The 113,829-nt window shown below is 36.5% G+C and overlaps 5 protein-coding genes and 1 pseudogene across 12 annotated transcripts; all 6 read right to left on the bottom strand.

The window, feature by feature from the left end:
* Nucleotides 1-11,005: 11,005 nt before the first annotated feature.
* Nucleotides 11,006-11,686, bottom strand: LOC113043940 (uncharacterized). The gene has a single exon (XM_026203493.1). It carries the CDS (start codon nt 11,684-11,686, stop codon nt 11,006-11,008), a length of 681 nt encoding a protein of 226 aa, XP_026059278.1.
* A 1,310-nt stretch (nt 11,687-12,996) lies between these two features.
* Nucleotides 12,997-14,071, bottom strand: LOC113044075 (uncharacterized). The gene has a single exon (XM_026203675.1). The coding sequence runs from the start codon at nt 13,950-13,952 to the stop codon at nt 13,257-13,259; it is 696 nt and encodes a 231-aa protein (XP_026059460.1). The 5' UTR covers nt 13,953-14,071; the 3' UTR covers nt 12,997-13,256.
* An 8,843-nt stretch (nt 14,072-22,914) lies between these two features.
* Nucleotides 22,915-43,385, bottom strand: LOC113044073 (oxysterol-binding protein 1-like). 8 transcript variants are annotated; one of them, XM_026203669.1, is made up of 19 exons: nt 43,217-43,385; nt 42,136-42,306; nt 37,645-37,853; nt 37,393-37,549; nt 35,955-36,066; nt 35,615-35,813; nt 34,509-34,623; nt 34,274-34,334; nt 30,752-30,919; nt 30,428-30,673; nt 30,231-30,351; nt 29,246-29,349; nt 28,788-28,883; nt 28,437-28,624; nt 27,447-27,697; nt 27,310-27,348; nt 26,406-26,453; nt 25,680-25,718; nt 22,915-24,262 (listed from the first exon to the last, which is right to left on the bottom strand). In XM_026203669.1, the coding sequence occupies exons 2-19, from the start codon at nt 42,267-42,269 to the stop codon at nt 24,120-24,122; spliced, it is 2,430 nt and encodes an 809-aa protein (XP_026059454.1). In that variant the 5' UTR covers nt 42,270-42,306; nt 43,217-43,385; the 3' UTR covers nt 22,915-24,119. The 8 variants fall into 8 exon arrangements, with proteins under 8 accessions (XP_026059454.1, XP_026059452.1, XP_026059453.1 ...); XM_026203667.1 differs by having other exon boundaries at nt 34,274-34,337; XM_026203668.1 differs by lacking the exon at nt 43,217-43,385 and adding an exon at nt 42,940-43,120 and having other exon boundaries at nt 34,274-34,337.
* Nucleotides 43,386-45,843: 2,458 nt separating this feature from the next.
* On the bottom strand, nt 45,844-54,042 carry LOC113044076 (choline transporter-like protein 1). The gene is made up of 16 exons (XM_026203678.1): nt 53,796-54,042; nt 51,900-51,986; nt 51,215-51,357; nt 50,998-51,134; nt 50,815-50,908; nt 50,204-50,373; nt 49,995-50,084; nt 49,764-49,903; nt 49,491-49,677; nt 48,291-48,459; nt 48,054-48,210; nt 47,848-47,931; nt 47,637-47,774; nt 46,649-46,885; nt 46,477-46,554; nt 45,844-46,060 (listed from the first exon to the last, which is right to left on the bottom strand). Exons 1-16 carry the CDS (start codon nt 53,817-53,819, stop codon nt 46,040-46,042), a joined length of 1,956 nt encoding a protein of 651 aa, XP_026059463.1. The 5' UTR covers nt 53,820-54,042; the 3' UTR covers nt 45,844-46,039.
* A 1,593-nt stretch (nt 54,043-55,635) lies between these two features.
* On the bottom strand, nt 55,636-90,422 carry LOC113044077 (ATP-binding cassette sub-family A member 1-like). The gene is made up of 50 exons (XM_026203679.1): nt 90,256-90,422; nt 88,579-88,678; nt 87,896-87,989; nt 87,016-87,157; nt 86,807-86,925; nt 83,848-83,969; nt 82,141-82,332; nt 79,999-80,088; nt 76,364-76,607; nt 76,130-76,269; nt 75,863-75,979; nt 74,681-74,875; nt 74,075-74,280; nt 73,811-73,987; nt 72,422-72,644; nt 72,120-72,341; nt 70,503-70,707; nt 70,300-70,413; nt 69,967-70,138; nt 69,750-69,881; nt 69,497-69,636; nt 68,959-69,096; nt 68,646-68,878; nt 68,479-68,551; nt 67,595-67,797; nt 67,445-67,493; nt 67,239-67,352; nt 66,316-66,464; nt 66,106-66,230; nt 65,923-66,021; nt 65,016-65,205; nt 64,826-64,920; nt 64,703-64,735; nt 64,511-64,616; nt 64,307-64,381; nt 63,382-63,551; nt 63,116-63,293; nt 62,915-63,030; nt 62,230-62,374; nt 62,007-62,130; nt 60,783-60,912; nt 60,579-60,699; nt 60,320-60,382; nt 60,112-60,218; nt 59,770-59,911; nt 59,543-59,677; nt 58,531-58,634; nt 58,360-58,452; nt 58,025-58,268; nt 55,636-56,983 (listed from the first exon to the last, which is right to left on the bottom strand). The coding sequence occupies exons 2-50, from the start codon at nt 88,642-88,644 to the stop codon at nt 56,843-56,845; spliced, it is 6,807 nt and encodes a 2,268-aa protein (XP_026059464.1). The 5' UTR covers nt 88,645-88,678; nt 90,256-90,422; the 3' UTR covers nt 55,636-56,842.
* Nucleotides 90,423-103,971: 13,549 nt separating this feature from the next.
* LOC113044078 (neuromedin-K receptor-like) lies at nt 103,972-113,196 on the bottom strand (annotated as a pseudogene).
* Nucleotides 113,197-113,829: the final 633 nt, after the last annotated feature.

The following is a 113,829-nucleotide window of genomic DNA, read 5'->3' on the forward strand; positions in this document are numbered from 1 at the left end:
TGTGCGTGTGACGTAGTTGTGCTTGTGCAGAGCACTGACAATTTACTTTTGGTTTCGTTTTCTCTGCCCCTATTTCAAAGAGTTGTAAATGTGTGTGCATGAACGTAAGTTAATTTATCTTTCTTTATCTGTCATATTGCAATTATGTTGCCACAGCATATCTGATTATTGTCATCAGTGCATATTGTAGTTAAGTTTATACATAATATGGAGAAGTTATGCATGCGTTATTTACATGCAAATGTTTAGCGCCATTTATCGTGTGGTATTTAATATTAATGTATAGAGAAGCTGTATACTGAGGTAAACGTTGTTACTGTGTTACTGTGTACAGACAAATTTTGTTATTTCATTTGTTCATTTCAGACTAAACCACATTTGCCACCTCTGTTCATTTAAGAACTGTATAATGCTGGATGATATAAAGTGACACATCTTGAAGATATAAACCATTGAACAGCAAGTCATCTGTGACACTTCTTTTAAACATTTAAATAATGTTTGTCCAAGAAAGTCGCTAGTCGCTTTTTTGGAAAGAAATAAAGTCGCTAAGGGGGTCTGAAAAGTTGCTAAATCTAGCGACAAAGTCTCTAAGAGACTAGATGAATCCTCCATTTAATTGCAGCGCTCTGAAAGCTGCCAGTTCATACCAATGCAACGAGACGGTGCGGTGCATCATCTTGATAGCACTTCCACTCTTTGTAGTTCCGTCCATCTTCCGACTTTTCGCCTATTTTTTGTAGCTGGATATATATCATTTGTTGTGTCTAAATATGAATGAGGATACGTTTATTTATAAATTGAATTGTCATTGACTGTTGTTCTTATTATCATTTAGGGGGGCTTAGGAACATTTTGGCCTAACATAGGCTTAACGATGTCCCTGGGTATAGGAATTAAAAAAATTAAATAAATATTGATGTGCAGATAATTCATCGAAAAAGAAACAGCTCTAGCAAATAGAAAATAAGATGAGAAAATGTTGGTTTCATGCTGACTTTAATATAAAATCCTAGTGTACATTTGGTCACTCAATATGCTGAATATTTATTCTCATAATAGCAGTGACTATTCAAAGAAAACGTGATCCTCAACATTGTAAACATGTTCTTACACAAAATGTTGGTTATTTGATTGGCAAATATTGTGCAATCAAAGAAACAGTCATCAAGGATTAAAAAAAAACATCTACAGTCTGTCTATAGATGAAGTGAATAAAAATAAAAGAATTAAAAACAATCTTTATATCATCACTACACTGTATAATGTCTCACTCATATTCACATTTCATATATATTTATAGCATTAAATATTAATTACATTAAAATATATTATAATTTATTCAGGTTTATAGTCTATAATATTTAATATTAAACGTATGGCAAAGTTAACAGACAAGTTTAATTAAAGTAAAATAATATCATACAAGTCAATGGTTTTTGGACTTTTATTTCAAGGTAATACTGTCTCTGTTTGTAAATGTCAAACAATAAGCACAACTAATATGAATAAAGAAACTATATTAGTATAAATCCGGTCATAACCACTTTAGACACTGATTGGGAAGTCTTGCCTATTATTTAAAAAATACTATTAATATTTTTCCATAGTTTTACTTTAAACATTAAAAAGTATGCTGCAGTAATAAACAGACACTCTTGTTTCATATAATTAACATGTAATAACATGTAATTCATTGTATTCAAATGAATAAACAGCTCATCCAAAAGAGACAGGCACCTAATGACAGCTGGGTAATCAGCTAGAATAACAAACAACAGTGGATGAAAACTATATTTTCATTATTTAAAATACGAGAAAATAGCTGCAATAAAGATCAAAGTAAACAATAAACAAGATAGCATAGGGCAGCATTCGTCACAAGTGGACTGACTCTGAGATGGATGAATCTGCACGGATTGGGGTATATCTATAGATATATGTTCAGAACGATTTGTGCGTCCTCTGAGGAAATCTTCACGTCTCAACTCTTGAATGTCCTCAAGGAGATCAGTGCTAATACAGTAAGTGTGATTCTGGTCAAAGCGTCCGATCTGAGTGCTGTGTCACATAAATCTTCTCAAATCTGTTCCAACTTGAGTTAAAGGAAACAATGATGCGATCTTTGTTGCTGTCGTCTGAATTTCCAGTGTAATTCTTAGTGACATACCAAGGCAGTGATCCAGGGGTGTTGAGGTTGCCCACCTCATAGTATGGAAGATTACTGTTAGGAAGAAGTCTTTCCCGATTATGGAATAGTTCAAAACCAAAAGCTCTACTTCCAGGGTCACACAGTGCAGTCATACGACCGTTCGAGTCAATCTGAACACAATTATGAGCAAACCACCACAACAAGCTCAGACCGTGTCTGGGACTCGGCTGACCAAACCCAGTCTGTCTCAGCTCGGACACATTATTCAGGGTTCTCACCATGTTCCCAACACTCCTGTTGAAAGAAAAGCAAAATTATAATATTATGATTTTTATATATATATATATATATATATATATATATATATATATATATGAAATGTACAATTACAAAACGAAAGAAAAAACCCCTGTAAAACCAAGAAGGAACATAAATCAGTTCTTCTTTAGGACTTCATTTAAATCAGTTAATTTCATCATAAGTTCTGCAGAAACAGAACAGCTGAGATTCATAAAGATCTGTTCCTGCCACATACATGTTCATTTTCTAGACATTCGGGCTAATCTGATGGTACTTTCAGCTAGCATCAGCTGTTCACACTACTCTCAGCTCAGTTTCTGATCTCTTGATTTGACTCTTGAATCTGTTCTGCAGGTTTTCTCTCGAAGGCAGCACATTAAAGTTTTTGTCCTTGACTGAACAAAACCAAACAGCAAGCTCAAAAGGAACTAGATAAAATAATTTTTTAGATACTTATCACTTAAACAAAACTGATATGTGTGTGTGTGTGTGTACATACTGTACATATAGAAAAAAAGATACGTCTTACCTTGTAGATGCCAATCTAGATCTTTGGCAGCGACTTCTTCAATCTTAAAAAAACGTCAGTACGTTTGTTGATGTCAGGAACTACACTGTAGTTAAACACACTATTTGTCCAATGGCTGTACTAGTGTGTGTCAGTTTCTGTTTTGATGAATAGAAACTCATACAATGGAAACTGAAACTTAGAAACACATTAGAGCAGATGGGACAGATAATAATGTCTCACTCGTATTAAATATTTATTTTATTATACAGTATACATAATTGGTATCATCTACATGGGATGCGATTTATATTTTATGATATATTAAATTTATACAGTATACAGTATATCTTATCTCTGCTTTTTAACTGAGTCTCAAGCTTTATCTTCTGTCTGCCTCGGTCAGAAATATTTATCTACATCATTGTAACGAATCAAGTGATAAACATGCCAAGCTCAACATTATATCTTAAATTCGAAGAATAATCGACATTATAATTACTGTAAGACAAGCTTTAATACACAGATTTAAAATCAAACATTTAAAAACAAAGAGAAAAACAGCAAAAATGAACAAGACCGTAACAGTGCAGAACTTTCACCAAAACAATTTTGGTAATTAGGTTCTTAAACAAAAATGTTGCTTTCAGTGTACCACATAAAACAAAAAAACAAAAAATGGCTCAAATTAATCATATAACATATAAATCATAAAAAAAATAATAATTATTTACTGTTTATTGCTTTCATTAAAAACTAGCCCACACGCCAAATCAAGAAAAGGCTTTTATGAGAATTAAACTTTAATTTGCACATGGTTAGATTACAGTTTGTTCTGCAAGGAAAAGGCTACTTAAAGTATTAAAACGGAGCTTGTACCTGCTTTCAAGGGCGTCTAATTTCCTACGGCATGAAAGAGAAGAATCATTAACAGTAACAAACAATCGCTTAAAGTGTGTGTTACCAAATCAGACAAAGAAAACATAAATAAAATAGAAGAGAAAGGAAATCAGCTAATAACTAGAATGATTATAATAGGAAAGGAACTTGAATAATTGGGGAAGTTGTGGCCTAGTGGTTAGAGAGTTTGACTCCTAACCCTAAGGTTGTGGGTTTGAGTCTCGGGCCATACTTCGGAGGGGTTAAATACAAAGCACAAATTCTGAGTCACCATACTTGGCTGTATGTCATGTCATGTCACTTAATAGTGAAGGGAGAATTCTCCATATTAACTTATATTAACCATTGTCAACCTGCTGTCAAACAGTATCCTCGTTGACTGAAATCACCAGGACTGGTCAGTTTGCATACATCCACTTCGTGATTAATAATAATAAAAACAAAAACATTCCTGATGGTTTTGAATCTTAATGAATTTTCGAACTCCCCCATTAGTTATAACAGACTCGATAACAGAAGGTTAGTATAATGCAGGAGTTTATTGAAGCAGTGAACATTTTCTGCGTTGGCTTGGTTTTGAAAGCCTTGGTTTATAAATAATGACAGAATTTAAATTTTTGGGCAAACAATTCCTTTAATGCAGTGAAACTTAACATTTAAAAAAATTAACATTTAAGTAAAGAACACAATGCACTGTATTAATTATACATAAAGTATCATACAGCTTCTCATCAAGATACAAATGAGCCATTTATGGCCCAAATTAATTCACAATTAATCTTTTATGATTTATCTGAACACATACATTTTTTATTTGTTATGAAAAGTCTAGGAAGACACTTTCTGTTAAATGCATTTCTTTTGGATGCACAGGAATGTTAGGATTGGATCCAGACTGAATAGATGAGCGTGCACACATAACACAAGCTCAACGACGAGCACGCCGCCTACGCCGCTGCTGGATCTTCACCTCCCCGATGAACTCTGACCAGTCCATCCTCTGAATTTGGTCAATGAGGCCTTGGCTGATGCGGAAGGTGGAGTTCTCATCGAAGCGCCCCTGACCTAAATGATGTGTCACATAAATCCTGTCAAACCATGTGTCATCCTCATCTGAGTCGACTGAAACAACAATGCGATCTGCATTGCTCTCACGCACATCTCTGTCGTAGTTCTTAGTAACATAAGGAGGCATTGCGCCCGGATGGTGCAGGTTCCCCATCTCATAATACTCTAGGTCAGTATCAGGAAGAATTCCTTCTGAATTATGGAACGGATGGAAACCAAAATCTCTGTCCTCTGGGTCACATACTGCAATCATAATACCATCGTCATCAATCTCAATACATTTGTGAGCAAACCAGCACAGCAGACTGAGACCATGTCTGGGATACGGCTGACCAAACCTGGTCTCTCTCAGATGGGACAGTTCATTCAGCGTCCTCATTTGGGCCAGTCTGCGTCTTGAAAACAAACAGGGGGAAAATAAATAAGTAAAAGAATAAATGTGACAGCATTGTGCAAAATTGCAGGACTTAATTAAATAGAATGAAGTGTGATGGTATAATACCATGTATTAAATAATATAACCTATAATATTATATAATTTATATATGTGATGTATATATAATTTAATGTTTTTTTTTTTTTGTTAATTTTCAGAAGGATCATAATAGAGCACTAAAATACTCAGCTTTCATTCATGTCCTCAATAATTCTCCCTCATGTTGACCTTGAAGAAGACATTTTTCTTACATACTTGCCTTCATACATGTTCTGTGTATCTATCTTTTTTATATTGATTATAAATAATACAGTTTAATTACAGGCCTATGGCAGATATTATTTGCATAAACAAGTGTGCAGGGTACAGATCAAAATGAAAAAGAAAAATGCTAAATGTAAAGCAAAAATGTAAAAATGTATTTTTTATGTAAAGTTTATATGGAGTTTACTTTTTTTTTTTTTTTTTTTGCTTGAGTCTGCCCGGCTATTTCGTTTCAATCCATGTTCACTAGTCTTAATCCACCCTAGTTTTATTTGACCAACAAGTGTACCAGGTTTCGTTTCTGTGTAAACGCACACACAGTTCAGCCCATCTGTTGCAGACTGCAGATGATGTCAACACAAATAATTTACTGAACAACTGTTTGTCGTTGTTTAAAAACGCACATTTAAACACCAATATCCCGCGTTAAGTTTAAAACGATCCTGTAATGTAATTAAAGTCTTAGTAACAAAAAAGAAATTCAAATCAGATAAATAGACAGAATACTGTACCTTATTCAAGCGTATGAAGGATCTGCGTCTGTGCAGCGCGCGCGCTCCTGTTATTATTCATATCTCTGTCAGTGGGCGGAGACAAACTTGAACCTCAACACTTCAACAAGAATACACCAGATTAATTACAACCTAGCTCAAAGTTTAAACTAGTCTAATTTCTTGACCTACTAAAATAGCCCCCCCCCCCCCTTCTCTTTCTGTCTCATATATATATATATATATATATATATATATATATATATATATATATATATATATATATATATATAGGATGGGCCTATATAAAATTGTTACAAAAAATGATGGTTCTTATTTTTTTTTTCGACTTTTAATAGTGCATATTTTTCCTTTCCTTTTCTTTTCTTTTTCTTTTTCTTTTTCTTTTTCTTTTTCTTTTTCTTTTTCTTTCCTTTCTCGTTAAACTATTAAAATAAAGATAGAAAGTGTTTATCTTCCATAGCTGCAGAAGAAGGGGAGTAACCAGGAAAGTGAAAGTAAAGCAGACGAGGAAAACACACGTAAAAAAAAAAAAAAAAAAAAAAAAACACTCCCAAAGTATTAATAGATTTTGACCGCCTCATCTTTTGTGACATCGATAATGCATATTTGCTGACGTCACAGAGCTCGTGACAGTAACTAGTAACACACTAGTTGTACTGCAGGTGTGTGTGTCTGTGGTGATGAACAGAAACTCATCAGTGTAGAAACAGAAACACATTATTGCAGGATCATAAGTTAATTGTGTAATGTCTTATATTCCAATTAAATATATTTCATATATCACAATGTAATAATATTATATATTATTAGTATTGAAATGTATTATAATTTAGTGCGATTTATAGTAAATTACATTAAATATATTGTTGACACTTATGCCAAAGTAAATAGACAAGTTTACATTGTTCAATAAAAATAATCAAACACAATTCAATAGTTTTTGGATTTTTAGTTTTAAGGTAATACAAAGAATACATTTAAAAGAATAAGCACAAAAAGTACAGAAATTACTATAAATCAAGACAATGATTAGTTTGTGAATTGTCACCAAAAGTCTTAAAATCTTTTAAAAAATGTATATATAGGTTAAGCAAGTAACATCTACAGTTTATCTCTGATTAAGTGATCAGTCATCAAAACGAGAATGAAAAAAAAACAAGAAATGCTAACAAAATAGCTCAAATTAATCATATAACATATAAATCATAAAAAAAAACTTATTTTATGTATATTGCTTTCATTAACTAGACCAAATGCCAAATCAAGAAAATACATTTTATGAGAATTAAACTTTCATTTGCACATAGTTGGGTTACAGTTACAGAGAATCCATAAATAAAATATAAGAGAAAGAAAACCAGCTAATAACTAAAATTATTATAATAGGAGAGGAACATGAATAATAGTAACGGGAGAAGTGCAGCTTTTTTGAAACTTCTATTCATTGCACCAATTGCTTCACAAAATGCAGCAGATGTTACCCACACGCTGGTAACATCTGCTGGTTAAAGCCACGTAAATGCATTCTACTCAGCTTTTATTAATTATAAAAATGACCGTAGATCAACTTATACGACCCATTGTCAGCCTGCTTTCAAAACAATAGCCTTGGTGACTGAAATCACGTGAACTGGTCAGTTTGCATACGTCCACTGCGGAAAAAAACGAACAAAAACAAAACAAAAACAAATAACCTTCATGAAGGTTTCGAATCTTCTTAGATTCTTTTCGAAGTCCCAGTAACAGGTCCTTTATATAAAACATAGTATTAATTTATTCGGCTATTAATCATCATCATAACATCCATGAACGAAACGCGATAATATTAATGAGTTATAGCAGATGTTTGTATTTAAAGAATGGTACATGAGCAGGTATTGTCTAGATGCGCAGTCACTTCACGTATCTGCGGTGTATTTCTGACACCCTCCTCTTCAGGGTTGGAGATCGGGGGTTGAATGGCATGCACTTCTTGAGTTTTGGATATCTGATTGAGAAACTGCTCTCGAGTCATGTTCTTGATGATCTGGAGGAGGCCCTGGCTCACTCTGTAGGTTCTGCTGCTGTCGAAGCGTCTCAGGTCACTGTGTTCAGTCACATACACTCTGTTGAAGTTGCCATTGGCGTCCTGACGCACAATAATGCGATCCTTGTTACTGTCATGAGTGTTCTGGTTGTAATCTGCCCTGACATAATTTGGGAGTTCGTCTGCTCCTGCAACGTTCAGGTTGCCCACCTCATAATATGGGAGATTCTCAATAGGCACAATGTGATCATGATCATCATTTTTGAACTTGTGAAAGCCAAAGCGTTTATCGTGAGGTCTGAAGTCGATGTAGTCATGAGCAAACCAATACAACAGGTTCAAGCCATGTCTAGGCCACGGCTGACCGAAGCCTGATTGTTTGAGCTGAGACAGTTCATTCAGAGTACCGTTCACCATGATGACGACTGTGTCAAAGACAAAGACATAGGAATAGACTCAAACTACATTTAAACAAATAAAACTTTAAATGAGACGGTAAATACAAATCAATCCGTTGAATATAGCAGAAAGTTGAAAATCTCAACTGTACATTGAGAATGTAAATGTACATTGTATAAACACGAATCCTTCAAGTTTTTATACATAACTGAATTTTCTCTAAGGGAACATATGAAAACCACTTGGAAGAGAAATAGAGGAGTTTTAAGGATTATGGCTGTTTAAAATTTTAACAAAATTATTCACGTTTTTGGTTGGCAAAAACAGAAATTCACAGAAACAGCTAAATGTGGTTTATAAAATCAAGCAGCCAATTTAGTAGAGTAGAAATAAAAAATCCAAACCTACCTGACCTTGTACTGTTTTCTATGACAGCTGCTGCTCTTATTACAGAGACGTCACGTGTGTTAGTGTCTTTAGAAGATGAGGAGAATGACAAGCTCCAGAAAACAGACTGAACCAGATTGACAATCCTGTGGGTGTGTCCACACACACACACACACACACACACACACGCACACACACACACACACACACACACACACACACACACATTTGTTTTTGTGAAAAGTGTGTTCATCCCATAGGTGTAATGTTTTTTATATTGTACAAACTGTATATTCTATCGCCCTTCACCAACCCTACACCTAACCCTAACCCTCACAGGAAACTTTGCATTTTTACTTTCTCAAAAAAACTAATTCTGTATGATTTAAAAGCGTTCTGAAAAATGGGGACATGGGTTATGTCTCATAAGTCACCCTCTCCTTGTAATACCTGTGTCATACCCATGACATTATACAGAGTTGTGTCCTGATATGTCACAAAAACAAGAGCACACACACACACACACACACAAAACCTTCCATGTTCAACGTTGTTTCATTGTATTTTCTTCAAAAACTTACTCCTGGTTGAATTTATCTTACAGTATATGGCCTGCATATTTCAATATTTCAAAATCTATCAGAAAGTATTTTACATTGCAGGTTTAAAAATGTAAACAGTCACCATCAGTGGTTGGTTTCAGTTGAAAACAGTCAGTACAGGTTATGAAAGAAAAATACTACTAGCCATGAAATAATAATAATAATAATAATAATAATAATTGTGTGTGTGGGGCGGGTGTTATAATGGGTTATTTTGTTTAACGGATTGACATTTTTAATTAATCTCCCTTGTTCCGTCTACAAAAACCCACTGGATTATTGCAGGAAATAAGATCTGTGATCAACAAAAGTTTAAGATTCCTACATGTTTTGCTCATAATGATAATCTTCACACGAACGCAACATTTGAGTTAGAATACCACGAAAGTTCACAAGAGGGTATTTCTGATGTATTTTATGTTGTAGATAAAAGATAAAAACTGGTCTGTGTTCACCACAGATCTTACTTGTTTCTAGGTTTTGGCCTATTTTTAATAATCATCCTGCTGTACTTTAATAGCATGAGATGATCGTCACACATGTGCAGGTTAACAAACTGTTTATAAACCCACAAGCCAGTGTCATAACATGTAATCCTATTATATAATATAAAATATTATTTATGTTATATTAATGACTGTAAATTGCAGTGAACATTTTCTGCGTTGGCTTGGTTTTGAAAGCCTTGGTTTATAAATAATGACAGAATTTTTGGCCAAACAATCCCTTTAATGCAGTGAAACTTAACATTTAAAAAAAATTAACATTTAAGTAAAAGGAGAGAACACGATGCACTGTATTAATTATATATAAAGTATCATACAGCTTCTCACCAAGATACAAATGAGCCATTTATGACCCAATTCAATTTTCAATACTTTTTTATTTTTTGTTAAAATTAACATATTCATTTTTTATTTCTTATGAAAAGTCCAGGAAGACACTTTAAACAGATCCTTTAAATGCATTACTTTTGGATGCAAAAGAAGGGCAATAACCAGGAAAGTGAAAGTAAAGACAAGGAAAACAGAAAAAAAAAAACTCCCAAAGTATAAATAGATCTTGACCACCACATTTTTTGTGACATCGATAATGCATATTTGCTGACGTCACAGAGCTCACACAAAAAGATTCACACAAACACAAGTCAATGGTTTTGGGAGTTTTAGTTTTAAGGTAAGACAAACAATATGTTTCAAAGAATAAGCACAAAAAGTACAGAAATTATTATAAATGAAGACAGTTATTAGTATGTGATGTGTCACCCAAAGTCTTGCAATGAAACATTAAAAAGAATGCTGTGATTAACATGCAACCCTCCACATCACACATGATAATAAACGTGTTAATAAATGTATTATTATTAAGTATATGTATTATGTATTAAGTTTATTTAAATAAGAAACTGACTCAAATTATCTAGAACAACAAACTGCAACAGATTCAATCTATTTTGGCTTTAAATACAAATAGAGAGCAATAGCTCCACCAACAATAGCAGTGAACAGCAGAGAACAGCAAATCAGAGCACAGCGGCATTTGCAGCTCAGACAGGTGTTTGTCTGCCTGCGCTGCACTGACGGAGGCATGCTTATAGAGAACTGTTCAGAACGATTTGTGCGTCCTCTGAGGAAGTCTTCACGACTTAACTCTTTAATGTCCTTCAGGAGATCAGTACTAATACAGTAGGTGCGATTTTGTTCAAAGTTTTTCTGATCTGAATGCTGTGTCACATAAATCTTTTCAAATTTGTTCAGCCTTGAGTCAAAGGAAACAATGATGCGATCTGTGTTGCTGTCGTCTGAATATCCAGTGTACTTCTCAATGACATAAGGAGGCAGTGAGCGGGCTTTGTGCAGGTTTCCCACCTCATAGTATAGTAGATCAGTGTAAGGAAGAAGGCTTTCCCTATTATGGAATAGTTCAAAACCAAAAGCTCCATTTTTAGGGTTGCATTCTGCAATCATACGACCGTTCGAGTCAATCTTAACACAATCATGAGCAAACCACCACAACAAGCTCAGACCGTGTCTGGGACTCGGCTGACCAAACCCAGTCTGTCTCAGCTCGGACACATTATTTAGGGTTCTCACCATTTTCCCGACAATCCTGTTGAAGAAAGTGCACATTATTGCAATAAATGTTTCAATATTGTGCTTTATAATAGAAAATGTACAATTACGGAAAACTGCAAAATGTAAAACTAAGAAGGAACATGAATGAGTTCTTCATCAGGACTTCATTTAAATCATTAGTTGATCATTCATCATCATTAGTTAAGTCTGCAGAAATGGAACAAGTGTTTTTCATAATGTTCAGTCAAAACCCTCTCGTGCACAATAATTTATTAAATATTTGGGCTAATTCGATGGTGTTTCCAGCTACCAATAAACAGTACCAAACTCTTAGCTGTCTTTGAATCTGTTCAGCAGTTTTTCTCTCAAAGCAGCACATTAAAGTCTGTTTTGTCCTAGACTGATCAAAACCAAACAGCAAGTACAAAAGGAATGAAGGACACTGATCACTTCAACAAAACTGAGAAAATCTGACCTTCTAGGAGTACTGCAGTGAGACAAAGGGTTAATCTGTAATTTTATAAAAACACGGTTCAGAATCAATCAAATGTATATATATATATATATATATATATATATATATATATATATATATATATATATATATATATATATATATATATATACATTATATATATATATATATATATATATATATATATATATATATATATATATATATATATATATATATATATACACACACACACACATATATATATATATATATATATATATATATATATACACATATATAATGTATGTGTGTGTGTTTGTGTGTGTATAGAAGCGTTGAAAATGATACGTCTTACCTTGTAGAAGCCAGTCTAGGTCTCTGGCTCTGGCTGCTTCATTTACATGACATGACAGCTTTGCATGTTTGCTGATGTCACTGAATTCATGACACGAACTACAATGTAGTAAAACACACTAGTTGTCCAACAGGTTGTACTATGTGTGTGTGTGTGTGTGTCTGTCTGTTTCTGTTCTGATGAATAGAAACTCATGCTATGGAAAGTGAAACTAGCAGAAACACATTAGAGCAGATGGGGCAATAATGGGGATAATACAGAGATTTATATGAAACTCATATCAAACTATAATGTCTCACTCATATTTAGGTTTCATATTAATATTTTTTTTAATATGACGTACATACTGGTAAAAAATAAAAATAAAAATAAGTGTACTATAGCCTGAAGAATGCACTGTAAGTTTCTTTGGATAAAAGTGTCTGCTAAATGCATAAATATAATAAATGGCATGTATTTATTTTAGAAAGTATTCTTAGCTGTTATCAATGACATGAGATACAATTCGTAGTTTATGATATATTACCTGTCTTTTTCTGTTTTGTTTTTTTGATTTTATGATAAGTTCATCTTTTGTCTCCCTCAATCTTGAATATTTATCTGCATCATAGTAATAAATCATTAAAAGAATCCAGTGATAAAAAACAAAGCTTAACATCATATCTCGCATTTACTGAATTATGAACATCACATTATAATTATATGAACATACATCAGATTATACAGTTATTCATTTAGGAGACCCCTTCATCCAAATAAGTCACAGCTTTAATAATACACAGCTTCAAAATGAACAACAAACAGCATGAAAACTATATTTTCATTTTTGAAAACGAAATGAACAACATGAACAAAAATATGATGATGATGATGATGATGATGATACAAAAAAGTACTTCGCAGGATTCTGCACAAACACCCTTGACAGATTTAGACCCTTGCCTCTGGTTGGATTCAGTCTTTACAGACGGAGCTGGAGATGGACACGGTGTGCAATGCATTTGGTAAGAAATCTGATAAGAATTATTGATAGTCTTTCTGAGGAATTTTTTCAGGTTTAACTCTTGAATGTCCTCCAGAAGTTTAGGGCTAATGCGGTAAGTGTGATTCTGGTCAAAGTGCACCTCATCCGAGTGCTGTGTCACATAAATCTTCTCAAATCTGTTCCATCTTGAGTTAAAGGAAACAATGATGCGATCTTTGTTGCTGTCGTCTGAATATCCAGTGTACTTCTTAGTGACATAATGAGGCAGTGATCCAGGGTTATTTAGGTTGCCCACCTCATAGTATGGACGATTACTGTAAGGAAGAAGTCTTTCCCGATTATAGAATAGATCAAAACCAAAAGCTCCATATTCAGGGTTGTACAGTGCAGTCATACGACTGTTCGAGTCAATCTGAACACAATTATGAGCAAACCACCACAACAAGCTCAGACCGTGTCTGGGACTCGGCTGACCAAACCTGGTCTCTCTCAGATCAGACAAATTATACAGGGTTCTCACCATGTTCCCGACAATCCTGTTGGGCAAAAAAATTAAATAACAGATTTGGTTTTACTCAGACAAATGTGCATGAAATTAAAATAATGTAATGTTTATATTTCAAATTAAAAGTTTTAATAAAGTTACAAAGAAAACCCTGTAAAAACTAAGAAGGAACAACACATTGGAACACACATGAATTCTGTAAAATCGTAAAGCGTGTTATGCAAAATATTTTCTTCAGATCTGCTGCCCTTTGAATATTCATTTATTACAAATACTGTATAGGCTCAATACTGGATGGGGTTTTCAGCTATCAATAACAGTGTAGTAATATCAGCTCACTTTTGACATGCTAAATCCATCCAGATGATTTTTTCTCTCAGTATCAACAGAATAAAGTATGTGGGCTCCTAGACTGACTATCTGCATGCACTGATCACTTACACAGAAATACAATCAGAAAGATCTCGGTAGCAGTAGAAAGACGGATCCTCTTAGACTCTTGCAGTAAGATGAAGGCAGTGTTGCCAAGTCCTCTACTTTAACACTGTTGCCACGGGGTTGTTTTTCATGTCCGCTTGTTTAAGTGACTCGAAAAACATGATATTTATCCCCTAAAATGCGAATTTTGGCAGAGGGAACCACGCCAAAAATCAGATTGGGCGGTTATCTTGTGAAAACCTGGCAACGCTGGATGAAGGGTTAATCTGCAGTTGGAGTACAATTCAAAAAGTAAAAACAAAGGAAGTCAAAATCGGCTGTCGTAGTCCAGCTAATTTGATACTAATCATATATAATTTTATTGTGAGCTGGAACAATTCAAGTGCTCTTACCGTGTATCTGGAAATGAACTGTTGTGTCACGCATTTCCTGTATGCAGCAACTTCCCCAGTGTCTTGTGTGTGGTCAAAGTTACTGCTATATTAATGCTCCTAGCCTGAACTAATAAAGCAATAAAAATCAGCTATGAACACGAGTCCACACATAAAATAAATCCACCTTATTCTGCAGAAGTGTTCACACATTGATAATGGCTTTTGTGGGTGGAGAACGTTCTTCAAAGAGAAACTGATGGGGCTTCATGCCAGATATTTTTAGCTGAGAAACTCACAGGCAATTATGTCTTAAAATTGCTAAAAAGATCATTATTTTGTGTATTTGGTGTAATGCAATGTTTATATTTCCACATAATTTTGTTGCTCCTCTATGCCTTGCCTTTCTGGGCGTCAAATTTACAAAGCTCATTGTTCTTAAACAAATGAATGTGTGCTCTGATTGGCTAGCTATCCAGTGCGTTGTGATTGGCCGAATGCTTCAAGCCTGTGATGGCCTTGTGTATGGAGCCAAAAGAGTCTCAATAAAGATAAATGCACTCACTACATTCACATATGCACACACAGGATTCATACATGCACACACATATGTGTGTGTGCATCAGAAATACATTTCTGAATCTTGTCCTGTGCATTTGTGAATCTTCAGTGCATTTGTAAATGTTGTTTGCATTTCTGAATTGTGTGTGTATTTCTGAATTTTGTGTGCATTTCTGAATTTTGTATGCATTTGTGAATCTTTTGTGCTTTTTAAATTTTTTGTGTGCATTCGTGAATTTTGTGCGCATTTGTGTATCCTGTGTGTGTATTTATGAATTATGTGTGTGCATGAATGAATCCTATGTGTGCATATGTGAATGTAGTGTGTGCATTTATCTTTATTGAGACTCTTTTGGCTCCATACTTGTGTCCCAGTGCTACAAGACAGAAACTATGAAACTAGGAACACTTTACAGTATGGTGCCACTATTATGCATTAATTCAAATACACATTGTTGAGGATCATGACCAGCTAACTAATTCAAAATCTATAACCAGATCTTGTTGAGCTTATAACACTCCAAAGAGAAAGAGCATTTTTAAATCACATCATATGACCCCTTTAAGTGGAGTAATTGTGTTTCCCTTTTAACACTAAAACAGATGATATGAACACTTCATCTCTTCCTCTTTAATAAACATGAATGAACATCAGAAGGTATCTTGTTTCAGCTGCGGAAAGACGTCAATACACACCAGTTTTCAAGTTCACAGATGTTGATCTGCTCTCAAGTCTGGTTTGTTTCTCATTCAAAAATGAATTATTTCACATTATGATTGGTCGGGTTGCCTGTCAAACTACCTGCGAAGGGTCAATTCAATGAATTCAATTCAATGAGCCTTTTGTGACAGCATACAGTAGCACAAAAGTAATCAGGAGTTTTGGGTAATAATCTACAAATTTGTTTGAGTCAGAGGTGAGTGTATAATAAGCACTTTAATGCATCCAAAATTAAACAGGAAGAGAGAGCAGCTGACGATGAAGGAAACAGACAGTGTATTACAATTTTTTAGGATTTATAGTTAATGAAATTAAAATATCATTGGCAGTCAAGGCAAAGTAATAGACAAGTTCACATTTTTAAATAAAATAAAATAAAAATTGCACAAACACACAAGTTAATGGTTTTGGAGTTTTAGTTCTAATACAGTCTCTGTATATTTCAAAGAATAAGCAAAAACAAATATGAATAAAGAAATGAAGAAATGAAGAAATGTATTATATATATTAGATTTGTTCCTTCTAAATCTAAAAAGAATGCTGTCATAAATTTACAATGCTCAACATTGTATTATTCAACATAATAATAAACGTGTTAAATTTCATCACAATAAACAACTGACGCAAAGGGAACAAACTGCAACATGCCATTTCAAATCATCTAGAATAACAATAAATAGACAGCAGTAGCAATAATGAGCAGCAGTACCAGCAGACTGCAGCACAGCAGCACACAGCAGCATTTCTTTCTCTGACAGCAGTGTGTCTGGTTGTGTTGCTCTGACTGAGGCATGTCTATGGAATGATCCAAATCTTGATTGTCCTCTATGAGTTCATTGCTATTATTCTGACAGGTTTCTCCCTGCACTGACTGAGGTATGTCTATGGATATATGTTCAGAATGATTCGAGGTTTCTCTGAGGATGTCTTCACGGCTCAAGTCTTGAATGTCCTTGATGAGTTCAGTGCTAATGCGGTAGGTGTGATTCTGGTCAAAGTGCACCTGATCTGAGTGCTGTGTCACATAAATATTCTCAAATCTTCTCCGCCTTGGGTCAAAGGAAACAATGATGCGATCTTTATTGCTGCTGTCTGAATATCCAGTGTAATTCTCAGTGACATAATCAGGCAGTGAGTCAGTGTAGTTGAGGTTGCCCACCTCATAGTACAGTAGGTCACTGTAAGGAAGCAGTCCATCCCTATTATGGAATCGGTGGAAACCAAATGCTCCATTTTTAGGGTTGCACTCTGCAGTCATACGACCGTTGAAATCAATCTGAACACAATCATGAGCAAACCACCACAACAAGCTCAGACCGTGTCTGGGACTCGGCTTACCAAACCCGGTCTCTCTCAGATCAGACAAGTATTTTAGGGTTCTCACAGTGTCCATTACAATTATGCTGAAAAAGTGAAGAACTGTGTTGATTTTACTCGAACAAAAGTGCATATGTAATGTAAATGTAAATATTTTTTAGCATCAAACAAACAGTTAAAAAAAAAATTCAAAATGCAAAACTACGACCTGAAAAGCCTGTAAGTAATTAGTTTTTTTTTTTCTTCTTATTTGATTTGTTTTTTAACTATCAATAAAAGTGCAGTAATATCAGTTCACTTTTAGGCATGTTAAAATCCATTCAGACTATTTTCTCACAATATCAGCAGAACAAAGTCGGCATGCATTAATCACTTTTTTACAGAAATATGATCAGAAATCCCTAGGCCTAGCAATAGAAAAACTGATCCTCTAAGAATCTTGCAGTAAAATGAAGGGTTAATTTGCAAGCAGCTCAAGATTGGTTGCCATATTCCAGCTAATGTATACATCATTTGGTTGCACTTTATTTTACAGTACGTGTACTAACATGTACTTATCGTGTACTTACAGTGTATTTATCTAAGAAAGTTCTGGTAACACAAGGTAACTACATGGGGTAGGGTTAGGTTCAGGGTTAGTACCTAGTTATTACATAGTTATTGTAATTACTATAATAAGTACATGGTATGTACATGAGGAACAGAACTGTAAAATAAAGTGCTACCCATAATTTTTTTATAAATAAATACCTGTAAGTATCTGGTTGTGAACTGTTGTATCCAGCAGCTCCTCGTATGTAGCAGCTTACACATTGTCTTGTGTGAGGGCAAAGATACTGCTATATAGACACTCCTAACCTGATTTTGTAACTAATAAAGCAATAAAAAAAATCAGCCATATGAACACGAGTCCACCTATCCTGCAGAAGTGTTCACACTCGGATAATGGCTTTTGTGGGTGGAGAAATCTCTGTCAACAAAAACTTATGTTGCTTTGTGCCAGACATTTACAGCCAAAAACTGAATAACAGTGGAATAATCTTGTTTTATCAAAACATTTCAGACAGAAATACTTAATGAGGAATGAAAATTGTGTGAACCATCACCAGTCTCACCTGTTTTCGAAGGGCATCTGATATTAGGCTACTAAAAGAGATTCATTTGCACAAAGAAAAAAAGAACTTTTCAAATTAAGAGTTTCCAAAGTCATTTTATTTCAAGCCAAGCCAGAGAAACCACACATTTAATAGAAATCAAAGGAAACCAGTAAATGAACCAAAACTTGTGATTATATAACAGGAGTCATGCAATTTATAATTGTGATGGAAGACGCATTGTTTTTGAAACGTCTGTTCAATCGAACCAGTTGCTTCACAAAATGAATCAAAGCGCTGGAATTTCCACATCTGCTGGTTAAAGTCATGAAAATGCATTCTAATAAAATCTAATACATATAAAGCTGAAGTCTGTATGTTTTGCCTCTTTGTCGCCATGTCTATGTGAAACCTGCAACTGCAGATATTTGCAGAATTATCTTTGCATTGGTTGTGCACCGCAACGGCTCTTGCGCGGATGAATCTAATGTTTTAAGGTGAATGTGTGGCTGTCAGTCACTTCGCCGGTGTGAATACTGTACTTATGAATAACAGACTCTATATCTTGGAATATATGTCCCAACTCCCAAATAAAAAAATTCACCGGATATTGTCATCGGAACAAGTCTGTCACTTTTGTTCTGACCAACTGAGGAAAAAAGCATACATCGCGCTACTAATGGGGATTAAAAATCTAACATTCACTTAGCTCATATCAAATAAAACCATGCAAATTACTATTATTGTTATACTTTTTTGTCAAATTGTTAATTTGAACAACATCGGCATTGCGTGACTACATGTGTATTAGCATGGAGATTTGCGTGCGATGCCCCTGTAAACACATAATCCTTTCTGGATTACAATCTGCCATCAAAATGATAAATGTAAGTATTCCAGCTCCTCATGTGCAATATAGCATATATAGCATTACTAGCCGGGACAACTTCTTAATGTTTACTGATGTGACGTAATGACGCAGCAGCAAGCACGAATTTTCGACAATTTCAACCAGTACTACACAAATTAGAAAACATTATAAGATTACTTTGGATAATTTGCAACCAAAATAAGTTTAAGACTACAGCTTTATCTCGTAAAAATGACTCAAGATCATTTACAACCACACGTTCAATGCATTTAACACACTATCCTCAAACCACAGGCGCTTCAAAACAGTAGGATGTAGCAAATGCTTTTATCAGTTCGCCATTACATAATAATAAAATGTATATAATAATCCCGGATATAATGAAAGCAGGTTAATCTCAGCAGCTCTTTAATTGGCTCATAGAATGGTACACCAGGAGTTGTTGTCAGCTTCAGTCTCATTAACGTTACAGCTCTGTAGTTTGATTCCGGCACGATATTCCTGAGTTTTGAATGTCTGTTTGAGATACTGCTCTCGAGTCATGTTCTTGATGATCACGAGGAGGCCCTGGCTCACTCTGTAGGTTCTGCTGCTGTCGAAGCGTCTCAGGTCACTGTGTTCAGTCACATACACTCTGTTGAAGTTGCCATTGGCGTCCTGACGCACAATAATGCGATCCTTGTTACTGTCAGGATTGCTGCGCATGTAATTGGCCCTGACATCATTTGGGAGTTCGTCTGCACCTGGAGAGTTCAGGTTACCCACCTCATAGTATGGCAGAGTCTGAAGGGGTACAATGTGATCATCATCATCTTCAATTCTGTTATGGTACTGGTGGAAACCAAAGTCTCCATCTTGAGGACTATAGATGGAGGCAATCTGCCCATTTCTGAAGTAGATGTAGTCATGAGCAAACCAATACAACAGGTTCAAGCCATGTCTAGGCCACGGCTGACCGTAGCCGGTGTATTTTAGCTGGGACAGTTCATTCAGAGTTTGCACCATGATGGACAGCTATGTAAGAGAAAGAGACAATGAAGAAATATTTAGAATAATAGTAAAACCAAATAAACAGGCAGTAAATATAAACTCTTTTGAAGGGAAAGTGCATTTTAGATGATGCAATTTTTCAACATTTATGTTTTCCACCATTTCAATGGTCATGTTGTGACAAATAATTTAAGTATTAAATATAAAAGACAAAAATTCTTAGTCTTTTGTTGAATGTAGAATTCCAATACGTTTTTTAATATACAATGTATTAATACAAACTTATAAAAATACTGAATAAAGTTTAGCCAATTTATAGCTTTAAAGGTAACACTTAAAAATTTTTTACGTTTTATTTTGCTACAAACATATACATTATTGTCAGAAACACCAGTTAACTAAACATCAACACAGGTTAAAAAAAAACCTTTAGTATTTAAATACGTAGAAAAGACAGCAGTGTTTAAATTTTCTCTTGAAATTGTATAATTAAAATAAAGACATTTTTGAGAATGTTGTAAATATACATTATTGATCGTGAAATTATGGTTGAATTTATATTTGATGTTTCTGTGTCTCATATACAATTCCTCTAAAACCATGTAAGAGAAAGATTTTTAAGCATGTGCTGTCCTTGTGGAAAACACAGATGTCTTAATTTTTACCTTGTATGGTGAAGACTGGTCCTCAAAGTTTCTTGCAGTGATCTGGTTGTTGACCTATAGTGAGTTATAGTGAGAGCGAGTTCTTTTTAAAATGAATATTTCGAGACACGCCTCCTTAGAAAAGCTCACAGCTGGGAAATAGAAACTTAAGATTTTTGGAAGGGAATAATAAACGGTATGTAGTGCACACTAAACCTGCTTGTCCACCAGAGCAAAGACAGGAAACTGAAACTTACTGCTTATCAACTGCATTTCAGCCATACTCTCTACATGCAAATTATGCAAAAAGTGAAAATACAAAAAGACAGGCATGACAGGCTGTTTTCTTTTGATCATTTCCTTTTCAAACCAGCTTTTATTACACCATCATCTGCACCATGACGACAGTCAAGAGCAATTCTGTGCTGCAACACAATGATCAGAGGCCAAGAGAGGGACAACACCAACAGGACAAACAAAAAAAAAAAACGATGCCAACCAGCATTAGTGAGGAAAACTGTCAGGAATGACAGTCAAAGGAAAGAAATCAATGAAAAAAATAAGTTCTACAGTTGTACAAAGACTGCAAACAAAGAAAATAGAATCTGTAGTTATTACAAACAGCAGTAAAACTGTGAATTCAGACTGAAACCGCAGTTTTAACAGAACTGGATGATGGGATAGATGTACACAAATATAACATTTCCATTAGTCTGAATCCCTTGAAGGACAATGAGCAAAATGTTTTGTCTTTGACATGAAGAAAGAACAACTGCGCTTTGTATAAAAAAAATACAAATAATTGTGCTGAACCCTCAAACTACATCAAAATTACCATCATGATTATAACTCTAACTGTCAGTGTCAGCAGAAGAAGAATTGGTATTAATAATATGAATATTTTACTTCGTTATTTGATATATATACACAAGTATCCGCAATGTTTTTGCATTGCTGTAACCTTGCTTTATTTTCCCACGCATGTCTTTAAGTACACTTGAAAATAAAATGCAATTTTTCTCTTTTGTTTCACTGGAATATTCAACAAACCCCAAATACATCACTCATGATCACACACATACACACATAGGTTTGAGACTCCCTTGACCTCACGTGTTCATCTGAACACACACACACACACACACACACACACACACACACGAGCGCCTCAGTTTGTGGACACCGTCCTTCTTTTCACCCCTTTCCACGCGAGCAGGAGAGGCCCATAATGCATCTGTGCCAGGCTGAAGGCGAAACCTTCACATCACAGCGACTTGTCAGTTTGAAACACTGAAGCTAAACTCGAGCAGTGCAGCTAACATCGAGTTCTTTACATGGCTCTCCTGCTTATAACAGCACAATCTGCTGTTCTGGAGGCTAGAAACAAACACGCTCTGGACAACTGGCTAGTCATTTTAAGAGATTTTAGTGGGTGTTATTAAGAAGATCAGAATGGACCGAGTGGACTGTACAGTTGTGATGGGATTTAAAAGAACAGTTCAAGCAAAAATGAAAATGATGCCATTGTTTACTCGCCCTCGGGTCATTCAAACCCACATTGTTGATTTTTATTTTTTGTATTCAAAGGCTGAAAAAAAAAAAAAAAGAAAGAGACAAAATAATGACTTAAAGGAACCATGAAAGTAATGCATACAAATTGTGCGTTGTATTTCAAGTAATGTGAAAAGTCTGGAATTTACATTGTTATTCACTGAAAATATTTTCTTCTGTTAAAGGTCTGACATTCATTTGGGAGGAAATTGTGTGGTTTGATGGTCATCGACTCCAAAATGCCATGGATTCTTGCATTTTATAATTGTCATGCCAGTTTGAACAGATAAAGAAAACTTGCATAAAACTAGGAGACTTGTAATATAGCTTCACAAAGACTTAGACTACGTTCATGATAAATAATGTTTTTTTTTTTTAAGTTTTTATGTTATAGGCTGTCAAGGTCCAAAAAAAAAAAAAAAAAAAAAAAGAAGAGTTACATTTCAAGTAATAGGATTGCTTATTGACAGAAAAGACAATCTTCCAAATCTGCCGAAGCTCTGAAATCTTATTTGCAAAAAAATATGCAGTCTGATAACCAGCGACTCAAAAATGCCAATGGTTCTTGTGTGTCGTAAATGCTGTACCAGATCAAACAAGTGAGAATTTTATGCACTGTATAGTAGATTCAGAAAGAATATAACATCTCAAATCTCTACTTTCATTATACTTTTTGATGGTGTTTTTCTTCTGTAGAACAGTTTATAGGCTGTCAAACTCCAAAAGGGACCAAACTAATGCCTTAAAACCACCATAAAAGTGATGCATATGACTTGTTTGTTATATATGAAGTAATGCATTGACTTAGTGTGAATGAAAAGAGTGCAATTTACTGATAATCTTCTAATACGTCAAAGCTCTGATATTAAATTTGATTAGAGTTTTAAAAAATGGTGCAGTTTGACTATTTTGTCTCCAAAAAAAATCATGTAGCAACTGGCGTTCAAACAATTTGAGAACTCCTCACAGAAAGCTATTGTATAAATTCAGTAGGAACATAGCTCCTCAAATCGCACTTTAATGGTACTTTTATCATACTTTTTAGTGCTTGACATGTTGTGCACAAACATATTTGTTTTGCAAAAGAAATAAGGGGGTGAATAAGCAATGACAGAGCTTTCATATTTACGCAAACCATTCCTTTAAAATCCACAAACCAAGGCGAGCTCTTAAACTTCATCTTTCACACAAACATGCTCAATGAAAAGAAAGAGCACTACAGCGCTTCTCTGAACTCATTCACACACACACACACACACACACACACACAAACAAGCCTTCATATCCCTCGGATGTTTAAGGATATGACATCCACAGCTTGAGGAAGATTTGTGGAGCGGGAAAGGATATGTTTTCCTAACGCTAGCGTTTACTGAATGGTGAACCCTATTCTTTAATAATCCCGTGAACACGAGGAGAACAGAGAGACACACAGTAAATGGTGGTGTCCAATTCGGTGTCCCTTACTGTCCACTGAGTAGAGCGCAGCTGGCGAAAAAGAGGACACGCATCTCGATATACTACGATACGGGAAAAGAGAAGGGGGAGCCGACGGTGCTTTCGTTTGTTTGTTATCTTCCGGGAATCGGGATAGTGAAGACATCTTGGGGCATGTGTGTGACTGGGATCAGAAGATATCCGGGCAGGAGTCCCAGTTCCCTTGCTCCTTAGCCTCCCAGTATCCTCCTCTGTAGATGTGTGTGGGCTCTCCTGTCCTCGGGTCGACCTGCCGCTCGAACCACATGGGCTTGTAATTGTCCTGGTGACCACCTGATCGAACAAAGCGGACACATACATACAAAAGCAAACAAACAGTCACTTAATTAGAGAACAGATGCAAGGTGCAAGTAACTCAGTATAGCCCTTTTCTATAAAGCTATTAGAAACTATTTCAAATACAGCCTGGAGCTTACAAAAACAAACGCTGCCTAAACTATTAAATCTATACTTCTTAAACAATCAGCTACAGTCTCTGATTTAACATGTCTCGCTTTCTATATTCACACAACAGGCTGATAAACAGCAGCTAAGAGAGGCACATGGACAACTCGGGAAGAAGAATAAAGCAAATAAAGGAAAAAATATTGGTAAAGTTTAGAGGTGGGCGGCATGACCAGCATTTTATTTCACAGTCCAAGATACAACTTTATATTTCAGTAATGGAGTATAAATAATAGTGCAGTTATTTTTGCTGAAAAATGAGCCACATAAAATATTATATCTAGGTAGTATATATATTAAATATTAATAACAATTTTCTTTTACAGTGACCTTGTTACACATTATGTGTACTTACTATAGTAATAAGAATAAATTATTCATGATTACATGCAACTAACATGAAACCAAACGCTCATTCTAACACTAACCATATAGTAAATACATGCAGTCAATTAATATAACTCGCTACTTAAATGTATAATTGAACTGTAACAAGGACTTTGGTAAAATAAAGTGAAACTAAATATTATGAGCATAATTACATAAGAACATAACATTACTGTCTAATTCAACTATATATAAAACATTTTTTTTCAAACATATATTTATTATATATTTTTTTCTTTTAATATTTTATTTTATTAGCCAAAGTACATTTCTTTTTAAATATTAAATTATATTTTATTAAAGCACAGGTGTGCAAAATCAGGTGTGCAAAAATCTTACATGTTCACACTATGTGAGTACCAAGTCAATTTCATTGTTCAACTACAGTTTTCTGCTTTATCATACCACCTAGCTCTATCAGATGTGAGTAATGGAGGGGCTGGAAGGGTTTTGGGTGGATGTTACTTGCTTTTGACTGGAGCTCCATAAGGACCCTCCACTAGAGCGACACAGAGCAGATAACGAGACAGTGAGGGTCTCATCCATCAGCTCACAAATGCACAAAGTTTAAGTGGAACTACATGTTAATGTGTAGTTTTCTGTGATAACCAATGCATACGCTGTATGTTTGCAATAGTTAAGAAAGTCATATTATAACTACATTAACATGAATTGTGGATCTTGTGCTTATACGCAAAAAAGTATAATGTTGTATAATGTATAATATGACCCAATTAAGCTGTAAAAATGTAGCTCTAACAACGTTTTCCACTCAATTACAATGACATAATTCCACTTCATTACGAACACTGGTTTTGTATGCGTCTCTGTGTGATGTGAGCGAGTGTGTGGTACTTGCTTGAGTATGCAGGTGGGTGTGAGCCGTGCAGTGTTTCAGCTGCAGAAGCACACGGATGAAGATCGAGGGATGCGGGCAAAGAGAAGAGGAGTGAGAGAGAGGTTAGCATGCATGGGAGGAGTGAACTGAAGAAATTAAAGTCTACACTGACTGTAGTCTCTGTAATTGATATTGTATATACTCCTAGTTTATGCCTTCACACTGCCCACTAGTGGAAGAAAAATACACACACAGGCATTTAATTAAAAATGCATGACAAAAAAATACATTTAAATAAGAACCAAGACTAATAATTGTCTGGTTTCTATTGAATGACAGTCATGACAGTTCAATAGAGTTTTTTCACTCCTGAATCTCCTAAAAGAAAAAGTGATCTAGGATAGAGTTCACACGGACTCTAGTATGGTTTATAATTGTTGTATTTCTTGACTCTAGCAATTATGTTAATATTGATGATGTGAATGCAGCAAAACACAATCAGAAAAGAAAAACTTCAGGGGTGAAATCGAACTCAGGACTAAGCAATCAAATCAAGTGTGAAAACGACTAAACTACACTATACAGCTATAGTCTGTGCTGATTCTGCTACTTGCTTGATAGTGAAAGATCAGAAGAAGTTTCATCTGTGTCAGCTGACGGAGGGACAGACAGATGGAAAGTGAAGATGATTAGATGATAAATGTGAGAGACAGACTGATTAGGAGAGAGGGATGGGATGGTACTTGCTTTTGTAAGTGGTCTCAGAGGGCTCACTGGCAATCTCGACTTCTTCGGCTGATCAGAGTTGAGAGACGAGCAGCCAAAAATTTAAAAGGGGGGTGCAAATTAAGGCAAAAACAAAAAAAGAAAGAATACAATGAGTGAATGGCATGATGGAGGCAGGGAAAGTGATCCTGGATATTAAAGAGACAGTTCACCCCAAAATAAAAATCCTGTCATGATTTACTCAACCTTAATGTCATTCCAAACCTCAATATGACTATTTTTTGCATACGTGGATCATAGACACCAAAGTATTACAAAACAGGTGTGCTACTACTTTTATGGTACTTGGTTGTCATTTTGGAGCCAAGTTTTTAGGAATCATCTAAAACTATTAAAACATGTATATTAACTGAAATATAATAAATGATAACTAAAATAAAAGAAAACAAAACATAAAACTTAAAATGTCAGTGAGTTGTAAAGGCAAGTACTAAACCACAAAAAAAAAAAAAAAAAAACTCACTATTAACAAAAATATACAAAACTGAAAAAAAAAAAAAAAGAAACTTAAAAACCAGACTTACTACTCTGAAAATACAGTAATAATAATAATAAAATAATACATAAACAAAAATACCATTATGATATATTAGGTAAATAAATATAACACTGCTTAAAGCTTTCAAGTTTAAGTCCCTTTCACTGATTTTGTGGAAAAGCTAGACGCAAGAAAATTCCTAGATTTGGAAGAAAATTACAAAGACTACAATTCTTAGGTGAACTATTCCTTTAATGTCATGCAAATAAGCACTATTACATTGTCTGCATGCGTGTGTGTGTGTGTGTGTGTGTGAGAAATGGGAGAAAACGCAGAAGACGACAATTAAAAATAGGAAAGAAAAGGTAGTAGAACAGGAGTACTTGCTTTTTAGTGGCGAGTCAGATATGGAGTCCTCAATGAGAGCTTGAGTGAAAGACAGAGACAGAGGAGTGAACGAGAGACGCCGAGAAGGCGGAGGAAACGAGGAGACGAGCTGAATGACAAATAAAAGGACACTTTACCCTTGTCCGCTGGCTCCTTAACCTCTTCTGCAGGGCTGCCGTTGTGGTTGGCCTCTCTCTCCCTCTCTCGGCGGACGGTGCGCTGCTTCTCCTCCAGTCTTTGTTTCTCAGCGTTGGCCTCTTCCCAGCGGCCCTGCTCCATCAGACGCTGATCCGGCCGCCTCCGGCTATCCGTGGGAGCAACGCCCTCCTCCGGCTCATTCAATGTCAACGCCAGGGTCGAGAAGTAGTACATGTTTTCAGCACCTTCCCTACAAAGAACAGAGAGAGACAGGACAGGAAATTATGGAGAGATTGAGAAATTCCAATCGAATTCTCACTTGAGCACCACAACACGATGTGCCAGAGAACATTCACTAAACACTAAGCCACAGCTCCAACTACTCATGAATAATCGTGTCATGCATTCTAATTAACATTCTTTAATTAAAGGTCTATTCCAGGCTCAGTACAAGTTAAACTGACAGGATTTGTGGCATACTGTTGAAAACCAAACCTTGTTTTCTTGAAAAAGGCAAAAGATTACAATGAGACACAACTGAAATGTGTGGGACCAATTTTTGGAGGATTTTAAAGCAGAAATGAGAAGCCTATAATTTTAGAATGCACTGTTTCACCAGAAATATGAGCATACAATAATAATAATAATAATAAAAATAAATATAACTTGCAATAATACTACTGTAAAAACGCAGTATTATAATAATACTACTACTAATAAATAAATTAAATAGAAAGAACAACAAACATTTCACTACTGATGTCTTAATTTCTTTGCTTTCAAAACAGCACAAAATAAAAAGGGGAGCTCAAAACAGATTTATTAATTAGTCTTATATATATTAAATATAACTGAAAATGTTTTGTGGCTGTATGACTGAACATTTACAAAGTGGCTCATTCACCTCTTTTGTTACTGCTACTGTTCGTTTTGGCTTTTTTTAAAGAAATCGAAGCACAAATGCTTTCGACTGAGCTTGAATTTCTTACGGCAGCGGTGTCTTCCTCCACAGCTCTTTGGCTTTGAGCGTCTGATAGACGGTTTTCTGTCGCCCGTCGGTGCCGTTCTCTCCCCCTCTGCTGCTCTGCATCACACGAGAGCACTCCATCTTCTCGTCCCACGTCCCAGACAGAACATAGTGTGCTTTCCCGTCCTTATCCGTCACCACCCCCGTGACCTACAGAGAGAGGCATTGCACAAGAAGGAAGCGAAAGCGGACAAAAAATACAGAATGGGCAAAAAGAACATCAAAAGATGCAAAGGGTGACGAACAAAAGGGGAAAAAACTGACACGTCTGCATTCTGGGAGACAGAAGTCAGTGAAACGGCTGCTGACTCACCTTTCTGGCCACGTCTCGGGAGAAGTAGCTGTACGGGGCGAACTTGAGATGACAGCGGTCCCCTGTTCTGTGGTTCACAACATCTATTTCTCCCGACTGAATACAGAGAGCGACACACCAATATCACTTATGAATAAAATGATCCACTACAGATATTTAAGTAATTTAAGGGCTGTGTTTGTATAATGCAAATGTAATTCGCAAAACCAGAAAAAAATTAATGCACAAGAAAACTGGGTGACAATCATTTTATTTATATAATATAATTTAAATGACATAAGAAAGTGACATGTACCAAAAATTGTTGAGATGAGCAAAGTTTTTACACTTAATTTTACAATTCAAAGAGGAATTACTGTAGCATTATCCACTAACAAGTCCATCAGTTCATTTTATACCCAGACACACTGATGCTGATTATATGAAAATATGTCTAAATAAGTAGCGTGTATTCTGACCTGATCTATCCAGAGTTTCCCGACAATTATATTGTGCACTGTGGTTGTGACTTTCTTCCAGGTGTAGTGATTGTTACTCTTCTCAAAGATACAATGAATTGAACCTGGAGCAAACAAACAAGTAATTCAAAAAGAACTTGAAAGCTCTTGCTTAAAAACATGAATGTAAGCATATGACATTGTAATATCCATTTTTTTATATGAATGTACTAATACATTAAAGCAGAGATTCCAACCTTTTTACTTTTTTTTTTTTTGGTCAGCCAAACCCCTTTGATTTTAAATATTTAATTTAAATGCCCCTCAGAGATTTGAATTTAATACTTAAAAAATGTAAAGATGCATTTACAGTTCTCTGATGTTGGTTAATAGTTACATGACATCAATAAAACAAATTTGTATTTATTATCTAATTATTTCTTTTAGTGGTCTTAATTTTAAATAATGTATACATTTTAATTTTACATTTTTATGTTTTCATTCATTATTAGCTTATCATCGAATCACTAAACCTAGGTTGGGCAGCCATTTAAATGGGCATATCAAAAAAGTATTTGGATATTTAAGTCACAATTAAAAATGCCCAAATGTTGTTGCATTAATTAAAATATCAAACTCATGGCTTATCTGTTTTAAATACAGCACTGGCACACTCTACAGGCAAAACATTTTGTTCCATTTTAGTTATGTTTTTTTTTCATTATAAAACAGCTGTTACTGTTGAAACTGCTACTTGTTAAAAATAAAGACCAACTGTATTGTGACACTCTGTGGTTGTGAAATGTTAGTTGAACATGTTCATAGCTAATGAAAGCGTCCAAAAACTGTTGTTTCTACTGGGCTTTTTTGCATTACACTTCTTGTTTTATATGCTGTTTTTCATAAAAGGAACCAATGAGAACAACTCTTACCTGAATGAAAAAGCTGCATGTTATTTTACAAACTTGAACATTGTGATAAGGCTCAAAATAGGATGAATAGTTACCCAGAGGCATGATGGAGAGATATTTTCCCCTGAACTTGCTGGCCAGGGCGATCTCCTGTCTCAAGGTCCAGCCTCGCTCGGAGATCGCGTGATGTGCCGCAGCCGGAGGATGATGACTTACCTGATGACAGAGATGGGAAGAAGAACAGATTAATATCATTCACAACTCATCTATCTCAAGATAAACAAAGGCTCACCTGCTCACAGAGGGACCTGTAGCCGCTCTCCTGCACCCGGTCCAGCTCGAATGTCTCGCCCAGCAGAGGGTTGAAGGGTTTGCCCGTGCGGTGAACTGTAGTGGAGTAAGAGGACACGGTGAAAGCTGCTACGTAGCACATCTGCTCAAGGGAGCTTTGGCACTTGGCGCCCCGGTCCAGCAGCTCGTAGTACTCCAGATCCTCGGAGAGACGCTGCAGCATAGACAAGGGCTCGTTGAAGTTCACCTGTGAAAAGAAAGGATGTGTTGAAAATGAATGAATCTGGGCTGGTTGGGATTCTTGTAAAGATACGGATAGACATACAGGCATAGGGATTTTGGAGAGCTCTTTTCCGATACAGTTCTTCATGATGCTCCATAGATTGAGAGAGTAATTTGGTTTATCTGGGATTCGGCTCCGCCTCTTTCTCACAGGCACTACTTCCCGGGACTGTGGCGATTCGGGATTGGACCCCAGAGACTGCTCATCTAGCTGTGAAAGATTTAAAAAAAAGGTGTTTAAACATGAACTTTGGTGAGCTTAAAGGGGGGGTGAAATGCTCGTTTTCACTCAATATCCTGTTAATCTTGAGTACCTATAGAGTAGTACAGCATCCTTCATAACTCCAAAAAGTCTTTAGTTTTATTATATTCATAAGAGAAAGATAGTCTGTACCGATTTTTCCCGGGAAAAAACACGACCGGCTGGAGGCGTGACGTGTGGGCGGAGCTAAAGAATCACGAGCGCCAGTAGGCTTTTGCGTTGAGAGCATGTGGAAACTGTGACATTATCGTGAGGGAAAAACCATCATCCAAAACAAACCATGGCTAACAGTCAGATTCAGCGTATATTTATGATCCAGAATCAGATCCAGAGGCTGAGACTGAACGAGAGCAGCAGCAGCAATGACTCGCTCCGAGCGGGTCTCGAACCCGGGTCACCGATGGGAGGTTGACGCACTAACAAGGAGGCAGAGATATTTGAAGCAGTTTTACTCACCGCCTGCGGTTCCAACACACGATCGTGACCCTTTTTCGTTGGGATTGCATCATCCTTAAGAAATAAACGATACGCAAATCCATCGTCAAACTGGGCCTTGTTTGTAAAACAAGCATCTTCGAAATGCAGGGAACAAACACAAACACTTGCACAACTCCGTTGATGCTCTGTAAAAATAAACTCCATCCACTGGTCCCTTAATGCTGTTTTTTTTTTGGGTAATCTGTGCAGGGTTGTCTTGCCCTGGCAACCAAAAACACACTTCTTTTGTGACATTCCGCGACGCTCTCGCTCTGATCAGTGAAGTCTGTTGTGCTCTCAGTGCTGTGCTATACGGGAGCGCGCGCTCTTCCGGCAGACGTGTCCTCAGGACCCATATAAGGAAATTCCACTCCATCTAACGTCACACAGAGCCATACTCGAAAAAAACTTTCAGAAACTTGTGACAAACCGGAAGGAGTATTTTGGGAACAAAAATACTCCTTCAAACGTACAACTTAATTTTTGAAACTTTGTCCATGTTTAGCATGGGAATCCAACTCTTTAACAGTGTAAAAAACTCAGTATGCATCAGTGGTGGACGAAGTACACAAATCAAGTACTTGAGTAAAAGTACAGATACATATAATAAAATATTACTCCAGTAAGAGTAAAAGTACTCCTTTTTCAATCTTACTCAAGTGAAAGTACAAAAGTATTCCATTTTTTATGTACTTAAGTAAAAAAGTACTGAAAGATAGATGTTTGCAATTTTATATAGGCTACTTAATTTAATGTTATATTAGCACATATTTTTTTATAATCCTACTGCTCAAAATACCTGTTTTTTTTCTCCAAAATAACCACTATATGGAGTCAAGATATATTTTTGTTGTTGATATGGACTACACTGATGAGAGTAATGTTCACTGTGAAGCTTACACTGTGATGTACCTGAGAGAAAACAGAGATGACCATCTGATTTTCACCAGTAAGAACAAAGTATTTTAAAGTTAGTTGTTTTACAGAACATCAAAGTTACAGTACAGGCCAAAAGTTTGGACACACCTTCTCATTCAAAGAGTTTTCTTTATTTTCATGACTATGACAGTCACACTGAAGGCATCAAGGGCTATTTGACCAAGAAGGAGAGTGATGACCTGGCCTCCACAGTCACCGGACCTGAACCCAATCGAGATGGTTTAGGGGTGAGCTGGACCGCAGACAGAAGGCAAAAGGGCCAACAAGTGCTAAGCATCTCTCGGGGAACTCCTTCAAGACTGTTGAAGACCATTTCAGGTGACTACCTCTTGAAGCTCATCAAGAGAACGCCAAGAGTGTGCAAAGCAGTAATCAAAGCAAAAGAGGAACCTACAATATGACATATTTTCAGTTGTTTCACACTTTTTTGTTATGTATATAATTCCATATATAATTCCACATGTGTTCATTCATAGTTTTGATGTCTTCAGTGTGAATCTACAATTTTCATAGTCATAAAAATAAAGAAAACTCTTTGAATGAGAAGGTGTGTCCAAACTTTTGGTCTGTACTGTAACTTTATATATGACATGATAATAAGGCCTGAAGTTAGGAAGAACATTTTAAGGAAAATATAATTATATTTTCATAATGATTTTTTCCTTCTCAAACCTTGTCTGTGGTTTAAAAACACCCCTGGCCAAACAGGGTGCATCTCTTCCCACTTTAATAATTACTGTAGTTACCATGTTCTGAACATCACATCCTTTCTTTTCTACCCAGATGTAATCTATATATCTATATATCTATATATATATATCTATATATCTATATAGATATATATATATATATATATATATATATATATATATATATATATAAATAAGTGTTTGAATTAAAATATTTGGACATTATTTATAAAAATTACCTCAACTTAGCACCAACAAGCTTGTTAGGTAGACAGTTAGCATCAGCTAACAATATTTACTTATTTTCAGTACGGTTATGAATAAACATTAATGTCTTGTCTACTCGTCTAGTTAATCCAAACAATATACATATGTATAACGTTACTGTTGATAAACAATATAAAAATAGACGTCACATAGGACATTTTAATAAAACTGTTAACATTATGGCAGCGGGGAATTTGAACGTGCATGAGTTATTGTATTTAATCTGTGTTATTTAAAGTTTTTTTTTTTTTTTACCTGAAATTGATGTGCACTCGAGCATTTCAGTGGGCTTAAATAGATCACTCTTTACAACGGATTTAGTTCCCAAAAAACTGACAATTTTGACCTAAATACGATTTTCAGTTACAATAATTAATCCTAAATTTCAACATTAATAACTTACTTTTATCAACGTCAGACGCACGCGCGCTCACAAGATCTCCCGGTTCTTACTTCTGGTGACTCGCACTAAACGGTTCATTTGAATCAGTGAGTGGTCGACTCCAGAACAGCTGCAATCGGATCATTCTAATTCATAAACAAATCGTTTGATGTGATTCGCGATCCGATTTAAAAGTATATTTTGAAAAGACTCAGTTCGTTCATGATGAATCAGACACCGCTTCTGCGTGTCGGAGCACGTGATCTATTATAGGGAGTAACGATATGTTTTATGAAATGTAGTGAAGTTAAAAGTACGATTTTATGCTTTGGAATGTAGTGAAGTAAAAGTAAAAGTTACTCAAAATAAAACTACTCCAGTAAAGTAAAGATACTTGAAAAATGTACTTAAGTACAGTAACGAAGTAAAGCTACTCCGTTACTGTCCACCACTGGTATGCATGAAATAGCATTTCACCCCCCCTTTAAGAGACTTCTTTCAAAATCATTATTAAAGTAATTATTCTGCCAGTGTACATAAACGCCTTACCGATGTCGTCCCGTCGTCCATTCCCAGCTCACTACTGATTCCACTGACATTGCTGCCGGATCTCCTGAGAGAAATGGAAAGAGCGTATGAGAGAGCCAGAGAGTGAGAGAGAGAAGGAACAGGAAGGGAAGAAAGAGGATACACACACTTAGGTCCAGTAACACTCATATCAGAAGAGAGTTAAGGGACAGAGAGGTAAAAGTTAAACGACAGGAGCGAGGGAGTGAATACAGACCTGTGATATTTGGGGTCTGCTGGTACAGTGATAAACTCTTGAACGTCCTCGCATGCATCAAAGAATTCATTCTCCTCGTCCTCGTCACTGACGTCCCCTTTTACTGGAACTGGGCCTACAGGACCGAGAAAGAAGAAGTATGCTTTATATACAGGAAATCAGTATTCAAATGTATGACTAAACAGTTTTTTTTTTTTTTTAAACAGAAATTAGTTAGAACGATCAAAATTTACAAGGAATTGGATGCCAATTTGAAAAATAAAGAGTACTTTGAATATTCCAAAGGTTTCACTGCAACTTTTAAATTGGATAAAAAAAAATAAAAGAATAAAATAAAAAAGAATACAAAAGTATTTTAATCAGTTCAAACTTGTACAATTCAAACAGCTTAAAAATTCTGATTTAATGACAAATTGCTTTTTCCAATTTTTTTTAAAAATTTAGTTATTTAAATTGTGAAACACACTACCAATACTGTATCAAATTGATACTTTTTGAAAAAAAAGTATACTTCTATTAAGCAAGCAAGCAATAAATAGAGCAAAAGTGCCATTAAGACATGTATAATGTTACAGAATTCTGAAAAAAAAAAAATATATAACACAAAAAGCGCCAACCAAAATATGAAGCAGCATAATAATAATTAATAATAATTGTTTCTTAAGCAAGCAAATTAGTATATTAGAATGATTCCCAATTCTGATTATTGAGTAATAATGCAAAAAAATTCAGATTTGCATCACAGGAAGTTCAGAAGAAACATTCAACCCCAGACTTCTAAATGGTTGTGTGCATTAAGATACTTATTGATGTTTACTACCATATAGTGCTATATTTGTATAACAAAATTGAAAAGATTAACTCTTATTCTCAATTGCCTAGATTTAATGAAAATTGTGTGCTGTGTTAAAAACTGATTTGTAAAACAACTGACAGATTCATTGAAAAAGATTAGCTTAGAAAAGTCATTAATTGGGGAGTTCGAAACCACTACTTGTCTTTTTTTTCATTGTTGTGTGCAACTACAATGCATTAGAAATGTGTTTATATATTAGTCTCTATATAATTTTGCAGCACCCAGTCTTTCTGCGTCAGCCGTGCTTCACCTTTGCTGTCTATGGCAGGGTTGCTCTGGGATGAAGGCAGTACGGTGGCTCCTCTGAAGGCTCTCTCCAGATGGTTGTGTTGTTTGGCGAGTTGCTCCAGTGTTTCCTCCAGTCGCACTCTCTGCTCTCTCTCGGCCTGCAGGGCTTTCTGCCAGCGCTTACTGTGAGCCTGGGCCAACGCCAGGAAGTCCCGGCAGGCCTGGGGATCAGATTATTAAAGAATCGTTTACAATACGTTTAACTGTGGTTTCTGTGTGCTGTAAACAAACAACCACTAGTGAATAAAAGGCAGCGAGTTGCTTTATTCCCCTAAAGCAGATGATTTGCTCGGAGGTCTTACGTTGATCATGGCGTTAGAGGTGATGCGGAAGAGAGTGGCTCGCTCCGTCACCTGCCGAATCTTTTCACTCGTCTCTCCTCCCAGCCGAACTCCCTCCAGCTCAGACAAGGACCTGAAAGAAAGCATAAGAAACTACTTCAGAATCTGAGGGCAAAACCTAAGGTTTGACATCCCATGGTACCTAGGATTTACACAAGCTTCAGTCTGGATCCAGCCCTTACAAAGACCTGAGATGACCGAACACCTGAGAAGAGATGATGCAAACCCCTCAGAGGACCTCAGATGATGCCAACCCTGAAACAACATAAACTACCACATTTTGCTACAGGTTTGATTGCAACATATAATCATTGCTGTTAATAAGGTTCATTGTCTCATTTCTGCTGTATGTACATCAATTCGACATAGTCACCACTGACAAGCTAGTACAGAATAGATTGTAGAAACTTAACTTCCTGTAAAGCTGCTTTGCAACAATTGGTATGGTGAAAAGCGCTATACAAATAAACTTTAATTGAATTTAATTTAGACAAATAGTTTTTCTTGACTATAACCGTTTTCCATTTTTAAGAATAACAGTAAAGTCTTAAAGGGTTCATCAGATGCTACATGCAATTTTACGAGTAGTTTGAACTGAAATGTGTGTTGGCAGTGTGTGTACACAACCACCCTAGAATGATAAAAATCCAAACCAGTGTTTTTTTTTTTTATCTCGTTAAATCATTTCCCCTTCCTCAAATCGAGCCGATTTCAGATGCAGCCAGGCCCCTCCCACGATAGTTTGATTGACATTTTGATTGGCATTTCAGCACAGACTGGACTGGTGTTTTACCGGTGACCCCTGATTGACTGTCATCAAGAATGTCATAAGTGATTGAGGTGTTCTATTGTTGGATGTAATAATGAACATAGCAGTCATCATTTACTCCCGACATCTGAGCCGCTGAAGACGCAGTGGATATCCTTTGTTTTTTAAGGGAATGCGCCCCAATCTACATAAATGCATCTATGTTCGCACAAATCATTTGTGATCCAGCTTCACCTCCAGAAGAATGGAGTATATGTTTTTTTAATGAATCTTTGCAAATTGTCTTTCCTAATAATGTGCTAATTAGCAAGTTTCACAATGAATGCGGCTAAAGTTAACAGTCCCTCAGAGAGCGGCTTGGAAGAGAGGGGCGGAGTCAGCAGAGCTCATTAGCACTTAAAGGAAAATGCTACAAAATGGCTTGTTTTGAAAAGAACTGTTTTTGACAGGGAAAAAAGGGGGTTTTACCCTACCATTGAGAAATTGTTAGACTTTTTATTAAGACCCTAAAGAATCATATCAACGCGTTATACTAAGTTTATATAATTAATCATCGGCCGATATATATTGTGCACCTCTACAATAGATTTAGTCAAGTGTGTCCAGTCTGTTGCAGAAAGGTGGACTGACCGCTGAAGTGCAGAGCCGTGTTTGGCGATGAGGTCGTTGCAGGTGCTGAGATCCTCCACCTTGCTGCCCAGCGTCCGGAGGGTGGACTGCACCTCTGAGTTGCGTGAGCCTGAGCCCTGACCTCCTCCAGGAGAAGTGGAGTCATCCCCGGAGTCATCTGCAGGAAAAAAAGAGGAACGAAAACCGTGAAACAGAAACCCCAAAGTGTGCATTTTTGTGCTTTTCTTAAATGTGGTTTGCTTTCCAACTGACCCGACTCAGCCTGCATGCGGAAAGCTTTGGCTTTGGCCAGCTCCAGTGCTGTGATCCACCGCTGCCGCTCCACCTCTGAGCTGGCCTTCAGGTGATACGTCTGCGTGCCGCCATTAGAGATGACGAAATTGCATGAGTCTTCCACTGCGATATTGGCTGTTGCCAGGTTTATGGTGCCCCGACATGTGTGACCCATCTCCGCCTGGGTCCTGCAAGAGCAAAGGGAACTGAGATAAGATGACGTGTTTAAGATAAAACACTTTACTTAGTCATAGTTATATCCTCTTTTAGATTAAAACAGTGCTTATCATCGCTAAACGGGTGGCCAGAACAGGATGTGATGCGTTTCAGATTTCATAATGTTAGTCAAAGTCTGCTTCTGTGAAGCTAGAGCAGCATTCATGAGGCTCTCATTAAACTCTGACAGCTGTTTTTCGGCATCTGATGCAATATTCATGAATTAGCACTGAAAGACAAGCATTCGAGAAATGCCTTCGGGTAGAGTTTCTTTCACTCTTGAGCATTTATGTGACAGAAGATACGACGTGTTACTGCTGCTATCATAGTATCTGGTATCAGATTAGAAAAGAGCCTCATGTTAACAGATACACAGAAAAATATTTACCTCAATGAACATTTCTGAGCCATGAATCAAACCAACCATCTCCAAGATCCATCATTAAAATGACAAACAACGTGAACAATATAAAGCTACAGGCTGCAAGACTCCGATTGCAAATACAAAGTGCAACATTTTAAAAACGTATTGCAAAATATTTAATTAAACTTTATGAAAGCTGAAATCTGATTTGTGGCTCATATAGAAGCAGTTATAATTTCTTAACTTCAGCGCTTTTGGCTAAAGGTCTGTATCTAGCAGAGTTTTTATTGTTAACTAAAAATAAATTAAAAATAATTTGAATTTAATCTGAAGCACTAAATGTATTCAAACTAAAATGAAAATAAATGAAAGCTTTACAAAACTAATAAAAAATGTTTAAAGCACAATGAAATTACTCAAACTAAGGGGTGGGTACCGTTCACATTTTAACCAAAAAATGGCATCTTTCTTTGGTACTTTGCTCTCTGTGTAAAAACAAAAACATTTATTTTGTTTGGGGGGAAAAAAAGTCCAAACATCTTACAATTTTAACATTTTGCTATACACACTAGACAAAATAGTTCTAATGTCACACATAATATACTCAAGATTTACTGGTTTTTATATGATTCTTTGAATAATTTGTACTGTGGGTTTGGTGAGGTGTACCAAAAACAAACATTTTCACAGTCTTCCAAACTGACCCACAACCTAATCGGTTCGTAGGCTACATAAAGAAATTAATTCATTCCTCACACGAGTCAAGTTTTGAGTGTTGTACTGACTACTCAACTTAACTCAAGAACTTAATTCATTCACTACTACTTCTCGCCTGATTCCTGATGGTTTTAGAGGAAAGTTACTCCTAGTCTTGCCATGTCGTTTCAAAGAATAGTACAATGGCTAGCGCAACATGTCTAATGGCCTTGCATGCACAAAAGTGCAATCAGCAGAGGCTGGCAAAGCGGGGCCAGACAGAAGTATAAACAAGGCAGTCACGCAGCGGACAAAAGGCGCTGCAACATGCCTAGAACAACTCGCAGTTATTATTTCAAACCCGACGCGTCACATTCATCTCAATAAGACAGCAGTCCAAAACTTGAATCATGTACTCGAGAGTACCGACGTAATTCAGTCGGCCTTAAAAGTACCAAGTTTGTTTCCCAATCCAACTAAGACTAGATACTGAAAATCTAATAATAAAAGCTGATTCAAAGTATTTATAAATACTATAATAGCATATAAATAATAGTAAAAAATAACGGAGCAGTAAAACTGTCAGAAGTTCATATACAAACAGTTTTCATCTCCAGCTGTAATTTGCCAACACTGATGAATCACCAGTTCCAGGATTTTTTTTATACTCCGCGGGAAAAAAATGAGGCAAGAGCAGTTTGGATGGGCTATGACATGACACAAGAGCAATGCCAGGCGATTTCACAAAGGCACAAGAGTCCTGAGCCTGTAACCCATGAAACTGTGAAATCTCTTACTCGCCTTCTACATTTCCTGATGAATCTTTCACACACACGATGAGAAACCACTGAGGTCTGCCTGCAGGAGCAGAGGAAGTGCAGAAATCAAGCCTTCAGGCCGAGCATGTGATCTTCCTGAACAGAGGTGACCTGTTAATATAGTCACGTGACCCAAACTCTCTCAACCAATCATGTGGAGGTGGACAAGACAATGTGCACTTGTGTCTTTCATTTACACCGTATTGCTACGGTGAGGTCTGCCACACCCTGTTATACTGAGATCTCAGGTTCAACTTAAATTCAGTATTTAAATGTTGCATATGTAACAGACTGTACGACGAACATTTAATAAAGTATTTTTTAAAGCAAGTTATTTATAACACACTGAGTCCGAAATATTAGTCCGAAATTTTCGCATGTTGAAAAATAAATACGACAATCATGTTCACACACTGCCTCTGAAACGTTGATCCATTACAAAAAAAATTCAGATCATGTTAAATTTTCTGTGTTTTCGCATCCATATCATGCATTTTGATCAGAAAGGATGTTAAATACGGAAAAACGCATACGATAATTTCGGACTGCAAAGACCTTTTAGTACTTTAAAATTGAATGCAAAGCCAAATTTGATCAGAATTTCTGGTTTAAATTCAGATACACAACCGTCCAAAAGTTTTTTAAAAAAGCCTCTAATTCTCACCAAGGATGCATTTATTTGATCAGAAATACAGTAATATTGAAAAATATTATTGCAATTTAAAACAAGTATTTTCTATTTGAATTCATTTCAAAATGTAATTTATTCCTGCGATGCAAGGCTAATTTTCAGCATTATTACACCAGTCTTCAGAAATCACTCTAATATGCAGATTTGCTGCTCAAGAAACATATCTGATTATGATCACTGTTGAAAACAGTTGTGCAGCTTCTTGTTTTTGTGAAAACTGATTCCCTTTTTCAGGGTCCTCTGATTAATTGAAAGTTCAGAAGAACAGCATTATAAACAATGTCACTTTTGATCATTTTGCATCCTTGCTAAATAAAAGTATTCATTCCTTTCGTAGTCTTACTGCCCCCAAACACTGGTGGTGTATGCATTTACATTAGATTATCAAATAATAATCAACTGTATAAGCAAAAAAAAAAAAACATTTGTGAATTATTTTGGAAATAGGATGTTTTGATTCCACAAACATAATTTTTTGGTTCATCCCGAACTGAATGATGCACTACAGATCTTTTTTTATTTGCTTTGGTGTGGCACCAACACAGTATTTATTTAATGATGATTACATTTCATTTTCGTATTCAATAAACAATTACAACATAAGCAAAGTAGTCAAAAACAAAGCACACACTTTCACTAGCCAACTGCTGAGGCGTTGGACCTTGTTATTTTATCGTATATTTGAACATCAGATGACAAGGGTGGATTTTAAACAATGTGTTATCCTCTCATCTCAAACTGTTGAGCAAACAGTGAGGATCGCACGAGCAAACAGACACACATGCGGGCGCTCTCTCACGCAGTATTAATAATTGACAGAGCCCAAGGAGATGAATGTGGCTTCACCACCAGATCAACTCCCACTCAAATTGAATTACGTAAATGGCATCATCTTACAGACTGATGAACACCAGATGTTGAGTTTTTTTGCCCGTTTACATACCTCCATCCTAGGGTTATCATCATTAACTAAAACTCTTAAAACAGTTTTGTAATAAAATATGAATATTAGATTAAAACTTTAACTTATTTCAGTTAGTGTTCAAATCAACATTTAATTTTAAGTTGATGCACTGAAATTACTAAATGAAAATGAAATAAAAACTGAAATAAAATTAAACTTAAATAGTGGTATTTAATAATAAGTACAAAAAAAAGTACATTACAAAAATGACAACAACAAAAAAAAAAATAGTAATATTTAAATATATTTTTAAGCCATAAAATAATGACAAAAGAACATAAAAAAATGTACAAAAAATAAATTACATTTTATTTTATTTGTAAAAATAAAGTTAGTATAAAAATGAATTAAAAACTACTATAATAGTATTGCATTAATGGCCCATCCAGTCCAATGGATTGAAGTAAGTCGTCTGATGAGACATCATCAATAAAGCACAAACCAAACCAAGATATTTTATATGCATAAGTAAAAGCAAAAGAGATGCTTGCCTTATCCAAGAATATCAAGTTATTTCAACATCTAAAGCTTAGCACCTTTTCAGATATTGCTGAAAGGCCAAAGAACACTTCGTTCAGACTCACAAAACGTTCATTAGGACAACAGATGTTCCCATCAACTTTTAGGAGACCTGTTGTCTGACAGAAACAAATCCTGACAACTTGTTTTTTTTTTTTCTCCCTGGAGGTCGATAAACAACAAAAACACAGCACAAACTCACCTGTAGTATGACAGCAAGCCATTGCTCAGGACGAACCAGCGCCTTTGGTATCCCTTTATGTAATTAGTCCATTTGAAGAGCCAGCCTTTATAGGTGTCCCCAGGGGCCGGGGTGGGCGCTTTGGGCTCCGACATCAGGACGGCCCGTGGCTTCACAGTGTCTGACGGGGGTCTGGGGGTGAACACAAAGGGTTAAACAGTTAGTTGACACCTTTACCTGGGCGATTCACACCTGCAAGGACAAGACTCATAAGCCAAGGCACCTGAAATGTTTACATAAACACACAAGTTGTGTTGTTCCCCACCTAGACAGCATTTTGTGGGTTGTGTGTTGTTGGTTGACAGCACACTAGGTTTTGAAACACATCCCAAATCCTCCACATAAAGACTGAAACGTGTTACACTCAGTTCATATCACGTCCATGGGCTCGTTTCGCCTACGTGTCACTCTCTGAACACACTTCATGACATTTACAGACGCGAATAAAAACAAAACTCTTTAAACAGCAGCGTTTACGGCCGCGATAAATGAAAACAAAGATATCTCCGGCTATCTTAAACTTTGTTTAAATTGATTAGGCCTGTAGGTACGACTCATTCACACACAACTACGAGTCCAAACGACGTTTAAATGACAAAGTAGACAATATAAATACTCTTAATGTTTGAATAAAAATCCTGTTCGCTGATAAATATGTGCATAAACGTAAAATGACTTTGACGGCTAATTCAGCTAACGGCTAATGAAACTGACACGGACGCGGAAAGTCAATAACACTATTATTTCTGTAAATACAACACTTACGTGATGAGAAATCAACTGTGGGCCTCTCAAATACGCGTTTATCCTCTAAAGGTCCTTTAATAATGTCAGCGAGCGGGGGATGTGTGTAAAACTGAAGCTAACTCACGTAGCCTGCGCTAACCTTCAAGCTAGAATGACAGAAATCCCGTCAATTCGTGCATAACATCAGATGTAACCTCGGGGGAATAACGCAAAGCAACATGACAAGACATGGAAATCTGAAATCCCCAGTGTTGAAAGGGTTTAAAGTGTGTTGTGGGTGCTGGCCAGCTCTTACCTGATCTCTCAATGATCCCCTCTGAAGAAGGAAGTCAGTGACAGCAGATCACAGGAGCGAGTTACTCCACAAAACTCGCTTAAAAGTCACATTATTACCTCTTTCCCCCTTCACACATTACAGAAACCGTCCTGATTCTGAGCAGTGCATGTGCCTGCATGATTAGACTTACTCGCTAAAGAGATTTCAGCCGAAATAGGGTTTAGTGTAAATGCTAAATATGGTAATAAAAATATATATATATCAATAAAGCTGCCCGAGTTACAGTGATTTTACAAGAAGTTGATTCATCGTAAAATCACTGTCATGCATGACTTCGAGTGGTTTATTGCTTTCATAAAACGGTGGCAACAGTAACAGGCTTACAATAATCATCTACATGTATTATTCATAATAACCGGGATAAACGGTGCCTTCCAAGTAATTTAATTCATTATCTAATTGTAGGCTAATTGTACAGTTACCCTGCCACGTGGCATCATTTCTTATTAAATCTCGGTTAAACCTCTTTAAATAACAATCAGTTATTATCATTGCCAAACACAAAAAAGCCAAGCAGCATACTGAGGAGAAAATAAATAAATATTTATATAAATAGCCTATAATTTAAAAAACTGCTTACAAATAATCAAAATATAAGCAAAGGTTTAAGGAGGTTGATTGACATGTAATGTTATAATATGTAATATTTATCAACATATATCAATTTGAGAGTTTGAGATTGAGTCACAAAACTTGGAGCAACCTTAAAAAAATTCTGCATTTGTGTATGTATTTAATGTAGGCCTAATTAAAATATTATTCCATAGATTATTCATTCATTGCAGAATAGATGTTCAATTAAAACAACCTTCAAAATTGATTTCAGCATCATTCAGTGTTTGCCATTTTGTTTAGAATTGTCTGAGGTGGGATATTTTTTTGTCATTTGTTAGAAAATGAAGTGGAGGCCTATGCCTTACCCTGAATGTAACATGCTACAGTAAAATATTGTTAACAATGTAAGACACTTTATTATATATAAGAAAACAATAATATATATGATTTCGTTTAAGTAAATATACGCCTACCCCTCTAGTGAGAGGCCAGCGCTGTATTTGGCCGCTAGGTGGCAGTATTTGCACTTCTGTTGTTAGTTGACGTCCATGAAGAAGATCGTGCGTCATGTGAGTTTAGCTCCCTGTGTTTTGTTTTCATCTGCAACACATTCTGCTCTTGTTATACTATTATACATATTACACTAGCAGGTAAGTGATAGGTGCATGCTGAGTTTAGACAGAGTATGATGTTAGTTTCACGAAAGAATCAAACTTTATGTTTTCTGGGCGAATTTCTCCAAATCCATTCCTAAGAACAATTCCTCTACACCTTTTATGGCATGAGAGGGAGTCTATTTTCTGCAAGTGTTCCTTTTTGAGTGATTAGTAATTATTTCCAAAATTGAAAAAAAAAAAAAAAAACTCTAAAAGCTGTTTAGAGATACAAGCATTTCCCTGTATAATTCATGTTTATCTTTCCACAGATGTCATTGCGATGCTGGAGCATGATGGGAAAGTGCCAGTGAAAGAAGGCATTAGTGAATTACTGAAGCTGCTTCTGTGCTGTCACTTGTGTCATAAAGAGCAGCCCACGATACCTAAACTAAAAAACATCTCAAAACTCACCCGCCTTCTTAAATCTGTTAAACGTCTGTCAAATTACACTTCAATTGGTAAACTGCCCATTGAATCCTTTAGTAAATGTAATTTGTTTTGGGTATCTCTATTGCGTTTTCATTCATTCAGCCTTCGCTCACTTTCATTATGAACATTGATACAACAACGAGTCAATAACATTTTGCACATTTCTTTGGTTTTATTGAGCGTTTAAAGATGGTTGTTAAAAGTAAATTTTCCTTTCACCCACACACACACAAATGTAATTGATTGAAGCTAAAGTGTAATTTCAGCACTAAATGGAATTGCACAAATAATTTTGTTGATTGCTGGTACAAACAGGCCACCACAGTATTGTTTTTCTTGTACAAACAGATTGCAATTCTGTTTAGTGTTGTTTGTGATGTATAAATTACACACTTCTGCTTATTGGCACGAGGAAAATCATTAAGATGTTCATTTAGAAGCGGAGAACAAATTATATTTGCTTGTAACACACTGCTGTACAAAAAATCATCAGAGAAAATAGAAGCAGGAACTACTGTAGAATAATAAAATCACATTCAAGGAATCATTCAGCTGCTCTGAAACCAAGGAGAAAGGATCCAATAATATTGCTTACATAGAAAAACATTGACAGTTGCAGACAGGAGTGTATTTCACATCCGTTACAAAAGAAAATCTTTCAAAATCAAAAGGACATAAGATAAAATACAAAAGCATCTTAAAAAATTAAGTTAGATAACTAAAGCAGAAGATAACGACAGTGTGTTTTAACCAAAATAAAGGCAGCTATTGCTAGTCCATAACCTCTGTATAAAATTGACAACCCCAATAAAACAAATAAAAACTGATATTTATGCTCCTACCTTTTTATTTTAAAATAACTTGCAAATTTTCAACCTCGGAAGTCTTTTCCATGCAAGTTTAAACTTTTTTTTTTTCTTTCTTTAGGAGCAGATATAGTAGCAATGCAGACATCCAGTCTTGTGTTGTTGTTTTTTTGTGCATATACCCAGCTCACTGTCCTGGAGCTATTCTAATGTCAAATGGCCTGCAGTCATGATGACAGATGTCTGTCACACTGAATTCCCTGAAGAGAAGCTGTTGTGCATCTCAATAGCACTTTTTAGGCCTGTCAGTTGATGTAATACAGCGCCGGTCTTCATCAAGCCAGTGTACCTCCAGTCTGAAATATAATAAACGACACGAGTAAAGAAATGTGATTTTAATTCTGTGCTTGTTCTGCTGGAATATCCAACTTCCAAAAGTCTAATAGGCATAGTTGGCCCAAAAATGAAAATCGTCAATGTTTACAAATCATCATGTTGCTCCAAACCTATATGAGTTTTTCTTCTGTTGAGCACGGAATATGATATTTTGAAAAATGCTGACGGTAGCCATTGACTTCCATAGTATGGAAGAAAAAAAACACACTGTAAGTCAATGGCTACCATCAACATTTTTCAAAATATCATATTCCGTGCTCAACATAAGAAAAACTCAGACAGGTTTGGAACAACATGAGGGTGAGTAAATAATGAGAAACTTGATAAAAAAAAAAAAAAAAAAAAAACAATAATAAATGTTTTCTTTTAAACTCACCATGGATTTCATTTCTCGACTGTCTCCTTCTACTTTGCTGTACCGCTCCGTGTCTCTCCTGGTGTTTTCTACAAACTCCTACATGAATGATCACAGATTGGCATAAATAACATATTTAATGTGACATATAACCACACAAGACTGAAGAGGAAATGAAGGGTAACTCGCTCACCATGAGGGTCTTGTCCATGTAGTACTCTCTGCCCGGGCTGCCGTCGTTGTACTTGGTGTCGATGGCGAAGCAGAGGAAGAGGACGTCTACTACGATCTCAAAGATGGAGAGGAAGCAGTGCGCCACCAGGAAGGCGAACACACACACGATGATGAGCGGCAGCACCCAGACGGTGTATTCACGCTGATAGTTGAGTGAAAGGATGCCCGCAAACGCCGTACACGACACGATCAACACCTCCAGACACAAGAAACAACTGTTAGACCTTCTGGAATCAGTTTTAGCATCATTAATACATCATTAAACCATGTTTAAAATTGTGAATTAGATTTAAATGTTCTATTTTGTTTTTTCAGTTTAATTTTAGTAAAGTTTGTAATTTTATTAGTTTATATAGAATGCTTTTTTATTTATTAGTTCATTTTGTTTTAGTCATTTTGGTACTTTAAACAAAAATGGGTAATACTGCTTTAACAACTAGCTGAAGTATATATATATTTATACATTTTTATTTTTTGTTTATGTATATTTTATTTCAAGTATTAAAATGTTGGTTTTAGTTAAAAATAATGACCAGGCTTATCACTTAGGGATCTTTAGCACATAAATTGTCCCACGTTTGTGCTATGGACATAAATGATACCTCAAGATTAAAACGTTTTTTGTTGACTGAAATTTAAGTTTAATGATATAACAATTCTGAGATTAAAAAAAAAAAAATTTGAACGGGGAAAAAACAATTATTCATGAAAATACTACATGATGCCTTGCCAACTAACTGAAATAATATGCAAGTACTAAAATACTAAAAACTGACATAGAAATAAAAATCTTAAAATAACCATGGAATATATATTAATAATTATGAAAACTTTCCTAAAATAAACTGAATTTACTATGAAAATAATGCTAAACAAAAGCTAAATAAAAATGTTAATAAATACTACAAACAGTACATAAATCTTTATTAAAGTAACACTGTAAATACCTTTCCTAAAAACAGCACAAAGTCCCCGACACTGTTGATAGCTGCCACGCGGAGGGCGTTTTCCACGAGGATGATGAAAGCGTCTCGTGCAGACGTGCAGAAGCTGGTGCTGTTTATGGCCGTTGCCGTATATGCGTTCTGAAGAAAAGCGACATGATTAACGCATCAAATGAACACAAATTCATTCATATATTTGTGCCATAAGACTCACCGTGTTCAGGTAAGCGAGGCACTTTTCTAGACACCACAGACAGCAGATACAAGCCTTCAGCATGCAGCGCGCACAGGAGTTTTCCTACAGCAACAAAACAAGCGCAAGTTTAAGAGTTTCAGCTCTTTAATTAATCTTTCAATTGATCAAAATGCAAGTAAAGATATATTTAATGTTAGAGAAGGTTTTATTTGTCGGTGACTGACTCTTCCTTTGAGCTGACTGTGGATGTAGGTGAGGATGAGGCGGGGGATCTCCACTAGAGTGATGATGAAGGCTCCTTTGACCACGGTGCCCAGATGATAGCGCATCAGACGCAGCGCAGACGTCACGATGGGCGTGAAGGGCATCTGAGACTTATCTCTAGAATCAGACAGAGAAACAGAGTAGAACTCACGACTGTTGGACAGATGGAGGAACGTGAATGACCTTTGACCTCTGACCTGGTGAAGTAGTAAGTGACGACCGCTCCGGCTATGGTCATCTGCTGACAGGCGAGGATGAACTCGCTGATCCAGATGAGGCCCACGGCGTGGTACCACACCATGTACTGCAGCGGCCCGTCCATTCGAAACTCCACCAGACCCGTCTGGTTATTCTGCACTGGACTTCCTGTGAGGAAAACAGAGCTGGAGAAGCACTGAAATTTAATACAACAGCCTTCTGTATGAGGCTGGGGAATATAATGAATGTTTATGAGATATTTATGATAATATTTCTTATGAGATAAAAAAATAAGCACATTGTGAATACAGCGACCATTTGTATGGCTGCGATAAAAAAAAAAAAAAAAAAAAAACATTTTTAACCTGATAACTGACACTCACGTTTTTGAAGATAGACTTGAATGTGCATGATACAAACCTAAACTTTTATAATTCATGACTGAAAACATTTTGTAACATGATTTTGATGTGCCATTTACATGGTAATGCAATGTCTGATTTTAAAATGGGTTTTAAACGATGAATTTTGAGATTTTATGTTTTCAAGTGATATATAACTTCTGATGATTTCTAAAATGTGATAGAGAAAAAGGCAACGAGGAAGTCTTTTTTTTAAACAAAGGTCAAAACTCCTTTTGTAATGTAGATTTCTGAGGGTGCACTCTTGTCATAAAGTGATCTATTACTTTTCCTACATAATTTTTAACAAAAAATATTGGTAAAATATATATTTGGGAGTCTTAGACCTTTCCAACGATATATAGTTTGTCAAGATTAGATTAAATTTGATTGTAATATAGTATAGTCAACGTAGGCGTCCCGTATACGGGACGGGGTGACATTTAACAGGTTAATAGCTTTTTAGATGTGAACTTCAGCAAAATGCCATTAGAGTTAGTAAGTTTAATTCATTTTACTGTCCATTCTAAAAAAAATTATAAAAATAAAATATTATATACACACACACACACACACACACACGTTTGTTTTTGTGAAAAGTGGGTTCATCCCATAGGAGTAATGGTTTTTATACTGTACAAACTGTATATTCTATGGGCCTACACCAACCCTACCCCTAACCCTAACCCTCACAGGAAAGTTTCCTGAGGAATTTTGTGCATTTTTACTTCCTCAAAAAAACTCATTCTCCCAGAAATGCGGCCCACCCCAGACCTTCATTTGATTGCTCTGACAGACCTGCGGATCCGAGGAAGAGGAGCACGGTGATCCAGTAAACCCAGAAGAGCATGAGCGTGAGGAAGGTCCAGAAGGGCTGCAGGACCAGCAGAGGCAGATGGGTGAACACTTTACCAGCCACATGAAACAGAGCGATGGTGAGCGCCACACGCTTCCTCATGAAGAACATCAGCAGCAGCAGGATCACCTGAGGAGCGCCGTTATTCAGGATTACATATCTGCACAGTACTCTAATTTTGCAGTTCATACAGTAGCGTGTGACTTCAGACATACAGTGAAGACCGTGGCAGCGATGGCGTAGATGAGCAGGGCTGTCTGGTTGTCTTTGGCCACCTCCAGTTCCAGAGCCGGTCGAGTGCCATTCACAGATTTACTGTGATCCACATACAGCCACCACAAGATCCCCGTCCCACCTGCCACAAACACAGCACTGCCTCACACATCTGCAGCGGGACAGCGGCCCATGGCCCTGTCATTGATCTAAATTAAATACTGAAGTCTCACCGATGGACCCGACCACCACAACGGCTGAGAGAATCCAGACCAGAACCACAGAGATGTAGCGGATCACAACCATCAGGATCAGAGACAGAACTGCAGCACAGAGCAAAGACATATATATATATATATATATATTCAAATCAAACTAGTAAACTGCTTAAAAATATGATGTCTGATGTTTTGATGAGAAGAGTGCTGTGTCATGAGCTGACCGAGAGCGAGCAGACACAGGCCCATGATGATATCTTTGGATGTCATCACTCCAGCGATGACTCGGTGCACCACGCTGTTGTCACTGACGAAAGAGATGAAGGCCTCGGCAAACCTGGCGTAGCAGGAAATGTCAACTGGCATACAGCGGTGAAACACTGGTAAGGATGCACTACACAAAAAACAACCCCAAAAAAAGACAGAATATAGGTTAGTCTGAATAGAAATTAATCAAACCTACAAATAAAAGATCAAGCTAAACCTTTTTGTTTTCATTGCTGGATGTCTGGGTGGAAATATTGATGGGATTGACCTTGGTTAAAATTCCCAGAAGTTTTTATTTTAGCCATGAATCATGATTTGCAACTTGCCATTTCTAGTTAGTGGCTTTTTTGTGGAAATATTTTAATAAACAGTAATATTTTTAATTTTTTAATATTTTATAATTTATTTTAAAAGCATACAAAATTATAATATTCTAATTTATAATAAATATACATATATTTGTTTTTCATACACAGCCTTGATAAGCAGAAAGGAATTCTTTCAAAAACATTCCTAAAAAAAAAATCTTACAGTCCCCTAACGAACACAGATTAAATACATGGACTACCTTGGATAGACAGGAAGTTTTGGACATTTTGTAGCCTTATTAGCATCAGAGGAATACGACTCCGGTTGTACATCGTAGGAACACAAATTAGATCCTAGAGAAAACAACACAGAAAAACAAAACCCCATTAGGCAGGAATCACATTTGAGGACCTCCAGCCGTGTGTGACAGCACTGAGCTCACCGTTAACTTCTGAGAACTTTCTGAGATCCTCATAAGTCTTCAGCTCCGTGTCTGGACACTTCGAGACGCACAAAGCCACAGATTTAATCTTTCTTCTCACTATGTCGATGTTACAGGGGTCCAGGAAAAACACATACCTGTGACAGAACCATTGAAGAAACTGTCACTCAACACCTGTGAAACCCTCCAGAGGAGGCAGCTGTGTTTCTTCACATACTTTCTGGACGTGTGGTCGAGGCCGCTGAGCTCTATTCCCGGGATTTTGGCGTTCTTCTGACCGCAGGTGTTCCCGTAGCTGTCGTACCCTGATATGAGTCTGGACGCGGCCCCTGTCGCAATGGCAAAGCCACAGATGCAGAGCTGCCACAGAAACACAAGATGATGATCAGCACATGGATCACAACTGGTTTTATGAAGATTTGATCTGAATATCTGAATAAATAATATTTCCATTGATGTATGGTTTATTAGGATCGGACAATATTTGGCCGAGATACAACTATTTGAAAATATGGAACCTGAGGGCCCTAAATCACCTTTAAAGTTTTCCAAATGAATTCTTAGCAATGCATATTACTAATCAAAAAATAAAGTTTTGATATATTTATTGTAGGAAATGTACAAAATATCTTTACTTAATATCCTAATGATTTTTGGCATAAAAGAAACATAATAAGATAATTTTGACCCATACAATGTTTTTTTTTTTTTTTAGCTATTGCTAAAAATATACCCAAGAGACTTAAGACTGGTTTTGTGCTCAGGGTCACAAATAAAGGTATTTTTACCATATAAAACAGACAGCATGCCATTTAATTCAAGTAGTTAAGTTGAACAAATGAATTAAAAAACACTTAATTAAAATTAATTTTGTTTTTAAATATGTGAACTGTATTTCCTACCATGCCGATATTGAAGAGGATGAACAGAAGAAGCCATGGGATGTCTGTGCACTTCCTCTGCTCTAAGGGTTTCCACTCACGGCTCTTCTGTAAAGCGAAGTTGACACATACAAACTCTCTTTTAACATAAAAATATAGCTAAATAAATACACACATGCATGCATAAAGAAATATTTTTTTTTTAAAGTACCGGTGTATGTATGTGTGTATATATATATATATATATATATATATATATATATGTGTGTGTGTCTGTGTGTCTGTGTGTGTGTGTTTATGTCCTTATGTATGTTTTAGTTAATTTTTGTGCTTTTGTTTCATTTATTAATTTGTTTTTATTAATTATGTCTATATATTATTACTTTTAGTAGTTTAGTACTCAACTTAAACATGTTTTATATCAGTTAGTTGCAAAGGTAACATTTAAAAATTTCATTTAAAGCTGCAGCGTCGGTAACTTTTGACGCTCTAGCGGTTAATAAACAGAACTGCTTGCGTCTTGTGGAAGAACATTGTAGCCGGAACTACTTCTCTCTGTTTGTGTCTATGAAGAATCACAAAGGTACTGGGTTACTCCGCCGCGGTATCCCCGAAGCAATCTAAAACAGTCCGAATATAAACACTTATTATAGGTGCACCCTAGTGATTCAGGACAAGCTCAAAACGCGGTTTGGAAAATGGATTCAAGGTGTACTCGCTTATTATATACATTTTGTATACTTTGAACACACAAAAAAAAGTTACGGACCGCAGCTCTGATTGGTTGTTTCTTACCGGGAGCATACTGTTTTTGAAATAAAAATAACAACCAGTCGCAGTTTCCAAAATTGTAAGCTCCTTTTTTTTATCCTAAAATCTTGGGGATACTTCAAAAAGTTCAGCAGCACAAAGCAGGAATAAAACAGTAGGAAAGCACCGTAGTGAGTGAATGGGACTGTCTGAACACACCGGACTCGTTCTCAGTGAAACCCGGGGCCTGTACCATGAAGCTGGTTTAGCTGGCTATCCAGGTAAGTTTCAGTTTAGTTTGCACCAATCCTGGGTTTTAAGTACCATGAAAGTGGCTTGGCTTTTAGTGGTGTTAATCACCATAGTACTTACGTCTTCTGTTATGTTATGTTCTGGTTTAGAGATCTCAAACTGAAATTTTACCAAGAGATCTCAAACTGAAATTTTACCAATCAGCTTCAAGCAAAGTGACGCACGCGTCTGATGCAATAAAGCCATTTTTTTATTAATATAAACATATACATAATATATAATATTACCTTTAAACGTGAATATATAAGATTTTTTTAAAAGTTTCCCTCTTTCATGTATAGATCATGTCATCTTGTAAATGTGTTTAAAGTCTTCATGTTTTTCAATCTTGTAATCTTTGGTAGTGACTCTCCTGAGAAGTGAATCACAGATTCAAGGCATGTGATTGGCTGTTCATTAATGAGGTCACACTTTCATGTGCACTCCATTAACTCAGAATTAAACCTGAGTTTACAGAGAAAGTTGATGATGGGCTTCATGGTACCAACAAAGCCGGATTGGACCGGTTTGGTTTTGTCAACTCAAAACTAATCCTGTAACCCTGGGTGTGTTCAGCCACCATCGTGCTACCGGAAATGAGCTTTACACTGTTGACAAACAAAGCTCTGCATTCATTTATCGTTAGTTTGATGTGATAAAGGCGATAAGCGCAATAGCTCGATGTATAAAGCACACATATTTCTTATTTATAAATCTAGAAGATCCTTGCTTGTATATGAGTGACTTTAATGTGAGTGTTGCGCTCCTACACTCGTAACTTCATGCAGTGCATGTACTCGTTCAAGTCAAAAAGTTTCCAGACTCCAATCCGCATGCATTTGCTCGATGTATTTGTTGTGTTTTATGATGTATTACCTGTGTGCTACCGCAGCATCCCATAATTCCTGAGTTGATGAAAATCACAAGCGCGCGCGGGAGTTAATCAGGGAGTTGGCAGCGCGCGCTCAGCGTGTCCTGCTGCAATTTCCGAGGAATGTGGTGTAAAAGTTGCACATAGGTAATTAATACGCACAAATGCCCTTAGAAACAAAGATACGTAGGTTGTAGCAATCACGCAAGAATATAAACACACTCGTGCCGCTAACGTGAGTGTAAGTAAATAGATTAGGGTCTGTTTTTTCAGGATCTGACGTGCAGTAATTCTCTCGTGACAAGGTGAATAAGGCGGAGCTGTCCTCTCCTCCTTTTCTTCGGTCACACGGGAAACACGCAAGTATGAACAGAACTTATTTCACTCTTCAGCTCCCTCGGTGTGACATTAGCGCAAGCTACTGGGCTCTGACGGTCCAAACTCGAAGATACGTTACTATTAGCACACGTTTCACGTCTGTTATGCCTAGTTAACATTGAAGGAATCTTGAATGCTCGTTTGAAGAGATTCTTTTGTAATGATTCGGTTAATATGATTCACAAGGAATTGCGAATCACTCGAATGCATGGGATTTATCAACGGTATTAATCTCGGTAATGTCGTTACCAAAATTGTTGCAATACACAAACGTGGTCTATAGTAACCTGATCGACAACAGTGATAAGCAGTAATATAATTTACAAAATAATAACCTATTAACCGTACATTAAAATGCCGCCGGGAACACTTAACTTACCTGGAAAGAATGAGTGAATCACGTCTTTGAAGAGGTTCATTAAACGAGTCGTTCGAACGAACCGATTCTCTACAACGATTCGGACTGTTGAGCTCGTTTTCTGTGACTTTAGCACCATCTATCGAGAAGAAAGTAGTACGAAAAGTTTTTAGTGTCTATGGGAGACATTATGGAGTTCCTGCGCAGAGATACAAGACTGTAGAGTTAACTGATGTTACAGTTTGTTCTGATAAACACGTTACCATTGTTTTGTTTTTTTCTTCGTGGAAAGAATCCAAAATAACTTAAAATTAAATGCAACATTTTCTTTATAGATCAATCAGTAAACCGATTAATCTATCTGTTAGGAAACTACACTTTTTTTTAATTAAGAAAGAAAGACAAAAAAATATTTAAAGTTGTTTTCCGTGATTGTGATGCAATTTAAGCCTTTCACTTAAAAGTACACTTTGTGGAAATTATCAACATTTATGTACTTTAAGAAAACATGCATTAAGCCATATTTAAAAAAAGGGTTTAATTTTTCTTTTCTTTTTTATGCATGTTTGGCTGCATGTTTCTTAAGCCTCTTCTTTAAAAATAAATAAATAAAAATCAGTCTATATGCATCTATATATATATATATATATATATATATATATATATATATATATATATATATATATATATATATATATATTTAAATCAGCATTTATCCTACAAGTGCACCTCCAGAAAGTTTGTCATCGACTAACATTTAAGTAACATTATTTATTGCAATTCTCTCTTTTTTTCTACTCTCATAATAGAAAAGGGACACAAGACCGACTGAAATAGCTTTTTAATATTTAAAATGTAAACACATAAATTGTCACACAGAAAATAATGGCCACGGTGGGACATCTAAAATTGTCTATTAACCTTCTGTTACACACAAAATCTCCTGTTTGTGAATCGTGAAGGTCAAGACCAGTTTAACATTATAAAGTGCTTCAGTTTTGGACCAAGGAAAGTATGCCTTTCTGCTTCTTCCATGACGTTCAATGTGCAGCAGGGATTGTTGCTTAATTTCTGAAGGTGTTTGACTGAAAAGCACCTTGTGGATTTGGAAAATAATCTCAATCTGTAGCACCTCATTGCTTTTGGTCACTTCACGCTGCAGGCGAACACCGGTGCTATTGGTCGAGATCTTAAAAGTGGTATAATAAACTAAACTTAAGTTTTTAGGATTGGGAGGCACATCCTGAAATATTAACTCCTGCACTAGAGGCCTATGAATGTCATTTCTTTGTCTCTCAAGGCCTTATTGTACGATAAAACTCGTTTCAAATCACATGGTGTAGAAAACAACTAAAAAAAGTAACATTTAGTAGCCTGCTGAGAGCCACTATACCATAACATCCAACACCGACAACATATTTGCTTGATACTACGTTCATCTGCTATGATTTTAAACCACCTGACCTGGTTTGGCACAGACATGATTTGTTTCTGTACAGTTTCACACAATATGAACACGCTTCTGCTTTCTGCCCATTGTGGACACAAAACAACCACGAAGTCCCACTAAACTCAGCTCAAGATCAGTGAACATCTGTTGAAACCCATATAGAAATACGTCAGGATGACAAAGCTGGAACATGCTTGAGCTTACGATGGAGTCCTAAACACGTCATCCACGTAAAAAGCATGCAATTAACTTCTTAAGTCGTCCGCTCCATCTTCACAGTAGACGTAAATACCACCAAAGCTATGATGACAGTGTGTGCTCCACGCTTCGAGTCCATTAGCGGAGTGTTGTTTCAAGGCACGACACTCTCAAACACTTGACAATAATAACAATAGTGAAACATTGCACGTCGTTGCATCAAAATATCTTATGGTTATAAAATGCATGTCTAAAAAAAGTAAAGTACAAAGACCAAGAGTAGTTGCTGAAATGCAAAGTTTGAAGCCTGCGCCAAATGAGATGAACTTCGGCCCTGAATTAACGTTAGATCTCATTGGCAGTGTTTGCTTGATATTTTCGCAGATGTCTTTTCAATCAAACATTCACTGCGAACAGCTTCAAGTTTCTTCGCGATGGAGAGACGAGCACCAGGCTCTGCCTCGCTGTCATCAGCGTTCATTTTACTTCAATCTTCTTTTTTTGCATTGATTTGCATGGTTTGTTTCAGTAGTGTGCTTCAGGTCCAGCGCCCTCTTGTGGGCACAAACACACAGAGCTGAAAATTGAACAAAAAAATAAAAAGTAGTACAAAAAAAATGACACCCTAGTCCCATGAAGGTGGATTGTTGTATCCATCGGACAGCGGATCACACCACCGTCTCTTTGGCCTTCTCGTCCACGAGGAAGGCATTCAGATGAGACATTTCCACGATTGCATCGTTTTTGTTAATGGAAATGTCTTTTAAGTGGTCCTCGTCACTTTGGTCCTTGGCAAAATTGACAAATACCTAAAATGAACAGACAAACAAGAGTGTCACAACAGATTACACTTAGTGCGGTAATTTTAATTTAGTTTTTGTTCTATATTTTACTGCAAATTTGTAGGTTTTGCTATTCAGCAAACTTCAGTTTTTTAATTATTTTTTTTTACACTAAAGTTCAAAAGTTTGCAAGATGTTTTAATATTTTTGATTGCAGTTTCTCGTGTTCACCAAAACTGCCTATATTTGGTAAAACAAAGTAGAACAATATTATTGTGAAATAAAATAACTTAATTTTTGCTTCATTAATTTCTTTTGCTTATTATAACAGTTATATTACAAAATATAAAAATATTATCATTTCAAACTAATTTTATAATTGCTTTTTTTGCTTAATTTGTTTGCTTATTTATTTTTGCTTATTATGACAGTAATATTTTAATAATATTACAATTTAAAATAATGTAATTTTATAAAAGCTTTTTGGTTTAATTTTCTCCTTATTTGAATTGTTGCTTTTATATATATATGTGTGTGTGTGTGTGTGTGTGTGTGTGTGTGTTTGCTAACAGGAATATTATGAATTATTGAAATATTACAATTTAAAAGAAATAATAAATAATTTAAATTTTATATTTTTTTTTCTTATTATAAGTCATATTATAAAATATTGAAATATTATTAGAATAACTGTTTTCTGTTGTAATATATAGACATGTAATGTACTCCTGTGATCAAAGCTGAAATTCTAGCATCATTCCTCCAGTCTTCAGTGTCACATGATCCTACAGAAATCACTCTAATATGCTGATTTGCTGCTCAAGAAACATTTCTTATTATTAATGTTGAAACAAGTTATGCAACTTAGTATTTTTGTTGAAACAGTTGAAACAGATTCTTTAAAGACGTTTAAAAAAAAACAGCATTTATTTGAAAAAGAAATATTTTATTATAAATGTCTTTTTGGCACTTTTGATCAATTTATGCATCCTTGTGGAAAGAAAAGTATTGATTTCTTTTAAATATATATATATAATATATATTTAATATCCCATAGAGCTCTCTTACTTGATCTAAAGTGGTCTGTGAGACGGAGTAGTCCTCGATGTGGAGCTGCTCTTTGTTCTTGGAGAGGAGGCTGAAGATGCGGGCGAGGGATGTCAGCGACGAGGGCAGCTGGTACTGCAGCATGTTCCTGTGCTTCTCCTTCAGCGTGCTTCCCGGCAGCTCCCGCTCGATGAACTCCATCACCGGCTCCAGCTGCGGATCGGCCCCCGTCACCCGCAGGATGATGGTGTACCCGTCACCGAACCTGGAAGAGCCACAGCAAAAGAGCTCAGCCAGCTGATTCAAAAGAGTCGATTCTCTGGAATGATTCAAAATGCTGTTGTGTTACTGCGTACTTGTTCTTTAAGTGCTGCACACTGCCCAGACAGCGGAACCTGCCGTTCACCATGATGGCCATGCGAGTGCAGAGCGCTTCACACTCCTCCATACTGCAGAAAAACACAGCAGAGTCATGCAAAGAAGTCAGACTGAAGGAATAGATCACCCTGACTGAGGTACTCTCTGACCTGTGTGAGGTCAGGACGACCGAGCGTCCCTCTTTAATGATGCTGAGGATGCAGTTCCACAGGGCCCGCCGGGCTTTGGGGTCCATCCCAGTGGTGGGTTCGTCCTGTAACCACATCGACAGCCAGGTTAACCATCGCCCACAAATTGAGCAGGAAACACAAGCAGAACACCATAAAGAGCGGGAAGAGCGTGATCATGTTCCTCTGCTCTGATTGACGGCCAGCAGGAAACTGGAGCACTGCACTGCCTCGCTTTAACTGCTAAATGCAACCCGGTTCCTTGGGAATTAAACGCTTTATGGTGTATTAAAATGTGCCAATGTGTGGGTATCGCTTTTGTTCTGGGAAAACTAGGTCTGCCAAAAGGCCAATCTGTTACACAACAGCACTTAGCAGCACATAAGATCTTTCCATGAAATGCAAATGACCTATTTAGACCCGTGTTTTGGGGGGTTTTGGAGTAAAAATGCATATTTTTTGGTGGTTTTGAATTCAGTTACATAACTTTTTTTGATGGATAATGCTCTTTGCAGCCAATAATTCACCTCACAAAACATATAGCTTTTTATATTTTATTCAGCTTTTCTATATTTTTCTATATTTTGACAGCCATGTACAATTTCTTTAGTTTTTTAAAATGTTGATAATACTTAGCTTTTATTTTTAGTTTTTTATATAGCTTTTATATATTTTTCTATACTTGGCAATATGCGCAACTGCATAATTTGTCCTTCCTTTCAAATGTCAATAATATTATATAATATAATATAATATAATAATTATTGAATGAATAATTCAAATGAATTATTCATTTTGCTATACTTTTACTAATTATGCACAATTGTATAGTTGCGTCTGCAATGCATTTGTGTTTTATTTGGCATTTTATGCATTTTATTATTTACATGTAGCCTTCTTCCCTGCTCTCCAAATCATTACAAACCTGTGATGCATTTTTGGATTATGATGCACTAAGCTGAATAAATGATCATACAGTTAGTTGCACACTCACTAAGAACACCACTGGCGGTCCTCCGATGAGAGCCATAGCGGTGGAGAGCTTCCTCATGTTTCCTCCGCTGTAGCTGCCAGCAGCTTTGTCTACATATTTCATCAGGCCCAGTTTACGAATGCCCCAATCCGCCACCTGCAACCAACAAACAACCAATCAGATCCCTCGATAACCAGCTGCAACATCAGTAGTCAGACTTTCCCTTTCAATAGCAGCTACAAACGGACCTCGCACACTTCCTTCTCTGGGACGCCCCGCAGAATGGCGTAAAACTCCAGATGTTCTCGTCCAGTCAGCAGGTCGTTGATGGCATCAAACTGCGGACAGTAGCCCATGTTCTGATGCACTTCATCGATCTCCGTCAGCACGCTGCAGAAGACAAGCCAAGAGTTTGGCGGTACTATTATGAAAACTGTCATGAAATACATTTTTTGAAATGTTATGTAAGTGCCACTAATACTGGAACACAATGTGAGCATTATTTTTAGGATTACTCTATCATATTAACAACGTCAAAGCCACAAGACCAAGTGTTTAAAGTATTAATTGAATCATTTTAATTTATGCACCTCTTTCCTGCCAAGTAGGCCTCTCCGCTAGTGACAACCGAATCTCCTGTGAGCATCTTGAAGGTGCTCGTCTTTCCAGCTCCGTTCACACCGAGCAACCCAAAACACTGACGAGAGAACATTATATAATCAGCATCGGTTTAATCATACAACACCAGGCTGAAATAAACAAAAAGCTATTATTTATTAGCTAAGAAGATGATCTCACCTCCCCTGGTGGGATGCCCACACACAGTCTGTCAACAGCTGGCTTCTGCTTTCTCTTATAAACCTGCAGGATGAGCAATATTATTATAGAGCAGCTAAACAACAACACTGATGTAATAATTACTGGCTCGAGCCACCTTAGTAAATGTCAGAAAAATAACTGAAAAAACAGAATGTAGATGGAATCTTCTAGAAATACGTGTGTGTGTGTGTGTGTGTGTGTGTGTGTGTGTGTGTGTGTGTGTGTGTTTGTCACAGACCTTGGTGAGCTGTTTGAGCTCCAGGATATCAGTGTGTCCTCCTCCGCACAAGATCCTCTGCCTCTCTCTGGCCACATCCTCATCCTCCTCTCCGATCGGCTTCAGTTTAGTGCTGACCGACCTATATCAATACCAGAACATTACATACATTACAAACAGTTTCACATGCTTTTGTTTTGCACTGAAGTATGAAAGTATCATCACCTGGCCTTGATGCAGAAACGGTACTGGATAAGGACGGTGATGCAGAAGAAAATCACGCCTTCTATGGCCATGGCAAAGAGATTCTTGCCCACCATATCCCACGCCAGAGGAGAGCGGAAGCGATTCTCGCCTGAAAACATGCACAAATATGTCAGTAGAAGCAGAAACAAGAGTATGATGTGTTGCGTGCATGCTGCTGAAGTAACGATGCAATGCTCCAGTAAGTATAGACATACACAGCACACACAAATATGGTTAAAAAATGTTCAGTTTTCAGTCAGTCAGTAATTAGACTGAACTTTTTGAGTCATTATTTTTTGGTATTGAATGAAGTGTTTTTGAAAAACACTGCCAAATTAGGCTGCTCGCTAGGTTTTGGAAACATGCCAAGGTCTACAAATTAAATTCAGCTTCATACGGCCTTGATGTGTTTCTTAGAATGCGATTATGTTCCGAGGAAAACGTGTTTGAGCAGCTGCAGTCCTAATGCCTTTCCATGGAAATGATCCAGGACTTGTTATGTCCGTATCTAGATGTCACTTTGACCCGGGCCTCTAACCAAATCAACATCAGCAATCATTTAACAAACAATATCTGTGGGAAAACACTTTCAGCTGTCTGTTTGTGTCACGATCATTAGATTGAGTGCCCATGAACTTCAGTAGAGGGCACTCCAATCAGGACAATTCCACATCAACCACCAGATGTCACTCGGACTCTAGCACCTCTCATCTGTTGCACCACACCCGAACTACATTCCCCATGAGTCACTGCATCACAATCACCCTGCCACACCTGCACATCATTCCTCAGTCAATTTCCTTGCCACACCTGCACCTCATTTACACACACATAAAAGCAGCACACTCTCTGCGAAGGCTTGTTTAGCCAGTCTGACATTTCCGAGCGGTTTCCTTGTGTTTTCTGTACCTGACCTTTGGATTGTTTATACCGACTCTGATTCTCTGCTGCCTGCCCCCGACATCTGCTTGTTTCTGTAATTGATTCTGGTTATCCCTACATACCTGACGCCGTCACTGATCGTTGCCTGTCTGACCATTCTCATCATTAAAGTTCTGCACTTGGATCTGAACGTCTCTGTCTCATTACAGTTTGGTTAGAGCGGAAATTCTAAATGAACATTCTAAAAAGAACATTATTCGAACAAATGATAAAGGTTTGATTAGTTCTACTAAAGAGTGTATTTGTGAGAATAATACACACCGAATCTCTCCAGAGCATCAGCCATAGCTTGGTTCTTCACCATGTCAATGAGTCCTCTGCCCAGACAGAAGTGAGGGAAGATCAGGAACACGTTCTTCAAGATGTCGTTGATGCCACCAATCTCCTGAAAAAAAAAAAAACATTGAGGAGAAACCACGGTTAATTTAGGGCTTTGGATTACGTAACATATATAATCCAGGACATCTGAGAAATATTAATTTACATTGCTGCCGAAAAGCTCCAGGACGAATGTGGATACGCTGCCATTTATTCCAATGAGGATGTTAACGCTGGTCAAAACCACATACGCTGTACTGGGAATCTTAAAGAAGAATGACGCTGGGTACATCAGGGGTGTTATGGACCACCTAGATGGACACAAACAAATGCACATGGCCAAAGCTTTCATATTAGTGACATATTTTTAGATATATCATATATATAGTCTATAAAAACCTAGTCTATAAAGTTTGGGGTCTGTAAGATTTTAATGTTTTCTAAAGAAGTCACCAAGGTTGCATTTGTTTGATCGAAAATACAGTAAAAACTGTAAAAATGTGCAATATTATTAAGATTTAAGATAACTGTATCTTGTTTGAAAATATTCTTAAACTGTAGTTTATTCCTGAGATGTAAAGCTGAGATTTCAGCATCATTACTCCAGTTTACATGATCCTTAAATAATTCTACTATGCACTTCTGTCTATCAATATCTGTGGAAACCTTGCTACATCTTTTCAGGATTTTTGATGACTGGAAATTCAAAAGTCAACATTGTTTCAAATAGAAATCATCTGTAAAATTAATTTTGATTTCTTCCATAGAAAAAAAACTTACTGACCATAACCTTTTGAACAGTAGTGTATAATAAATAGTAAAGGCTACTGGGCTGATGTTTTGTGTCTTACCCATAGAGCAGCAGCAGGAGGGCGAGAACAGGGAGATTGGTGGAGGACACATAGGCCTCTTGCTGGAAACAGATGAAGATGATGATGACCAGGGTCGCTGGGACAATGTAATTGCACTGAAGGACAAACATGCAATCAGTCAAAGGGTATTTTAACAGATGTTGATACGTTTGTAATAAAAACACTTGACTTGATCCTCACCATGTCCCACACAAAGTTGGCCAGCCAGTAGAGGAAGGGCTGCACTCCACTGATGAACTGCATGTGTTTGGCTTTATTCACTCTCTCCTGGATGAGGAACACCACAAAGCTGGCCGGGACGAAAGACATGGCGAAGATGACGCAGATGGACACCAGCACGTCGACTGAGGTCGTCATTCTGGGAAGCAGATGGGATCAAAGGTCAGAGATGTCAAGACTGTGTGTGTAAATGGAGTGGAGTATGATCTGCGCTCTGGGTTACTTACAGCGCCACCTGTGAGAGCTGCTCTTTGGTGAGGTTGAGCGGATGGTTGAACGCTTTGATGCCAAATTTGGACTGATCCAGGCCGGGGGGAAGATTAGCACGCAGGACGGCATTGTTCATGACATTGAGGAAGGCTCCGATACTGTGCCAGCCCTTGTTATTGAACCAGATCTGCAAAAGCACACAATCATGTCACTCTTCTCACTCTTATAAACCAACAAAAGCCCTTACAGCTGCTTGACATTGTGCTATCAGCCATGTTTATGAGGCATAATAATAGACTGTCCATCTACAAAAATAGATTCACTTTGGTCTCAACTGACAGTGTTTCATTGTGTCTCTATCAGCCTCCACCACTATAAAGGACATTAAGACCTGTGAATAAGTGTATTTTCTTTTAGCATTTTTACACATGCAGTTTTTATGTATTTTGGACATTTAATTTTTTATGTATTCTATATTTAGTGCATATGCAACTTACAATTTTAGAAATACATATATATATATATATATATATATATATATATATATATATATATATATATATATGTAGTGCACAATTAATCTATACCTTATCTATATTTATATTCATGTAATGTATAAATAAATATATTTAAAATATGTTTTTTTTCTAAAATATATAAATGCATGTGTGTGTGTATTTATATTTATATATATATACAATTATTTTATTTTATCAAGTTATTTATATACTTTTATTTCTTAATATATTTCGATTATTTAAATATCAATAATATTAGTCATTATAGACTTAAAACAAGGACATAAATACCTTACATAATCAAGCACTAGTAAGTTTTGTGAAGTCTTTACTTATAAAAAAATGTGTGCGCTTTCATCATGCCCATGACAAACATGACATCTATGTCAGTAAGGTCAGACAAATACATCCAGTCAGTACTCACCTTCACATTGTTCTTGGTATCGAGACCTCGGATGAAAGTCGACAGGCTTCCCAGAAAGCGGTCAGCCGCGGTTCCCTGTGGGTTGCACAATAAAAACAGGTTGAAAGCTGGTAAATCCCAAACATTGGGCAACAACTGCTTTCATGTTTATGACCACTAGCTGGTGTTTAAACATCAGTCATAAACCTAAGACGGGTGACATACCGTTTGAAGACTGAAGCGGTTACGAATGTGAGCGATGGCAACAGTGATCTCATCACCAGGGGGGAGGGCCTGAGAGCTTCTAGCACCCAATGAGAATCCACCATACCTGCAAAACAGCCAATGAGAAACAGATTAGCGACCCAGATCTTCCACTGGATTCTCATCATAATAGATCTGCACTGATAAGTTTACCTGAATTCGTTGACCCAGAGCTTGTTCTTCAAGCTGAACAGACAAAACAACACAACACAGAGTTAGGAGAATGAAAACCAGGAGCACCATGCAAGCCTTCACTTCTGGGTTGTCTTCATTTACCTTTTCCCAATAATCTGTGCATATGTTTTCACCAAGTAGTCTGAAATGTTTCTGCCGGTCAGATTCTGCAGGGTTTCATTAATGGTGACTTTGATCTAAGAGAAATCAGAAGAGATCGTTGTACTTTCATTGAAACATAATAAAGCGATACTGCTATAGAAGAAGCACAGTGTTTGGTGAATATGTCTACCTGAGGCGGCGGCAGACCCCCTGCGCCTGGCGGACACTCGGGAAGCATCTTTTTGCTTCCTTCACAGCTGCACTCACACAGAGGCGATGGGTTTTCCATACTCCAGTTCCCTTTGACGAAGATGTCCTGAATGGTCCTGGGAATCTCTGGAACCATCCAGTCTCCATCTTTAATTGGACATGATTTGCTACTTTTCACAAAAGAAAAGAAAAAAAAATATTCTACTTATTGGATACTTTAAAAAATTATGGAAGCATGTTGCTGCCACTGAATAATAAATAAAAAAGGCAACTGTGACTTCTTATTTGACAATTCTGACTTTTTTCTTTCAACTGAACTTGCAATTGCGATAGTTTATATCTTGCAATTCTGACTTTTTTTCTTGCAATGCTGACTCTCAGAATTGTGAGATAAAATGAAATTTGCGAATTTTAAAGTCAAATATAGGTTTTTTTTTTATTTTATTGTGAGTTTATATCTCACAGTTCTGACTTCATAATTCGCAATTGCATACAAATTCGCAATTCAGATTTTCTTTTCTCACAGCTGTGACTTTATCATGCAATACTGACTTCTTGATGCACAATTGCTAGTTTGAAAATATCTTGAAATTCGAAGGAAAAAAGACCCAATTGTTATTCGGTGGCAGAAACCAGGTTTCATGCAAATCTATATAGATCATTTCTGATAATTGATAAATGTTATAAAATCGCTAAATAGAGAGATCTCTGATATTAACTGAATAATTTAATTAAAGGATTGGGATTTTAATTACAGGAATTTTCATAGTTGATTTTCAAATAAAATAAAGATTCAATTAAATATAATACTCTTCTAGATGCAAGTTGATTCATTAGTATTTTTCATTTATAACACAGCAATATTGGAAAAACATTTGAAGACTCACGCAGCGTTTTGCTGGTCTGTACATTGTTCATTGTAAGCGGGATTGTCCATCAGAGCTTCAAGTAACTTGTTCGTGTGTCTGTCTTCTGGTGCGTCATTGCTGTAGTCAGAAACCAGTCATTAGACTCTCAGAGGATGATGGGAATTAAAGCACAGATGCAAGTGTGTGGATGGTAGCATATACCTGATGAAGGAGAACTGCTCCTCATACATGCTGGGCTCCAGAGCAAGACTGGGATACTTTCCGAAAGGAGGGACAATGAGGCTGAAGACCAGAGCGATGCACACGAACACAGCGGGAAGCACAATCTGGAAAGATGCGTTTTTAAGTAGGCCTATATTACATTTAAAGATCTGCAAACAGACAACACAGAATATAGTATGAAGACCATACCTGAGCAAAGAAACCTTTCCGGGAACGTCTGGCATACAGGAAGCGTTTCCAGAGCAAAGCTACAAACTGCTGTCTCTTCAGACTCCAGCCCTTCACCTGGTACGACCCTTTCCCATCAGCACCGCCCAGCCAGTCTGTCTCACGAGATTCTGCAGGTGCACATCAACCACAAACAGTTTAAGAATCATAATATTACTTACCAAATGCCATATCTTCCAGTAAAAAAAAAATAATATATTTTCATGTCATATGAATTCACATGCACCAAAGTAAGAATACATAGCATTAAAATGAAAGAACAAATGAATCACTGAATCAGTTTCAAACTGATTAACTAAAACAGACAGTTTGAAGTGTTTGAAATCACAGAAATAAATGAATTCCAAAAAATAAATAAATAACAAAAAAAGTATATATTTACAAAAGCACATTCAAATCATTACTGTTATCATTAACTAAAAAATAAATATATATATTTGTAAAAAATTACACTAATTGATATAAAATAAACATTAACTACAATAAAATGAAATATAAAAATGACTTTATTTTAGTTATTTAACAAGGCAATATTTCTAAATTTAGTTCTGAAAATTCTAACAGAACCTGACATGAAAAAATAAACATAAAAAATTATAAAAACAAATAACAAAATTACTAAAATGTAATAAAAAATATGAAAGTATAAAAGTAAAAGTAACTATAAAACGAATGCAAAAAAAAGGAAAATTTTAAACAATACAATAGTGTACAATTACACTGATTCAAATGAAAAAAAATATCACAACTTCTAAATTGAAAATACTAGCCATGCTGTAGACCACATATGGAGTGACATCAAACTTCAGCACGTGAGATGATGGTTCAGATTTCAAATATATTTACAGTAAGTGGGATGGATGAAGGATGGGTAAAGTAACTACCTGGATCACCTTCAGAGTCATTGAAATCAAGGTCGTCTTCAGTGAAAGGCTTCAGGCAGCTCTGATGGTCACCAAAAGCATGTCTGCGGTTCCTGCGTGCGGGTATAATCCCATCTGATCCACAACAAACGGGAGTAAGTCATGTGTTTCCAGAGACACTACTGCTAAATGTTTACATAAAGCATTGACAATGTGTTCAGTTTCACCTGACATCTCAGCATCAACACCGTTGTCCTCTGCCACTTTGAGGAAAATCTGCTCAACATAATCAAATGCAAATCAATTATAATCGCATTCTTGCATGAAACGAACCGAACGAAGTAAAGAGATTTGAAATGTTTTCAATGATTCGTTACCTCCTCCAGGGTTGTGTCAGAGATGCCGTAGCTAGAAATGCCGAGGTCAGTGAGCCGGTCGTCGATCTCATGGAAGAGCTCCACAAACGCTCCGTCTTTGGCCGACTCGTAAGGCAGAACGTAAGTGATCTCGTGCCCGAGATCTTCAACCAGTCTGGCTGTAGGAACGTGCTTGAAAATCACATTGGAGATCAAGGAGATGTCTGTAATATGGAAAGAGTTGAGAAAACATTAAAAATGCGTGTAGTACTAGTGCTTTGCTCCAAAACCAATGGGATAGAAATAATATAATAATATTTTTTTGATGAACTATCTCTTTAAGGGTTTATTAACTTTATATATCAGTGTAATGTTTGTATTCTTTATAGTATTTTAATTAAATATTTTTAATTAGATTATAATTTTTTGATTTTTGGTTTTCAATTACTGCTTAATTTCCAGTAAGTTTTTTTGCACTTTTAGTTATTTAGTAATTTTAGTGCTTCAGCTTAATTTCATTTCGGTTAGCTGCTAAAGCAACATTTACATTTTATTAGATTTTCGTTCAATTTTTAGTTTTAATTTTTCTTTATTTCACTTTTAGTTTTATTATAAGTTCAGTTTTTTTAGTCAGTAAGCACAGTGATTGAGCTTAAGCTTATTTCAGTTACTTGCTCATCAACATTTCAAATTTTAGTTTTCCATTTAATATTTATTTTTATTTCAGTTTTATTTTAATTTTTTTTTTAAGTTAGTAATTTTAGTGATTCGGTTAGTTTTTTGTTTAGTTTATGTTTTCCACGTAACATTTCTATGTAATTTACATGTATTTATTATAGTTCAGTTTTATTTTAATTAACAAAGTAGTGGAATAGTTTTAGTTATGATAATGACCAGCTATATACCTATTGTGGTGGTTTCACTTTCATGGTCGCTGCCCAGTCCTGCATCAGAGCTGCTCTCAGATACACTGTCTTCCTGCAGAGACAATGCAAATCACAAAATATGGCACCAAGAAAACTTTAGATTGGTTCAGTGATATAAATATGGAGATTCTCTAATAGCCAAATACCTTCTTGAGGCTTGCTTTGGAGTAGGAGACGGTGCTGCTGGAGGTACGGCAGGAGCTGACCGAGAGATCGAAGTCCTTCTTCACCAGCGTCAGGTAATATCCCGTCCCCAGCTGGGTCTTGAGGAACAGAGAGGAGCCCACACAGCACAGCTTCCCGTGGGAGATGATGGCAATGCGATCCCCCAGGATATCGGCTTCGTCCATGTGGTGGGTGGACAGGATGATGGTGCGTCCTGAAGGTAAAACCACACGACTTAATGGACGTTTCAGGAAGATCAACACGACAGCGTTTGCTAAAACAGAAACTGCCTACCTTGGCGATACTTGAGCAGCAGGTCCCAGATGCCCCGGCGAGCGTAAGGATCAACTCCAGCTGTGGGCTCATCCAGGATCACGACCTTTGACCCTCCAACAAACGCCAGCGCTACTGATAACTTCCTCTGCATTCCTCCTATAAGGACAATAACACTTAGTTCTGTTACAGTTTCATCATAATGTAACGTCCTCCCTAGTGCTACGAGCCTCCAATTTGTTTATAAAGAAGGGCGAAACAAATTGGGGGCTCGTCCGGGATATGAACCCGCATGGAGGAATGAGAAGGAAAAGAAGAGAAACAAAACAATACAAAACATAGCAACAATTTAATTTACATACGCCAAACATAATACACAAACATTACGTCCTGGGGTGTAACACTAGTGACATTATATGAGTACTTTTATACTACAGTACAGTTATAGTTTTACTGTATTTTTTTATCAAATAAATGCAGCTTTTATGAGCCTAAAAAATAACAAATCGTATAAATGTTACAGCAAACTCTCTGCCGTTACACAGTCTACTTTCCGTACCTGAGAGCTGGCTGGTGCGAGATTTGCGTTTATGAGGCAGGCCGAGGTCCATCACGATCTGCTCCATCTCTGACTTCACCTTCTCCTCAGGCAAACCCTTCAGACTTGCATAAAACCAGATGTGCTCCTCCACGGTGAGCCTGAAACACATGAACAAGAACATTGTCTAAAACTTAAAGCTGCTTATTATTTATTATTTTGTGTTGCATACAAAAAACCTGAGCTATTAAAATCAGTTTTTGGTGTAGCGTACATGCTAAATAGGACGTTATGCTGCGGACAGACGCCCAGGTTTTGGCGTATGGTGTTCAGATCGGTGCGGATGTCTTTGCCCTGGATGTAAGCGGTGCCCGAGGTGGGAGGAAACAGGCCAGTGAGGATAGACCTAAGGAAACAAGAAATATCGAGCTTATCTTATTTACATCATCACATTATTAACGTCAGATATAAAAGGATCCGGGTTGTCGTACATGGTTGTGGTTTTCCCAGCACCGTTGTGACCCAGGAAGGAGGTGATCTGACCCTCATAAAAACCCAGAGTCAAATCGTCCACTGCTAGTTTGCCGTTGCTGTATACCTTCACCAGGTTCTCGATGTAAACACCTGGATCCAGGTGAGCTGGTTCTTCTTCAATGCATACAGCTAGAACACAGATCAAACTTTCTTCAGTCTTTGCATGCGGTATTTAGATTTTCACGTCGGCCAATTTTATTTGTCTCCATCCTGAAAACGTTAGTGTATATAAGAGCATTCTGGAGTGTTAAGATAAATGTATATATACATTTAATTTTTGGTTTCTCTACCTTCAGCATTTTCTTTCTTGTTGGTCGGTGCTGATGTAATCCCCCCACATTTCTCTCCGCACCAGTATGACTTGGTGAAGGGGAAGTACCAGGGTCGTGGGATGCCGTATTGACCTGCCAAAATGTGACGTTTTTAGAAACCATGAGAAACTTCCCCAAGCTGTCAATGTCTTGAAAGTACATCTCTTCAAATAGCCACGTACCTGGAAACACAGCTTCAATGTACCAGGTCATGACGGCGTAGAGCAGCGAATCGAAGAGCATGAGCGAGATGGATGTGGTGAGACTGTAGCTGTCCTCCTGCATGGGGCTGGAGAGCAGGTTACTCCACTGGATGCCCACACCCTGCTCCTCGAACAGAGCAAAGTACTCACAGCCGAAGCCGAACGCCACCGGAGACAAGAGGCTCTGAGGAAAGACGGACAGAGGCGTTCAATACACGACAGGAAACACCCATAAACTGCAGAGGTCAGGGGTGTAAAAAGTGAACAAACGAACAATTAAAAATAAGATGAAAATAAAGAATAGAAATTGATTAAAATAATAAAAATAAACAATTAGATGAAAATAAATGAATAAAAATGTGATAATAAATGTATAAAAAATAAACTAAAAATAATTTGGATGAACTCAATAAAATGTGTATACTGTAGAATTTTTATAAAATTGTTAATAATAATAAAAAAGTAAGTAAATAAATACTTAAAAAAGACATTATAATTATACTGAAAATAAACATATTAATAAAATGAGATTAAAATAAAACAATAATATATAATAATAAAAATAATACATTAAATAAATTATATTAAAATAAATATGCAATAAACAAATAAATATTAGTTTGAAATAAATGAATACAAATTTAATTTAAATAAATGTTAAAAAATGTATAAATAAATATTTGATTAAACATTAGTGCATCTAGTATCTACAGTAATGTAAACATCTTACAATATAAGTTGTTCACAGTATAAACTGGGTCTTTAGAACACTATACAAACTATATAGATCAGTGTTTCTCAAACTTTTTCAGCACAAGGACCACTTTATCTTCCAATTTTTTTCTGAGGACCACCTAACAGAATCCCACTCTAACACGCCCCCAAAAACCACCAAAATAGGAAGGATAAGCTAAATTTAAGTTTAATATGCAACTGTTTCAAGTAAAAAACTAATTATTCAAACACAAATGCAATAATATGATCAGAAATTATTATATACATTTTTATTTAATTTGAAAAAGTAAATGTGAAATGGGTTGCAGCTTAATATGAACAACAAACTGCACATGTGGAAAAAAAACTGCAATTAAACATACTGTAACAGCCTAGGTCCCACTTAATGCCATTCCAAAGAGCCATTAGTTTAAAACTGAGGTGGTGGGTATAGGAAGTCTATGGTTGTAACTATGGTAACAATAAAATGCTGAAAAGAATGTTCCCCTTAATGTCCAATATCACTGAAATTACTGGGATTTTACACATGAAACAAAAACTAGTACATTACAAAACTAATAGATCTGTGGATTCTAGATTTTGAGATTTCCATCTAAAACTTAACGTGAATATTAATGAGACGGGTGGTGCTGCTTATCACACATCAATGTCTGGCTCCAAACACTTGCCTAGTTTAGGTCATCGTTTCGCGGACCACTAGGGGGCGATGGCGGACCACTAGTGGTCCGCGGACCACACTTTGAGAATTACTGATATAGATGAACTATATAGTCTGCAGTATCTAAAATGTTGAAAACCCATGGCGCTGGGTATCGCAAAAGGCAAAGCAGATGACATTTAAGAAATAACATCTACACTCACCACTACTAGTTTGGCTCCAAAGCCGACGTAATCCTGCCAGGCCACGCACAGCACATAGGGAAGGTAGAGGGTGAAGTATATGATGCCCCCGCAGGCCGCGGCGAGGTTAGCGCGGGAGAACAACGTGCTGATCAAGAAACACTGCATGATAGTCACCACCGCAAACGAGGCCAGGAACAAGTAGACTACACCAGGATCACTGTACGGCAGCAGATTCCCCATCTGACCAAGACATGACAAGCAAAATCATGTTAAATAGTTGTTAGGGTTATATTTTTATGTCAGTCCTTGACAATACGCACCTTCAGGATGAGCACCAGCAGGGCGGCGCTGATGAGCAGTGGGATCAGACTACTGATGAACCAGCTCAGCCACAATATACCATTATCCAGACCCATAATCCTCATGGTCTCCTTGAGCCGGGCTTCCTTCTCGTACACCACACCCTTGATGATGATGGCCACCGAGTACATCCAGGCCAGAGTCATGAACAGAGGCATGGAGCGGCTCATCACCCGCAGGAAACTAGGGCAGAGCAGACAGCATGGGTAACACCTTCAGAATGAAGATAATCAACGGCTGTTTCGATGCAAGAGCACGTGTGTTTCAAAAGATTTAGTTTAGTTTAGGTTTAGTGCATAATCAGCATCATGTGCGTCTCTTAATCTCACAATGCACTGAAACAAGCTCAGGATTTTTAGTAATTGGCAGTTATACCCAACATCTGTGTTTAAATGCTTATTATAGTATCACATTTTTATAACTTGGCAACATCCTAACTCTACTGAAATCAAATGTATAGCACACCAGATTGGCCACTTTTGAGGTTTTACTTCAATTGGTATGAGATAACTTAGTAGTCAGCTGACTTTAAATGCATTAGAGGGGTGAAATTAATGAATGAATAAATAAATTATTTAAAAAAGATACTTTTCAAAATAAATCAAAATAAATAAATAATTAAATTTAAATAAATAAATACATTTTATAGTAAAGAGAATAAAAATATACAGATTTAGATTCAAACAAATAAATAAAAGTAAAATTAAAGTACATTGAATAGATATTTAATGTATTAAAAAGTACATTAAATAGATTTATATTTTTTTAATGAATAAAAAATGGATAAACAAATGAAATAAACAATTTGATTAGAATAAAAAAATAAACAAACAACACAAATTAGATTTAAATAAATATAAACGAGTTTTAAATAAACAAACGAACAAAAAAATGTAAGTAAATGAAAAATATTTAAAATTAATAAAAAAATGTAAACAATTTTAAATTGAAATAAGCAAATAATAACAGCAATTTGATTAAGATAAATAATAAAATAAAATGAGACAAATTAGATTTAATTTTTTTTTAAGTAATTAAATAAATAAAGTAGAAAGTAGAGTAGGAAAAATAACTAAACTAATAAACACATTTTTCACATTTTAAATTGAAATATACGTGAATAAATACAGCTGCCTCTTGAGGATATTAGGATGGGGTCAGTCTCTTACATGAAGATGATCATATTTGGGAACCTGTGGCATCGAAGAGCCCGAAAACCCTTTCAAGACAGCAATGCAGCACAGAGCCTAATTGTTACTGATTTGTTTTTGCATGAAACTGTGAATGAAACCTGAGTTTCAGAGTTCATTTCAAGCTCAATTTAAAGGCTGAAGAATGCTGTTTCTTACATGTCATCCACATAGCAGGGATAAGGCATCTGCTGGATGTAAACGCCCGTTTTCTCCTTGCTGCCGGTCAGAGCTCGTATGATCCCGTGTTCAATCACGTCCTGCAGGTAGGAGAAGCCGCCCCAGATGTACCGCAGGTCTTCAAACGGGTCCGCTCGAGGACCGGGATCCCAATATCTAGAACAAAACACAACCATCAGCTCTCAAAGACTGATGCTTCAAACCCCTTCATTTCCTCCATAATCAGAAACGCATGTCTCCTACCCGTCCTTGATCTTGTTGGTGCGCTCCACGTTATCGATGTCCATGCGGATCTTGTAATTGACGTTGGGCGGCAGGTCAGATGTGTTGGCCTGCATGTCAGGAAACACTATCCCCGCCCAAAACTTGCGGTCATCCAGTAGATGCATGGACTTGTTTACCAAACGCTCCTCATTAGCCACCGGCTCCAGCTTATCCAAGTTCACACACTTCAGGGGAGAATGAAAATAAACAGTTTATTGGACAGAAGTCGGGGGCAGGGTGACCGAATGATGCAATTCTGGCAATCGAACAAATCCGGGCCAGTTAACACGAGTATTTAATGAAATAATCAGTCAGTTCGTCTAACTTTGGACTGGCTTGACCTGCTTTGGTGGTTTGCAGCATAATTGATTTAAACTGAGAAGTGTTTCTTTAATCAACAGAGCAACACAGTGACCGAGAAAAGTAAGACATGAACTGAAAACACAGATTCAGTTTTTCTAGATCCATTTAATTGATTATCAGCGATCATCAGATGCCCACATAATCAGTGGCATTATCAGTCAAGTCAATTATACTGAACAAACCAGTCAGATCTGATGAAGACGAGTGTGTATGCATGCATACCTCCATGAACCGTGAGATGGTCTGGATGGCCTGATCCGTCTCGTTGAACACTTCCCGCCATGTGTACGCTGAACCATGGGGACGCGTGTCCTCTGAAGCTTTGGACAGAAAGCTGGACACGTCCTCCACACGCCAGTTCGTCCCGCTCAGCTTGGCGTTAAAGAAGCGAGCGCTAGCGTTGTTCTGGAGGAGCATCTGTTTAGGAGAAATAGCATTCAATTCATTACTGAAATATTATGTGGCCATACAAGACAAATGGCTTCTGGTAGTATAAATTAGTGCATCAATATATGTAGACAAAAAAAAAAGTTTTTTTCTTTACACATTTATACATGTAAACTTTACACTGTGAAAAGTAATATTATAAAGATGTCTAAAATATTATTTGGAAAATACTTATTTTATATTAAGTTAAATTATTAAATTTTTCCATACTTATTATCCTTTTAGATGCATTATTTATCTAAATATTTATTGTAATCAAATTTTCATTTATTTATTTATGGTACTATAAATAACTGCAAATATTAAGGTAAATGTGAAAAAATAAAAAAAAAATAATACTATAAAAATATCTAAAATATTTGGAAGATATTTTTAAGGTAAACAAAGTTTTTTTCTATAAAGTCTTACATTTATTACACATTTATTATATTATATTTTATAAAGCATTTCATTAGGCTATTGTGCAGTACTGTAAATTAGTGCATCAGTAATTAAATTAATAACAGTTTAATAAAAATGAATCCAATTTATATTTGTTTTTATCAAATGTTAAATATTTATCAACTTAATTGCTTGCTTGCTTAATTTTTTAAAGTCATGCACATAGCAATATGACAGCGAGTTTTTGTGCCTATAACAACAAAACACCTAACGCAGCTCACTTTTTCATTCGTTTAGCTACAAACTGGTCCTGAGAATTCTCCAAGGATATGAAGATCTCCAGCAATAAGTGTGCGTCCTGCAGAGCGCCACACGTTGTGTGCCATGTGACTTCAGTAGTGAAGTTAAAATGCAGTATGGCTCTTTTCCAAAAGATGGCAGTGTGATGTTCACCACTGGAGCTTCTCGCAGCACGGTCATGTGCTCAGAGGCGACTAACAGGAACAGTGTCTTTTGTTTCAGGAAGGTTATCTGTGTTCAGACAGGTGTGTGTCTGTGTGTGTGTGTGAGACGCACCCGAACGAGGTCCATCTCCTCACTACTCTCCATGAAGTTCCATACTTTGGGTCTCATCTCTTCCCACATGCCACCGAGGTCCCTGAGCACACCGAGCTCCTGAAACGTCTTATTGACCTGAGACGAACAGAGAGACAGTTAGGATGCTCCTCTAGATTCAAAAAGACTGTACTTTACTATCAGAATAAAATATTAAAAACAGTAATAATACAGAATGTGAATGTGGTCAACACTAAGCATTGGTTTGTCTCATTAGTGTCTGCTGACCTCTTGTATGATCCTCTGGGTGGCAGGGGTGTCTGGGGTGTACAGGATCTTCCCCATGAGCAGTGGCTTCAGAGCTCTCCAGATCATGCGGGATATGGGACTCGACTCCAGGCCCTTCATCATGCTGTTGCAGTAGGGCGCTAAAGAAACACGTGTTTTCCTCAGTGTAGCAGGGTACGTGCAATATTCAGTATTTGCAAACCATTGAAGAAAGAGCCAAACAGCTTCTCTTACTGGAGGAGTTGTCGTAGACGGAGACGGGCTCGCTGTCGCTGTCATTGCCGTAGTTTCCGAACAGGGCCTTGTAGTTGTTGTCCTCGTACCAGTTGAGGGACTTGATCTTCAGGCCTCCGCCCTCCGGGTGACCGCAGACGATACGGGACACGGCCTGGTACATGTGGTTGGGGGACTGTGAGCTGTTGCCCGTCAGGTACTGGATCTCGTTGCGCATGTCCCGCCAGCTCTTCATACTCACAAGCTGAGAGTCAGAAAAAAAGAGTCAAAACGTCCTTACATTTCAGAAGACTTTATATAAACAACCATTCAAAAGTCTGCCGCTGATACTGTTTTTTAATGTCCCACCTGCTCACCAAGGTTTATTTCATTAAAACACAGTAACAACTGTAATATTGTGAAATATCATTACAATTTAAAATAACTGTTTTCTATTAGAATAATTAGCAAAGGTGAATTTTCAGCATCATTACGCCAGTCTTCAGTGTCACATGATCCTTCAGAAATCATACTAAAATACTGATTTAATGATAAAGAAAAAAACATTTATTATTAGTATCAATGTTGAACACAGTAGTTTTTTTCAAGTTCCTTTGATAAATAGAAAGTTCAGAAGAACAGCATTTATGAGAAATAGATTTTTTTTGTGACATCCTAAAGATTTTTACTGTCACCTTCAATCAATATAATGTCTTTGCTGAATACAATTTTTAATTCCGGACTGATTTTCCATGAAATATCATGAAATACCTTTTTATTTACAGAGATTTGTGCATTTCCAGAACCTAATTGGTCTGAATCTTACATATTTAAAACAAAAGAATAAATAAATGATGTCGAAGAGACACGGATGAGTGAAGAACTGCGTGATGGTCGAACGTCACAAAACGTTTGCTCATGCTAAAGAATTGCTTAAAACTGTTTGTCTGACGCTGAGAAAAGCAAACGTTAACACCGCAGCACCTTGGACTGTGTTTATTCAGTTCTCTTAAATTACGTCATGCGTTGTTCCAGATGCTTCAGGAAAGAGAGAGACTAATATTCATTTCAAAACACAGTCTTGTTCAGAAGTGCCTGCCTGCATCTGGGACATTAAACCTCATTATACCTCTATGTGTCAGAGGGTGTACTCTTATGAAGTGTTGTCACTGTCAGCTGAAGGGTGTTACCGACAATAATAATAATACAGAAGCATGCTTATTGCTCCTGGATGTTTGTATTGTGCAGTCATTTTTATTATGTCATTTTTTCCTCATCATTATTATGATATATACTGCTGTTTTAATGTGAAACACGAAAAGAGAAATGTGCACATATTTCACGGTTTCTAAAGGAACAAGGAACTTCTCATTCACTTTCACTGAATAACAATTTCATATTCAGTCAGCTGATGGTTAATTATTTTTAAGTACTGAGAGAAAAACCGAGCAAAAGTATAAAAATAGACGAGGAATATAAGTGTCTCCAGGGTAATCCTCAGCGTGGAGAGAAAGGGAGTTTATGATAAACCGTATCTTATGTCGCTCGCCCGACAGCAAGAACAGAGGCGCTGCTGTGATACCTGCTGAGGACGAGGTTACTATCGGTCGTTCTCCTGATGAAACCGAAAGAGACCTCAAGAGCACAAAAGATATCCTACTTTCTAACATTTCCAGCACATTAATGGATGCATGCTGAAAAAGTGCATGCATGCTGGATTAATGGATGCACGCTGAAAAAGTGCATGCATGCTGGATTAATGGATGCACGCTGAAAAAGTGCATGCATGCTGGATTAATGGATGCACGCTGAAAAAGCTATGATAATTATGGCACGATGATAACAAAAGCGTTTCCATTTTATGAGATAAAAGCGTGGCTTTACGTGGTGTTACATAAGCATTTGTGTGAGCGGGTTATAGTCGGTCAGGTTTGTAAAAGATGAGTCAATATGATTCACAGGGTTGTAAACACTTTTGTAATGTGCAATTTCCAAAATCACCATCAACACATCTGAGAAGCAAACAAAGAGTTTTACTGCCCGGTTAATTCACTTAACCACAAATGTACTTTCACTTCAACAAGGAATGAACATGAGCCCGTCTAACCATTAAAAATTATATTATAATTGTATTTTATTTATATTTTACTATACATATTGTTATATTATTTTCTCAAATAATATTATATTATATTATTTGAGATACATTAAATGTTAACTGAAATATATTTAAAAAAAATAAACTTAAAAAAAAATGCAGTTTAGCTATAGGCCTAAGTACTAAAATATCTCAAATAAAACATATACGTTTCATAGAAAAAATGGAATATAAAAAATACTAAAACTTTAACTAATATTAAAATGAAAATGGAAATAAATACAAAAAAAAATAGTTAAAATCTGCAAAAGTAAAAAATACTGCAATATATCCATCCTTTAATCCAAAGCGAATGTGTATTTTTGCTAGAAGAATGAGATGAGTTTGCCCACATCATCCAGGGGTCTCATTAGGAAAGGATTCATCTGTTCCCTGTCTCGCACACGCGACTGCTAGTCACAGAAGAGATCTATTGTTATAGCTGTCTCACTGTAAGCTATCATGAGGTGTCTGAGGAAGCCCTGGAGGCCACACAGACATGCAAACAAGAATAAAGCACGACCTGGAGTAACCTCTCTGCCGCTGGCTTTAGCGAGGGTTACTGGAGTTCAGCTCGCATGTCTGCAACGCTTATGTGAGAACAAAGAGGAACTAAAGCCGGTCAGGACAGGGTTGGCGTCGACTCGATTTCTGTTTCTGCTTCAAGAGATAAAACCGGGAAGAGATTGCTTGTGAGGCACATTCCCCATGAACAAATGCCCTGTGAGATGATGTGGAAACAGAAGTGTGTCCCTGTTTCATTTCTAGAGCAAGTAACTTACACATTTGCCGAGCTCTGCACTTTTTACCCAGCGCTGACGGGAACTGGGAGTCTTATGATGGCCCGAACTACTGCTGCTAACTCACTTAACACCCAGGTTTGGTTTCTAAACGCTGGACACCAAATACATGCGAGCGGCAACATTGAGTGTACGGCTGAAATGTCAAGCGTCAGCTCTGTGGTTTTTCTAAGGGACACAGACGTGTGGGATGCTAACTGAAAAAGCTATTAACAGAACTGTCTGTCTCTTAAAGCAAAAAAAAAGTTTGGTGTGAAACCCAAAGAACCTTTCAGTGAACATTTTTAAAAGAACCTTTTTATTATTATTAATGTGAAGAATATTTGAATCATTTATAGAATCTATAAAGAATCTTTTGTGGAATGAGAAGATTCCATGGATTTTTTTTAAGTTCTTCATGGAACCATCATTAAAGATCCTTTCTTTTTAAGAATGTTGGGGCAAAACATCTTCATGACTCGTTAGACCAAAGCACAAAATATTAACTTTTTCAGGACTAGCATAATGCAACATTGCACATCAAAAAACAGTCGTTAAACAGTCATTGATGCTTACTGCATTTTAATGAATCTGTTTTTTTTTTCTGATTAGCCAGATCTACTGGTCTAATACGGGATAATGAGATTTGGGAAGATGGGGGTGGGAATGAAACCCTTCACTCTGGTGGTGTCCAGTTCAGTCCCTAAAAGCAGCGTTAGAGATATTTCCGGGGATCTTACCTCCACCGCTAACGCTCCCAAACTCTCCAGAAGACTGTCTGTTGCTATAGACACATCTTGGAAAATCTTCGGGTCAGACTTGACATCTTTCTGCATGACCAAAATATAAAAAAACAACATTATTAGCTAATCAAAGTAATCATATTGAATTACACATTTTACTGTCAAAATTATGCTGAGAAATTTACTGCAAAAATAGCAACTGTTGTTGCCAGAAACTCATTGTAGAAATACTGTGACAAAAATACTGTATACTTTATCATTTATAGACATAATGTTGATATAATGTTAATATGACAGTACCAATTCAGTAAAGCAACATGATGAATTACAGTACATTGTAAGTTTCTGTCCATACTACATGAACAAGTCTTGTATAAACAATTGGTAACTTACAGTTTAACCAATTATCAGGTTTTTACTTTAGCTGTGAAAATGACAAACATCTTTCACAATGTAGGAGGATACACATTCGCGTTAACATGCATTAAGCATCTTTTTAAGTCGTGAGCTGCTAGTGAGGCAATGTTAATGCATGCAAGCCACATACACTAACTCTGGAGTGGACTATAACGTTGTGATTCAGGAAAAAATGTCAAAGCCCTCAATGTCCCCTTGCTTTCGTAACTAAATCGCCGCGCAAAGATAGCAGTGACCTGGCATCTTGAAATCTCATTATTCAAAGACAAAGAAAGCAATGGGTCTCATTCATGAAACATTCGTAAATATACGAGTAAATATCTGAGTGATTTGCGCGTAAAGAGAATTTCCCGAAAACTCTTCTCCTGATTCACAAAAACTTCGTAAACGTCAGATGTGATAGTGAAATGTGTGTGTGTGTTAATGAATTCCAATCAGTCGTAAATGGGACGCGCGTGCACGCTAACTCTCAATTACCATAAATCCCGCCTATTAAATCCGACTGACAACTATATATGATATATATATGCATCATATTATGACACCAAACGAAGGATTTCAACATGTCTTCTCAAAAGCGACTGAAAAAGAAACATTTCTCAGCTGCAGAAATTGAAGTTTTATAATCAGAAGTTCATTCAAAACGCCACATTTTATTTTCAAGCGTAGCCTACTAGTGGCGTATCAGGTCCTAAAAAAGGAAGTTTGGCAGCATATTACAGATCCTCCCTTACGAAAAATTACCATGGTTTTATTATAGTAAAACTGTAGTAACCCATGGTTTTTTGGCGTATTGACTCCCATTTGTCTAACCACAGATTTACTACATATACCGTGGTTAAACTGGTTAATATAGCAAAACCATGGTTAATTTGTGGTTACCATGGTTTAACTATAGTAACCATGGTTTTTTGGTTTCATTTGTAGTAAAACCATGGTTAATTTCCGTAAGGGCTATTACTGGCTCTCATAATAAAAGTTAAAAGAAAAACCGTATCTAATTAATATATATAATATTTTTTTCAAAATGCTGTGTAAATATGTACCCGATTATGAATTAAAATGCAGCCGTATTAATGAGCAAAACGTTCAGACGTTAAACGCACTATTTACGCGTGGCTGGGAGCAGGTGTAGATTTCTTTCGTACCAACTAACATTTGGAAAATACGAACGTTTTAATGAATCCGAAAATTTACGCCAAAACCACTTTACACGCGATTTACACAAAAATTTGTTCTGCTCGTGTTTCATGAATGAGACCCATTGAGTCTAAAGCGAACATACACAAAGACATCAATATGTGAAGACTCCTGGCTGATGGCCATCACCGTTCCCTTTTCATGCACAAATATGCTGAAATAATTATTCTGACTGGCAAAAACATATTATGTAAAAGTGACCATTATGTGACCACAATGTTATTCTGTTATGCTTGAAGATTGCAGAGTTCACTGGGTCTAAAATACAAAAATAGACACTTAGTCCTAGTTCGTGAGTAATTGGTTTACTGAAATGGTGGATTCCTTTGTTTATCGTAGCCTTTATTGCATTATTATAGTCCAGTAAGCAACTTCTATGTGAAATATAAGGGACATAAAACACATCTTCACAAGCAATTATTAACATGGTCATTTTCATTCTTGTATTCTAGTTCCTGTGATGTTGGTTAATAATGAAGTCCTATGGAAGGGATTTGTTATTTAACACTTGTATTCACTTACCCGTATTGGCTTCAGGAAGTCCAGGTTGGACAGGAAGTGGCTCTCTGCGTTGTTCAGCCATTCAGCAGACGACTGACAGATGATGTTTTGCGTCAGCTGAGACACGTTCTTATCGGCTATAGTCACGAAATCCTCCAGTGAGGTGGTATTGCACAGGTCTCTGAGATGAACACCGAAGCCTTTAATAAGAACCTGTGGATCACAAATAGCAGTTGAAACCAACTAAACAAACTCTCTGCAATCATATTCTCAAGTACAAAACCTGGAAGCTACCATCTTTGTTTGATGGGCACTTTTTAAGCCAATCATCTGAGCTATAAATGCCATGTGACTATTAAATACAAGTCAATCACATTTGTGAGACTCTCAATCAGGATCTTATATTCACATGATGCATTTAAGCCTGCAGATCTCCAGAGAATGGGTGCAAATGATTGCTTGAAAGAACATTACGTGATCACGTAATTACACGCTCTTACTTTTGTGAACAAGACAATGGACAGCCTTTGCCCAAAACACAGCCTGTCCAAAAAACAGAAGGCTTGTTCTGTACGTTATTTATAAGATCGTGACTCTCTATCAGCTCCGTTACTCACCCAGAGACTATGAACAGGATGTTAAGGCTAATTTGGGAAACACTTAAGACTACTTTCTTATATGCACATAATATATGCACATACTATGTGGTTAAAAAATGCAATAAATAAATAAAAAGCAGCAATGTTGTGAAATACTATTGCCTTTTAAAATAGTGTTTCTATGTGAACATGTTGTAAAATCAGTATCCCAGTAATGCAAAGCTGAATTTTCAGCATTTTCAGTGTCACACGATCCTTCAGAAATCATTCTTCTTTAAACATTTATATCAATGTTGAAGAAAATTGTCTTTAGTGTCACTTTTGATCAACTGAATTGGTCCTTGCTAAATTAAAGTAGAATTTTTATTGAATCAAAATCTTATCTTAACATACCTATCATTTTTAAAGTAAGAGAATAAAAAAAACTTATCACTTAAATTATACAACAATAGATATGATATTCATTATTAAGATTAAAACTGTTTTAACACTTTCTGGTAGCCAAATGTTAGAGGATATGAATCATTGCAGCCTATGTATCCAAATATTTTTTGGAGCCATTGTTTTTGGTTTTAGCTGTGCAACATGGGATTGATCTATTTTAAGACTTATGCTATGTGAAGAATGAACTGCTGGGCATATTTTCAATCAAATGAACTGAAGTGTTATAAAAGCTGTCTCTATCTTGCTGGGAATCGGTCGGCCTGTGTCAGTTTTCCAGGAATTGTCCTGTGGCTGTGGTTCTGCAACAGTCATGTGACTCCGCCCCCAGCACACAGCAGCACGTGCATCATCCGCAGCATCCCAATCTCACACCCCTCCACACCAAGGTCATCCACATGTGAGAGCACACGGATGCATGTACAGGGCTTTGAAAAACAGATCTCTTCATATCTGCACGAACCAGTGAATTACATAACGGTCCCAAGATAGATGACAGGCTGCAATTTAATGACTATGCCAGATGGTGTGTGGAATATTTTAAGTGCTGTCTATACATGTGTGAAGGTAATTAAACACAACACCGGGAGGGCAAACAACATACATTTAGGAAATAAAAAGTTCCTGATGTCTGATGATTAGGTCGTTCAAAGGTTTTTAAACAGCTGGTGTTGTGCAGTTGATTTACCTTCTCCAAGTTGACGTTAGCCTCCACTATCTGTCTCACAGCATGCTGGGGCAGGCTAGCATTATTCTCAAGAAACTCAGACAACGTTTCATTATCACGGAGGAAGTCCTTCAGCTTGAACCCTAGGAGAAAAGAAAAAAGAAAAACCTTTAAGACTAAAGAAATAAACATGAAATACCATATTTATTTATTTATATATAATATGTATATTGTTTTTTTTAATAATTTAAATACAGTAATAAATAGTACTATCTATCTATCTATCTATCTATCATACTAAAATTTATGTAAATATTTATAAATTGTGTATATAACTACTAATTTAAATATTTGAGTTTGATAACATCACATCAGAAAACTGCTGACAAATAAATAAATGTTATATAAATAATAATAAGTATTATTAATAATATAATATTATAATAATATTTTATAAACATACATAATTACATTACTTAGAAATAATATAAACAAATAATAATATAAATTGTAAGTTATTATTTAAATATATATACATAAATTATACAAGCAATTTATATACTTGATAGCATCATGTCAGAATAATGCTGAGTAACAAAGGTCCAATTTAGATTTTAATTGAACTCATCAGCAGCCGTGAATAATATTATTTTTAACAAAGGGTGTCGTTCAGAACATTGTGATAAGTATGACTCCATCGCAGTTCCTAACTCAATCATAAAGCGAGTGAGGTAATGCAGCTGAACTATCGTGTTCGGTTACTGCCGCAGTCATGAGAGAATTGCTCATTTAGCTCTCAATTCTGAGTTCATCATGCAAGATGTCCATGGGAAAGGACGGAGGAACAACAAAAGCCAGAAAGCAACTACAGCAGTGTTCCTCACAAAGCTCTTTGTGTTGCGTGTCAGAACATTCCAGAAGAGTTATCGGTATGAACTGGTTTGAGTCAGTCTCTTTCCTCTGGGGTTAACACAGGTCATTCCCCGGCCGCTTCTCTGAAACCACCAGAGAACACTTATTGTTGTTTAACTATTCAGGAAGATTTGGGGAAATGAGCTATGCAAGATTTCAGAGGACGCAGAGTACAGAATTTGTCCAGACACAGTGCAAACACCCACAAATCCATCTGCAAACATACACGCTTGAAAAAGAGGTTTTCACAGGGATTCCATAAAAGAACCTTCTTAAAAGAACAATGCAAAGAACATTTTCCACTATATAGAATGGAAAGGTTCCATGGATGTTCAAAATTCTACATGGAACCATAGTTGCCAATAAAAAAGAGTATAGGGCTATAAAAGAAAAGCTCAAAATATAGCTCAGATCATGTGAAACTTTTACGAAACTCATTGAGACACGTAGGATTACTAACACTTTTCCTCTGAAGACAAATCTGACAGATCTTTAAATCAGAATCACATTAAATCTCCATTGAATGCATTTCTCTTCAAGAAGTAACAATTAGGATATCAAAGACATCTCTTTTGCAACAGACTCTTTTTTTTTTTTGCATCAATGCAATCATCAGTTTCATGACACAAGCCCCTCCTCATACAGTATGTGCATTAACACATATGAATCGTAAGCATCTCTGTGGGATGAAATGAACATGTTTAACCATTGTGACTTTTGAGGCTTTCTAATCCATGTGGACAAAGCCAGCATCCTATTCCTCAAGCCCCAGGTGCCAACAGCAGCCCCTCCGGGAACATTAATTAAATGCTGTCAACTGTGAGTACATGCAACTCCCTCAAGCCTCTTTCAAAAACCATTACGGTGAGCTGTCTGTCTCAATAAATGTCACAAAGTTATCCATTTATAAGTAAGTGTATTGTGACTGTTAGTGGTTTTTGCAAGAAACACTTCTGCAAGTGGTCCTTGAGGTTATCAAAAAAGAATCTAAAGACCAAAATATAATACAGATTTATTCAGGGCAGTAATGCAACCACCTGTCAACTGCATAGCAATGTATCTAAAAGATCCTAGATCTATATATAATGCTATAATGAAAATCTTCTAGGCAAGAGAAAAAGATGAGCAGATACTAATGACCGCTTTTGTAGTCTTCAACAGTCAAAAAATAACTAATACAGTATGTTTCCTATTTGACCTTCAAAACTGCATCTCAAATGAGGAACCAGACCTAATCTGATTATCAGACAGGAAACAGACAAGACAGACAAACCCCCCTGGTGTTTGTCTTTTATTGAATACACTGAGGCTTATTGGAAATTAGGGTGCACAGACTCACTACTTCAACTTAATTGCAAACTGAACCAACTAGTTAAACCCGAGACCAATGTGAGAGTAAACAGAGCTATAGAGTAGTAGAGTGACTTTAGAAACTGAAACCAAGAGAAGAATGTATTACCTTTTAATGCATATTACTCAAAAAAAGACATGAATCTCAACATAAATGAAGGGAACCCTAGAGATTCTAATTCCATGTATTGATTCTGGTTCATTAATGAGACCATAAATGATCCTTTTATTACTTTTAGCGCAACATTCACTAAAAGTATCAAACCTAAAGTTACACACACTACAGTTCAAAGGTTTGGGGTTAATAAGATTTCTTATCAGCAAAGATTCAAAGCCTTTCATCACATTCCCAAAAGATTTATTTTTCAAACAAATGTTGTTCTTTTAAATTCATCAACACAGGTCTTGAAATACATTGTATAATGGTTTCCAAGCAGTGCTAAGGTTTTTAATGTTGATAATAAAAAAGAAATGTTTATTGAGCTCTGGATCAGCATTTTTGAATGATTTCTGAAGAATCATGTGACAACAAAGACTGGAGAAAATTCAATAATAAATTATATTTTAACATATATTCAAGTAGAAATCAGTTCTTTCCATTTATAATAATATTTCACATTATTAATGATTAAGTTAATGCAGCCTAAAAGTCTTCATTCCAAAACGTTTGAACTATAGCCTATGTTGAAGATACTGAAGGTGTTTGAAGGTGACGTACCTTCAGTGTTTCTCTGCAGTTTTCTCAAGGCCCGGACCAGTCCTTTAAAACCGTCAAAGCTCTTGTCCTGTTGGCTGTAGAGGAGAATTTTCTTGGCATCGATGAACAGTCGGGAGATGCTGTAAATGATGAAAGTGAAACATATATGAGGGAAACTTCCATATATAGTCTTTAAAATCGAATGCAGATCCAAAACCTGAAATACACACATGGAGTCATTGAAGTTGCCCACCACCCCGGGGGTCTCTCCAGGGGTGGGGTAGCGAAAGCAGGGGTTGTTGGCATTGCAGATGATGCCCTGTACCCATGGTAAAGTCCCTGCAGAGGGCATGGCCTTGTTGGGAAAGTGGCCTGGAAAAGGAATCAAATTTAGAACAAATGTGTGATATTAAATCTTCAACAAAAGAAATGCCCATTGCAACCACATTTCAGCAATCTAATGCATTTAATGTAATGAAATGAAGTTTATTTTATGATTAGGCAAATGTCATGTATTTTACACATTAAAATGACAGGTTGCACACACAATTCCTGGAAACATCCTTGGAGAAATTCTTTCCCTTAAATAGATTCTGCCTGTTTGAAGAGCGTATGTTTTTACTGTAATACCGTTTTCTTTTTCTATTCGTCCTCATTTTCTCATTTTGAACTAAATCAAAAATAGTTAACATGTAGTTATGTCAGTTCAAAGTACAGGAACTGACACGCTGCCAGAAAACTGGGTTTCAGAGATCTTGTGATATATGTAAAATGTCATGCTGTTCTTGGAGCTGTTTTGCTGTCCTTGACCTCCCCTGTTGACTGTGTGATTTCCAAAGAGGAGCAAATATTGACGCTTGATTTAAGTAAGATGTGGTGACACAATGCATTCAGGATCTTTTTTAGTGCAAACATTTTGCAAAAATAGGCTTTAGAAAAATACAATCAAAATTATATAAACCAGACCAACGGGTGTTTTATTATTCTAATTTAATCAGATTTATATTGAACTCTTGGGGCAAGAAAGACACTATCTAAACTAAGCTCAAATCACATTTGCATTCATTTTATGCTTGTGTTTTGGGAAAAAAACCATCTTAGGCCACTTACATTCATGTTGCTCGAATGGAGGATAGTGGAGTCTGACAGATATCAAGATGAAAAAGATGAAGAGTGGCCATATGATCTCGATCAGCAGCTGAATCTGGAAAAAAAAAGTGTGTATATTTGTGTGTGTACACAGTTGTTCATCATCCTGAATTGTTTTGGTTCCTCCCTTATGAACTTGAATCTGAACACAACAGCACAACATATCTGCTGCTCACATATCCTGAATTAACTATTCTAGCGAAGTCCAGAAAATCCAGTTTATCATGACGGTTAATGGCTTTCCTGTTGCTAAACCTGCTGTTCATATGTTCAATGCCAAGAGCATGTTTTCTGTCATCATCAGCTTTTTGAAGTACTTTCACTTACAGGACATTGTTGCTTTAAGCAAAGGCTGATCAAAACAGAACTCTGTTTGGTTTGCTATCATTTTACATTGAGTATGGTTAGTGAAAAAAAAATATATTAAAATCACTTCAAAATAAAACACTGAATGATCACAAATCCTAAGCAACTGGTCTTTTTATTTATGCATTTAGTCATTGCTTTAGATGTCGCCAGCAAAATAATAAAAGGAGCCTGGCGACTCCATAAAAGGCATTCCTTTTGTTGCATTTTTGTTTACATTGCTATTTTTGGTATATGAATGATTGCTCAGTTGCTCGATGCATGTGATATGAACTTACAGTTTGTCTCCGTCGGTAAGTGAAGTTCTTCCACAACAGCAAACCCAACTGAGTGGAGACAGCCATCTTGCCACGGATCCCAACTGTCCGTGGCTCCTCTCTGCAAGACAATAAGAAGCAAGCAAAAAAAGATAAAGCTAATGATGGCAAGCTGTTTTTGATCAGGCAGTCGCTCGATCAGTTATCCCATGCCACCTTTATCCAGATGGGACTTTATAATATACAGTGTTGCAATTCAGTAAACAAGACATTTGGATTAGTAAACACTGAATGGATGGTGAGAATTTCCCATTAACATTTCAGTGGATTTTCTTGTGTATTTTATATAATTAAGGCAGATAATTAAGTAGTGTATAACAATGACTACATACGGATTTTGGCTTGGAGGTGATTCAATATAGCAAGGTAAAATATTATTTTAAACAAAATGTTTTGGCATTGATATAGTATATTCAAACCATTCATCTTATCTTGTAGAGGAGACTACAAGGAGTGAGTGGAAATGTGGATATGCTTTGAACTATAAAATCTTTCTCATTTTATTTATTTGTCGCTGAACCATAAAGTCTCTGTGCCTTCATTAGCAGCCAATGTGTTTTGCCTCTGTCATTTTTGTACAGTTTATGCAGATATGTCACTCTGCTAGGTAATCTGATACTCATGCTTTTGCTGTTCATACACAACATTAAAAAGAGCGTCCCTTGCGGACGTTTCCATTTTCTTATTTTTCGTCTTGTTTACCATTTTCCTCATCATATCGCTTCTGTCGCGTAGTAGCCTTCTCTATCATTTCTTGCACATACATCAAAGATCAGTTTATTTTAGGCTTACTTTGCACTTAAAGCACGAAAAATAAACCTCTGCCTCAAGACTGACTTAAAATTTGTCCTAGAAAGACATGAAAAGAAGAGTCCCCCACATTTGTTTACTATACACAATCTTTGCCACGATTTAGCCTACCTCTATGGAACACAACACGCAATGACACCGACTCAAGACACTGAACTATACATCTAAGCTTTTGTTTTAACCATCAAACGTGTTTATAATCGTGATGTTTTAAAGATGCAGAAGAGTTGGAGAGCTCCGTGTTCTTTGTCATGGTTCCGCAGAGGAGAGGTTACTCTCGGTCATCTCGCGCAGACTCGGTGACGAGCAGATGCTGAAGCGACACGCAGCACTTAAGTCTTCTTTGTTCCTCTGTTTTTTAAGTTGTCATTTTCTCAGTAGCGTACGAATGCAACTAACAGTCAATAATCCACAACTTTTCAACATGCACATCTGCCACGAAGCATTCAAAATAACTCATCAAGTGTTTTCGATAAAATGCGCGATCGACAACAGCGCGTTCCTGATTAAAGAACTGGCAAGTTAAAATATTCATATACTTATCTAGCACAATTACTAAACGATAAAACGTGACAATTTGTAACAAGATTACAACATAACAGACTGCCACAAAGCTTTCAGAACATCGCAACTCAGCAAGTGTTTACGATAAAAAAAAATGACGCAAATGCGTTATAATTTGTGGAAAAACAATAACAGCGTGCATCTGGTCACAAAATGTGTAGGTTTATGCAAAATGATGTATCCATGAATTAGTATAAAATTAAACTTGGCACAGAGCTCACTGCTCAAAAAAACAAACAAAAAAAAACCCTCTACGTTACTCACCGTTATTGCTCTGAAATAATTATTCCTTATTTCATATAAACTGTAATTCCTTTTGAGACGAGAGAAAAACAGCTGTTCTAACTCTCTCAAAGCGATATTGTACCGGTGGTGCTTTGTGCTCTTATGGACGGACCTTTTTCCTCTCCTCCGAGCTTTTATAGCGATGCGCGAGCGAGGTTACTGTCGGTCAAACTGCTGTTTGTCTTCGAGCCTCCATATATGGAAAGCACGTGCGGACCCAAAACAGCTCTTAAAAGGGCAACGCGGATTCACTCAAAATCCGTTATTTTACTTTGTTTTGAGCTTTTTGTAAGTTTATACCACACATATTATGTATTTAACAGTAATTATATAATCTGAATGAAACAGGGGTGTCCAGTGATTGGATGGCACAAGGTTAACTGGTTCATAGTTGCTACAAAGATACAAGTGTTTGGTGTGTTCAGCCAAACTGATTTTCAGACATGTATAGATGTTGAAAAATGTTAAAGTGAGTGTAAAATAGGTGTATTTCATGGAAAAGAAAAGAAAGATGATTTGGTGGTTTAAGATGGTCTTACGGTCTAGCTGATGTTCAGCTAGTTTGCAAAGTATATTACGCTGCTTTTCTTTCAGCATAAACCAAATCTAAACAAAGAAAATCATGCATTTTTTTTATATTAATAAATCCAAAATAAACTAAGTAAAACAGCCATGTCAAGCAAATAACTTAAGTGTTTTCTGTTTTCTTCTGTAAATATATCAACATCTACCCACACTGATTTTCAGCAATGAAAGGAATGGAGAGAGAGAGAGAGAAAGAAAAAACTTATCTCCAGGTCATCAGGACCTCTGGGAAATGAAGGCTGGCTGTAAAACACTTAGACAGAACCGAGGGAAGATAGTCAGCAAGAACGGATATATAGCTCGAGCTTAGGAATTTAATTGATAACTGCCCTAGAAACCCACTAAATCACTCAAAATATAATGTATAGTACTAAAACATGCAGCACAAGTGAGTAAAGTATGCATTTTAACACACAGTTTCTGCAATAGCCAAGGTGTTTTTTTTTGTTTTGTTTTTTAATCTTAAGTGATGTTTGGATTGTCTATTGTTAAACTTACAGATACAGGAAATGTATTCTGTTTACCTATTGCCTGGACTTTCTGCATCACTGGTCTGGATAACCATGAAAAGTCATCCATTGATGAAATGTATTTGTGTAGTTGAAGCACTCTTCACATATCACTTTGGAGGGCATTATTCCTTGCACTATGATAAAGGAATTAATAAAAGTACAAATATTCCATTTAGTTTTTAATATGAAGTCATAAAAAAGTTAATGCATTATACATTTATTGCAAAATGCACTTTAAAATAGTGTTGAATGGAATATAGCTTCTCATCTACCAAAAGTATTTCATGAAATATCATGCAACTACATTTCTGCATATGATTTTATATTGCCATAATCGTTTTCTATTCTGTTTTCTTTTTATTTATTATACAATTAACAAATGCAAAAAAGACCTCTAACACTAGCTTGCTTCATTCTTTTTCTATTGTATCTGTTTTCTTTTCATTTATTATAGAAAAAAAAAAAAACTTGTACTGTGTTTAGCTAACTGAGACTTGTTATAACACTTGCATAACATTGCTCTTTTGTTGATTTTGATTGCTTCCATTGCCCTCGTTTGTAAGTTGCTTTAGATAAAAGTGTCTGCTAAATGATTAAATGTAAGTGTAAACATATGTTGGAGTTCCTTAAACCTACTGTATAATTAATAGTCAGGGCAACAAGAGTGAAGCTAAATCAACTTTATACTTTGTCTAACCAGTAAGTTTTTAGTTAGCCCAACAAGAAAAGACAAGAATGTTGTGCCAACCTAAATCCAAGTTGATACAACATAAAATTACTGAGACCAACAAACGTTTAATTGTTTAAACTAAGCATTTTGTTGAATACATTTATTTAAAAAAAATTATTAAGCTTTCAGATTATGTATAAATCTCAAGTTAAAAAGAAATTACACTTAAGACTGGTTTTGTGGTCCATGCTCACATATAGATATATAATATAGATAAGATATATCTATATTGATAATTGTTATATATTTTCACTATATCCAGTGACATTGTGACATTATATATATTGTGAATCCATGAAGCAGAATCTGGCCGGTCGGTTTCTAACCACAGTCCAAAGGGACACTGTGACTCTGATTTGACCGAGGAAAGGTAACATTGTGCCTTTTGTATTTTAGGTCATATGATCAGCACTCTCATCCTGTTTTTCATGCCATTCACCTCTTTGTGTTCGCACAGGCCATGAGACTGCCAAGTGAATACCGCTGCTGTCCTCCTGCCCCAGTATCCTCTGCCAGGATTGTGGAGTTGAGCCTCAGGGGCGAGCGACACTGTACTGATGACACAGAGAACGAGAGCGAGGAATGAGAGAAAGATAAACAAAGCACCCAAGCGTGACATTTGCAGAAGAAACCACAATATGGTCTTGAGCGCTGAGACAGGAAGTTTAATACTCAGACTGTGGTAAACCCAACAGACATGTGAGATCAGTTTATGAGACTTAAAGGAGCAGTTCATCCAAAAAAATTGAAAGGTTTGTCATTATTTACTCATGCTCGAGTTATAGAGAAAAACCATGTTGATTTTCTGAACTTTACACAGACAAATAGGTTAATAATTCAGTATTACCATCCAATACCATTGTACTATAAAGGGTCATCATCACATCACCTGGCTGTTGTAAAGCAATGCCAGAGCACTCAACACAAAGTTTCTGGTGTTACTGTTAAGTCACTTATCAACTGATATGTAACGGGAGGATGAACTGTTTAACTGCTTGAGTTACTTTATATGGCCTCTGACACACATAACTGCAAAACTTCCCAGCATGACCTGCATAATCTGTCGCCCTTTTAAGAGCACGCGCCTCGGTTCAGATGAGTCTTAAATTGCACAGTAGCAAAACGTTGCCTTTGCATGCGAACAGATCCATTTCTAATAACGTTAGACATAAAAATCGTTCTTTTATTTTGTCTACTCCATGCTAAGAAAAAAAAAACGATTTATTGTGGCATCATTAATAGCCTACACACGTTTGTTATGACACGTGAGATGCAATTGGGGGTCTATTAAAACACAGAGCCACTATGAAACACTTGCTACATCACAGTATCTCCGTTAAAAGGCGTAAAAAGCGAAAAGAGAATTATGCGAAGACAAACAATAGTTTTTCAGGGGAAGCAAATCCCATCACTTGTTTTCAGCCTCCTGCAGCAGCTGAGCACAAAGACTCGGTTTGTCCGATAGTAACCCCGCGATGGGAGGAGGGAGGGGAGGGGGACTGGATGGATGGATAAATATAGTTCTCGGTCATCATAACATCTTGCTTTTGAAAGCACATATTCATGCATTATACATTTTATTCGACGTTTCTTTCCCGAAATCTATTCATGCTTTGACTTGCAATTGCGCGATAGCCTGTGGAACTCATTCCATATTGAGCTACATATTAAACTAAGTGTATGTGAAAGTATATCTATCAAGTTAATTAAGTGCATGAAATGTATTAAACGCTCGTGTAAAGGCGTTGTTATTGTAGGAACGCGTAGAAAGATGCAGGTTTAAAGGGAAGCGTGGCAGTGCTGGAATGACCGATAGTAACCTCGCCTCAGAGCCAGAAACTGGGGGAAAGGGCACGTGACGTCACTCGCGACGAACCTTCTCGACTGCGGCCTTTACATGCTGATCATTAGCCGTGGGGACATGCTCTTTACAGCTATGCATTCACCGAATACAAGAAGCTAGTTCCTGGTGTGCCTATGTATTGAATTCAGGCCAGTTAACACAGGTAGCTGGAGGAAGAGAGCTTATTGGTCAGCTGAAGGTGATGCTGAAAATATTACGTCATGATAGAAGCACACACAAAAACAACACTGAAATGCCATTCAAAAAATTTCATTTTATTTTATTATTTTATGCTGGAGTCTTTTGTCAGTGGTCAGCAGGCTATATTTGTGGAGCAAAACGGCATTTGTGTCCATGACCTGCTCACAGAGGAAAGATTTCATGGTATTATGGTATTATTATTCTCAAAGTTACAGTCCCGGCTGAACTATCTGCCACATAGGGCCTACTGATTCTGAGTAGCATCGATCAGATCTGTCATGTTGCATGCTTTCAGAAGGTCAAGGGATATTTGTAAAAAATATATTTGTGACCCTGGAGTACAAAACCAGGCCTAAGTAGCAATAGCCAAAAATTTTTTTTTATTTTATGCCAAAAATCCTTAGGATATTAAGTAAAGATCATGTTCCATGAATATATTTTGTAAATTTCCTACTGTAAATATATCAAAACTTAATTTTTTGATTAGTAATATGCATTTCTAAGAATTCATTTGGACAACTTTCTGAGTATTTGGATTTTTTTGCTCCCTCAGATTTAAGATTTTCAAATAGTTGTGTCTCGACCAAATATTGTCAGATCCTAATAAACCATACATCAATAGAAAGCTTATTTATTCAGCTTTCCGATGATGTATAAATCTCAATTTCAAAAAAATTGACATTTAAGAGTGGTTTTGTGGTCGAGAGTCACATTTGTGCATCCTTAAAACATTAACACTAAACAAGTATTTAGATTCTTTTCAACACTTAAGTTCAGATAAACTATTATAATTTTTTTAATGAAATATTATTATTGCTATTTTTGTAATTATGTTGTGTGTTTGTTTATTATTTTTTAAACACAATAGTTTTTATTAAGTTTGAATATTAGTTTTATTTAATTTAGTGTCGACTTAAAATAAAAGAAAATGAGAAATGTTGCAACTGGCTGTAGTAAAATAAGTTTTTTAAATGTTTATTTCAAGTATGATTTTAATAATAATAATAACCCTGTTTAAGTCAGACTTCAGAGTCTGATTGTCATTACATTAATATAAAATCAAAATTGAAAGTGTAATGTTGTCACAAAACAGTTTGTTGTAACATGAACAAAAAGTTTACTAAAAAGTTTATATTTACTCTATAAATGTATTTTGAAATGTTTTGCTGTGAAAAGTGCTTTCTATAAAATTTGCATTTACATTTACATTTCGTCATTTAGCAGACGCTTTTTTTCCAAATCATCTTGAGGACAATGAGGAGAACAGAAGCAATCAAAACCAACACAAGAGCAATGTTTTGAGAAGTCTTGGTTAGTTTAATGCAGTACACATAGCAAGGATTTTTGTTTATTTTTTGTTTATGAAATAAAGTAGTGTGATTAAATTAAGGCAAATAAATAATGAGAATGACTGATGATTTATTTCATGTTGTGATACCTTATTGTTTAGGTTGGTTTACTTTCTTTCTAGCTAAATCTGGCCTTAATTTACTATAATTTTATCATGTGAATATTTTAGCAATACAAATATGAATTAAGAGATTACTACTATGCAAAATACTTTTTTTAATAATAGCAACACAGTTTGATAATTATTATGCAATCTGGAGGTTATTATTTTATTTTTTCCCCCTTTATAAACCATCCATTTTTGGCTCATAACACCACATTCCCTCTTAACTCTGCACCCCATTCAAGCCTTATTTCAGATGATAACAGAGACTTGAAAACAGTGGCTAAACTGACAGAAGTGAAGTCTGACAGCCTCTGTGTGACATATGTGCTCTCTGAAGGCCTAGCAGCTGGTGTCAGACAGAGAGACATTCATAGGGAAAACAGCTGTCATGAACACCCCGCTCACAATGCATATGATTTCCCTGCTCTGACTTTTGCCTACCTCATCAGTGTGGGTTTTGAGGTCGGAGGGCTGGTGAAGGGCCCCTCAATAGGGCCCAAATGTGCTGACTGCATGCACACATCAACTGCAGCCTTTCCTGGATTCCAACTTATTGTTTAGAGAAAGATACAGTGTAGCTTATGAGCAATGGTCAGCTTGCATTTGATTTATGAATAAGAATATTATCCTGTACTTCAAAAATGGGTTAGTCATGCAATTCTATCTAAAGTATGCATGCAAGCAGGAACCTCCAAGTGTGTCATTTTTAGCATTTAAAATAGGCTTCTTTCTCTTAACCAAACCTAATATGCATTAGATTGATTTTCACCGGAAAAAAAAAAATATTCTAAAACCACACAGCCATATTTCAGATTTTATGGGTTCTTAAAGAGTTTATTTGGAAAATATAAACTATTAAAATCTTGGACTGTGGGTTGTTCGGTATATGGTTATACAAATTTTGCCACATGGCATTTTACGTTAATCAATGCAGTTCCTACAGTTCCATGTGATAAAGTGTATGTGTAAGTGTCACTTCACGTGAACCTCATCGACTTCATGTGAATCTGAGTATTGCTCAAACCAGACAAACATCGCTGAACATACATTACTGCTTGAACCTTTGATTCCCTTGTGTACAGGTTTTGAACATGCAGCTTAAATGCTACAGCAAAGTTCACCATCTGTTTGTGTGGATCTGTGTTTTACACTGAAGTCAAACGTAGAGGCACTAACATTTATGATGTATTATATTGGTGAATAGTATTTAAAAAATTCAGCTGGATGTTCAAAACCAGTAGGTCATTACACACACACACACACGCACACACACACACACATATATATATATATATATATATATATATATATACACTCTTTAAAAAAAGGTGCTTCAGAAGGTTCTTTAAGTGATGACATAAGAACCATAAAGAACAATTCAGTCAGTTAAAGTTTCTTTAAAGAACCATCTATTTCATACACTTTTATAATCAGAAGAACCTTATTTCACCACAAGGAACCTTTTAATTAGCAAAAAGGTTCTTCAGATGTTAAAGGTTCTTTATGGCACCATTTAGACAAAAAGGTTCTTCTATGGCATCACGACGCATCTTTATTTTTAAGAGTGTATATATATATATATATATATACACATACACACACACACACACACACACACACACTGGCCACTTTATTAGGTAAATCTTGCTAGTACCATGTTGGACCCTCTTTTGCCTTAAGAACTGCCTTAATTCTTCATGGCATTGATTCAACAAAGTGTTGGAAACATTCCTCAGAGATTTTAGTCCATATTGACATGATAGCATCACGCAGTTGTTGCAGATTTGTCGGATGCACATCCATGATGTAAATCTCCCGTTCCGCCACATCCCAAAGCTGCTCTATTGAGTTGAGATCTGGTGACTGTGGAGGCCATTTAAGTAAAGTGAACTCATTGTAATGTTCAAGACACCAGTCTGAGATGATTTGAGCTTTGTGACATGGTGCATTGTCCTGCTGGAAGTAGCCATCAGAAGATGGGTACACTGTAGTCATAAAGGGATGGACATAGTCAGCAACAACACTCAGGTAGAATGTGGTGTTTAAACAATGCTCAATTGGTACTAAGGGGCCCAAAGTGTGCCAAGAAAATATCCCCCACAGCATTACTCCACCACCAGCAGCCGGAACCGTTGAGACAAGGCAGGATGGATCCATGCTTTTATGTTCTTTACACTAAATTCTGACTCTACCATCTGAATGTCGCAGCAGAAATAGAGACTCATCAGACCAGGCAACATTTTCCAATTTTCTATTGTCCTGGTGTGGTCTTCTGCTCTAGCTCATCTGTTTCAGGGTTCGACCTGCTGTGCGTTCAGAGATGGTATTCTGCATACCTTGGTTATTTCAGTTACTGTTGCCTTTTATCATCTCTAACCAGTCTGCACATTCTCCTCTAAACTCTGACATCAACAAGGCATTTTCACCCACACAACTGCCCCTCACTGGATATTTTCTCTTTATTCTCTGTAAACCCTAGAGATGTTTTTTTTTTTTTTTTTTTTTTTTTTTGGTAACATTTTTGGTAACATATTTCAAAAGATGAAACTTTCATATTCTAGATTCACTATATGTAAAGTAAATCATTTCAAAAGATTTTACAGCTTATGAAAGTCAAAAATGCAGTATTTCAAATTATTAGAAGATTTACGTTTAAGTTTCATTGAATGGCAATCCCTACAGTATAAATTCCGGGTATCTTCTGTTCTGTGAAACCACAAAAACAGGGAAGACTGCTGACTTGGCAAAGGTCCAGAAGATGTGGTGGCTTCTGCCACTGCTGTGAAGAATCATTCTCAGAGTCTTGGGGTTTTGATTCCAGAATTAAATTGTATTATCAAGAGACAATAAAACCTAGAAAGCTCTGCAGAACAATCTCCAGAGTCTATGTATGCAGGCTTTTATACAGTTTTTCCTGAAGGCGTGTTCATGTTAAATACATTTTATACATGTGGTAATTGTTTATTAACTCTTTTACCTCTTTTGGCTGTGTCTCCAGCCTGCCACCCAACAGTAGAATTTATTTTAAGTAAAACGAGGAGGCCTAATCATATATTTTGTCCAATGTCTAAACAGGATGTGCAACTTTACCATATACTGTATTTTTGTAATATCTGCACCATGAGAACTCCTAATATATTTTGTCTCATGTCCAAGTAGAGTGTGCAGCTCCACCACTGTACCCCTGCACTGTCTGCACATTCCATTCTCATGCAGGCCTCCACCCACACAGACAGATGCATGATTGAAAAAGTAGAATAACTTGATACATAAATGTCTAGATTGATTATACTTGATTAGATCATATTTTGATTAATTAAAATCTTCCTCAAAGACAAATGACTGACACCCTCCACAAAGAGGTCACAGAAGGTCATTACTGAAAGAAGTGGCTATTCACAGAGTGCTGTATCAAAGCATTTTAAATGCAAAGTTGACTGGAAGAAATTACTTATGTTTATTATTTAAAAATTATACTATTTAATGATACTTTTTAAATTAAATGTAAAAGAACAATAAGAAATCAGAATACATTAAAAGTATATAAGTTGTTTACATAATTTCATACAATTTTAAAACCCTCAGTAGTCGGTAGGACTACCTTTGCCAGAAGTTGCATTTTCCTTACTCAAGTCTCTATCGGCATTGCACATCTTGACACTGGAATATTTGTCCATTTTGTTCCAGCATTGCTCAAGCTCAATTAGACTAAATGGGAACTGAATGTGAACCATAGCTTTTACGTCATTCCACAGATGCTAGGTTGGATCATAGTCTGGACTTTGACTGGGTCGCTCCAGGACATTCCACTTTTAGGACTGAAGGCGTTTCTGTGGTCATCATCCTGTTGAGATATGAATAAAACTCATATTCATTCCCAGAGCTCATGCAGATTGACGCATAATCCTTTTTTTTTTTTGTACGTTTTGTACTCAAACATTTCTCCTAACATCCTTCTTCTTTCCTCAGAGAAGAAATTCCAGAAGCATGATGCTGTCAGTGCTATTGCATGACTGTAGGGATGGTGTTTCTACAGTCATATGCTCTATTAGATTTGATCTCACAGAACTGAGGCTCAAAAGTTCAGTTTTGGGCTGATCAGATAATAAAATTGAGAGTCTCCCATGTGTTTCACCAAACTCCAGCTGAGATGTAATATGAGTTCTCACAAAGGCTTTCTATGATACAAGCCAGTTATTGTGTCATTACAGTTTTTCTAAATTGTGTCATGATTGTGGGTCCCTTAGAGGTTATGACACATTTGTTAAAAACAATAATTATATAATCATCTCTGAAATACCCTGTTGGTGATTAAGATACAATATGATGAGCTTATGTTTGCTCAGATACGCAATGTCAATTCAATACATAGTGTGCCTAAGTTGTTTTTTATGTACCTTTTTTAACATGCACAGTAGTGACTGTTTTTGTTTAACATGAAATTCAAGCTTTTTGTCCCCATAAATCATCCCATAAAATATTAGAGCTTAACTTTCATGCCAGGGCTTAAAAAAATATAAATACTTATAAAATAATTAAGTATTATTATGCAACCAATAATATTTATTATAATTACTTACTTACTTAATCCTCTTTGTCCCATGAGAGACATAAGGCTGAATTAATTTTAACAGTTAATATTATACTAATTAATAATAGTAATAATAACAATGATTAATGATATTATAATTAATAATAATTGGCCTTGAAAAGCTTTAAATGATCCTAATAAATTAATAGATAAATAAACTAGAAAATAAATACATATTATTATTGTTGTTGGTATTCATGATAGTGATAACAGTGGTCATTAATTATTATTATTATTACATATATTAATAAATAATAATAATAATAATAATAAACTAAACTGAGAAAATTAGTATGTATGCGTCTTACAATGTGAAGAGTTTTCACCACATAGATAGAATGCAGTAAAAGAGCCTTGGATATTATTATATATTCTTTATAAAGTCCAGGAAGTGACTCAGAATTTTCACCAAAAGGTCTGAGATTAAAGGATTATACAATTATTAGACCTGGCATTGTTGTTCAGATGAAGTGGGAGTTGTTGACCCATCAGAGCAATTTACAGACCGTACAAAGGCCTTGAAGGTTAGTGAGAGGTACCAAAATAACACATAAATCGATACCCTCCCAGACGGTCTGTGTGAGCAGACACTGGTGTGACGCTGCACTTTTTTTGAGCTGTGTTTGGATGGATGTACGGGAGGGGTTGGGTCATACAGTACATGTGCACACGTGACAGAATGAACTCAGCATCCCCTTCAGACACCCAAATTTGGCATTTTCCCATCTATCTAAATAGCTCACCAAATCTTAATTGAAGGCAGTTGGTGCATACAACGATGCATTTGTGAGGGTCCTACCAAAACGAACATATTTTACAATAATTATTATTAATTTTAATGTTTCCGTAACTCAAACATAGATATATCATATTTATGCCCGGTAGCAGTAAGGCTCATTTTTCCTGTGTTCACCAGATCAGAAGTCAATAGATGGGCAGTGGTTCATTCAACAGGGAATAGGAAGGGAGATTTTGGAAGATATTTTAAGAAAGGGATGTACCGAGGATAAACGGGAAGTCATGTGAAACATGCCTTTCGCATTATACTAAAAAAGAGATATGAGAATACATTTTAACAGTCTAACGTTAAGCATAAGTTCTTATCTGTTGCATATTGATGTATGCTTTTAGGGTTTAAAGGTTTAAGGTAAAATTTCACATAAACAACATCTTGACACTGGATTTAAGTTGCTGCAGGAACAGCGTGTTCCTGGTCGAAATGTTTTTTAACCTAAAAAATTGCTTTCACCAGCACAGAACTAAAAAATACAGACAATTGCGCCTCCTAGTGGTTGAAATTAACTAAAACAACATGCGATTACAGTTTTTCTCAGTCGCTTTGGTATACATTTCTCGAATCATTCTTGAGATTGGCAAAACAGTAAGTGCAATTCTCAAAACAACTCGTACAAATAGCAAAACACCATGGATCACCTGCAAAAGCCAGTCTCTTGTTCAAGATCCTTAGTTCATCTCTCAAAAATAAATATCTGTGTCAATGAACATATCAGTGCCATCAGAATGACAAGTCCTTGTGTCTTAGTTTATGGATAAGACAGTCAAATTGCTTAGTCATGTTGTCAGTATAACATTGTACTCTGGAGGGATGTTCTGATGTAAACTATGGCAACATTTTGGATGATAGTTACTGTATTGAACAGAATGCCATATACTTATGTATGCCATATAATCATTTCAAAAGTACACATTTACACATTACGGTATATGGGATACTGATTGAAAGAGACTGGATAGAATTCCCAGTTACACTTTTACAGTACTAGTGGTCTGACCCAAAAGATAATCACAAAAAAACCTTTACAATGTCATTGTGATATAGAAATGGAAAAATAAATATGGGCACAAAGATGAAAATAAGTCCGTTGTCAGAATTTGTAACTCTTGTGTTGTCCTCTGTCTTTACAGTATAAGCTTTTCAACTGAAGATTCATGAGATGAACCTTTGAGCTATTTCAGAGAAATGGTTTATCATTGGTTTATCATCTACATTCTCTTCATTAGTCAAGATTCACTTGCACAATTCATGCCAAACTGACAAAAAGTCTAATAACAATTTGTAAAAATAAAAATAAGAAGTGTGCTTGGCAGTTTTTGACAACTAGATTAACCATTTTGCATTTAATGACTTATACGATGAACTAAAGATTAGATGTTTTGAGCAGTAAGACTATTGCACAGAAAACTGTATAATACATTTTGAGCGACATGACATTAGCAACTAATAATGTAGGAAACTGAACATAATCAATTGCATGAATGTACCAAAGCTATCGCAATTTGTTCAAAAGAATGAGAAACTAGTTTTATGATGTGTATAAATGACTAGATGATGTGGAGGTTGTACAAGTAGTTTTGAGAATTTCATTTCTGTTTTGAAAAATCCACCAAAGTGACTGAGAAAAACTGTAATGCCTAAACTGAATGTGCATTTAGCAGTTTTCCAAACCATCGCACGCTTGTTCAGTCTAAAAAAAGTAAATAATAATTAATTTTGAGTTCGACATAGTGCAGAGTGGACACGTGACTGTAACTGCACCAGAATGAGCTGAAAAGAAAGATCTATGCCTATAACTTACAGTCCAAATAAGTCACTCGTATTTGATTTTCAACTTAATAATGACTTCTGTCTGGTGAAGTTAATGCTGAAGCGTTGAAACTGCCATCCGCCCTGCTAGTACTTTAAACAAGTCAAATGTTGTTTTTGCAAAGAACATGATTCTAACAATGAATGTTTTGCTCATTTTTGACGTTCACTTTAATAAATCTATGTTCATGCTCAACATCAAAACGATGTGGCCATACCAACATGACTTGTTTTTCACAAATATCTTTAGTTTAGATCAAAGCAGGCTAAAAAGCTGGAAAAACAGCATCAATGCATTTAAACGTAAAAAGCATTTCACCACATCCACTGTAGACTCTACCTTTGTGATTTTAGGTAATAAAAGGTCCACTTTGCACATTATGTACAATACAAACCATAAGCACATTATCGTGGTGTTAACATTTACAGCACATCATAAATACAGCACAAACTGTAATATATCAAACATGAACAAGAAGACTCAAATATAAACTGTATAGTTAAGTTATTGTAGTCTTTTATATACATTCATTAGATCAAACAGCCAGAGCTTTGTGCACCAGAAAGGTTTTACATGACACTGATTCATCTGACAGCACATTTGTTTTTTAAAATCTGGCTATATGATTGTTGGCCCAGATGTGTTATTACAGTAAAATCTACATTCAGTTCAACTTTTGAAGTCTCAATTACAAAAGTTCAAACTTTCATTCATAAGGAGAAGTGCTGGCTATGTTCAAAATGCACAGAATGCACATGTGATTGTAATACAAATAAAATAGTTGTCAAAATGCAAGCATGATTTTTTAAGATCATTTTAGCATTATCTGACAGACTTTGGAAAAAAAAAAACAACAAAAAAAAGTAATACAACTGAAACAAATTTGTATTTGCTAGATAATCAAACAACACGATGAAGTGATGAATCTGTATTGTAGCATACCGTGTTTTAAATATCATTTTATAATATGTACTATGCTGTGTTGTATTTCAAGAAGAAAGAACACACTGAGTAGCATGCTAGACCACACTGAAAACATTCACAGTTCTCCACTTGGAGGCAGTATTACTTTATCATGCTGCAGGTTTGAATGCATTTAGTCTCAATGCATGCTCTGAAATTTACAGTATCTTGTTTATACAAAACCTGTGGATGTATAAATTTTTTTTAGGAATGTAATGGAGCACCTCTAACAGAACCACAATCCGATGCACGTCTGGTCTGGCCCTTCAGCTGAGCTGCTCGGTTGGGAATGTGGGCTCTCTGTGAAGACAGAGTTTAGTCGCTGCACTGCTTTCGTCTCTGACCTCCACCTGACACTGCAGGGACCTGGTGCTCTTGCGGTCGCTGCGTCGCGGGTCTTCATCGTGGACGCTGGTGTCGATGCGGGACAGGGTGCACATGCTGCTCTGGTTGCGTGGGTGGAGACGGGTGGGACGGAGCTCCAGTTCATCGTAGCTGGATACCTGGATGAAGGGACACCACCTGAAGGCCCGTTTGAAACCCGCCCTAAATCTAGAGGTTTGGAAAAAAGGATCTTCTCATTGAAATGCATTACATGTTCATCTCAAAATATTTTAATTCATATAACTTTAATTCTTATATATATATATATATATATGTGTGTGTGTGTGTGTGTGTGTGTGTGTTATATTAAGTAAGACCAACATACTTGCCAGTAACTACTACTTTTAGAACAATTTTTTACATTTTATGTTCGAAAAAAACAACTCTTTTTATATGCAAATAATGCTTTACAAATTTTTCTAAGAAAGAAAGAAATACAGAAAGAAAACTTTTATGGCCAGAACATTTTCTCCATTGGTAGATTAATCTTGGTCCTTGATTGTATATTAGTATATGAGTGTTTCATTACCTGCCATTCAGACAGCAGTAAATGATGGGGTTGTACATGGTGGAGCTCATGGCCAACCACAACACAGACAGATACACCTGCTGGATGGACTTCCACTTGTTCAGACGCTTGTTTACACCCGTCACGATGAAATAGACGTGATAGGGCAACCAGCAGAGGGCAAAGGTCACCACCACCACGATCATCATCTTCACCACCTGAGGAGAGAGCAAGAGATCATTTAGAGACACAACGTGAAGCATATGCCAGCAACACATGAGTTTTGGCTTCTTGTGTTGTGGAAGAAAACAGCATCAGGGAAAGTCACGGCTCAGCTCGCTCTCTGTTTGAAGTCTCCATCTGCCGACTCAAAGCCATCTGCTGCCATTGTTTAGCGAACAAAAACTCAAACCTGAAAACTGATAATGAATGATGAGAGGAAACCTGTCGGGTGCTGATTTGGCACCACACTGAATGCTTTTGCACCGGTCATCAGACATTCGAGTCAACCTCAATTTAATGCTAGGTTTTATCATGAAAGAGCAGGAGGAGCAACACCGGAGGATACTGCAGTGTGCCGAAAAGCACATAATTGCATATTTCATATGCACCAAAGGACGCTACTGTGTTTTGATTTGTTGTTATCATCAGGTGAAGAGAATGGAGCAGACTGTTGAGGGGTCCAGGAGTCATTTGTTCTTGTTACACTGAACAGCCTCACGTCCCACACAGCCTGACTTCTGAACAGCAGCATCTGGCCCGCGCTTCAGCACATTCTAGAAAGTACAAGTCACAAAGTGCTCACTAATTAGACAGGAAGAGACTATTTCAGTATTTCAGACCGAAATATGAGGGTGAAATATCACATGAATTATTTCCTTTTTGTTCTTTGATAAATAGAAAGTTAAAAAGAGCAACATTTGAAATATAATCTTTTTGTAACATCATAAATCTCTTTACTGTAATTTTTCTGTAAAGTTTTAGTAATTTTTTTGTTTTTGTCATTTTTTGTTGATAGATAGATAGACAGACAGACAGACAGACAGACAGATAGATAGATAGACAGAGAGACAAATATAAATAGATAGATAGACAGACAGATATAAATAGATAGATAGACAGACAGACAGACAGACGGATATAAATAGATAGATAGTTAGACAGACAGACAGACAGATATAAATAGATAGATAGATAGACAGACAGACAGATATAAATAGATAGATAGATAGACAGACAGACAGACAGACAGATATAAATAGATAGATAGATAGACAGACAGACAGACAGATATAAATAGATAGATAGATAGATAGACAGACAGACAGATATAAATAGATAGATAGATAGATAGATAGACAGACAGACAGACAGATAAATAGATAGATAGATAGATAGATAGATAGATAGATAGATAGATAGATAGATAGATAGATAGATAGATAGATAGATAGATAGATAGATAGACAGACAGACAGACAGATATAAATAGATAGATAGATAGATAGATAGACAGACAGACAGACAGACAGACAGACAGATATAAATAGATAGATAGATAGATAGACAGACAGACAGACAGACAGACAGACAGACAGATATAAATAGATAGATAGATAGATAGATAGACAGACAGACAGACAGACAGACAGACAGATAGATAGACAGACAGACAGACAGACAGATATAAATAGATAGATAGATAGACAGACAGACAGACAGATATAAATAGATAGATAGATAGACAGACAGACAGATATAAATAGATAGATAGATAGATAGATAGATAGACAGACAGACAGATAAATAGATAGATAGATAGATAGATAGATAGATAGATAGATAGATAGATAGACAGATATAAATAGATAGATAGATAGACAGACAGACAGATATAAATAGATAGATAGATAGATAGATAGATAGACAGACAGACAGACAGACAGACAGATATAAATAGATAGATAGATAGATAGATAGATAGACAGACAGACAGACAGATAGATAGACAGACAGATAGACAGATATAAATAGATAGACAGACAGACAGACAGACAGACAGAGAGACAGACAGATAGATAGATAGACAGAGAGACAAATATAAATAGATAAACAGACAGACAGGCAGACAGACAGATAGATGTCTTGCTCAACTTGCTCAAATGCAAAGTTTTATATATATATAAAATCTTAATTTAGTTAACATTTGTTTTATTTTAAGCAACAAAAAAGGTGGGGGGTTAAAAATGGGTAAAGATATATGAGTGAACCATCAAATAATTTTTATATAAAGCAAATAATCTACAGAAGGTGTGATGTGCATGTGACACATTTACACTCATGATAAATGCCGTTTTTATGAAAGTCTAATGTAATCCCTTTTGCTGAACATCATGAATGGTGTTGTAATCGGGTGATGAAGTCTGCTTGACGTCTAGTCAGTCAGATGCTGAGTAGAAACTAGATGTACCTTCTTGACAGCCAGGTCATGTTCACCTGCCCTCCTGACGACTGATTGAAGACCATTCATATGCTTCAAATGCAACTTTAATAAACTTTAGCTAAACCTGTGTCAAACTGGCACAAAAAGGCAGGTTCTCTGACACTTCTGCGGCCTGTAGCTCATCGTATCTACTGCTAGGGTTACGTCATACCTAACCTTTCTCTGCTTTGTGTAACTGTCGATCAGCAATTATTCGCAGTGCACCATTGCGTCTCATTAACAGCAGGTCTCTTCAGGGTACAAGACTCTGAAAGACACTGAAAGTGTTCACTGATTGATGACGGACGGCATTTCTTTTTCTTTTCCAAAAGGTCCGTGTCAAATTATGTGCAAATTAATGAGGCAATGTAAGACGTTGTGAGTGGCTTTTCAAAGCATGCACTACATTGAGCAAAGGATACTGAGTCGAAAACATTGAAGGTTGGTTGTATAGTGTTTTCAGAAGCGTTAGATTAATGGCTTGAAACATTAACAACAGAGATCCCAGTTTATAAAGTGTTTAGTTTTCAAAAGCAATGGGGAAAGATAGATCTCTGTGCTGTGACGTCACATTCACAGACTGTTCTTTACCATCTGATGCATGTTGCATAGAAAACCTGAAGAATAATCCAAAAAACACTGAAAATAAATTAGTGTAGTAACAGTTTTATTCCGAAATTGGGCTGATACAATTAAGTTGAATTTCTTATTATTAATTTATTTTTATATTCTGCTGTTTTAGTTACACTATTAGTTAGTTAGTTAAAAAAATAAATAAGAAGAAATGTAACTTTTAAGCAAGGATGCACTGAATTTGCAATAATGAAAATTAGCACATTCATGTTTTATATATACATATATATATACATATATATACTGTACACATACATTTATTTAAAATCAATTCTATATTAATTGATTTCTCTTAAAAAAAACATTTAAACAAACACTTTTATTAATTAATAAAAAGTTACTTTTTCCTTTTAGTTTTATGGAACAATGACAGAAATGCTTATAATTAACATGTGCACATTTCTATATTTCTTTCTCTTCAAGAGTCTGAGAAAGAGTTCATACACATTACGAGACATCCTGAAATGCCTTCTGCAAGCTTTCTAGACAATCTTCAGACTCTTAAAAACAACGAAGGGGCTTTGGGAAGCGAGGTTGTGTAGAGGTGAGTTAACAAGTGCTTTAATCCAGCGTAAGCCTACAGTTCTATTTGAAACAATCCCATAATCTCCGCATCAAACACAAACGTACTGGATTACATAGAGCGATCACAGTCATTAATATGAACCATTTTGGCACAATATGAGATGAATTGTCCTAGATTCATCCTTGAGAGGGAACTATCACTGTCCCACATGTGCGAGTGTGTCTGAACGCTGCAGCTCACAAAAAGCTCAGAGCTGACCTGCCAGATAAACCAGACATGACCTTAATCTGTGGAAAAATATCAAATAGATATAGCAATACAGTGAGATTCCCTCAGGACAGGTAAGAGTAAATACATAGATTAATTTCTTTGATTTACAAATGCATGGGCTCATTTCTTAAACTCTGTCCTTTAGTCACCTCATTCTGACGCTCCTAAGACAGAGGTTATACGAAATCAGTCGATTATTAAAAAACATATTTTCTATTAACAGTTTCATACTGTTTACATTAAGAAAACATTATTTCAGAATGTTCACCGAACATTCAAAATATAGTTTTTAAAAATTCATGTTTATATGATTATTAGTGAAAACATTAAAAGGTTAGTTCACCCAAAAATGAAAACTAGGCTGTGTTTACTCACCCTCGAAGCATCCTATGTGTATAACTTTCCTCTTTCAGATGAATCCAATCGGATTTATATTTAAAATTGTTCTGGCACTTCTAAGCTTTATCATTGCAGTGTGCGGGTGTTTCTGTTCAACAGTCCAAAAAAGTTAAATAAAGTGTATGCATCCATGATAAAACACGCCTCACATGGCTCCGGGGAACTTTCACTTTCAACTTTTTCACTTTCAATAAAGGCCTCCTGTAGCGAATCCATGCATTTTTGCAAGAAAAATATCCATATTTCAAACGTAATAAACACTTTTCTCTCACTTCTGCTGACTGTCGTATGCAGAAGCATTCAGGCAGATGGAATGCTTGGGTTTTATGGGTTTTATTGATTTTGTCTCATCACGCCGGGACACGGCATCACAGTATGGTAAGAGGCATAACATTTCTGTCACATGCTAGAGGCATCTGGCCAATCACAATGCACTGGGTAGCTGGCCAATCAACGTACACCTCGCTTTTCAGAACGATAAGCTTTGTCAAAATTGACACGTTTCAGAAAGGCAATTGTGAGTGTGCACATCGACGAGCAAATTGCCAGGTATAAAAGTGTCATTTATTTGGTTCGATGCACTGCGTTAAAAAAACTGTTTTTATTCATGTGCTGGAGCTGCTGAAGTTACAGTAGCACATGACTTTGTGGTGCTCAAGCACAAAACGGCCTTGCCGAGCACACACTGATACCTAACGAAGAATTTAGAGTAATTAAGCATATGAAGAAGATGCATCAAGGCAAGTTGAATGTAAAGCTGCTGGTCTCATTGGTGTCTGAACAGAAAAAGCTTTATGACAAACGTGACAGCGACTACGAAAATCTCGATAAGAGGGAATTGTTATGGAGAGGAATTGCAGATCAAATAGGAGTCAATATGCACTGGGGTACTTTTATTTTTCATCAAGCGCCATCTAATGTAAGAGAGTGAATTTGGACCTTCACTCAGCTCATCGCTAGTGAAAATCACTTTTGGTATGAACCCAGAAGCGTGCGCAATAATCGTCCCAGGTGTGAATGAGGCTTTAAATTGAATAAAAACAAATTGCATTACACCAAAATACACAGAATAATGTTCTTTCTAGCAACGTCATATGACCCCTTTAAGGGAACCTTGACAGAACGTTAAGTTTTAATGTAAAGTTTTCTTTAAAAGACTTTATCCATGCAATGGATTATATATTTCTATTTAGCTTATTTTACTTTTGTTTCAGTTTTAAAATATGTACAAAATATGTTAGTATGTCCTCTCACCTTCCTTTTGGCTCGCAGTTGTCCAACATAATTGTCAGATGAGTCTCCAGGAATCTCTCCTCCCCAAAGTGTCACCCCCGACTATAGTGTAGGTGATACCCATGACCACTAGGGGCAGCATGTACACCAGCACCGTTACGATGATGTGATACCTGCACAGGTGAGAGGATAGGAAGCCACCGTAAAAAAAAAAAAAAACAAGTGGTTTTTATGTGCCTCGTCAAATGATGAACCCAAATAGTCCTATCTAATGCTTGGGGCTTGGGTGTTTAGACAATAAATTTGGATTGTGAATTCGGAAGATTGTTTGTACTTCTTACACACCATTTGTCCACTGGTAAATAGTAAATGTGTTTGGTCTTCTCGCCTCACTGCAGATAGCACTTAGTGTGAAGATAGCAGGCAATGTAAAGCTACAAAGAGCATTACCAGTATTTGAACAGTGGAAGCAAAGCCTGAGAAGCACTGGCAGTGGAGAAATGAGCAATTACCAATCAGCCAGTGTGAACTCATCAGAGAAAAGCTTGCTGTCTTGGTTTCTGCACACGCATCTGGTTTGGAAAATGAAATCCACCTCATTAGTGACTGATCTGGGACTGTTGGTAACACATGGATCTCTTACATGAACGAATCCTCAGAAGGTCTCGGCCAGGCGACGTAGCAGATGGTTCTGCGAGGCATAGTTCTCGTGGTTGAGTAGAAACACAGCGGGAAGGCCAAAATCACCGCCAGGGCCCAAATACAGACAATCACCACTTTAGTGGCGGTAGCTGACAGACGGGGCTTCAGAGGGTGAATGATAGCCATGTACCTGCATAAAAAACATGGTTTTAATAAAACCTTTTAGCATTTCCAGAGCTCTTGGAAAGGGAAGTCATCAAGTTTGGGTAGACTTCTACCTCTGAAGGGAATCTATAACAGATGTTATTTTTGTGTTTTTTATTTAAAAGAAATATCAAGTAGTCACAATCGGAGTTATAAATGTCCTGGCTCTTCCAAAATGTATAATTGCAGTGAATAGGGCTCGAGATTTTGATGCCCAGTAATGCACATTCAACCATCATAAAAAGTCCTCCACAGGTTCCAGGGGTTTAATAAATATCCATATTAAAAACTTTCCTTTGCACACAAAAAGTATCCTTGTAGCTTTGTAAATTTATAGTTGAATCCCTGATGTCACATGGACTAGACCTGGGAACATTGCAGTTGCATTGCTGGGTCAGAGAGCTCTAAGATTTAATAAAAGATATCTTAATTTGTGTAAAGTTATAAGCAGTCTGTGCTGTGTGTCCCAAGTTCATGGGCAGGAAATGAAGTTTCCTCTTTTTCATTGCAGTTAAATGACAGAGGGGTCAAACGGAAGACGTTCAATTTATGAGCTCCCTGAGGAGATTACTGACGAATATGGAAGAGGAAGAAAGACGCCTCGCTGGTGGTACTAAAAGCCTGTTGCTCTCAAAGTGCTGTTCAATCCCTGCAGGCCAATTTTTCATCAGTACATCAACAGGATTCTCACACCTTCTGAGCAATGAATTCCCATGACTTGCATTCAGATTCCAATTACAGACACTCAGACAGCAGGGTGATGTCAGGTGAAACATGGCAAGACAAGGGTGGGTTGCCATAGTTCTGCCATAGATTCAAAATCCAATCATTGTAACTATTCGCAAAAACAATGTTTGACATGTAAATTATTTGATTGGTCTAGTTATAATTCATGTGTGGGCAGAGCAAATCATTTTACAGAGGCTGGTTGGTTTTTATATTCACATGCAGCTACCAAACATCTAAAAAAATAAGGTAAAATGAACTAAACGTTGATTATTTCTGTTTAAGACATACAAAATAACTAAATTAATTATAGAGCAAAGTTTATCAACTAAAAGTAGACCAAGGTATGACTTTTAAAGACATTTTCAAGCCTTGAAATGGATATTGACTCATCAAAATATAAATGTTAACACATTTATTAAAATATTAATTTTGCTGTACACATGCATTGACCGGACAGTCTGATATTTAAATAGCTTTCAGGCATGTTATTTTTGTTCACATTTTAACATAAAATGATAGAAAAGACAGAAAGAGCGGTGTGCTTCCGTTTTATTTACAAACTCATTTTAGTTATTTGATAGTTATAGTCTTTATATATATATATATATATATATATATATATATATATATATATATATATATATATATATATATATTATCTTCTACACTTTACCAGGTCAAGAATTCAAAATTGTACAATTCCCGTTAGATCCATGAAGCGTGACGTTATTTCGAGGTCAATAAGGAATTCAAACACACGTAGCCCATGTGTAAACACATTTGGAATTCATAAAATTCCACATAGAATTTATATTAATCATATTTGTTATATATTTGTGTATTGAAATAAGTATTGCTGCCGGATAATTTACAGTGACATATTTTTTTATATATAAGCTAGATCCGCCTATATTTTATAGACTTAATAACCACTTTTCCAGATGTGTAAAATTCCCACGAGAACAAATCCAGTGTTCCATGATAGTCTGAATGGTGAATAGGCTACTGCACGATTAAAATATTAGCCTATAATTGATCATAAACAGCCTCACCTGTCGACTGCAATCGCAGTCATGGAGTAAATGCTGGCAAACACGGCGGTCACGGGAAAGAAGTTGTGGAACTTGCAGTAAACCTCTCCAAAGTACCACTCTCCGTGCGTGGCGTAAATGAAGTTGATGAGCGTGTTGAAGGCGGCCATCGAGGCGTCGGAGAACGCCAGGTTGAGCAAGAAATAGTTGGTCACGGTGCGCATCCGTTTATGGGCCAAAACGATCCAAATAACGATGAGGTTTCCGAGCACGGCGACCGCCAGAACGGAGCTGTACGCGACCGACCAGATCGCGACGCGCCACGGAGGCTGCACGAACTGATTTGTGAAATTGCGCGTTACGTTTGAGCCGCTCTGAGGACCAGCCATGATAACCTTACTGTGATCTCCCTCTAATAAAACAGCTAGGATACGATCTCAGACATATATTTTTACTTCTGTGGTGTCAAGTATAGATCTGCGCATCCTCCTGCGCTCCATCCAAAGTGTCCAAAACCGCGGTGACGCGCAGTCATGCTTCATATGACAGACGTCTGGAGATGCTGCTGCCCCTGCCACATGTTGCTGCTCAATGAATAGTGAAACAGGCAAATGTGGGATGGTTTTAGTAGATTTGCGATAGAGGAATGACAAATGCTTTATAATTCCGACCTAAATATAGCCTTCCAAAACAACTTCTGTGTGATGCGACTTCAGAACAAGGCGTTTCATTTAACTTATGCGTCGAATTTATTTTAAATGCGCATTTATGTGAGTTTAACGCAATTTAGTTAAATCATTAATAATTTTCTTTTTTGACAAAGTGATAAGAAGTTATATTTGTTCAATTTATGTGTCCATTAGACAGTTCTTTATGGGTTCAGGAATATAATCATATAATGGAACTCAATGGCTAATATCTTCTTTTGTGCTAAAAATAATAAAAATAAAAACTCATAGGAACAGCTTGAGGCTTAGTAAACGATGCCAGATTTTACATTTTTGGGTGAACTATTCATTTAAGTA

Source organism: Carassius auratus, chromosome 26, assembly GCF_003368295.1.
Source record: "Carassius auratus strain Wakin chromosome 26, ASM336829v1, whole genome shotgun sequence".
In the NCBI taxonomy this organism is placed as follows: domain Eukaryota; kingdom Metazoa; phylum Chordata; class Actinopteri; order Cypriniformes; family Cyprinidae; genus Carassius; species Carassius auratus.

Excerpts from the sequence above, each read along its gene's own strand:
- LOC113043940 (XM_026203493.1), bottom strand. The coding sequence starts at position 11,686 with ATGTGCACTTTCTTCAACAGGATTGTCGGGAAAATGGTGAGAACCCTA.
- LOC113044075 (XM_026203675.1), bottom strand. The coding sequence starts at position 13,952 with ATGGTGAGAACCCTGTATAATTTGTCTGATCTGAGAGAGACCAGGTTT.
- LOC113044073 (XM_026203667.1), bottom strand. The coding sequence starts at position 42,269 with ATGTCGGAGCCCAAAGCGCCCACCCCGGCCCCTGGGGACACCTATAAA. Across the intron at positions 28,884-29,245 it reads GGAAACTCTGGATAGATCAG|TCGGGAGAAATAGATGTTGT; the intron begins GTCAGAATACAC and ends CTCTGTATTCAG. Across the intron at positions 25,719-26,405 it reads CTCTGAGACCACTTACAAAA|CTGAAACACTGCACGGCTCA; the intron begins GCAAGTACCATC and ends GTGCTTCTGCAG.
- LOC113044076 (XM_026203678.1), bottom strand. The coding sequence starts at position 53,819 with ATGGGATGCTGCGGTAGCACACAG. Across the intron at positions 50,085-50,203 it reads CCTGTGTCTGCTCGCTCTCG|TTCTGTCTCTGATCCTGATG; the intron begins GTCAGCTCATGA and ends TCTGTGCTGCAG. Across the intron at positions 49,904-49,994 it reads TGTGGTGGTCGGGTCCATCG|GTGGGACGGGGATCTTGTGG; the intron begins GTGAGACTTCAG and ends TGTTTGTGGCAG.
- LOC113044077 (XM_026203679.1), bottom strand. The coding sequence starts at position 88,644 with ATGGCTGTCTCCACTCAGTTGGGTTTGCTGTTGTGGAAGAACTTCACT. Across the intron at positions 83,970-86,806 it reads ACTGCAGAGAAACACTGAAG|GGTTCAAGCTGAAGGACTTC; the intron begins GTACGTCACCTT and ends CTTTTCTCCTAG. Across the intron at positions 67,353-67,444 it reads TGTTGATGCTGAGATGTCAG|ATGGGATTATACCCGCACGC; the intron begins GTGAAACTGAAC and ends GTTGTGGATCAG.